This window comes from Sorex araneus, chromosome 6 (assembly GCF_027595985.1).
Source record: "Sorex araneus isolate mSorAra2 chromosome 6, mSorAra2.pri, whole genome shotgun sequence".
NCBI lineage: Eukaryota > Metazoa > Chordata > Mammalia > Eulipotyphla > Soricidae > Sorex > Sorex araneus.
In genome coordinates this window covers 45,580,656-45,724,834 of record NC_073307.1, presented here as the reverse complement: position 1 = coordinate 45,724,834, position 144,179 = coordinate 45,580,656, and the positions used below count along the sequence as shown (strand labels likewise).

The 144,179-nt window shown below is 37.4% G+C and overlaps 4 protein-coding genes and 1 non-coding gene across 5 annotated transcripts; 3 read left to right on the top strand and 2 right to left on the bottom strand.

Annotated features, from left to right (window-relative positions):
* Positions 1–3,354: 3,354 nt before the first annotated feature.
* LOC129405807 (double-headed protease inhibitor, submandibular gland-like) lies at positions 3,355–8,425 on the top strand. Its single transcript, XM_055143359.1, has 6 exons — positions 3,355–3,443; positions 3,950–3,963; positions 4,677–4,798; positions 6,065–6,107; positions 7,506–7,645; positions 8,306–8,425. Exons 1-6 carry the CDS (start codon positions 3,377–3,379, stop codon positions 8,361–8,363), a joined length of 444 nt encoding a protein of 147 aa, XP_054999334.1. The 5' UTR covers positions 3,355–3,376; the 3' UTR covers positions 8,364–8,425.
* Positions 8,426–25,404: 16,979 nt separating this feature from the next.
* LOC129405851 (double-headed protease inhibitor, submandibular gland-like) lies at positions 25,405–30,902 on the top strand. Its single transcript, XM_055143529.1, has 6 exons — positions 25,405–25,471; positions 26,763–26,833; positions 27,322–27,443; positions 29,050–29,092; positions 30,045–30,184; positions 30,845–30,902. Exons 1-6 carry the CDS (start codon positions 25,405–25,407, stop codon positions 30,900–30,902), a joined length of 501 nt encoding a protein of 166 aa, XP_054999504.1.
* Positions 30,903–47,014: 16,112 nt separating this feature from the next.
* On the bottom strand, positions 47,015–53,632 carry LOC129405801 (double-headed protease inhibitor, submandibular gland-like). Its single transcript, XM_055143346.1, has 6 exons — positions 53,515–53,632; positions 53,001–53,014; positions 52,176–52,297; positions 50,759–50,804; positions 48,169–48,323; positions 47,015–47,182 (listed from the first exon to the last, which is right to left on the bottom strand). The coding sequence occupies exons 1-6, from the start codon at positions 53,579–53,581 to the stop codon at positions 47,125–47,127; spliced, it is 462 nt and encodes a 153-aa protein (XP_054999321.1). The 5' UTR covers positions 53,582–53,632; the 3' UTR covers positions 47,015–47,124.
* Positions 53,633–67,558: 13,926 nt separating this feature from the next.
* SPINK5 (serine peptidase inhibitor Kazal type 5) lies at positions 67,559–143,206 on the bottom strand. The gene is made up of 31 exons (XM_055143528.1): positions 143,152–143,206; positions 141,621–141,646; positions 137,516–137,643; positions 134,957–135,020; positions 122,366–122,487; positions 119,770–119,833; positions 118,375–118,502; positions 116,916–116,982; positions 112,452–112,579; positions 112,112–112,199; positions 109,424–109,551; positions 107,725–107,800; positions 106,043–106,194; positions 102,135–102,183; positions 99,871–99,998; positions 97,862–97,946; positions 95,479–95,606; positions 94,736–94,802; positions 92,842–92,969; positions 90,866–90,959; positions 88,325–88,452; positions 86,678–86,750; positions 84,737–84,864; positions 84,517–84,577; positions 81,874–82,001; positions 81,053–81,122; positions 79,656–79,783; positions 78,124–78,202; positions 75,288–75,418; positions 71,331–71,421; positions 67,559–67,739 (listed from the first exon to the last, which is right to left on the bottom strand). Exons 1-31 carry the CDS (start codon positions 143,204–143,206, stop codon positions 67,731–67,733), a joined length of 2,931 nt encoding a protein of 976 aa, XP_054999503.1. The 3' UTR covers positions 67,559–67,730.
* LOC129406354 (small Cajal body-specific RNA 24) lies at positions 68,869–68,998 on the top strand. The gene has a single exon (XR_008630959.1). It is a non-coding gene; the product is annotated as a small Cajal body-specific RNA 24 (non-coding RNA).
* Positions 143,207–144,179: the final 973 nt, after the last annotated feature.

The window sequence follows — 144,179 nt, the reverse complement described above, 5'->3', positions numbered from 1 at the left end:
TCTCATCATTCTTTGCTAACTATTCCTTTGTTTTGTTGCTGTATAAGCTACAGATAGTGAAATCATCTGGTATTTATAGAAATTCAATTATTTTGACTTTTACCTCGAATTTCTTGTGGATCTGACTTCATGAACTTCAGACAACAAGAATAGATTTTATAACCATAGTTCTAAAAAAATTAGTCATTTGAAAATTGATCACTTTGGTTTATTTGTGAAACACTTTCAATCTTAAATTTATAGAACATGTTGGAGGAAAAAGTACACATGCATTTGTTTAGCATATGGTAGTCAGAATATCAATAAAATGTTAATTACATTGACTAGACTTACATGAAAGAAATCCTGCGTGAAATAAATGAAAAGTTACCAACTATTATATTCTAATTTGCTGAGCCATTGTCCACTAAGCTGTTTTAGAAAGGAAGTTGTTCAGTGCCTTTTACCAATGTTTCTGAAAATCAACCATTTATCAGTTGTGTCCACAAAGGATATTTACTTGGGTACTGGGCTTTGTTCCCAGTACCCAAGTACTGAACAATCTAGTAGGAAATGCCATGACCTTCATAGCCTAGAGGCTATTCCGTTATGTACTCAGAAGCCAAGCCGGCAGTTGGATGAGGTGCAGTTCTGTTACCATAGAATGCTGGCTGGTAGAGTTACTTGTGCCCATTTTAACACCCTGAAAACTCAGTAAAATTCTGGAGGAATGAAATTTTGGTGCAGACCTTTTAAGAAACAATAGAAGAAAGTATAAGTCTCCCTGATAAACTTTCATTTCCCCATTTAACTGGAAACATTGCCAGTTTAATGCAGATCATTAGCATTTGTATGTCAAGCTATTATAGATCTGCCCTTTTAACTCAAAATATTCCCATTTAAACTCAAAACATTAGTAATTGTATGCTTAAGAATTAAAACTGTAGCCTAAAGAAGATACTAATATTTAGGCAGTTAACCAGAGTTCTGAGAATAGTGCATAGCACCAGCATCTTTGCCAAAGTCACTAGCAGGCTAGAAATATATTAGCATTAACAAAATTACAAGTATACAAAAGCACAGTGAAACTTCCCCTAAATAATTACCTCTTCAGCTCTTGACCTTAACAGAGTTCCTGAAGAATCTCCAAGATTCTTCAGTGACCAAATATTCTGAAGAGCTGTTTTAATATAAATTAAATATAGTTTAACACGAATATAAAAGGGATGAAATCTAGATTTCAGTGATGAGGTTAATATGGCATATACAGGTGTTGATTTATAAAGCTATATACATGAAACCTATATAATATTATAAGCCAATGTTACTTTAAAAATGTTTTTCTTCAATTTCTCTTATGTGTATGGCATAGTATGTAAAATAACCCCAGTAAAGAGACATTAATGGCTGGCTTCACTGTAGTGTCTGTGATGTGCAGAGACTAAGGGTCTGCTCCCTTTTCTGTACATAAGGATCAGATATCCTCATAAACGCTAATAATGAACCAGATCAAGTTGCCCTCAATGTAGACAGAACAGAGGATTTAGAGTCAATTTTTATTTAATTTGGAGTAAAAGAAGATATTCTAACTTTATGTGTTTATAATAATTGATCAAGTATCACCTCCACTACGTGTGGTGTTTTGAGAGTTCTTGTGCAATGCATATCCACATGTAGAGCTGGTTATCTGGAATCAAAGTAACTCATTTCAGTGAAACACAGACTATGAAAGAACTGATGGGAGAAAAGAATGTAGATTATCTGAGAGTATCAAACTGAATGTAATTCTACGCATGGTTTTTCAGTCTTCAGACAGGTACAGGATCAGGGCAAAAGAGATAAAAACTTATTCTTACTAGAGTTCCTTCATAGGGAGCTGGTGTGATAGTACAGCAAGTAGGGCATTTACCTTGCATGCAGCCCACCCAGGTTCAATTCCTGGCATCCCATATGGTCCTCCATATGGTCCTCCATATGGTACTCCATCCAGGAGTAATTCCTGAATGCAGAATCAGGAGCAACCCCTGAGCATAGCTGAGTGTGACCCAGAAAAAAAAAAAGGAGTTCCTTCAATTCCTTCATAGGATTATTTTCTTTTATGAGAATTCCTGAAAGGAAGGGTTATGGAAGGTGAATAATGACTATCATTATAGCTCTCTTTTTGATTTTTATAAATTTGCATGATGAGGATATCAATTTATGTTATTATGTACATTTAGGATACAGAACATTTAATTTAACATCTGTATACACTGTTAAGAACGACCAGGATCCAGAGACAGCTATATTACTTCTGGCCCCAGCAAGTGGTGCAGCCATGTCTCCAGACTGTGAACTAAGCTTTTGCTCCAAGCTGCCCTTGGAAGAGAAATGATGCAATTTCCAACTTAAATCTCCCTGGACTTGATTGCTAGAATACAGAAATCCTAAACCGCACGGCCCCAGTACATCTCTTAATTCTCATCAGTGGAAAACTAATTATCAAATATTTCCTTGTCAATAGGGCCATATTTTTGAGGGATAAACTCCAACAAGAATAGTGAGTTCTGTGTTGAAACTCCAACAACAATAGTGAATTTTGTGTTGAAATATGGAATGTAATCAAGGTAAAGAGAAAATGAAGTGAAATTTATCAGTTATGCATGTGGGGGTGGAGGGTTGAGTGGGGGGGGAGGGAGGTATACTGTTTCTTTTTTCTTTTTTTTGGTGGTCAAATATGGGCACTGGTGAAAGGACGGGTGTTTGAGCATTGTATAACAGACATAAGCCTGAGAACTTTGTAACTTTCCACATGGTGATTCAATGAAATGAATTAAAATAAAAAAAAGTTAAAAATGTCTACTAAACACCAATAATACTTATCAGTATATATAATTTGAACCAGTTAATAAGCTTTCCATTGATCTTTATAAAGTAACTCCATAGACTATTTTGGATAAGTCAATAAATTTGCCTACTCCGATACATTTTACAGTTATATCTGCATTATTCTAATTTTTGCTTCAGCATTTTCACATTTGGCATAACTGCAATATCCTTGATACATGGCGTGCTCTTTAGAATACCTATCATGCTATTTTTTTCCTGAAACACAGACATGGCACTGTATTTGCTGAGAGATCAGGGAATCATTACGCAAAAGTGTATTTGGCAGAGATTTCAGAGTTGCAACTGTTCCAAATGTCTACAAATCAAAACAATAAGGAAAATTTCCTTGACAGTATTTCCTTGAACTAAATCTGATTACTGGGTTAACAGCCAATCAACACTAAAGATGTCAATTCCTAATGGGGGGGGGCCCTTCCTTGGGTGTTGGTGTGCTGGGTATATAAGAAGGGGTGTATGTGCATTCCTCACTCCACTTTCTCTGTTCCTTCCTACCTCACTCACTGTCACCATGAAGAGCATCACTGTTTGTGCCATCCTTGCTCTGGCAGCTTCTGCCTGGGCTGTTTCTCCTCCTGGTGAGTTCCAATTACCCTCTGAATTCCATGCTTTTATATTGATTGCAATATATTCAAACTTTAAAAATAGGAGCTGTGCATTTGGAATGGCCTCACTAAAGAAGTCATGTAAGTGAGATATTCAGGGTAAAAAGGAAGAGATAATGGAAAGAATAATTAAAGGATTATGATGCTCTACTCAGGTTTCTGATTTGTCCTTCCAGAATCAACATCTGAGACTCCAAAATCATTGCCTAAATGAACTCTGAAAATGTCCAGGGGACTTTCTCCAGCTACCAGGGATTTCCCTCCTTTGGGATTTCTCTCATCAGGCTCATGCATTTCCCAGTCTTCATTATGAGTTTCTTCTGAATAAATAAGTGATCCTTCTTAGGTCTAGGCTGAGCCAGGGATAGGAAAATGGTTTTCAGTGATTGTAAATAATGAATCCTGTTTTCATTTCTAACTGTGGAACTTGTGTTTTTTTTTCCATTTACATCGTATATTGCTTTCTTCTGATAATGAAGCACGGGGGTCATGGGTGAGTACAACCTACTCTCTCTCTCTTTCTCTCTCTCTCTGTATATATACATGGAGATGAAAAATGAAAGATGCAAAAATTAAATCAGAGCTTTGGGTGAATGTTACTGGGGAAGTAGTTGATCTGGCTCTTGGCAGGAGAGATTTGAGCATTGAAATCATTTCCTTTGGAAGTGAAGCTATTCCTGAAGTGAACTTTTACTGTCGAGTAGCATTTTAAGTTTTCGTAAAATGTGTGTGAGGTGTGTGTGTGTGTGTGTGTGTGTGTGTGTATGTTTGGGAAATACCTGGAGATACTCAGGAATTTAAATTTAGGGATTATTCCAGATGGGCTCAAGAGAGAATTTGGAGTGCCAGAAATTGAACCCCGTCCAGCCGTGTTCAAAGCAAGAACCGTACCAATTCTTCAGAAACTTTTGTAGGGATTTTTCACAATCATTATTCAGTTGGACATTGTTCATGTCCCTTGAAAGGAGACATTAATATTTCTTTCCTAGACTACACATTTTGTTTTATTTAAAGTATTTTCTAGGTCTGAATTATTTGTGCAACTTGCACAGTCTCTGATTCATAAACGGTCTTTTATATTTATTTGCAGAAAAGTTTATGTGTCTTCCCACTTTTCCGTTGACCATTTCAAGATTAGAGTAACTGAAAATTTGGAGGAAGATAATCCAGGACACTGTTTGTTGCTTGCTTTTTTCCCAATTATAGGTGGATTGCTCTACGTACAGTGGGAAAGGTTCCGGGATGGCATGCACAAGAATATACAAACCAGTATGTGCTTCAGATGGGAATACTTACAGTAATGAATGCATGCTTTGTATGAAAAGCCAGTAAGTATAACTCTCAATTTAGAATGCCCCACCCTCACTTTAAAAGACATTACCAAGCCCATACTGGTCAAAAATGGCTTGGTTTTTTTTAAAACATGGTTTTATAAATCCCACCTTTTGTTAAATTAATTTTGGGTATGTTTTACCAACACAAAAATTATAATAAATGCAGCTATGTCTAAGGATATATTCTATAATATGGTCAAATATTAATATTTATACTCGGATTTTAGATTCTAAATATAGGCATTTTTGTGCCATATTGTACTTAGAAAGTTAGTTCTTCTTAATTATGTATTTTGGACAAAATTTTATAAATTTCTGCTCTTGCATTTTTCTTGTTCCATGATGAAAACTCATAGCACCATTAGGCTGTTAGTCATGTTAGTCACTATAAAACTTTAACAATAAACTTCGTACTCCTGAGGAAATCCATGTTGTTTCTATCAGAGAATATGGAGTCCCAGCTATCACAAAACTCAAGAATTAGTAAAATACTGAGTCCTCACAATTCCACAGACTCAGTTTCTAGGAGAATGGAAGAAAAGTAATTACCTTCACATTCTGGAAATCTGAATCCACTGCTTCATAATTTGTGGTTAGAATTCTGTACTTAGGGGCTTATGGATTAGATTCTAGTTAGCACTTAGGATATCTAAGATATTAGCTAAATATCTTATCCACTACAATTTTCAGTATTCTGATCTGTACGATAGAAGTTACGGTAGTATGTTGGATTGACTGTGATAAAAATGTGTCAAATTTATATAAGCCTCAGACACAATGTGAATACTCAGAATTAGGTCTTTCTACCAATCTTTTTGTCTTTTATGCTACTATTTTTAAAAGTGTTTCAAAAACTTTACAGTCAACAAAAATCATGAATGTAATTAGAATAAATTTTCTAAGAACATGTAAATTTTTGTGACAAAACCTCAAATGCCACAATTGGATTTAAGCATATATTTCTTTTCCTATGCTACCAAAATGTTTCCACACTATATTACATCTTTCATTTTCATGTGAATATGCATAATCTCTTTTTAAAAATTATAAACTTTATTTTAGTGCTAGTTTTATTATTTTTTGTTTCTTTGCAAGAAGCTCACATATCAAAGATTTTGATGGTCAGTATCAGTCAAACTGTATTCTATTAACTAGAACTTATTCTTATTTCACATCAGACAACAGAAAATGACATGAATTTCTGAGTTATTATGAATACCAAGAAACTGTATTCCTATTTAACAAACTTTTCTCTTTCAGAGAATTAAAAATGATTCTCAGAAAAATGTATGATGGTGAATGTGTAAGTATTTGCAGAAATATAGAAATAATAATTTTTTCTTAATATAAAAGATGCAATCATTTCGCGATTTTCAAATAAAGATGCTATTTTTAAATGAATATTCTAGAAATTATCTTTAAGCATATATGGTCATTAAGAGGCCATCTTATCAGTCTAAACAGAAGAGTTCAAGTATGATTACTGGATTTACCATAGGAAGACTGCAAAAACTTTACTTATAGCCTTTAAATAGTTAAGTGGTTTATGTGTGTGTGTGTGTGTTTTCCCCAAGACTGTCACTAATTATCAGATTAAGAAAGGATTTCAAGGAACATTAGGTACTCAAATGCATTCTAATAGTAACTTAAAGTAATAAAGGAAAAGCAGAAAGTAATACAAAGATGGGCCAGAAGAAAGAATTATGTGAATGGAATGCCAATAAATTTGATAGTGTTTAAAATATTATAAAAAGGGGCTGAAGAGCTAGTAGAGAGGATAGGGCACTTAACATGGGGTTGCTGACCTGGGTTTTATTCCCAGCATTGACTATGGTTCCCTGAGCACCACCAGGAGCGAGGAGTACAATAGTAGGCTTTACTCCTGGGCATTTCTCAGTGTGGCCTTGGCCCTCCAAAAAATGTTATACAAGATATTTGTGAAAATAAGATTATAAAAGACAGAATTTTAAGGTGATGTGTCTAGACCAATTTAATGGACGAAAGAAAATGGCATGATGAAAATAGTGACATGATAATAGCTTAAATTAACATTAAAAAGATCAGGGATAAATCTGATGCAGCCATAATGAAGTACAGGAGAACATCATAAGCAAAGGTATCAGGATGTGCAAAACAGTAAGTTCTCCAGGAAGTCAGTCATTCACTTTAGCTAAAATACAAGACAGATACATTTTGACTTGCTAGAATGCAAGACAGACAAGTCTGGAGGTACTATATGAGGAGCATTTTTGATGAGTAGAGTATATTAAGAGCAAGATCTAATTTGTTTTATATTTTTAAAGATAGATGTCAGATGCCTAAAATCTCAGATACAGATAAAGTAGTAAGGAAATCTGATACAGTCAGTAAATTGACTGACATATGCAAATGTGTATCTAAGACATATTAAGAGCTTGAATAAAGTGGATGACAGTATGGTGATGAGAGGAGTAATTTGGAAATTAAGAACAAGATTGGATCTCGAGGATATAGTTGTCACCCAGATGCAGGGAATGAGTTAGACTGAGGCCTGGATGGGGACTTGTTATCCTGGCCCGGCTTATAGAAATGGCAGAGGATGTGTCTTTGCACATATGAGGTTTTGGGATAAATGATCTATTCCTTATGGTAATTTGAAAATTCATTTTTAAATGATCCAATGTTTTAATTGGATCATTAATTCTTTTTTTTCTATTTTCAGTCTACTGCTCAATCTACTGTTCAACAGGATGAAATTAGTTGCTCTGGGTATTCTGAAGCTTGTACCATGGAGTATAGGCCTCTCTGTGGATCCGATGGAAATGTATATTCCAACAGATGTATGTTTTGCAACGCTGTCTGGTAGGTGCTAGAGCTAATATATGAGTTTTGAAAGTAGCATCTCTCAGAGATCAAGAAGACCTCTTAGTTCTAGCTAACAAACTAAATACTTCTTAGAAAATGAAGATAGAAATGGTTCACTGATTATCACAGTTTCTCCCCCTAAATGGGAAGAGCAGGAGGAAGACGAAAGAGAGCAAAGAGAGAGAGAGGAAGAGAAAATAAGTAGTGAGAAAAATCTGGAGTGAAGTGAGAAAAAGAAGCTTGTTAGTATATATTATTAATTGGTGTATAAAAGAAAAATACAGATCTTTTTTCTAAACTGAAGCTCAGTAGTTATATGTTCAACTTAAATACCATATACTCATTTTTTAAAAAATTGACAAAAGAATAAGGACAGAATTCTTTCATTTACACTTTTAAGAAAGCTTTCATTCAAGACTTTAAAGCCTTTCTTTAAAAACAAACCAGGTTTACCCAAGTTCTCCTTTGATTATGTATCTCATTTGCTTGTCTTTTTCTTTGCTTGCTTCTTTCCCCTCTGGAGATGTCGGGGTTCTGCCTTGAACACATTGCTCTCTTTCTCTCCTTTCACATGTTTCCAAGCAAGTTTTATTCAATAAAAGCTACCTTGATTCACACAAAAAATAAATATCTGCAATAACCTTTTTTCTTTTGTAGGAGGAGCCGTGGTGCGCTGACTCTCAGAAACCAGGGAGAGTGTGTGTCTTCCCAATGAACATGGCACCAGCATCTTCCTTTCAGCAGTCGCCACTCAGAGAACTAATTTCTCTCGAAAGGCTGGGGGTCAGGGGGGACATATGGGTTTGATTCTTCAATAAACGTTTATCAGCAGACACCTGGCTGGCTGGCCTCTGTGCATGTGATCCCCATCTTAAGGAGACTATTGTAGTCATTTCTCTAAACAGGAAGGCAAAGGGAAAGGTTTCTTCTATTTCTACCCTGGGTGGGAGCTGGAGAGATTATAAATGAGCTGCTGGGGGATGCGTCTACTCATAACATCCCACTTTTAATGTAAAACATTCAACTTTTAAAAATAGGGCCTGTCCCAAGTGGTCTTGGGGGTTTCTGGGGTCACTTCCTATTTGGTTTCTGATGAGTGATGCAGTGCCGCTCTGCATGGGGACCACCAGCAGGTGAAGAACCAGGAACCTCACTCAGGACCCCAAATCCCTGTGAATTTTCACCCTGACCCTCATAACAGCCCACTTAGAAAAGATTCAGTATTTGGTATTTTGGTTGTTATTTTTCTTTACATAAACATAGATCAAAAAGTGGATATGATCATTAGTCACATTATCTTTAACTACACTAATGAAAAGTGGAAAATTCTAGACTTGGCATAAAGATAGAGCAAGAATCAACAATCCACAAAATCTATAAATTAGTCAAAATAGACATCTATATATTTTTTCTCTTACCACTTAAAGAGAATTCTGACTTAGAAGACAACTATAAAAGAAGGCTTTGTGATCACTTTGGGGGGAGATTATAAACAATATGGTAAAATTAAATGTTGCAGTCAGTAAGAATGCCTGAGGAAGCATAAGGTAACTGGGAAGTATGAGGGCATAGTACAGGCTGTCATGAACAGGGAAAGTAGAATTTTCTCAAGATTCCAGAGAGAGGGAAAGAGAGAGAGAAAAAGAGAGAGAGAGATGCAAACAGACAGACAGCCAACAGAAAGAGAGACAGAGACAAAGAGAGAAAGACAGAGAGGAAGAGTACTCAAATTGTTCATGCACCATGCAGATATAGGAATTTCACTTTAGTAAAATAATTCTCTAATAATAAGTTTAAAAAAGATAGAAATATATGACCTACAGATCCATCTGCGAAAAGAACAGGGCTTTTTACTGCCTGAATAGGTCTTTAAGAAGCAGCCTCTAACCAGGAAAAAAAAAGTCACTTCACTTTTTGAGAGATCTAGGCATACTCTCTGGGGTTAATTGAACTAAATGATCCATCAGTAATCTGTAGTTTGGAAACTATAACAAGATTCTCTCTGGTAGGACCTATCTTCTTCTAATTTAACTCAATCTAAAGTTTTGGTTAAAGTCTTTATGGTTTCCAATAACAAAAATCAACTAACTATGGCAGGGCCCCTTCCTTGTGCTTCTCTCTACTCCAAAAGCTCAAGTCATTGTTCCCTGGTGGATTCTTGACAAAAAGGCCCCTTGAGCCTGAACTGGAATGTCCAGCAGTTCTGTGAGACTGCCAGGATCCCTATTCCTGATCTCTCTAGGAGGATCTCAAATGTGTGGCCTCTAGGATGTTTTCCCTCTGAGTGTGCCCCCTAACTGCCCTGCCCTCTTCACCCCTGGTCAGCTTGATGCTCTGGATAAGTCAGAGCTCACATCTCCCTCAAGGCTGTTATGATCCCCATTTGTGAGGTGAAATTGCGACAGGACATTAAAACACACTGGACAGAAACAAATACAATGTGGAGGGGGGAGGAGAGGGCATAGGGGGTGGGGAGGTCTGGTCAAAACCAGACATCCACAGCGTTTTTTTCTTTTGTTGTTTTTATTTTTTTAAATTTTTTATTGAGTCACCATGTGGAAAGTTACAAAGTTTTCAGGTTTAAGTCTCAGTTATACAATGCTCGAACACCCGTCCCTTCATCAGTGCACTTATTCCACCACCAAGAATCACAGTATAACTCCACCCGCCCCCACCACTAGCTCCCCCCTCCCCTGCCCCCCCACCTGTGTAACTGATAAATTTTACTTTACTTTCACTTTGATTACATTCAATATTTCAACAAAACTCACTATTATTGTTTGGAGTGTCTCCCCGCTAAAGTTGGACCTGCTGGAAAGGAAACATTTGATAATTTGTTTTCCATTGCTGAGAATGAAGAGATATGAGGTCGAGTGACCGCACTTAGCCACCTCACGGTTTTGGGTTTCTGTATTTTAGTATTTTAGTAACTAAGTCCAGAGAAATATCTGCCAGAAATTACATCACTGCCAACTTGTACTTCTCTAATCATCAGGGAGAAGCAGAACAAAATCACAATGAGATACCATCTCACACCACAGACACTGGCCCACATCCCAAAAAACAAAAACAACTGAGGTTGGCGTGGATGTGGGGAGAAAGGGACTCTTCTTCACTGCTGGTGGGAATGCTGACTGGTTCAGACCTTTTGGAAAACAATATGGATGATTCTCAAAAAATTAGAAATTGAGCTTCCATTTGACCCAGAAATACCACTCCTGGGAATCTTTTGCTGTTTTTAATTTTGCTTTTTATTGAATCACTGTGGGACAGTTACAAAGCTTTCATGTTTTAGTTTTAGTCATACAGTGATTTAACGTCCGTCCCTCCAGCAGTGCACATTTTCTACCACCAAAGTCCACAGTATCCTCTCCTTATTTCACCCCTATCCCTGCCCCTATGGCAGAACATTTCCCCCATAATCTCTCTCTACTTATGGGCATTATGGTTTACAATACAGATTCTGAGAGGCTATCACCTTTGGTGCTTTATCTACTTTCAGCACACATTTCCCATCTTGAACGATCCCTCCAACCATCATTGACTTAGTGATCCCTTCTCTATTCCAGCTGCCTTCTCCCCCAGCTCATGAGAGAGGCTTCCAACTATGGAGAAATATTCCTGGCTCTTGTTTCTATTGTCCTTGGTTTTCAGTCTCATATTATGTTATTTTATATTCCACAAATGAGTGCAGTCATTCCATGTCTGTCCCTCTCTATCTGACTCATTTCACTAGTATGATACTCTCCATGACCATCCATTTATCAGCAAATTTCATGACTTCATCTTTCCTAACAGCTGCATAGTTGTCATTGTGTAGATGTACCAAAGATTCTTTTACTAGTCGTCTGTTCTTGGCACTTCAGTTGTTTCCAGATTCAGCCAACTGACTATACACCTCTAGTCATTTATCACCTAACATGTCCTCCAGACAGAAGTTCTTAGCCACCCTCCCTGACATCTGTGTATCTCAAGAAATACAGAATCAAAGAAACCCCAGACAGCCCTAAGAGTTCATTTCACAGCTGCGATACAGACCCTAATGTGACCCGGAAGTCAAAAGGCAGGAGTGAGAAACTCCTTTTTGTGAATATGCTGTATAAGAGATGCCCAGTTCCATCCCAACTGCAAGCCTCTGGGCCCCTGGTCTTTAGAAGCTTCTTTTACACTCTTACATTTCTTGTTTTTGATTTAGGATTAAATTTCTCCCTACTCTTCCACTCTCATGTCTTGTGTTCTAGCCTTTGTATCCAGACACAAGAAAACACAATAACACTTAACTTGGAGAGTTTTGCTTCACTTTTACTTATTTAACATACTGGGTTGGTGAAATTTATTGTATTTCTCAGTGGCAATATGGATGAGCAAATGAGGGCCTCCACTGATTCCTGAATTTGATAGAAAAAGTTCATATGTTGACTATGGCTTCCTCTGGTTGTTTTTCATGCCTAAGTACTTGGTATGTAACTTTTCCCTGGCATGATATAAGCTCCATTAAGATAGGAATGTGCCCTTTCAGTCTTGGAGGTAGACAGAGGATTTTTCTAGTGCTGAACAATGGAGTTTCTATACAAGTGGTGCCACCTACTGGAGAGCAAGCTACATAGCTAAGATGTGGGGTGGCTCATGACTGCCACCCCAGGAAGGTCCTATGGAGGACTAGTGGTTTTTTTTTCCAGCTGAAGAAATTTATACTTATCTAACTCTCTATCATATTATGGCACAGTGATGTTCAAAATTGTTCTTGATAGAGCTTCAGGCATACAATCTTCTAACACCAGTTCTGTCACCAGTGCCAGTATGGTGCTTTGACATTTGTTGTTCATTTCCATTTTAAAAAAATATATATATAACTAAAACTCTTTCCTTTGAACAAAATTTTAGCTTAAATTTAGTTTAAATATAATACTTTAGTTTGCATATAATAATTGTATACATCATGGTATAAACATTAGCACCATTGTAACTATGTTAGCTAAACTATAGGGGAAAAACATATAAGAACAGATTAAGACCAGGATTAATCATAACATGTGATCAAAAGCTAGATTTGTATTATCTGAATTACTATCTGAATTACATTCATTGACTGAATATCAGAATTAATTAATTACTTTGTATAGACTATTATTATCATCACCATTTTATTTTTTTCAGATTGATTCATTTTATTTAGTTATATATTTTCACAGTTTTCATAGATATATTTTTAAAAGTGAAAGATATCTTATTGTCTACAGTTTATGTATCAATTCACCTAATGAAAATACTTTGGCTGTTTCCCAGTTGTGTTCATTATGAAAAAAATTGTCCTAAGAATCCCTTTTTACATTTTTGTGTGAACACAAATTTCTAACTCATTTGAATGAAAGTCAAGAAGTGCTATGGCCAGATTGTATGGGAAGAGACTGATTTTGAAAAATCCCACAAACTCTCATTCAAGTCTTCCATTAACATTCCTACCAGAATTATTGATTATTATTTTCTGCATTAGAAAATTAAGGCAGTTGTCTTGCATGTGGCCAATCCAAATTTAATCCCTGATATAGTGTGTTTCTCTAGGACTGTTTAGGGGAAATTCTCAATAATTGTTGCTTAAAGTAGGTCTTCTTTGTTTTTTTTTTTTTAAAATTTATTTATTTTTAATTAGAGAATCACCGTGAGGGTACAGTTACAGATTTATACACTTTTGTGCTTATACTTCCCTCATACAAAGTTTGGAACCCATCCCTTCACCAGTGCCCATTCTCCACCACCCGTAAACCCAGTGTCCCTCCCACCCTCCCCAATCCCATCTCCCCCCCCACCCCACCCTGCCACTGTGGCAAGGCATTCCCTTCTGTTTTCTCTCTCTAATTAGCTGTTGTGGTTTGCAATAAAGGTGTTGAGTGGCCGCTGTGCTCAGTCTCTAGCCCTCATTCAGCCCGCAACTCCCTTCCCCCACATGGCCTTCGACTACAATGTAGTTGGTGATCGCTTCTCTGAGTTGACCTTTCCCCGGAACGTGAGGCCAGCCTCGAAGCCATGGAGTCAACCTCCTGGTATTAAAGTAGGTCTTCTTATTTTTATCTTACTTTTTAAAAAAATTTATTTATTTTATTGAATCACCATGTGGACAGTTACACAGTTCTCAGGCTAATGTCTCAGTTATACAATGCTCAAACACCCGTTCCTTCACCAGTGCCCATATTCCATCACCAAAAACCCCAGTATACCTCCCACTTCACCACCCCCCCACTTCCGCCTGAGTAGCTGATAAATTTCACTTCATTTTCTCTTTACCTTGATTACATTCCATATTTCAACACAAAACTCACTATTGTTGTTGGAGTTCCCCCCCACCCCAAAAAAAACAGCCCTACTGACAAGGAAACATTTGATAATTAGTTTTCCATTGCTGAGAATGAAGAGACATGAAGATTTAGGATTTCTGCATTTTAGTATTTTTTTAATTAAGTCCAGGGAGATTTATGTTAGAAATTGCATTATTTCCCTTCCTGGGGCAGCATGGGCTATGGCTTAGTTCACAGTCTAGAGACATGGCTGCAAGCAGTTGCTGGGATCAAAAGTAGTCTAGCTGGCCTCCAGATCGTGGTCAACCAGCAGCAGAGTGGCCGCATCAAAGTGTAGCCACCAGGGTCGAATCTCGGCGGAGCGTGCTCTGGTATTGCCCCTGGCCCGAGACTACCCATGTGTCCCTCATCCTCGTTTTAAAGTGATGCTTAATGTGCAGCGAATGGAGTAACTTGCCAGCAGAAAGCTATATTGTTGCTATGTGACAAGCTCACTAGCTGGCGATGCTATTGGTTTGGTGAGCTGTGTTTCGCTGCCTCCTTGTGGATAAACAGAGTTCAAGACAATTGCCACAAGAGCTCATTATGAAGTTAAACTTTAAAAAGGGGTTATAGTAGATGAAATTAAATATTTGGCTGTACTATGATTCACAACAGCTAGTTGTTTCAGTTTAGTGAGCAGATTTTAGTATAGTAAACAAGACTGATATTATCAGCATGTGACTGTGGCTGGAAGAATAAAATGGATGTTGAGGTATCATACAAGAAAGATATCAAAATAACTAATTAAATCATGATGATTCAGAGTAAATAAATTTTCATGTATTTAATTTCACCTTAAAATTAAACCAGGGCTACAGAGAATTATATAACAAAATTAAATTTGATTGATAAGGACTCAGAGAACAGCGGTATTGACTTTCAAAAAATCAAAGCGTATGCAGGACAAAGAAAAATTACGGCTTAGATTTATTTTAAAGAGTCTTGTGTCAATGAATCAAAGTCCATATTCTAAAATCTGGGTATGGGCTGATGGTATGGTTTTGTGAATTTTGCATATAAGCAATGGAGAAATTATAGATATGGGTGGAATATTCAAAGAAGAAAGAAGTTAGAAAAAAAGATAGTGATAAAATCATCAGGTAGATGCAGATCAAAACAACAATGAGATAACATCTCACACCACAGAGACTAGCCCACATCTCAAAAAACAAAAACAAGCGGTGTTGGCATGGATGTGGGGAGAAAGGGACCCTCCTTCACTGTTGGTGGGAATGCAGACTGGTTCAGCCCTTTTGGAAAACAATATAGATGATTCTCAAAAAAATAGAAATTGAGCTCCCATTTGACCCAGCAGTACCACTCGTGGGAATATATCCAGGAGAGGCAAAAAGGTATAGTAGAAATGACATCTCCATTTCTATGTTCATGCAGCACTGTTACAATAGCCAAAATCTGGAAAACACCAGAGTGCCCAAAAACAGATGACTGGTTAAAGAAACTTTGGTACATCTACACAGTGAAATACTATGCAGCTGTTAGAAAAGATGAAGTCAAGAAATTTGCATATATGTGGGTCGATATGGATTGTATCATGTTAAGTGAAATGTGTCAGAAAGAGAGACAGACAGAAAGATCACACTCATCTGTGGAATATAAAGTAGCAGAATGGGAGACTAACACCCAGGAGTAGTAGAGATCAGAACCAGGAGGTCTGCCCCACTTCTTGGAAACTGGCCTCACATGCTGGGCAAAAGCAGCTGAGATAGAGAAGGGAACACCTAGTAGAGGATGTTGGGGAACCCACTCGGGTTGAAAGCTGTATGCCGAAAGTAGACTATAGACTGAGCGTGATGGCCACTCAGTGCCTCTATTGCAAACTACAACATACAACAGGAGAGAGAGCAAAAGGGAATGCCCTGACACAGAGGCAGGGTGGGGTGGTCGGGGTTGGGGTGGGGTTGGTGGAGGGGTACTGGGAACATTGGTGGAGGAGAATGGACACTGGTAGAGGCATGTAAACAATGATCACTGATCACTGTGTGACTGAAATGCAAACATGAAAGTTCATAAGTTTGTAACTGTACCTCACGGTGATTCACTAATAAAAATTTTTAAAAAATAGTGATAAGAAAAATCTCAGAATGACCTGTAACTAGAAGACAAAATAGATGTATAACAAGATAGCACTGTAGCACTGTCATCCCATTTTTCTTCGATTTGCTCAAGCAGGCACCACTAACGTCTCCATTGTGAGACTTGTTGTTGCTGTTTTTGGCATATCGAATATGCCACGGGTAGCTTGCTGGGCTCTGCCCTGAGGGCGGAATACTCTCAGTAGATTTCCAGGCTCTCCAAGAGGGATGGAGGAATCAAACCCGGGTCAGCCACATGCAAGGCAAACGCCCTACCCGCTGTGCTATCACTCCAGTCTGTATAAGATAAAGAAAGAAATTTAAAAATTAAAAATCATCTTCCAGAATAGGGAAGAAGGTGAAAATGGGTAAAGAACCGAGAGTGTTTGTTAGAGCCGGGGCATAGAAATGGTACTATAGTGTTCTTTTCTTGATTAAGCTTTTCAGAAATTGTTTCCTTTCTCTCAGTAATTGGACTCACAGTTGTAAAAGCACAAGATGCAGGGGTTTCCATAGGCTCTATAATTGATGCCAATGACAAGTTGATTTAAACGAGGGCAAAGGTTTAAATGGCTGTGACTTTAGGGTGATACATAGTTAGCAATCACCTTTCAAACGTAGCATCACAGTCATGGTGATTTTCTATTCTTTTCTTTCCTGGTCTCACGTCTGCTTCCCTTATGGCAGTCTATTCTTGCCTTGTTTTACTCACAGCATTATTCTAACCTTGGGGTTATTATTTTTTTTAGATTTATTTCTATTTTTTGAATCACCATGAGAACAGTTACAAAGCTTTCCAGTTTATATCTTGGTCTTCCAATGATCAAACACCCACACCCATCCCTTCACCAGTGCACATTTCACACAACCAAAAACCCCAGTATACCCCCCTATCCCACCCCTCCCCCTGCCTATGTGGCCGGTGATTTCCACTTTACTCTCTCTCCACTTTGATCACATTCAATATTTAGACCAAAAGACCCACCATTATTATTTGGAATTTTCCCCATCAATCAGACCTGCCGAAAAAACATCATTAGATACTTTGTTTACTATTGCTGATAATGAAGAGCATATGATGTCGCACTTGATTTTGGATTTCTGATATTTTAGTACTAAGTCTGGAGGGATTTCTGCCCAAAGCCTCTGGGTTCCGAGATTGATTTGTGTGCCTCTGGGATCATTGCCGTTCAGGAGCCAGGAGCCTTACATGGCAACTTGGGCCATGTTGGGGCAGGGACAGGGGCTGGTTCCACCCTCCCAATCCGTGAGGCCCCTCATGGGTGACCTTGAGGATACAATTTCCCACATACCTCTACTCACCACTACTGCCGGAGAAATCAGTAACACAAATTTTGGGTCTCAACTCCAGTTGCAATATCAGCAACAAGGGCATAAATCTGAGGCTCAAGTCCATGAAACCTTGGAAATGAGTGGCAAGAAATCACAGAACATAATGAAGAGCTACAGAATTAACAGATAAGCCAGGAAAAAGTTGGAATCAGAGCATAACAACATATACATGATATTAATAGTTATAAATATATTATATCATATAATCACAACCACTGTATCACTGTCATCTCGTTGTTCATCAATTTACTCAAGTGAGCGCCAGTAACATCTCCATTCTTCCCAGCCCTGAGATTTTAGCAGCCTTTCCTTACTCGTTTTTCCCAACGAATGGAGGCTCTTCTCAGAGTCAGTAGAATGAGACCTATTACTGTTATTGTATTTGGCATATAGAATATTCCACGCGGAACATGCCAGGCTCTTCTGTGTGAGTGGGATACTCCTGGTAGCTTACTGGGCTCTCTGAGAGGCATATATCCATCCCTTTATGATGATATGTCATTAAATGAAAAAATGTATACTTCTAAATTGAAATATAAAAATATTTTAAATGAAAAGCTTTAAAAATGATACTTAAAATTAGAAAAAGGTTATATTGAAATAGCCTAGTATGGGGAAGACAATCCTACTGTCAACATGAATAAAAATACATGAATTACATGTACTAAAAGTTAGTTTAAAAGTTATGATAACTTATAAAGCTACAGAAAAATGCTTTAAGCTGACATTCTGATATTGCCACTTACCATATGGAGGATACTGGCAATTTTTTCATTTTTGTTGAGCCTCAGTTATCAAATCTACGAAACAAGGCTATTACAACCTGCTTTGTAGGATTGTTAGTAAGATAAAGTATTTTCTATAAAGTACCCGGTACACTTCCTGGAACAGAGTAAGTGCTCCATAATTTTTGCTCAGTTAAAGATCTATTTCCAAAGAGGACAGAATTAATTCCTCCAGTCATGAATGTGGGAAGAAAAGTATTTGTCAAACATCTGCAAATGTCTCTAATGTTTGGAAAGAAGGGTGAAAGGGAACGAATTATTGGACGAGGGTTGAAGTAACAAGGTTTGTAGATATTAAATCAGGTTGTTGAATATGTTTTTATTTTGAGGAAAATTCTTACCTGGAGAATAAAGTTCCTTTCAAAAAATTGTGTCTGAATGAGATGCATCTTTGAAGTCCCCTGAAATTTAGTGGAATTCTGGAAAGGATTTTGACTAAAGAATCTAAGACCAAAGGACAGAATGTGTATTACTATAGGGGGATGGGGGGAGAATAGGATTGGGAAGTTTGGGGGCAATGGTGGAGGTCAGCTGACACTGGGATAGAGTATAGTGTTGGAATATTTTATGAACAAAATCTGCCTTTATCAATATTAGAAATCATGGTGCCTAATTTTTTTAAATGGGGGGGCCATAATTTGTCCATGAAACAGCACCAGGTTCTTTACCTGGTTTACTGACTATTCTGATGCAGAAGCTATGCCTTAGGAGCTGTTTACAAAGATGATATTCAGTCAAGTCCCTTACTGTCCTTGATTCTTGACATGGTTGGTAAAGATAAGAAAGGAGAAAGAAAAGAGAGGATAATACATGAGAATATAAGCTATTGGAACACTTTGATTCTATTTTTTAATTTTTTTTTCATCCCTGGAAGCCAGTTGCAGTGTTCCTTCTACATCCCAATATTTCACCCTCTCTTTGCCTCTCTTTGAGCTCAGTTTTGCTGTTCATAAGGGGTTTTTTGGTTGCGGTTTTATTTTGGACCATACCCATCAATGAACAGGGCTTACTCCTGTCTCTATACTCAGGGATCATTCCTGGCAGCATTTGGGGACTTAGTGTAATAACATGGATAGAATTGGGTTTGGATATGTGCAAGATGTACGTCCTAACCTTACATTATGTCTCCAGCCCTGTTTTTGAGCATTTGGTGTTCTTTTCTTGAAACAGAAAGTTGTGTAAGAACAAGGTCTTCCCCTTAGGACAATCTTCTAGCAGCAAACTCCTGTCTACACAGAAAGGCCCAAGAGGAAGAAGTTTGGGGGATGCTCTCTGCAAAGGCAAGTGACACATTCTTAATTCTGAGATTCACCATAATCTCTCTCTGTCTCTTTTTGTCTGTCTGTTTCTTTCCTTCTTCATATTCCCAAGAAAGAAAACAAAACTATTTTGATATTTATCATAGCACTATTGTCATAGCACTGTTGTCCCGTTTTCATCAATTTGCTCTAGTGGGAACCAGTGACAGCTCTATTGTGGCACTTGTTGTTACTGTTTTTGGCATATCAAATGCGCTACAGGTAGCTCGCCAGGCTCTGCTTTGTGGGTGGGATACTCTCTATAGCTTGCCGGGCTCTCCGAGAGGGACGGATGAATCGAACCTGGGTTGGCCCCATACAAGGCAAATATCCTACCCGCTGTGCTATCACTCCAGTCCATTTGACCTCCTAAAATTCTTTTCTATTAGGGTAGTCAATGGGCCTAGAAATCTCAGCAGGGGGTTACAACTAGCTTTCTTTTAGCTGTTAAAAATAATTCCTTGCACCAGTCTGAGACCACAACTCAAAGAGAACTTGGATTCTGGGAACCAGTTCCTGCACTGTGAAGATCAGACGGGCCTCAGAGGCAGCTGGAACAGTTGCCCATTGGGGCTGGTGAAATATTTGCATCCATAGACTTTAGAAGACCTAATACTTCCACAAGGCACTTCTCTGGGAGAACTAACTGAGTCAAGTATGAGGTCTCCCATCCAAATCAGCTACAACAGCCAGGGGGACAGCTAGGAATCGGGCAACCTACAATGTGGGACTTAATGGCTCAGAGTCAGAGGTTTGTTTCATTACATGCATACATGCACTATAGCACTGTTGTCCCGTTGTTCATCAATTTGCTCGAGTGGGCACCAGTAACGTCTCTGTTGTGACACTTGTTGTTACGTTTTTGGCAGACGGAATACACTACAGGTAACATACCAGGCTCTGCCATGCAGGCGGGATACTCTCGGTATCTTACTGGGCTCTCTGAGAGGGACGGAGGAATCAAATCCAGGTTGGCAGCATGTAAGGCAAACACCCTACCTGCTATGCTATCGCTCATGCATACAGATCTAGAATAGATGATATACCCTTATAACAAAATAAGCTAGAAACAAGAAACTGTCATTAAGAAAATCACAAGGCAGAACTGGAGGAATAGTGCAGTGTGTAGGGTATTTGTCTTGCACGTGGCGATCTGCTTTTGACCCCTAGTTTCCCATATGATCCCCCAGCACTCCAGGAGTGATCCCTGAGCACAGAGCCCTGTAGCAAGCCCTGAGCACCAATGGGTATGGCCCAGAACAAAGATAACAACAAAAAGGAAATCATAAAAAGGAGAAAACTGTTTATAGATACCATGAGTTGACTCCATAGTAATAAGAAAAACCAAGAGTAAGTGAATCTGATCATTTGAAAGGTGATTTTCAGGGGTGAACTCTAGTATGTAAAATAGAAATCTGGATCAAAATAAAAGTAACAAGGAACAATAGATTTAACATGTTTGGATGAGGCGACATCTCAGCGGCCATACTGGGGATTCTTTAAAATTAAAGCGCCACGATTTACAATGTTATTCATAGTTGGGTTTTAGGCATACAGAGTACTGGCACTGAAGGTGCCCCTGATGTAGGCAGGCAGGCAGGGAGGGAAGGCCCCCTCCCAAGGCAATGTCAGTCAATTTCCTAGAAGTGATAGCCCTGAAGTTGCAAAAGCCAACCTTGCAGAACACAGGAACTGAGGCCTGAAAAGACCCTCACTTGGTGACAGCAACAGGCCCAGACAGGGCTGGACACCCACCTCCCAGAGAAGCTCCTGCAGAGACAAAAGGCTAGGAGAGGAACTTCAAAGAAGACCATCACCACTCCCAAACCCACCACCCTTGACAACCCCCTCGCAATGGACTTTTACCTAGGTCGAAGTCCCAAGTGGGGACAGATTGCAGAATCACCCTATAAAGGCCATCTTGAACAAAGGAAGGGCATGCATATGCTGCCTGAGCCCATTTGCTGCTTGTGCCCAAGTGGCCGAGCACATGTGTTCCCTGAGCACATGTGTTGCCTGCATTTCCCCTCTTGAGATGTGTGCTTTCCTGCTTCCATATCTAATACTAGGATTCGTGTAGGGGCTCTCTCCGCCCTTGGAGAAGCCCACATTCTCTCTTGAGAGCGTTACTCTCTCTCCCACTTTTCTCTCCCTCTGTCCTTCAAAACTCTCCAAATAAAATCTGTTTTACTTCACTGGTTGTATACTCCTGAAGTTCCTTTCTGCAAAGTGAGACAAGAACCCAATAGCCCTGGGTCCCGGGTGGCAGAGGTGGATAGGGAAAAAGTGACCATATTTCTTTTCCCTGCTTTACATAAGTCATCCAGTTAGAGGAACACCAAATATTTGTCTTCCTTGATGGAATTTTTATTTAGCCATGCAACATATATTATTATGAAAAATGACTTGTTTTCTGGCAGGACATTCTATGTTCCATCTCTATCTGTTATGGCACATGTTAATATTACTGATGCCAGTGTGTTTTAACTTTTGTTCTTTTATTCTTGGTCCTCCTTTATTTAATTTGTTTTCCCTTTCTGTAGATTTATTCAATAGATTTGTAATGAACTTGACTGCCTCCCTCTTTTACAATAGTTCTCTCTTTCTCATTTTCAAGTACTCTCTTTTAAACATTGGTATATTTAATTTTATATTTTAAAACTTCTACTAATCAGCCATATTACATTTGAACAAAGTAAAACTAGATAAGCCTGAAATCTAGCTATCATCTTCCCCTTCCTCTTTAAACCTCCAGAGTTAAAAATTCTTTGGTTCAAGCTATCTACATTCTTTCATAACTGGCCACAACAGTCATCTTCTGATTTCAGTCTTGTCTCTCCCATGGCATTTACTGTAGGCAGAGTAATGAGCTGAAGTCCACATTTGATGGTACTATGTTAAAACCTTTTAAGTGGTTTCCTCTATTTCCTAAGATAAGCTTCTACTCTGACATTCAAGTTAGCCCTTTAACACAAATTTTGCTTTGCCCTCTTTCCTTCTACCATGAATAATTTCATAACTTTCTCTCTTTATTTTCTTTTCTCTTTCTATTCTTTCTTTCCTCTTCTTTTCTTTCTTTTGGTCTTTTTCTTTCTTTCCATCCTTTCCTTCTTTCTCCTCTTCATTTTCTGTCCCCCTGCCTTTTTCACCCTTCATCCCTCCCTCTCTTCCTCCCTCCCTTCCACTGTCCTTCCTTCCTTCCTTCCTTCCTTCCTTCCTTCCTTCCTTCCTTCCTTCCTTCCTTCCTTCCTTCCTTCCTTCCTTCCTTCCTTCCTTCCTTCCTTCCTTCCTTCCTTCTCTCTCTTTCTCTTTCTTTCTTTCTTTCTTTCTTTCTTTCTTTCTTCTTTCTTTCTTTCTTTCTTTCTTTCTTTCTTTCTTTCTTTCTTTCTTTCTTTCTTTCTTTCTTTCTTTGTCTCTTTCTTTCTTTCCTTCTTTCCCTCTTTCCTCTTTATCCAGCAGTGCTTAGCTCTCTCTTAAGGCTCTGCCTTCAGGCATCGCTCCTGTGGGCTCATGGGGATAATATACAGTGCCAAGAAAAAAAATTAGATAGGCTACATGCAAGGCAGGTGCTGTATCCACTGTACTGTTTTCAAATGGATTTCTGTTAATCTTGCATAAGTGATAGAAAAAATATTTACTTGACTTTGACTTTAAAAATATGTTGCATTTTTCATTTTCTCTATAATAATTACTTGTGGGAGGAAAGAAAATTATTTCTTAATTAAACTAGAGCAAAAAGGGGATATGGTGCTGCCAGCAGGTCAACCTGTACCTGTGGGGCAAGTGCATCAGCAGCCTGATGGTGCCTTCAGACTTCCAGATACCCCCAAATTGCTGCTGTGCCTTTGACCAGACCCTAACAATTTGGGGCCAAGTTTACCAATAAATTAAATGGCAAAAAGTTAAGTATGTGGGAGACACACTCACAAACCACCTCTGCTCAGCTATATGAGCTCATTTATCGGCCATATTTCAGAGATCATAAATATCAAAAGAGATCAAAAGATGCAGTTAGGGCCTGTAGCGCAGAGGTAGGTAAGAACTCGTGACTGAGAGCTCTAGGCCTGCTTCGATCAGGACTGGGCCTCCTCCCCCCAGGTCCCCAGTTTTCCAGTAGCTTGGCAGTCACAACCACAAACTGTCCCCTGCACCATGTAATCTCATCAATGGCCAAGACCCAGGGACTATAAACTAAAACCCCCAAAAGAGAGCGCCGCAGAACATTCTGACCCCATGCCAGGCTGTCTTCACTGGGGCACTCCAGCGAGGGGGCGCGTGAAAGTCCTTTCTACCCCCAAGAAACTCAGCTTCAGCACCAAAAATCTCCATATCCCAACCGCCCCACGCTCAAGGCCACTATCATGTACTCAGTCTGAGCCTCACTGAGTACATGAGTGAAGTCCTACAGAACCCAGGTAATGCAGAACTTTGTGAGCTTGGACTCTGGGCTCAATGGAACCAGGAGCGGAGATCCCCTGGCCACTTTTCCCAGTCTCTGGTGACCCATGGGGTCACGCCCATAAGCCACTTCCTGCTATAATCTCACCATGGACCACCGTCCGGATTACATAGCTGCTTCTCCAGAAAGGGATCATAACATGAGTCCCTCATAACCATGCCACCAGACTGTGTACCAGGCTGCTTCACATGGGGCACCCCAGAATGGGACAAGTGAGAGCCCTCCCCTCCCCAAGGGACCCACTTCCAGGCAGCCAGAAACTTCCACAATATTTATTTGACTTTGACTTAAAAAATATGTTGCCTTTACTTGCTTTCCTTATAATAATTATTTGTGGGATGAAATAAATTGATTTCTAAATTATCAAGGACAAAAAGTTGAAAACTACAGTATGTATTTTGGACTCTACCAGTCCCAATCTCCTACAAGTCATTGTTCTAATTTCAGCAAGCTACTTCAAACATGTCCGGAATAATCAAATTCTTCACCATAAAACTTGGGAAGGAGACCACTGATCCTCTTCAGAAAAGCATCTGGAGGACATTTAATTTTATTATCTGCATTTCAGATGATGATGAAATACTGAAATATGGGCAAGGCATAAATATTTAAAATGAATTTTCAAAATAGTGTAAGCTAAACATAGAATTCCAAGAAAAACAAGAAGGAAATGGACAATTGAAAGTACTGGGGCTAAGAGATAATATAGCCAGTAAGGTGCTTGCCTGCTACACCTGATCCCTGCCAGGAGGGGCTTCGGAGCACAGATCCAGGAGTAATATCCGAGTACTGCCTAGTGTGGCCCCAAAACAAACAAGAAAGAAGTTTAAAGGTGCTAATGGGACTCTCTTTAAAGTTAAAAATGTCAACTAAACACCAGTAATACTTATCAGTATATATAAATTGAACCAGTTAATAAGCTTTCCATTGGACTTCATAAAGTAACTCCATAGTCTATTTTGGATTCGTCAATAAATTTGCCTACTCTGATGCATTTTACAGTTATATCTTCATTATTCTAATTTTTGCTTCAGCATTTTCACATTTGACATAAACTGCAATATCCTTGATACATGGCGTGCTCTTTAGAATACCTATGATGCTATTTTTTTCCTGAAACACAGTCATGGCACTGTATTTGCTGAGAGATCAGGGAATCATTACGCAAAAGTGTATTTGGCAGAGATTTCAGAGTTGCAACTGTTCCAAATGTCTACAAATCAAGACAATAAGGAAACTTTCCTTGACAGTATTTCCTTGAAATAAATCTAATAACTGGGGTTAACAGCCAATCAACACTAAAAATGTCAATTCCTAATGAGGGGGGGGCCCCTTCCTTGGGTGTTGGTGTGCTGGGTATATAAGAAGGGGTGTATGTGCATTCCTCACTCCACTTTTTCTCTCTGTTCCTTCCAACCTCACTCACTGTCACCATGAAGAGCATCACTGTTTGTGCCATCCTTGCTCTGGCAACTTCTGCCTGGGCTGTTTCTCCTACTGGTGAGTTTCAATTACCCTCTGAAATCCATGCTTTTATATTGATTGCAATATATTCAACCTTTAAAAATAGGAGCTGTGCATTTGGAATGGCCTGACTAAAGAAGTCATGTAAGTGAGATATTCAGGGAAAAAGGGAAGAGATAATGGAAAGAATAATTAAAGGATTATGGTGCTCTACTCAGGTTTCTGACTTGTCCTTCCAGAACATCTGAAACTCCAAAATCATTGCCTAACTGAACTCTGAAAATGTCCAGGGGACTTTATCCAGCTATCAGGGATTTCCCTCCTTTGGGATTTCTCTCATCAGGCTCATGCATTTCTCAGTCTTCATTATGAGTTTCTTCTGAATAAATAAGTGATCCTTTTTAGGTCTAGGCTGAGCCAGGGATAGGAAAATGGTTTTCAGTGATTGTAAATGATGAATCCTGTTTTGATTTCTAACTGTGGAACTTGTGTTTTTTTTTTCCCAATTGCATCTTGTATTGCTTTCTTCTGATAATGAAGCACGGGGGTCATGGGTGAGTACAACCTACTCTCTCTCTCTTCCTCTCTCTCTCTCTCTCTCTCTCTCTCTATATATATATATATATATATATATATATATATATATGGAGATGAAAATTGAAAGATGCAAAAATTAAATCAGAGCTATTGGGTGAATATTACTGGAGAAGTAATTGAGATCAACTACCTCTTTTTTAATGTTAAAATATTCTTTTTTATATAGTTTATTCATTTTTTAATTGGTGAGTCACAGTGAGGGTACAGTTACAGATTCACACATTTTTGTGCTTGTTTTCTGTCATGCAATGTTTGAGAGCCCATCCCTCCACCAGTGTCCATTCTTCACCACTTATGAACCCAGTATCCCTCCCACCCCCCTATCCCATCCCCCCACCTCGCTCCACCTCTGTGGCAGAGCATTCCAATTTTTTCTCTCTCTCTCCTTTTGGGAGTTGTGGTTTGCAATAGGGGTATTGAGTGGCCATCATGTACAGTCTCTAGTCTACTTTCAGCCTGCATCTCCCTCCCCGCTTGGGATTTCCAATCACATTTTACTTGGTGTCCCCTTCTCTATCTGAAATGACTTTCCCCCAGCGTGTGAGGCCAGCTTCCAAGCCATGGGGCCAACCTCCTGGTATTATATACTAATATTCTTGAGTATTAGTCTCCTACTCTGCCATTTTATATTCCACAGATGAGTGCAATCTTTCTATGTCAGTCCCTCTCTTTCTGGTTCATTTCACTTAGCATGATACTTTCCATGTTGAGTTGATCTGCCTCTTGGCAGGAAGAGATTTGAGCAATGAAATCATTTCCTTAGGAAGTGAAGCTACTCCTGAAGTGAACTTTTACTTTCGAGTAGCATTTTAAGTTTTCATAAAATGTGTGTGTATGTATATTGGGGAAATACCTGGAGATATTCAGGAATTTAAATTTTTGGGATTATTCCAGATGGTCTTATGAAATAATTTGGAGTGCCAGGAATTGAATCCAGTCCAGCTGTGTTTAAAGCAAGAACCATACCAATTCTTCAGAACCTTTTGTAGGGATTTTTCACAATCATTATTCAGTTGGTTATTATTCATGTTTCTTGAAAGGAGACATTAATATTTCTTTCCTAGACTACAAATTTTGTTTTATTTAAAGTATTTTCTAGGTCTGAAATATTTGTGTAACTTGCACAGTCTCTGATTGGTAAATGGTCTTTCATACTTATTTGCAGAAAAGTTTAAGTGTCTAGGGCTCTTCCCACTTTTCTGTTGACCATTTCAAGATTAGAACAACTGAAAATTTGCAGCAAGATAATCCAGGACACTGTTTGTTGCTTGCTTTTTTCCCAATTATAGGTGGATTGCTCTAGGTACAGTGGGAAAGGTTCCGGGATGGCATGCACAAGAATATACAAACCAGTATGTGCTTCAGATGGGAATACTTACAGTAATGAATGCATGCTTTGTATGAAAAGCCAGTAAGTATAACTCTCAATTTAGAATGCCCCACCCTCACTTTAAAAGACATTACCAAGCCCATGCTGGTCAAAAATGGCTAGGTTTTTTTAAAACATGGTTTTATAAAACCCACCTTTTGTTAAATAAATTTTGGGTATGTTTTACCAACACAAAAATTATAATAAATGCAGCTATGTCTAAGGATATATACTATTATATGGTCAAATATTAATATTTATACTCTTGGGTTTTAGGTGCTAAATATAGACATTTTTGTTTCCATATTGTACTTAGGAAGTTGGTTCTTCTTAATTATGCATTTTGGACAAAATTTTATAAATTTTTGCCCTTGCATTTTTCTTGTTCCATGATGAAAACTCAGAGCACTATTAGGCTGTTAGTCATGTTAGTCACTATAAAACTTTAACAATAAACTTCATACTCCTGAGGAAATCCATGTTGTTTCTATCAGAGAATGTGGAGTCCCAGCTATCACAAAACCCACAAATTAGTAAAATACTAAGTGCTCACAATTCCACAGACTAAGCTTCTAGGAGAATGGAAGAAAAGTAATTACCTTCATATTCTGGAAGTCTGAATTCACTGCTTCATGATTTGTGGTTAGAATTCTGTGCTTAGGGCAAATGGATTAAATTCTAGTTAGCACTTAGGATCACACAACAATCACAATATCCCGTTAATCACCAATTTCTCGAGCAGGCTCAGTAACATCTCGTTTCGTCCTTCCCCTGTGATCTTAGAAGTCTATCTCAAGTTGGCCCTCTAATGATGTTGCACTGGGGGCTCTTCAGGGTCAGGGGAATAAGATCCAGTTCCTTACTGGATTTTGCATATGAATACATCATGGGAAGCTTGCAAGGCTGTCCCATGTGGGCTGGAAACTCTCAGAAGATTACCAGTTTCTCCTAGAGGAAGAAGTAGGCTAAAGATATCGTGTGGCCGCGTGCTTCTGGGAGCTTGCTTTTAGATATCCTAAAAGCACTTAGGATATCTAAGATATTAGCTAAACACCTTATCCACTACAATTTTCAGCATTCTGATCTGTATGATAAAAGTTACAGTAGTATGTTGGATTCACTGTGATAAAAATCTGTCCAATTTATATAAGCCTCTGACACAATGTGAATACTCAGAATTAAGTCTTTCTACCAATCTTTTCCTCTTTTATGCTATTATTTTTAAAATAGTGTTTCTAAAAATTTGTAGTCAACAAAAATCGTGAATGTAATTAGAATAACTTTTCTAAGAACATGTAAATTTTTTGTGACAAAACCTCAAATGCCACAATTGGATTTAAGCATAGTTTTCTTTTTGTATGGTACAAAAATATTTCCACGCTATCATTACAACTTTCATTTTCATGTGAACATTTACAAACTATTTTTAAAAATTATCAACCTTATTTTAGTGCTTGTTTTATTATTTTTTGTTCCTTGCAAGAAGCTCACATATCAAAGATTTCGGTGGTCAGTATCAGTCAAACTGTATTCTATTAACTAGAACTTATTCTTTTTTCACATCAGACAACAGAAAATGACATGAATTTTTGTGATATCATAAATATCAAAAAACTACATTCCTATTTAACAAAATTTTCTCTTTCAGACAATTAAAAATGATTCTCAGAAAAATGTACGATGGTGAATGTGTAAGTATTTGCAGAAACATAGAAATCAGGAAGTTACTTAACTTGCATGTGGCTGTCTTGGGTTTCATCTCCAGCATTGACTATGGTTCCCTGAGCACCACCAGGAGTGAGGAGCACAATGCCAAGTTTACTCCTGGGCATTTCTAGGTGCGGCCTCGCCCCTCAAAAAAATGCTATACAAGATATTTGTGAAAAAAAGATTATAATAGACATAATTTTAAGGTGAGGTGCCTAGCCCAATTTAATGGATGAAAGAAAATGGCATGATGAAAATAGTGACATGATAATAGCTTAAATTGGCATTAAAAGAATCAGGCATGAATCTGATGCAGCCATAATGAAATACAGGAGAACATCATAAGCAAAGGTATCAGAATGTGCAAAAAATAAAGTACTCCAGGAAGTCAGTCATTCACTTTAGCTAAAATACAAGACAGATACATTTTGACTTGCTAGAATGCAAGACAGACAAGTCTGGAGGTACTATATGAGGAGCATTTTTGATGAGTAGAGTATATTAAGAGCAAGATCTAATTTGTTTTATATTTTTAAAGATAGATGTCAGATGCCTAAAATCTCAGATACAGATAAAGTAGTAAGGAAATCTGATACAGTCAGTAAATTGACTGACATATACAATTGTGTATCTAAGACATATTAAAAGCTTGAATAAAGTGGATGACAGTATGGTGATGAGAGGAGTAATTTGGAAATTAAGAACAAGATAGGATCTCTAGGATATAGTTGTCACCCAGATGCAGGGAATGAGTTAGACTGAGGCCTCGATGGGGACTTGTTATCCTGGCCCGGCTTATACAAACAGCAGGGGATGTGTCTTCCCATATATGAGATTTTGGGATGAATGATCTATTCCTTATGGTAATTTGAAAATTCATTTTTAAATGATCCAATGTTTTAATTGGATCATTAATTCTTTTTTTTCTATTTTCAGTCTACTGCTCAATCTATTGTTCAACAGGATGAAATTAGTTGCTCTGGGTATTCTGAAGCTTGTACCATGGAGTATAGGCCTCTCTGTGGATCTGATGAAAAAGTATATTCCAACAAATGTATGTTTTGCAACGCTGTCTGGTAAGTGCTAGAGCTAATATATGAGTTTTGAAAGTAGCATCTCTCAGAGATCAAGAAGACCTCTTAGTTCTAGCTAACAAACTAATACATCTAAGAAACTGAAGATAGAAATGGTTCACTGATTATCACAGTTTCTCCCCCTAAATGGGAAGAGCAGGAAGAGGACAAAAGAGAGGAAGGGGAGAGAGAGGAAGAGAAAATAAGTAGTGAGAAGACTCTGGAGTGAAGTGAGAAAAAAGAAACTTGTCCGTTTATATTATTAAGTGATGTATAAAAAAATTTACAGATTTTTTTTCTAAACTGAAGCTCAGTAGTTATATGTTCATATTAAATGCCATATGCTCATTTATAAAAAATAGACATAAGAATAAGGACAGCTTTTTTTTTATTTACAGTTTTAAGAAAGCTTTCATTCAAGACTTTCAAAGCCTTTCTTTAAAAACAAACCAGGTTTACCCAAGTTCTCCTTTGATTATGTATCTCACTTGCTTGTCTTTTTCTTTGCTTGCTTCTTTCCCCTCTGGAGATGTCGGGGTTCTGCCTTGAACACATTGCTCTCTTTCTCTCCTTTCACATGTTTCCAAGCAAGTTTTATTCAATAAAAGCTACCTTGATTCACACAAAAAATAAATATCTGCAATAACCTTTTTTCTTTTGTAGGAGGAGCCGTGGTGCGCTGACTCTCAGAAACCAGGGAGAGTGTGTGTCTTCCCAATGAACATGGCACCAGCTTCCTCCTTTCAGCAGTCGCCACTCAGAGAACTAATTTCTCTCGAAAGGCTGGGGGTCAGGGGGGACATATGGGTTTGATTCTTCAATAAACGTCTATCAGCAGACACCTGGCTGGCTGGCCTCTGTGCATGTGATTCCCGTCTTAAGGAGACTGTTGTAGTCATTCTCTAAACAGGAAGACAAAGGGAAAGGTTTCTTCTGTTTCCACCCAGGTTGGGAGCTGGAGAGGTTATAAATGAGCTGCTGGGGGATGCGTCTACTCATAACATCCCACTATTTTATGTAAAAGATTCCACTTTTAAAAATATGGCCTGCCCCAAGTGGTCTTGGGGGTTTCTGGGGCCACTTCCTGCTTGGTTTCTGATGAGTGATGCAGTGCTGCTCTGCATGGGGACCACCAGCAGGTGAAGAACCAGGAACCTCACTCGGGACCTCAAATCCCTGTGAATTTTCACCCTGATCCTCTAACAGTCCACTTAGAAAAGTTTCAGTATTTGGTTTTTTGGTTGTTGTTTTTCTTTACATACACATAATTCAAAATGTGGACATGATCATTAGTCACATTATCTTTAACTACACTAATGAAAAGTGGAGAATTCTAGACTTGTCATGAAGATAGAGCAAGAATGCACAATTGTATAAATTAACCAAAATAGACATCTATGTTTTTTACTCTTACCACCTGACTTAGAAGACAACTATATAAGAAGGCCTGTGTGGCCACCCTCACTGCTCGCTCCCCAGCTGTGTCACCCCTGTCCTGCAGGTAATAAGCCCACCGTGAACTCCTCCCACCAGGGTTTGGTTGGCTCTCTGGTGGGCCTGCCCCTCCCGGCTCCCCCACGACCCTGCAGACCCTGTCCCCATCGCTACGCCTCTCTACTCACTCCCCAACTGCATCACCCCTGTCCTGCACTGAGCACTGCCAGTGTCTCAAGTGGTTACTGTGGGTGTGGCCTGTATCTCAGGGGGCGTGGTTTCAAAAGGGGCATGGCCTCCTGCCACAGTTATTTTTACTTTTTTAGTATAATCTGTATAACCTGTTCCTTTGAAAAATACCCTGACCATCTCAAGCACTCTATGTCAGCAGTATATTAGCCTATTGTAACTTCACAAAAACTATCCGTGAAAAATAGAAACTTTACAAGGAGAGCATAGCCTTAAATCTTCACTAGAGGCCCCACATAAATCAGGATCAATGCCTGAGCATAAGGAAGAATTCTAGAATAGGAGCAAGGCTACATTATCAATTTAGAGCAAACACAGCCCCTCCTCACTTAGCAAGAGGGAATAAAGATAGACAACTAGAACATTTCAACTCTATACTTCCATACCAATATGAAGAAACAGTGAAAATCCCCTCCACAAAGAGAGGATGAAGAAAAGATTCCAGAGGCCTCAAAAGGGGCTACCCACCTATACGACCTTTCAGAAAAAGAATTCAGAGAGGAAATCTTGAGGAAAGTAGATGTACTCCAAGCAACCATGGAACAGACATCCAATAAACTAAGGGAGGATATAAATGAGGCATTGGAGTGGTCCACCAAGAAAATGCAGGAAGACATGAGAGCAGAAATTTCAAACCTATGAACAGAAGTCACACAATTCAAGGAATCAGTAGATGAATTAAAAATCTCAGTAGGAGCCCTCAACAGTAGAATGACTACAGCTGAAGACAGAATCAGTGAGCTCGAAGATGAGCTGCACAAGTCTTGCAGGCAACAACAAATAATGTCAAAAGACCTCTAAATGGCCCTAGAGCGAATCAGAGTCCTTGGGGATGACCTCAAGAGGAACAACATAAGAATCATTGGAGTACAAGAAACACAGGGTAGTAACCCCAATGAAAAAAAACACAGTGAAAGACATAATTGCTAAGAAATTCCCAGAGCTGGAGGAGGCAGGCATCCAGATTCAAGGAGCCCGAGGAGTACCAGCAAAAAGAGACCCGAATAAAAAGATTCCAAGGCACATCATAGTCAGAATGATGGATGCTGTGGATAGAGACACAATACTGCAAGCAGCAAGGTCAAAGAAGGAAATCACATACAAAGGAGCACCCCTCAGATTTACAGCAGACCTATCAGCAGACCCTCCAAGCCCGAAGTTAATGGCAGGACATAGTGAAAAAACTCAACAAAATGAATTCATCACCAAGAATACTTTATCCAGTTAAACTCTCACTCAAACTTGAAGGAACTATACACTATTTCTCAAATAAATAACAGCTCAGGAACTTCATAGACTCAAAACTAAACTTAAAAGAAGGAATAAAGGGGCTATTGTAAGACAAGGAAGAACCCCACAAGAACAACACAAAGACAGACAGACAGAAAGACAGAGAAAGACAGAGTACTCAGTTTGTTCATGTCATCATGCAGATATAGGGATTTCACTTTAATAAAAGAATTCTCTAATAATAAGTTTTAAAAAGATAAGAAATATATGACCTACAGATCCATCTGCGAAAAGAACAGGGCTTTTTATTTCATGAATTGGTCTTTAAGAAGCAGCCTCTAACCAGGAATAAAAAAGTCATTTCACTTTTTGAGAGATCTAGGCATACTCGTTTAACTGAACTTAATGATCCATCCGTGATCTGTAGTTTAGAAACTATAAACTACAGATTTTTAGTTTATAGTTTCTAAAACTATAGAAACTATAGTTTTAGAATGACCTATCTTATTCTAATTTGACTCAGTCTAAAGTTTTGGTTAAAGTCTTTATGGATTCCAATAACAAAAATGAACTAACTATGGCAAGGCCCCTTTCCCGTGCTTCTCTCTACTCCAACAGCTGGAGTCATTGTTCCCTGGTGGATTCTTGACAAAAAGGCCCTGTGAGCCTGAACTGGAATGTCCAGCACTTCTGTGAGATTGCCAGGATCCCTATTCCTGATCTCTCTAGGAGGATCTCAAACGTGTGGCCTCTAGGATGTTTCCCCTCTGAGTGTGCCCCCTAACTGCCCTACCCTCTTCACCCCTGGTCAGCTTGATGCTCTGGATAAGTCAGAGCTCACATCTCCTTCAAGGCTGTTATGATCCCCATTTGTGAGGTGAAATTGAGACAGGACATTAAAACACACTGGACAGAAACAAATTAAATATGGAAGGGGGGCAGAAAGGGCAGAGGGGATGGGGACGGTGTCTTCAAAACCAGGCCTCCACACCTTTTATTTTCTTTTGTTGTTTTTAATTTTGTATTTTATTGAATCACCATGAGATACAGTTACAAAGCTTTCATGTTTGAGTTTAGTCATGCAATGATTTAACACCCATCCCTCTAGCAGTGCACATTTTCTACCACCAATGTCCCCAGAATCCTCTCCTTATCACACCCCTGTCCCTGCCTCTATGGCAGAACATTTCCCCCATAAACTCTCTCTACTTATGGGCATTATGGTTTATAATACAGATTCTGAGCGGCTATCACCTTTGGTGCTTTATCTACTTTCAGCACACATTTCCCATCTTGAACGATCCCTCCAACCATCATTGACTTAGTGATCCCTTCTCTATTCCAGCTGCCTTCTCCTCCAGCTCATGAGACAGGCTTCCAACTATGGAGAAATATTCTTGGCTCTTTATTCTGTTTTCCTTGGGTGTCAGTCTCATATTATGTTATTTTATATTTCACAAATGAATGCAGTCATTCCATATCTGTTCCTCTCTTTCTGACTCATTTTACTTAGCCTAATACTGTTCATGACCATCCATTTATCAGCAAATTTCATGACTTCATTTTTCCTAACAGCTGCATAGTATTCCATTGTGTAGATGTACCAAAGATTCTTTAACCAGTCGTCTGTTCTCAGCACTTTGGTTGTTTCCAGTTTCAGACTATTGACTGCACACCTCTAATCATTTATCACCTAACATGTACTCCTGACAGAAGTTCTTAGCCACCCTCCCTGATATCTGTGTATCTCAAAAACTACAGAACCAAAGAAACCCAGACAGCCCCAAAGTTTCATTTTACAGCAGCTATACAGACCCTAATGTGACCTGGAGGTCAAAAGGCAGGAGTGAGAAACTCCTTTTTGTGAATATGCTGTATAAGAGAAGCCCAGTTCCATCCCAACTGCAAGCCCTCTGGGCCCCTGCCCTTTGGGAGCTTCTTTTACACTCTTAGATTTCTTGTCTCTGATTTAGAATTAAATTTCTCCCTATTCTTCCACTCTCATGTCTTGTGTTCTAGTCTTTGTATCCAGACACAAGAAAACACACTAACACTTAGCTTGGAGTGGTTTGCTTCACTTTTATTTATTTAACATACTGGATTGGTGAAATTGAATTTCTCAGTGGCAATATGGTTGAGAAAATAGGGGCCTCCACTGATTGTTGAATTTAGATTGAGAAAGTTCGTATGTTGTCTTGTTGGCTATCGCTTCATCTCGATTGTTTTTCTTTTTTTTTTTTTATAGTTTATTTTTAATTAGTGAGTCAACGTGAGGGTACAGTTACAGATGTATACATTTTTGTGCTCATGTTTCTCCCTTACAAAGTTTGATAACCCATCCCTTCACCAGTGCCCATTCTCCACCACCAGTAAACCCAACATCCCACCCCCCCTTCCCAGTCCCGTCTCCCCCCACCCCACCCTGCCACTATGGCAGGGTATTCCCTTTTGTTCTCTCTCTCTGGTTAGGTGTTGTGGTTTGCAATAACGGTGTTGAGTGGCCATTGCGTTCAGTCTCTAGTCTATATTTGGCCCGCATCATCTTTCCCCCACATGACCAACAACCACATTTTACTTGCTGTTCCCTTCTCTGAGTTGCCCAGAATGAGAGAACAGCCTCCAAGCCATGGTGACAACCTCCTGGTACTTATTTCTACTATTCTTGGGTGTTCGTCTTATAGTCTATTATTCTATATTCCACAGATGAGTGCAATCTTTCTATGTCTGTCTCTCTCTCTTTCTGACTCATTTCACTTAGCATGATACTTTCCATGTAGATCCACTTATATGCAAACGTCATGACCTCATTTTTTCTAACAGCTGCATAGTATTCCATTGTATATATGTACCAAAGTTTCTTCAACCAGTCATCTGTTCTAGGGCACTCGGGTTTTTTCCAGATTCTGCCTATTGTAAACAGTGCTGCGGTGAACATATAAGTGCATATGTCACTTCGACTATACTTTTTGGCTTTTCTGGGATATATTCCCAGCAGTGGTATTGCTGGGTCAAATGGGAGCTCAACCTCAAGTTTTTTGAGAGTCGTCCATACTGTTTTCCAAAAGGGCTGAACTAGCCGGCATTCCCACCAGCAGTGTAGAAGGGTCCCTTTCTCCCCACATCCTCTCCAACAGCGGTTGCTTTTGTTCTTTTGGATGTGTGCTAGCCTCTGTGGTGTGAGGTGGTATCTCATGGTTGTTTTGATCTGCATCTCTCTGACGATTAGTGATGTAGAGCACTTTTTCATGTGTCTTTTGGCCATTCGTATCTCTTCCTTGGTAAAGTTTCTGTTCATTTCTTCGCCCCATTTTTTGATGGGGTTGGATGTTTTCTTCTTGTAGAGTTCAACCAGTGCTTTATATACCATTGATATCAACCCCTTATCTGATGGGTATTGTGTAAATATCCTTTCCCATTCTGTAGATAGTCTTTGTATTCTGGTCGCTGTTTCTTTTGCGGTGCAGAAGCTTTTTAGTTTAATGTAGTCCCATTTGTTGATCTCTGTTTTTACTAGATTGCTTAGTTCCGTGTCATCTTTGAAGATACCTTTATCTTCAATATCCTGGAGGGTTTTGCCTACCTTGTCTTCAATGTACCTTATGGTTTGTGGTCTGATGTTGAGGTCTTTAATCCATTTTGATCTGACTTTTGTGCATGGTGACAGATCGAGTTCTAAGCCCATTTTTTTGCATGTGGTTGTCCAGTTGTGCCAGCACCATTTGTTAAAGAGACTTTCCTTGCTCCACTTCACATCTCTTGCACCTTTATCAAAGATTAGATGATCATACATTTGAGGTTGTGTGTGGGGATATTCCACCCTGTTCCATTGGTCTGCAGTTCTGCTTTTGTTCCAGTACCATGCTGTTTTAATTGTTACCGCTTTGTAGTAGAGTTTAAGGTTGGGAAGGGTGATGCCTCCCATCATCTTTTTCCCAAGAATTGTTTTAGCTATCCGTGGGCGTTTATTGTTCCATATAAATTTCAGGATTGCTTGCTCCGCTTCTTTGAAGAATGCCATGGGTATCCCCATAGGGATCGCGTTAAATCTGTATAATGCTTTGGGGAGTATTGCCATTTTGACAATGTTTATTCTCCCTATCCATGAGCAGGGGATATTTTTCCATTTCCTCATGTCCTCTTTTATTTCATGAAGTAGCGTTTTATAGTTTTCTTTGTAGAGGTCCTTTACTTCTTTAGTTAAGCTGATTCCAAGGTATTTGATTTTCTGGGGCACAATTGTGAATGGGATTGCTTTTTTCATGTCCCTTTCCTCTGTCTCATTGTTTGCATATAGGAAGGCCATGGATTTTTGGGTATTGATTTTATAGCCTGCGACTTTACTGTATAGGTCAATTGTTTCTAAGAGTTTCTTACTAGAGATTTTAGGTTTCTCTAGGTATAGTATCATATCGTCTGCGAATAGTGAGAGCTTGATTTCTTCCTTTCCAATCTGAATCCCCTTAATATCTTTTTCTTGCCTGATGGCTATTGCTAATACTTCCAGTACTATATTAAAGAGAAGTGGTGAGAGTGGACATCCTTGTCTTGTCCCCGATCTCAGAGGAAAAGCCCTTAGTTTTTCTCCATTGATGATAATGCTCGCCATAGGTTCATGGTAGATGGCTTTGATTATCTTGAGAAAAGTTCCTCCAAAACCCATTTTGGTGAGAGTTTTTATCATGAATGGGTGTTGGATCTTGTCAAATGCTTTTTCTGCATCTATGGATATGATCATATGGTTTTTATCTTTACTTTTGTTGATGTGATGGATTATGTTGATTGATTTCCGAATGTTAAACCAACCTTGCATCCCTGGGATGAATCCCACTTGGTCATGGTGTATGATCTTTTTGATGAGTTGTTGGATTCTATTTGCTAGTATTTTGTTGAGAATCTTTGCATCGGTATTCATCAAGGATATTGGTCTATAGTTTTCTTTGTTAGTGGTGTCTTTGTTTGCTTTTGGTATTAGGGAGATATGTGCCTCATAGAAACTGTTCGGAAGGGTTCCTGTCTTTTCGATTTCCTGGAAAAGCTTAAGGAGAACTGGCAACAAGTCTTCTTTGAATGTTTGGAAGAATTCGCCAGTGAATCCGTCTGGACCTGGGCTTTTGTTTTTGGGGAGACTTTTGATTACCGTTTCGATTTCCTTGATATTTATGGGCCTATTCAGGTATTTCACGTCTTCTTGGCTCAGTCTTGGGAGGTTGTAGGAGTCAAGGAATTCATCCATTTCTTTTAGGTTCTCTTGTTTTGTGGCATACAGACTTTCAAAGTAGTCTCTGATGATCCTTTGAATCTCCTTGGTTTCTGTTGTGATGTCCCCCTTTTCATTTCTGATTCGGTTTATTAGGGTTTTCTCTCTTTCTTTCTTTGTGAGTCTTGCTAGCGGTTTATCAATCTTATTTATTTTCTCGAAGAACCAGCTCTTTGTTTCATTGATCTTATGGATTGTTTTTCGGGTTTCCATATCGTTAATTTCTGCTCTAAGTTTTATTATTTCTTTCCTTCGATCTGGTTTGGGTTCCTTTTGCTGGTCCTCTTCTAAGATCTTGAGCTGCGAAGTCAAACTATCTATATAGGCCCTTTCTTCCTTTCTGAGGAAGGCTTGCAGAGCTATAAATTTTCCCCTTAACACAGCTTTAGCTGCGTCCCATAGGTTCTGGTAGCTTGTGTCTTCATTCTCATTTGTTTCGAGGTATCTCTTAATTTCTTTCTTGATTTCCTCCGTGACCCACTCATTGTTCAATAGTGAGTTGTTTAATTTCCAAGTGTTTGATTTGGTTCTCCGAGTCTGTGCATGATTAACTTCCATCTTCAGTGCATCATGGTCTGAAAAGATAGTTGATACAATTTCTATCTTTCCAATTCTATTAAGGTATAACTTGTGGCCCAGAACATGGTCTATTTTGGAAAATGTTCCGTGTGCACTGGAAAAGAATGTGTATTCTTTCTTTTGGGGGTATATAGCCCTGTATAGGTCTATTAGCCCTGTCTCCTCCATTTCTTCCTTCAGGGCCTTCGTTTCCTTGCTGAGTGTTGTTCTTGTCGATCTATCCAGAGGTGATAAGGCAGTGTTGAAATCTCCAACTACTATCGTGGTGCTAGTTATGTCCTCCTTAAATTCTGTTAGGAGTTCTTTTAAGTATTTCGCTGGTCGTTCATTAGGTGCGTATACATTTAGGAGTGTGATTTCTTCCTGTTGCACATATCCCTTGATGAATATAAAATGACCTTTGCTGTCTCTTCTGATCTTTTTCAGCCTGAAATCAATGCTATCGGATACTAGTATGGCCACCCCTGCTTTTTTTTTTTTGAGGGGGCTGTTTGCTTGCAGGATTGTTTTCCATCCTTTGATTTTTAGTCTGTGTTTGTTCCGGCTATTCAGATGTGTTTCTTGTAGACAGCAGAAGGTTGGGTTTAGTTTCCGAATCCATTTTGCCACTCTATGCCTCTTGATTGGTGCATTTAGCCCGTTAACATTAAGAGAGATTATTGTCATTGGATTTTGTGCCATTTTTCTGTAGGGTTTGTTGTTCTTATAGGTCTTTTTCCTTGTCTTATAGTAGCCCTTTGAGTCCTTCTTTTAAATTTGGTCTTGAGTCTATGAAGTTCCTGAGCTGTTGCTTGTCGATGAAATAATGTATGGTTCCTTCAAGTTTAACTGAGAGTTTAGCCGGGTAGAGTATTCTTGGTGAGGCATTCATTTCATGAAGTTTTTTCACTATATCCCACCATTGTCTTCGGGCTTGGAGGGTTTCTTCTGATAGGTCTGCTGTGAATCTAAGGGGTGCGCCTTTGTATATGATCTCCTTCTTTGATCTTGCTGCTTGCAGTATTGTGTCTCTATCCACGGCATCCATCATTCTGACTATGATATGCCTTGGGGATTTTCTATTTGGGTCCCTTTTAGCTGGCACCCTTCGGACTCCTTGTATCTGGATGTCCACATTCTCTAACTCTGGGAATTTTTTAGCAATGATGTCTTTAATGGTGTTTTTTTCATTGGGATTGGTTCCGTGTGGTTCCGGCACTCCCATGATTCTTATGTTGTTTCTCCTGAGGTCGTCCCCTAGGACTCTAACTCGCTCTAGAGCCATTTTGAGGTCTTTTGCCATTATTTGCTGTTGTCTATATGCTTTGTGCAGCTCATCTTCAAGTTCACTGATTCTGTCTTCGGCTGTAGTCATTCTACTATTGAGGGCTCCTACGGAGATTTTCATTTCGTCTACTGATTCTTTTAGTTGTGTGACTTCTGTTCGTAGCTTTGAAATTTCTGCTCTCATTTCTTCCTGGATTATCTTGGTGGAGCGTTCCAACGCAGCATCCATATCCTCCCTTAATTTATTGGATGTTCGTTCCATAGTTGTGTTGAGTTCATGAATCATCCTCACAATTTCCTCTCTGAATTCTCTATCTGAGAGGAGGGTGTATTTCTGGGAGGTCGCTGCTGAGGTTAGTGAGATATTTTCTTGGCTCTCTCCTAGTGGTGGGGATTTTCTCAGTTTCTTCATGTTGTTATGGGCTTTACTATCTGGAGCTCTCGTTAACTTGGGAGGAACCTCGACTAAAGATTTTTGGTTATGCTCTTTTGACAAAGTACTTTTCCATGCAAGTTGATGTGTTCATTGACAGTTTTTGTGAAGTTAGGATAGGCTAGGTTAGTTGAGTATCAACATATAGTAACTAAGATGATGAGGGAGTTCTTCGGAGAAATGGGTTCAATCAATTGTAGCCAAAGGACAATGCGTGGAATGGTAAGAAAAATATCTGCGGCCGCATTAGCGGCCGCCGCTCTGGAAACAGGCCACGCCCACTTTAAGGCCACGCCCCCAAATGACAGGACACGCCCCTAACCTTTTCGGACACGGGAGGGCGGGATCAGGCGCGGTGGGCGAATGACTGGGACCTGCCCGGCGGGGAGAGGGTGCTCCGAGCTGTCCCGCTGCCGCGGGCGGGCACGGGACGCGGGGGCCATCTCGATTGTTTTTCATGCATAAGTATTGGTATGTAACTTTTCCCTGGCATGATATAAGCTCCATTAAGATAGGAATGTGCCCTTTCACTCTTGGAGGTAGACAGAGGGGTTTTCTGGTGCTGAACACTGGAGTTTTTATACAAGTGGTGCCACCTACCAGACAGCAAGCTACATGGCTAAAAGATGTGGGGTGGCTCATGACTGCCACCCCAGGAAGGTCCTATGGAGGACTAGTGGCTTTTTTTTCCAGCTGAAGAAAATTTTTTTTTTTTGCTTTTTTTTTGGGTCACACCCAGCGATGCTCAGGGGTTACTCCTGGCTTTGCACTCAGGAATTGCTCCTGGCAGTGCTTGGGGGACCATATGGGATGCCGGGAATTGAACCGGGTCGGCCGCGTGCAAGGCAAACGCCCTACCCGCTGTGCTATCGCTCCGGCCCTCCAGCTGAAGAAATTTTATACTTATCTAACTCTCTATCATATTATGGCACAGTGATGTTCAAAATTGTTCTTGATAGAGTTTCAGGCATACAATCTTCTAACACCAGTTCTGTCACCAGTGCCCATATGGTGCTCTTACATTTGTTGTTAATTTTCATTTAAAAATATATTTATATATAACTTAAAATCTTTCCTTTGAACAAAATTTTAGCTTAAATTTAGTTTAATTTAAATTTAGATTAATTTTGGGCTGGAGTGAGAGCACAGCGGGTAGGGCGTTTGCCTTGCATGTGGTTGACCCGGGTTTGATTCTCAGTATCCCATATGGTCCCCTGTGCATGGTCAGGGGTAATTCCTGAGTGCAGAACCAGGAGTGACCCCTGAGCATCACTGAGTGTGACCTAAAAAGCAAAAAAATAAAAATAAAAATAAAAAATAAAATAAAATTAGCTTAATTTTACTTAAAAGACAGCATTTCAAAGTTTGTTTATAGAGATCTTATTTATGAATGGCTTCTTTAAAATCTTTGTTCTCCTCTTGTCATTTATAATAACACATAACTTCCTTATATGTCTTAAATACTTAGATAGCCGTAAAATGGTTTTCAAATATTTTTCTTTGTCAAATACATGATTGGAGATGCACATTTCCAGTTTAGGGCAGAAATGGAAATGAACAACACATGTAAGAGCACTGCAATAACCAGAAGGACAAACGGAAGAGGTCTGCACCCACAGGGGTGAGAAGGGCAGCTCACCATGGCCATCACTCCTAGCAGGCCTTGGGGACCATGCGTGGTGCCAAGCATTGAACCTGGGTCGGCCTCATTCGAGACAAGTGTCTTGAGTCTGATGGGATTACTCGGAGGGCTCAGTCCTTATAGCCCTTTGGTGTCACCCCATGGACCATTTCTGAGACTCCGTGACTCTGAGATATAGATAGTGGTTCTTGCTGAGGGTTCTTGAACCTGGAGCAATATCTAAGTTACTTAATTAGAACAAAGGGTACAACTAAGAACCAGACAGAAATGACACATCAGACAGGTATGAGGGCAGGTGTGGATCTTCCCTGTCCCTTGCTGGTACCTCATTCTCCCCAGATCTCAAGTTCCTGTCCTGGAGTTTGAGCCTCTCCTGTTTGGGGTTTTTAACGGGATATCTTGACTTAGACCCAGTTGATTAAATCACTGGTTACCTGCAACTGAACTTCATCTCCATGCCCTTCCCAACCCCTAGTCTGAGGAACATTTAGTCTATTCACCTTGGTTTCCCTGATGACCAGCACAGGTATTTTCCAAGCTGTCTTCATTAGCATGGCAATAACCACCATCACCCTGAACCCTTTGAAAATCGCCCAGCTTTAGGGACCTGGAACCAAGAACTGTGGTCAATGACCAAATATACATAAGAAATATGTCTTTGTTGTTCTCCTGCACAACCAAATATATATTGCTTAAAATTGAGCATCACAAAGATGCTCCAGAAAAAGCACCAACTCACAGGTTTCCACAGACACTTGAGCCACAGGCATAAAGCAAGAGGTCAGGACAGGTTAACAGAGATCTAGGAGACAAAGGAAGGGGCTGAAAGTGGGAAGAATTTCCAAGGCTGCATCCAGCTTGGTCCATGCTCCAAGAAAGCCCAGCAGCCTGTCTCAGAAGCAGGGAGTTTATGGACCCCAGAGGCTTTTAAGCAATCAGAAAACTCACTTCAATAAATGGAGACAGTGTCTGAAGGGTTTGAAGGAGGCGTTAGAACCCAGGGCTCATGGGGTCCAAGCTACAGGGTGGTGAAAAAATGTATTAAATGCAAGATGGTTGAGTCAGAGCAAAAAGGGTTTATTGAAAGAAAGAGCACTGGAAGGATGCCTAAATTACAATGGATCCTGGATTATAGAAATGAGGGCCAGGAAGGAAAAAAATCAAAGGGGGTGATAAGAAGAGGTGAACAAAAGATACCAGGGGCAGCAGGCAGGGTGCCTAAGCTTAGTGGTGGTATAGGGGTGTGGCTTATCTATGTGTCTGAACCACAGAACTGACAGCAGCACACGCCTGAATCCAAAACCACAAGAACCAAAAAAATTTAAAAAGTGCCCATGAAGGAGGCAGGCTGTGGGGTGGGATGTAATGTAGAGATGTTGGCTGAGGGAAGCAACAGGTAGCAGAATCGGTGTTGGAAAGTTCTAGACCTGAAACTCTACCATGGACAATTTTGAACATCACTGTGCCTTAATATGATAGAGAGATAGATATAGATAAATTTCTTCATTTTGGAAAAAATGCCACTAGTCCTCTGTAGGACCTTCCTGGGGTGGCAGTCATGAGCCACCCCACATCTTAGGCATTGCGCCTTGCTCTCCAGTAGGTGGCACCACGTGCACGTTGAGCCTCAGAGGACCCCACTCAGCCTGGTGCAAACCCAAGAGCCTGCTCAAGGAGGTTGAAATGGAACTGGAGAGGGGGATAGCACTCAGGGCCGCCGAGATGTGATAGCAGATGCAGGCTAATGAGTGTAAGCGTTATCCGTGGGGTCTTCAGTGTCCCTTTATTTGTACAGCAACTCAGTATTCAGCATCAGAAAACCCCTCTGTCTACCTCCAAGAGTAGAAGGGCACATCCTATCTTAATGTAGCTTATATCATGCCAGGGAAAAGTCACATACCAAGTACTTAGGCATGGAAAACAACCAGAGGAAGCGATAGCCAACATATGAACTTTCTCAATCTAAATTCAGGAATCAGTGAAGGACTCCATTTTCTTAACCATCGTGCCACTGAGAAATCCAATAAATTTCACCAATCCAGTATGTTAAATAAGTAAAAGTGAAGCAAAACACTTCAAGTTAAGTGTTAGTGTGTTTTCTTGCGTCTGGATACAAAGGCTAGAACACAAGACATGAGAGTGGAAGAGTAGGGAAAATTTAATTCTAAATCAGAAACAAGAAATTTTAGAGTCCAAAAGAAGCTCCCAAAGGGCAGGAGCCCAGAAGGCTTGCAGTTGGGATGGAACTGGGATTCTCTTATACAGCATATTCACAAAAAGGAGTTTCTCACTCCTGCCTTTTGACTTCCAGGTCACATTAGGGTCTGTATCACTGCTGTGAAATGAAACTTTGGGGCTGTCTGGGGTTTCTTTGGTTCTGTAGTTTTTGAGATACACAGATATCAGGAAGGTTGGCTAAGAACTTCTGTCAAGAGTACATGTTAGGTGATAAGTGATTAGAGATGTGCAGTCAATAGCCAGAATCTGGAAACAACCCAAGTGCCAGAGAACAAACGACTGGTTAAGGAATCTTTGCTATATAGCATAGAATGACTGCACTCATTTGTGGGTTATAAAATAACAATATACGACTGACACCCAAGGACAGTAGAGACAAGAGCCAAGAATATTTAATATTTCTCCATAGTTGGAAGCCTGCTTCATGAGCTGGGGGAGATGGCAGCTGGAATAGAGAAGGGATCACTAAGTCAATGATGGTTGGAAGGATCATTCCAGATGGGAAATGTGTGCTGAAAGTAGATAAAGCACCAAATGTGATAGTCTCTCAGTATCTGTATTGCAAACCATAATGCCCCAAAGTAGAGAGAGAGAGAGAGAGAGTATGGGGGAAAGGGTCTGTCATAGAGGCAGGGGGACAGATGAAATAGCGGGAGCATACTGGGGACAATAGTGGTAGAAAAATGTGCACTGGTGGAGGGATGGGTGTTTGATTATTGTATGATTAAAACTCAAACATGAAAGCTTTGTAACTGTATCTCATGGTGATTCAATAACAGAAAAAAATATTAAAAACACCAAAAAAAAAAGGTGTGGAGGCCTGGTTTTGAAGGCCCCCTCCCCACCCCCTATGCCCTCTCCTCCCCCTCCACATTTTATTTGTTTCTGTCCAGCGTGTTTTAATGTCATGTCTCAATTTCACCTCACAAATGGGGATCATAACAGCCTTGAGGGAGATGTGAGCTCTGACTTATCCAGAGCACCATGCTGACCAGGGGTGAAGAGGGCAGGGCAGTTAGGGGACACACTCAGAAGGGAAATATCCTGGAGGCCACACATTTGAGATCCTCCTAGAGAGATCAGGAATAGGGATCCTGGCAGTCTCACAGAACTGCTGGACATTCCAGTTCAGGCTCATGGGGCCCTTTTTTGTCAAGAATCCACCAGGGAACAATGACTCCAGCTGTTGGAGTAGAGAGAAGCACAAGGAAGGGGCCCTGCCATAGTGAGTTGATTTTTGTTATTGGAATCCGTAAAGACTTTAACCAAAACTTTAGACTGAGTCAAATTAGAATAAGATGGGTCCTCCCAGAGAGAATCTCATTAGTTTCCAAACTACAGATCACTGATGAATAGTTTAGTTCCCTTAACTCCAGAGAATATATCTAGATTTCTCAAAAAGTGAAATGACATTTCTTTCCTGGGTAGAGGCTGCTTCTTAAAGACTACTCCATGGAATAAATTGCCCTGTTCTTTTGGCAGATGGACCTATTGGTCATATATATCTTATCTTTTTCAAACTCATTATTAGAGAATTCTTTTACTAAAGTTAAATTCCTATATCTACATGGTACATGAACAATCTGAGTATTCTGTCTTTCTCTCTGTCTTTCTCTGTCTCTGTCTGTCTGTCTTTCTGTGTGTATATGTCTGTCTGTCTGTTTGCTTCTCTCTCTCTCTCTTTCTCTCTCTCTCCCCTTTTTCTCTCTCTTTCCCTCTCTCTGGAATCTTGAGAAGATTCTGCTTTCCCTGTTCATGACAGGCCATACTATGTCCTCATCCTTCCCAGTTACCTTATGCTTCCTCAGACATTTTTGCTGGCTGCACATTTAATCTTGCCGTATTGTTTATAATCTCTCCCCAAAATGATCACAAAGGCCTTCTCATAGAGTTGTTTTCTAAGTCAGAATTCTCTTTAAGTGGTAAGATTAAAAAACATATATGTCTATTTTGACTAATTTATAAGATTGTGGATTCTTGCTCTATCTTCATGCCAAGTCTAGAATTTTCCACTTTTCATTAGTGTAGTTAAAGATAATGTAAGTATTGATCATATCTACTTTTTGATCTATGTTAATGTAAAGAAAAACAACAACCAAAAAACCAAATACTGAATCTTTTCTAAGTGGGCTGTTATGAGGGTCAGGGTGAAAATTCACAGGGATTTGAGGTCCTGAGTGAGGTTCCTGGTTCTTCACCTGCTGGTGGGCCCCATGCAGAGCGGCACTGCATCACTCATCAGAAACCAAGCAGGAAGTGGCCCCAGAAACCCCCAAGACCACTTGGGGCAGGCCATATTTTTAAAAGTTTATTCTTTTATATGAAAATGTGGAATGTTTTGAGTAGACGCATCCCCCAGCAGCTCATTTATAATCTCTCCAGCTCCCAACCTGGGTAGAAACAGAAGAAACCTTTCCCTTTGCCTTCCTGTTTAGAGAATGACTACAAGAGTCTCCTTAAGACGGGAATCACATGCACAGAGACCAGCCAGCCAGGTGTCTGCTGATAAACGTTTATTGAAGAATCAAATCCGTATGTCCCCCCTGACCCCCAGCCTTTCGAGAGAAATTAGTCTCTGTGTGGCGACTGCTGGAGGCAGGAAGCTGTTGCCGTATTCACTGGGAAGACACACACTCTCCCTGGTTTCTGAGAGTCAGTGCACCACGGCTCCTCCTACAAAAGAAAACAAGTTATTGCAGATATTTTTTTTTGCGTGTGAAGCAAGGTATTTTTTGTTGAACAAAACTTGCTTAGAAACATGTGAGAGGAGAGAGAGCAATGTGTTCAAGACAGAACCCAGACTTCTCCAGGGTGGAAATAAGCAAGCAAAGGAGAGACAAGCAAGTGAGATACATATTCATAGGATAACTTGGGTATGCCTGGTTGTTTTTTTTTTCCTTTTGGGTCACACCCGGCAATGTTCAGGGGTTATTCCTGGCTTTGCACTCAAGAATTACCTCCGGCGGCCCTCAGGGGATCATATGGGATGCTGGGAATCGAACCCAGGTTGGCCGCTGGAAGGCAAATGCCCTACTCGCTATGCTATCGCTCCAGCCCCAAACCTAGTTTCTTTTTAAAGAAAGGCTTTGAGGGGCTGGAGCAATAGCACAGAGGGTAGGGCGTTTGCCTTGCACGCGGCCCACCTGGTTTCGATTCCCAGCATCCCATATGGTTCCCTGAGCACCGCCAGGAGTAATTCCTGAGTGCAGAGTCAGAAGTAACCCTTGTGCATTGCTGGGTGTGACCCAAAAAGAAAAAAAAAAAAGAAAGGCTTTGAAAGTCTTGGATGCAAACTTTCTTAAAAATGTGACTGAAAGCATCCTGTTCTTATTCGTAAGTCAGTTTTTTTTAATGAGCATATAGTATCTAAGATGAACATTTAAATACTGAGCTTCAGTTTGCTAAAAGAAAAAATCTGTAAATTTCTTTTATACATCACTTAATAATATATACTAACAAGTTTCTTTTTTCTCGTCCATTCCAAATTATTCTTTCTACGTATTTTCTTTCCCATTTAGGGGGAGAAACTGTGATAATCAGTGAACCATTTCTATCTTCAGTTTCTTAGAAGTATCTAGTTTGTTGGATAGAACTAAGATGACTTCTGGATCTCTGAGAGATGCTACTTTTACAACTAAAATATTAACTTTAGCACTTACCAAACAGCATTGCAAAACATACATCTGTTGGAATATACATTTCCATCAGATCCACAGAGAGGCTTATACTCCATGGTACAAGCTGCAGAATACCCAGAGCAACCAAGTTCATTCTGTTGTGCAGTAGGTTGTTTTACAGCAGATTGAGCAGTAGCCTAAAAATAGAAAAAAAGATTTGATGATTTAAAACATTAGATCATTTGAAAAATGAGTTTTCAGATAACCATAAGGAATAAATCATTTATCCCAAAATCTCATATATGGGAAGACACATCCCCTGCCGTTTCTATAAGCCGGGCCAGGATAACAAGTCCCCATCAAGGCCTCAGTCTAACGCATTCCCTGCATCTGGGTGACAACTATATCCTAGAGATCCTATCTTGTTCTTAATTTCCAAATTTCCATACTGTCATCCACCTTATTCAAGCTCCTAATATGTCTAACATACACAATTGCTTATGTCAGTCAATTTATTGACTGTATCAGAGATTTACTTACTTCATATGTGTCAGAGAGTTTAGTCACCTGCCACCTATCTTTGTAAAAACATATTAGATCTTGCTCTTAAAATACTCTACGCATCAAATAATTTCCTGTGTGACTCATATAGCATCTCCAGACTTGTCTGCCTTGCATTCTAGCAGTCAAAATGTATCTGCCTTGTATTCTAGCTAAAGTGAATGACCGACTTCCTGGAGTAGTTACTGTTTTGCACATCCTGATACCTTTGCTTATGATGTTCTCCTGTATTTCATATGGCTGCATCAGATTTATCCCTGATACTTTTAATGAGTATTTAAGCTATTTTCATGACCATTTCATCGTGACATTTTCGTTCATCTATTAAACTGGGCTAGACACCTCATCTTAAAATTATGTCTTTTATAATCTTTTTTTCACAAATATCTTGTATAACATTTTTTTGGAGGGGTGAGGCCACACCCAGATTTGCCCAGGAGTAAAACCTGGCTTTGTATCATCACTCCTGGTGGTGCTCAGGGAACCATATTCAATGCAGGGAATAAAAACCAAGTCTGTCATATGCATGTTAAGTGCTCTACCTTCCGTACCAGCTCTCCAGCCCCTTTTATAAAATTTTAAACACTATCAAAATTATTGGCATTCCATTCACATAGTTCTTTCTTTTGTTTCATCTTTGTGTTACTTTCTCCTTTTCCTTTATAACTTTTAGTTACAATGAGCATGCATTTGAGTACCTGATGTTCCTTGCAACCTCTTTCTTAATCTGACAATTTCGACAGTCTCGGGAAAAAAAAAAAACACCTGTAAACCAACTTCACCAAGTAAAGTTTGTGGAGTCTTCCTATGGTAAATCCAATAATCATATACTTCAGGTCTTCTCTTTAGACTGATAAGATGTCCTCTTTATGACTATATATGCTTACAGATAATTTCTAGAATCACTTGTCATCACTTGTCATCTCATTGCTCATAGATTTTCTCGAGCGGGCGCCAGTAACCTCTCCATTGTGAGACTTGTTACTGTTTTTGGCATATCAAATACACCATGCCACGGGTAGCTTGCCAGGCTCTGCTGTGTGGGTGGGATACTCTCAGTAGCTTGCCAGGCTCTCAGAGAGGGGCGGAGGAATCAAACCTAGGTCAGCCAAGTGCAAAGCAAATGCCCTACCTGCTATGCTATCACTCCAGCCCAAAGGAGTAAGTACAGTATAAAAATTTTTTTCCAGTAATCCCCTAGTGGAAATTGAAGGGCAGGAGCAATAGTATGGTGAATAAAATGGTTTCTAAACAGAGCCAGGAGTAACTCCTGAAAACTGCTAGATGAGGCTCTGAAACCAAACAAAAAGAGTTGAAAAAAAAACCTGACAGATAATGGTGTTAATAATACTAAGCTCTATAAATAAGCACCGTACAGAAAGTATATACATGATTTCCTACATGAAAAGCACTAACTGCATAGAATATGGTTTCCTATTTCATTTTCTCTTTCTAAAATTAATTATCACTCTTCCTTTTTTTTTTTTTTTTTGCTTTTTGGGCCGCACCTGGCAATGCACAGGGGTTACTCCTTGCTCTGCACTCAGGAATTACTCCTGGAGGTGCTCAGGGGACCATATGGGATGCTGGGAATTGAATCCGGGTCAGCTGCAGGCAAGGCAAATGCCCTACCTGCTGTGCTATCACTCCAGCCCCAATTTTCACACTTTTTAACATACATACACCACTCTTGACATGTATTTGTCATATCTAATAAGTAGTAATAAAAGCTCTCTACTACAGAAAGCCAATTATCAACAGAAGGGCCAATTTATTGTTTATATTCTTTGATAGCCCTCATACAAATATAATACACCAAAGTATAATCACTATCACTGTCATCCCATTGCTCATCGATTTGCTTGCACGGGCACCAGTAACATCTCCATTGTGAGAATTGTTGTTACTGTTTTGGGCATATGAAATATACCACAGGTAGCTTGCCAGGCTCTGCTGTGGGAGTGGGATACTCTCAGTAGCTTGCGGGGCTTCTCTCTTTGAAAGTGAGAAATGATTGCATATTTTACATTAAGAAAATTTTTCTTATGTCTATTTTTCTGCAAATACTTACACATTCACCATCATTCATCTTTCTGAGAACAATGTTTTTCAATTGTCTGAAAGAAAAAAAATTGTTAAATAAGAATGTAGTTTCTTTGTATATCATAATAAAACACCGAAACTCGTGTAATTTTGTACTGTCTGATGTGAAATGAGAATGAGTTCTAATTAACAGAATACAATTTGACTGATACTTACAATCAAAATTTTGATACATGAGCTACTTGCAAAAAACAAAAAACAATAAGATTAGCACTAAAAGGAGGTTGATAATCTTGGAAAATAGTTTATGAGTGTTCAGATGAAAATGAAAGATGTAGTATAGTGTGGAAACATTTTTGTACCATAGGAAAAGAAATATATGCTTAAATCCAATTGTGGCATTTGAGATTATTTGTCACAAAATTTGCATTTTCTTAGAAATTTTATTCTAATAATGTTTAATGTTATAATTAAATTTTTTAGAAATCCTATATAAAAATAATAGCATAAATGAGGAAAGTGATAGGAAGAAAGACTTTATTCTGAGTATTCACATTGTGTCAGAGGTTTATATAAATTTGACACATTTTTATCACAGTAAATCCAAGATACTACTGTAACTTCTCTCATACAGATCAGAACACTGAAAATTTTAGTGAATAAGGTACTTAACTAATATCTTAGACATACTAAGTGCTAACTAGAATCTAATCCATATGCCCTGAGCACAGAATTCTAACCACAAATCATGAAGTAGTGAATTCAGATTTCCAAAATATAAAGGTAATTACTTTTCTTCCATTCTCCTAGAAGCTGAGGCTGTGTGCATTGTGAGGACTTAGTATTTTACTAATTTGTAAGTTTTGTGATAGCTGGGACTCCACGTTCTCTGATAGAAACAACATGGATTTTCTCTAGAGTATGAAGTTTATTGTTAAAAGTTTTGTGTCCATGACTAACAGCCTAAATGATCCTTTGAGTTTTCACCATCGAGCAAGAAAAATGCAAGGGCAGAAATTTATAAAATTTTGTCCAAAATACATATTATGAGAACCAGCTTCTTAAGTACAATATGGAAACAAAAATGTTTATATTTAGTACCTAAAATCCAAGAGTATAAATATTAATATTTGACTATATTGTAGTATATATCCTTAGACATAATTACATTTATTACAATTTTTGTGTTGGTAATCACTGTATCACTGTATCACTGTTATCCTATTGCTCATCGATTTGCTCGAGCGGGCACCAGTAATGTCTCCATTGTGAGACTTGCTACTGTTGTTTTGGTAAAACATACCTAAAATTTATTGGCAGACTATAACAAAAGGTGGGATTAATAAAGCCATTTTTTAAAAAACATAGCAGTTTTTGGCCAGTATGGGCTTGGTGACCATTTTTGAAGTGAGGGTGAGGTATTCCAAATTGAGAATTATACTTACTGGTTTTTCATACAAAGCATGCATTCATTACTGTAAGTATTCCCATCTGAAGCACATACTGGTTTGTATATTCTGGTGCATGCTACCCCGGAACCTTTCCCACTGTACATAGAGCAATCCACCTATAATTGGGAAAAAAGCAAGCAACAAACAGTGTCCTGGATTATCTTCCTCCAAATTTTCAGTTATTCTAATCTTGAAATGGTCAACAGAAAAATGGGAAGAGCCCTAGACACTTAAACTTTTCTGCAAATAAATATAAAAGACCATTTACGAATCAGAGACTGCAAGTTACACAATAATTCAGACCTAGAAAATACTTTAAATAAAACAAAATGTGTAGTCTAGGAAAGAAATATTAATGTCTCCTTTCAAGGGACATGAATAATGTCCAACTGAATAATGATTGTGAAAAATCCCTACATAAATTTCTGAAGAATTGGTATGGTTCTTGCTTTGAACATGGCTGGACTGGGTTCAATTGCTGGCACTCCAAATTGTCTCTTGAGCCCATCTGGAATAATCCCTAAATTTAAATTCCTGAGTATCTCCAGGTATTTCCCCAACATACATACATACATACACACACATTTTACGAAAACTTAAAATGCTACTCGACAGTAAAAGTTCATTTCAGGAATAGCTTCACTTCCGAAGGAAATGATTTCAATGCTCAAATCTCTTCCTGCCAAGAGCCAGATCAACTAGTTCCACAGTAACATTCACCCAATAGCTCTGATTTAATTTTTTCATTTTTCATTTTTCATCTCCATATGTATACAGAGAGAGAGAGGAAGAGAGAGAGAGAGAGTAGGTTGTACTCACCCATGACCCCGGTGCTTCATTATCAGAAGAAAGCAACATAAGATGCAATTGAAAAAAAAAATTCCACAGTTAGAAATGCAAGCAGGATTCATTATTTACAATCACTGAAAACCATTTTCCTATCCCTGGCTCAGACTAGACCTAAGAAGGATCACTTATTTATTCAGAAGAAACTCATAATGAAGACTGGGAAATGCATGAGCCTGATGAGAGAAATCCCAAAGGAGGGAAATCCCTGATAGCTGTACAAAATACCCTGGATATTTTCAGAGTTCAGTTAGGCAATGATTTTGGAATTTAATATGTTGATTCTGGAAGGAAAGTCAGTAAAATGAGTAGAGCTCCATAACCCTTTAATTATTCATCCCACTATCTCTTCCTGTCTTTTTCTGAATATCTCACTCACCTGACTTTGCTAGTCAGGCCATTCCAAATGCACAGCTCCTATTTTTAAAGGTTGAATATATTGCAGTCAATATAAAAGCATGGATTTCAGAGGGTAATTGGAACTCACCAGGAGGAGAAGCAGCCCAGGCAGAAGCTGCCAGAGCAAGGATGGCACAAACAGTGATGCTCTTCATGGTGACAGTGAGTGAGGTTGGAAGGAACAGAGAGAGAAAGTGGATTGAAGAATGCACATACACCCCTTCTTATATACCCAGCACACCAACACCCAAGGAAGGGCCCCACCCTCATTAGGAATTGACGTTTTTAGTGTTGATTGGCTGTTAACCCCAGATATTAGTTTTATTTCATGGAAATACTGTCAAGGAAAGTTTCCTTATTGTCTTGATTTGTAGACATTTGGAACAGTTGCAACTCTGAAATCTCTGCCAAATACACTTTTGCGTAATGACTCCCTGATCTCTCAGCAAATACAGTGCCATGATTGTGTTTTAGGAAAAAGATAGCATCATAGGTATTCTAAAGAGCACGCCATGTATCAAGGATATTGCAGTTATGTCAAATGTGAAAAGGTTGAAGTAAATACTAGAACAATAAAAACTATAAAATGTAAAGAAGAAGGCAAATTTATTGACTAATCCAAAATTGACTATGGAGTTACTTTATAAAGTTTAATGGAAAGCTTATTAACTGGTTCAAATTATATATACTGATAAATATTACTGGTGTTTAGTAGACACTTTTAACTTTTAATAGTGTCCCATTATCACCTTTTAACTTCTTTCTTGTTTGTTTTGGGGCCACACTAGGCAGTACTCAGATATTACTCCTGATTCTGTGCTCAGAATCCATTCCTGGCATGGAAACTATAGCAGGCAAGCACCTTACTGCTATACTATCTTTTAGCCCCAGTACTTTCAACTTTCCAATTCCTTCTGTTTTTTTTTCCTTGGAATTCTATGTTTAGTTAATACTATTTTGAAATTTCATTTTAAATATTTATGCCTTGCCCATATATCAGTATTTCATCATCATCTGAAATGCAGATAATAAAATTAAATACCCTCCAGAAGCTTTTCTGAAGAGGATCACTGATCTCCTTCCCAAGTTCTATAGTGAAGAATTTGATTATACCGGACATGTTTGAAGTAGCTAACTGAAATTAGAACAATGACTTATAGGAAGCTGGGACTGGTATAGTCCAAAATACATACTGTGGTTTTCAACTTTTTTCTCTTGCTTAGTTAAGAAATAAATTTATTTCCTCCCACAAGTAATTATTATAAAGAAAATGAGTAAATGCAACATATTTATAAAGCCAAAGTCAAGTAAATATTTTTTTCGATCACATATGCAAGATCATCGGAAATCCATTTGAAAACTTCTCAACACACACACACAACCACACACAAGTTGTGATGGGATGGGGGATATGAAGTACTTTATTGAAGGCCTCCCAGTAAATCAGGTAATCTGATTCTAGTATAAATTCTTCTATGCAACCCTTCTTATATACTGTATGGTCAACACAAACTCTACTTCCTTTCTCAAAGCTGTGTAGGACCTACCATCTGGGTCTTGGACTCAGTTTTTTTCTTACTGTGCATTACTTCCTGCACATCTTAAACAATCTTCAATTGATTCATCAAAACAACGTGGATGCCAAAATCTAATTTTTAGTGAAATGTATATAATAAAATTTGCAACTTCACCCTGCTAATATATTTTGGTTCTAATCCAATCTAGGAGAATTTCACAAATCACAAATCATGAAATCCCATTAATCACGATTTCTCAGGCGGGCTCAGTAACATCTCATTTTGTCCTTTCCCTGAGATCTTAGAAGTCCATCTCGACTGGCCCTCCTAACAATGTTGCACTGGGGGCTCTTCAGGGTCAGGGGAATGAGATCCAGCTTGTTACTGGATTTTGCATATGAATACACCATGGGAAGCTTGCAAGGCTGTCCCATGTGGGCTGGAAACTCTCAGAAGATTGCCAGTTTCTCCCAGAGGGAGAAGAAGGCTAAAGATATCGCGCAGCCGCTTTGCCGCTTCTGAGAGCTTGCTTTTAAGTCTCTCTCTAGATGTTGGCCATTGATGGGATTACACACACCTGGGTTCCTCTGCCGGTACTTTCATGCATGAGGGCTGTCCAGACATGTGGAGAGGGGCCTCGAGCATGGCTGTATCTAGGTTCCGGTGGTCTTCAGCCTCTGGGAGCTCTGCTCGGAGTGGGGAGGGAAGCTGGAGCCCATCCCCTCCGAAGGGCCCCGGGGAAGACAGCCAGGCATTCGGGCAAGAGACTCTCTGCATCACTCTCTTCTGAGAGCTTGCTTTTAAGTCTCTCTCTGGATGTTGGCCGTTGATGGGATTACACACACCTGGGTTTCTTTGCCAGTACCTTCATGCATGCCAGGAGAATTTAGGCATCTTTATTTTCCTGATATTCATACTTTTCAAGTAGGTACCAATTAGTGTATGCATTTTTATTTTCCAGAAGAATATGTTTTATTTTCTTTTGTTTTAATTTCATGTTTTAAAAAATCCACATTTAAGAATCTTGCCAGACTAACTACTTTCGGTAGCAGCTTCTTGCAGAAATGCCTCTAGACTGTGAACTGAGCTACGGCCCCGTGCCGCCCCGGGAGGGGAAAGTTTTTCCTCTCTTGGCCTTTACTTGCAGCATGGAAACCACCATCTTATAGATCCCGTGAACTGGAGGTACAAGCTTGCAGTGATGCGACTTCTGGCAGAAATTTCTCTGGACTTAATTACTAAAATGCCAGGAATCCAAAACTCATATACTCTTCATTCTCAGCAATGAAATACAAATTATCAAATGATGCTTTTTCAGCAGGTTTGATTGTTGGGGGAAAATTCCATATAATAGTGAGTTTTCTGTTGAAATATTAAATGTAATCAAAGTAAAGGGATACTAAAATGAAGATCATTAGCCGCACAGGCGGAGGGGTGGGTGGAATGGGAGATATACTGGGGTTCTTGGTGGTGGAACATGTGTACTGGTGAAGGGATGGGTGTTTGATCATTGTATGACTGAGACTTATACCTAAAAGCTTTGTAACTTTTTTCATGGTGATTCAATTAAAAAAAAAGAATCTTGCCATTTTTTTTACAAAATTTGTGAACATTGAGGAAATATTGAGGGAGTTGTGTTAAATAAATAAGAGAAAAAACACTTCACTACTTACCTTACACACAAAATATTCAAAAACAAAAATAAATTTTAAAAAACCTTATTCTTTAGACTCAGAAAATATAGTTACCAAAAGGGAAGAAAAGAGGCATGGGATTGGTGAAATGGGTTGAAACGGGTCAACTGGGTGGTGATAGAAGTAAACCTGGTATTTCTTGGTGATCTTAATAGTGCATACCTATGTTAAATTAAATGTTTTTACCTTAAATGTACACAATAACATAAACTGATATCATCATCATACAAATTTATAAAAATCAAAAGGAAAGATAATTTATTCGCTTTCCATAATGCTTCCTTTCAGGATTTCTCACAAAAGAAAATAATCTTATGTAGAAACTCTTTTTCTTTTTTCTTTTTGGGTTACACAGCGATGCTCAGGGGTTACTCCTGACTCTGCACTCAGAAATTACTCCTGGCGGTGATTGGGGGACCATATAGGATGCCTGGGATTGAACCCGGGTGGGCCGAATACAAGGTAAATAAATGCCCTACCCGCTGTACTGCCACTGTCTTCCTATGAAGGAACTCTAATAAGAATATGTTCTTATTTATTTGCCCTGATTCAGTACCTGTCTGAAGACTAAAAAACCATACTTAGAATTACATTCAGCTTGATATTCTCAGATAATCTACATTTCTTTTTCCCCTCAGATCTTTCATAGTCTGTTTCACTGAATGAGTTGCTTTGATTCCAGATAACCAGCTCTAGATGTGACATTGAACAAGAAGTCTCAAAACACCACACATAGTGGAGGTAATAATTGATCAATTATTATAAACACATAAAGTTACAAAATATTCTTTTTCTTAATTAAATGAAATTTGACTCTAAGTCATCTGTTCTGTCTACACTGCAGATAACTTGATCTGGTTCATTATTAGCGTTTATGAGTATATCTGATCCTCATGTACAGAAAAGGGAGCAGAAGACCCTCAGTCTGTGGACATCATAAACACTGCAGTGAAGCCAGACACTAATGTCTCTTCACTGGGGTTATATTACATACTGTGCCACACACATAAGATAAATTTAAGAAAAAAATTTTGAAGTAATATTGGCTTATAATATTATATAGGCTTCATGTATATAGCTTTATAAAACACCACCTGTATATGCCATATTAACCTCATCACTGAAATCTAGTTTTCATCCATTTTATATTTATATTAAACTATATTTCATTTATATTAAAACAGCTCTTCAGAACATTTGGTCATTGAAGAATCTTGGAGGTTCTTCAGGAACTCTTAAGGTCAAGAGCTGAAGAGGTAATATATCGGGGAAGGAAGTTTCACTGTTCTTTTGTATACTTGCAATTTTTGTTAATGTTGGTAGCCTGCTAGTGACTTTGGCAAAGATGCTGGTGCTATGTACTATTCTCAGAACTCTGGTTAATTGCCTAAATATTAGTATCTTCTTTAGGCTACAGTTTTAATTCTTAAGCATACAATTACTAATGTTTTGAGTTTAAATGGGAACATCTTGAGTTAAAAGGGCAGATGTATAATAGCTTAACATACAAATGCTAATGATCTGCATTACTGGCAATGTTTCCAGTTAAATGGGGAAATGAAAGTTTAACAGGGAGACTTATAATTGCTTCTACTGTTAATACTATGTTTCTTAAAAGGTCTGCACCAAAATTTCATTCCTCCAGAATTTTACTAAGTTTTCAATGGTGTTAATATGGGCACAAGTAACTCTACCAGCCAGCATTCTATGGTTACAGAACTGCACCTCATCCAAATGCCGGCTTGGCTTCTGAGTACATAACGAAATGGCCTTTAGGCTAAGAGGGACATGGCATTTCCTACTAGATTGTTCAGTATCTGTTCTGGGAACAAAGCCCAGTACCCAAGTAAATATCCTTTGTGGACCACAACTGGTAAACGGCTGATTTTTAGAAACATTGGTAACAGACATTTAACTTCCTTTCTAAAACAGCTAAGTGTACAACAGCTCAGCAAATTAGAATGTAATAGTTGGTAACTTTTCATTTACTTCACGCAGGACTTCTTTCATGTAAGTCTAGTCAATGTAATTAACTTTTTATTGATAATCTGACTGCTATGTGCTAAACAAATGCATGTGTACTTTTTCCTCCAACATGTTCTATAAATTTAAGATTGAAAGTGTTTCACAAATAAACCAAAGTGATCAGTTTTCAAATGACTAATTTTTTTAGAACTATGGTTATAAAATCTATTCTTGTTGTCTGAAGTTCATGAAGTCAGATCCACAAGAAATTCAAGGTCAAAGTCAAAATAATTGAATTTCTATAAATACCAGATGATTTCACTATCTGTAGCTTATACAGCAACAAAACAAATAGTTAGCAAAGAATGATGAGACATCCTTAACTTTTGAATACAGAAAATGAGATTAGCAAGCAGTGGCAAAAGAAAGTGGTGGTAAGGAAGAGATAGACAGAGGTAACACAAAGACAATGGAGGAAGGTCTTAGAAACTTTAATGGTGTTGAAGATAGAGTAATTTTGTAAATCAAAACAATAAATATTAGTACTATTGTAACTGTGTTATAACTTTAACTATATCTCAAATAAAATAATATTTCAAAAGGAACATTATGACTATCTAGAAAAACTTGAAAAAATAATTTTTCCTAATTGAGCTCTTTATCACTATATATTATATAGTTACTTGGTAAAAACTGGTGAAATTTAATAGATTTTTGTTACAAAAGATAGTTCATAACATATTTTTCTATTGTATACTACTCTTGCATTCCCCTTAGCTGTAGCTTTTGCCAGTATTCTATGGGACAAGCCTTCATAACATAAGAGTAAGGATAAGGCAGTTTATAAGTCTATATTTTCATGGAAGTAACTTTTTCCATATGAGCGGGAGTGATAGCACAGAGGTAGGGCGTTTGCCTTGCACACAGCAGACCCAGGTTCGATTCCTTCGCCCCTCTCAGAGAGCCTGGCAAATTATGAGAGTATCTCGCCCCTACGGCAGAGCCTGGCAAGCTACCCGTGGTGTATTGGGTATGCCCCAAACAGTAACAAGTCTACAATGGAGACGTTACTGGTGCCTGCTCAATCAAATCGATGAGCAACAAGATGACAGTGACAGTGAACTTTTTCCAAACCACCACTACAGAAATTTTTCATTTGCATCAGAAAATAAATGAAGAATCTTTAAGGCAAAGATAATGATTTCTATCTGTGAGAATTATGTCACTGACCAAAAATTTGAATTTTTAATTTCATTAAAAATTTATCTTGTGATTTAATGATAGAAAATGGAATTAAAATTTTATTGGTAAAATAAAATGCAATATATACAGTTTCTAATTTGTCTCCATTTTGTTAAAACATTTCTTTTTATTGGTTTGTTTAGGGGCCAACCTGACAATGCTCAAGGGTTACTCCTAATTCTCTACTCAAAACTAATTCCTGGCAGGCCACAATCCACAGAGAAGCGGCAGGCAGGCACTCTGGTGAGCAACGTGGCCCGGACAATGCTCCGGACCCGAATCGGGGCCAACAACACCGGGGGGCCGGAGGGAGGAGGTGCCGCCTGCACACCTTCTCCTAATGGAACCCCGGCGCCACTGAGCAGCAACTAACACGGCTCCAGGATTCGGGACTGGGACAGATCTGAGCCGCGCGGCCGCTAGCGCGGCCGTGCGGCCTTTTCTCTCAGAGAGCCAGCCCTGTGTAACCTCAGAGATCCAGCACCTGAGTAACCTCAGAGAGCCAGCACCTGTGCAACCTCCGAGAGCCAGCACCAGAGTAACCTCAGAGAGCCAGCCCTGTGTAACCTAAGAGAGCCAGCCCTGTGTAACCTCAGAGAGCCAGCACCTGAGTAACCTCAGAGAGCCAGCCCTGTGTAACCTCAGAGAGCCAGCCCTGTGTAACCTCAGAGAGCCAGCACCTGTGCAACCTCCGAGAGCCAGCACCAGAGTAACCTCAGAGAGCCAGCACCTGTGCAACCTCAGAGAGCCAGCACCTGTGCAACCTCCGAGAGCCAGCACCAGAGTAACCTCAGAGAGCCAGCACCTGTGCAACCTCCGAGAGCCAACCCTGTGCAACCTCCGAGAGCCAGCACCTGTGCAACCTCAGAGAGCCAGCCCTGAGTAACCTCAGAGAGCCAGCCCTGTGTAACCTCAGAGAGCCAGCCCTGAGTAACCTCAGAGAGCCAGCCCTGCGCAACCTCAGAGAGCCAGCCCTGTGTAACCTCAGAGAGCCAGCACCGGCACAACCTTAAAAAGTTATTTTGATGTGGTTGGAGGTCATGTGGGGGAAGGGTGATGCAGGCCAAATACACACTAGAGACTGAACACAATGGCCACTCAACACCTTTATTGCAAGCCACAACACCTAATCAGAGAGAGAGAACAAAGGGGAATTCCCTGCCATAGTGGCAGGGTGGGGTGGGGGGAGACGGGACTGGGGAGGGGGGGAGGGATGTTGGGTTTACTGGTGGTGGAGAATGGGCACTGGTGAAGGGATGGGTTATCGAACTTTGTATGGGGGAAACATGAGCACAAAGATGTATGGATCAGTAACTGTACCCTCACGATGACTCTCTAATTAAAAATAAACTAATAAAAAAAATTAAAAAAGAAATAAAAAAAAAGTAATTCCTGGCAATGTTTGGGGACCATTTGGTATTCCAGGGATCAAACCCAAGTTGGCAAACGCCTTTTTCTTTCTACTATCCCTCAAGCTTCAAAACATTTCCTTTGAAAAATAGTGAAACGTGATTTATCATAGTGTTAATGTTTATTTCCTTAGTGTTGTAACTTACTGTGACCTTCCTCGGGACCTACACTTTGGTAAGCTCAATTTTACTGTCCTTGTACAAGGTTTATTTTCCCTTTGGGTATTATCAATTTCTTTGATTGGTGCACATACCACTTAACAATGAGATCACATAGCATTCATGAATATACTATTTAAGAGTGAGATCACATTTCCTTTCTCCCTCTGATTTAATTTTTCTTAACATGATACCCTTTAGCCCCATACAACTTTTGGGAAAAGATAAAATTTCAACCATTCATATAGCAATGTTGTATCCCATTGTCTATATGTGCAATTTATTTATCCACTTCTCTGATTTTAGCCAGATCTTGGGTATTGTACAGTGATGCAATGAACTATCTATCTTTTGAATTAATTTCAAACTTAATTATACGTTTAGACAAAATCTTTTTTTGTTTTGTTTTGTTTTGATTTGTTTTTGGGGGTCACATGCCACAATGTTTAGGACTTATTCCTGACTCTCCACTCAGGAATTACTCCTGGCAGTGCTTGGGGATCCATATGGAATGCTGGGGATTGAACCTGGTTCAGCAGCTTACAATGCAAATGCCCTATTTTCTGTACTATAGCTCTGATCCCCTAGACAATATATTGTAATAGCAAATGTTTCAGACAAAACATTGTATTAGATACTGGAAATATAAATAAAAACATAACTTTTCATATCTGGAAGTTATAGACGAGTGAAAAAGTCTATTTGCGAAAAACCAATTAAAATATAGTAAACAAGATGTTATGGCAGCACAAAATATATAAAATTTCTATTCCGAGAGAAAGAGGTCGTGGATGATTTCTGAAAATAAGCATTGCCTTTATTGACATAACAATTTAGTATGGTGATGAAAGAATAAACAAGGGTAGACTTTGTAAAATGAAAAATAGAAGAAAGATAACTGTAGAGTAGATAGAGACAGTATATTAGGATTAAAAAAAAAGAAACAAGTTTAAAAAATGATTCAGGTGGGAAGATAGTACAGTGGGTACAGCACCTGCTTTACATGTAGCCAATCAGTTTTTTTCTTGGCACCTTATATAAACCCCATGAGCCCCAAGTAGTGATCCTTGAAGGCAGAGCCTTAAGTGTGAGCTCTGCACCGCTGGATGGAAAAGATGGAAGACAAGAAAGAAAGAAAGAAAGAAAGAAAGAAAGAAAGAAAGAAAGAAAGAAAGAAAGAAAGAAAGAAAGAAAGAAAGAAAGAAAGAAAGAAAGAAAGAAAGAAAGAAAGAAAGAAAGGAAGGAAGGAAGGAAGGAAGGAAGGAAGGAAGGAAGGAAGGAAGGAAGGAAGGAAGGAAGGAAGGAAGGAAGGAAGGAAGAAGGGAGGGAGGAAGGAAGGACGGAAGGAAGGAAGGAAGGAAGGAAGGAAGGAAGGAAGGAAGGAAGGAAGGAAGGAAGGAAGGAAGGAAGGAAGGAAGGAAGGAAGGAGAAAGAGAGAAGGAGAGAAGGGAAAGAGGAAAGAATGAGAGAGATAGAGAGGAAAAGAGGAAGGAAGAAAGGAACAGAGAAGGAAAAAAGAAAGAAGAGAAGGAAATAATCGAAAAATAAAAAAATAAGAGAGAAAGAAAAGAAATCATTCATGGTAGGAGGAAAGAGGGCAAAGCAGAAGTTGTGGTTAAAGGACTAAATTGAATGTCAGAGTTAGGAGTTTATCTTGCAAAATAGAGGAAACCACTTAAGAGGTTTTAACATAGTACCATCCAATGTGGACTTCAGCTCATTAATGTCTACAGTGAATGCCTATGGGAGAGACAAGGCTGAAGTGGGAAGATGACTGTTGTGGCTGGTTATGAAATAATGTAAATGGCTTGAACAAAGAATTCTTTTTGCTTATTTTTTTGGGGGGGTCATACCCGGCAATGCACAAGGTTGTTCCTGGCTCAAACACTCAGGAATTACTCCTGTCAGTGCTTGGGGGACCATATGGGATGCTGGGAATTGAACCCGGGTGCACGCATGCAAGGAAAATGCCCTACCCGCTGTGCTATCGCCCCAGCCCCTTTAACCAAAGAATTTTTAACTCTGGAGGATTAAAGAAGAAGGAGAAGATGATAGCTAGATTTCAGGCTCATCTAGTTTTAATTTGGTCAAGTGCAATATGGCTGATTAGTAGCAGTTTTTAATAGAAAATTAAATATATCAATATTTAAAAGAGGATACTCAGAAATGAGAAAGAGAGAACTGTTATAAAGGAGGGAGGCAGTCAAGTTCATTAGAAATCTGTTGAACAAATCTACAGAAAAGGAACACAAATTAAACAAAAGAGGATCAAGAATAAAAGAACAAAAGTTAAAACACATTGGCATGAGTAATATTAACATGTGCCATAACAGATAGGGATGGAACATAGAGTGTCCTGCCAGAAAACAAATCATTTTTCAAAATAATACATGTTGCATGGCTAAAAAAAAAATTCCATCAAGGAAGACAAATATTTGGTGTTCCTCTAACTGGTCTTTAATTGACAGTCTTTCTCTCTGTTCTTTCTTCATGCCTGAAGAATGATTTACAGTCTCATATTACTTAAGTAGAACTTCATTTTTAATGCTAGAAATGAATAGGTATCAGCATACCTGGATACTTTTTCAGGAAAACCTGTATATCTTTCAGGGAAAGTACAAGACGTCCCATTGTGCCTTCCTGAAAAGGGAAACATATCACTCATCATTTGCAAAGGCTCTAGGAAGTGTTGAGAACACAGTCATTTTATTTATCATAATCTAACTGTAATATATAAGATTGGTCTTGGCAAAATTCAAATGAGAAGGCAACAAAAGCATATTAGATTGAGAAACAAGTGTGTTTTTTAGGTGTTCTTCTCAATTCAAATCATGTATTAAAATGTTTAGCAATGTCAAAATTTATAATTTTCTAGGTCATTATCACCTAATGAGAAGTTTGGTTTTTAAGAGTATAGAAAGGGCTGGAGCGATAGCGGGGCTAGAGTGATAGCATAGAGGGTAGGGCATTTGCCTTGCTCGCGGCTGACCCAGGTTGATTCCTCTGCCCCTCTTGAAGAGCCTGGCAAACTACTGAGAGTATCCTGCCCGCATGGCAGAGCCTGGCAAGCTACCCATGGCGTATTCAATATGCCAAAAACAGTAACAAGTCTCACAATGGAGATGTAACTGGTACCCACTTGAGCAAATTGATGAGCAATGGACAACATTGACAGTGACAGTGTCAGAAGAGAACAAAAAGAAAGGGCAAGAAGAAGATATTTACTCATTCCTGAGACATAGCCCATGGATCAAAACCAGTCCAGCACCCTCTTTTGTGAATATATTTCTACTTGAGCACAGCCAGTAAAATCTACACAATGTAAATTCATTTATTTATGCAAAAGCAGCATTGAGTGGTTGTATCAGAGACAAAGTGTCTCACTAATGAAAACTATTTTCTTTCTAACTCTTTAAAGAAAAAGTCTGCTAGCCCATAATCTAGCAAAATGATCAATCTGTTTCTGTAAACTTGAAGAGATAGGAAGACTTCAGGTGGGCTCCTTGTATGAAAAAAATGAGAAACAGATCCATAATAGATTTTCAGAAACCCATATTCTTTTAAAAATGGAATCTATAATATCAATTATATAATTAGAAATTTGTATTTATTGGTGATCAAGATGACCAATAGTTAAAATAGTTTTGTTTCTTTTTTCTCTATATCAGAACAAATACCAGCACAAGTTATCATTCCTGGTTCAGAATTTCAGGGAAGGTTTGTGAAGCCTCAGTTGTATGCTTCTGTGTTTTTGATTTGTCACTGACTCATTAGGATATAACTCAAGAAGCAAGTTAAAAGTTGTTAATTTGATATTTATGTAGCTGTCCTGTGGTGACCATTTTGACCTAAACAACATTTAAAATTTTATTTATTTATTCATTCATTATTTGGGGGCCACACCCAACAATACTCAGGAGACTGACTCTTGACTCTGTGCTCAGGAATCATTATTGATGGGATTCAGGGGACTATATGGGGTGCCAGGGATCAAACCAGGGTCAGAAGGGTCAGCCATATGCAAGTCAAGCTCCCTATCTGCTGTGCCCCTTGTTCATGTATGCAAATAAATTAATTTTGTTTTGAAAAAAATTCTCAAAAGAAATTTTTATTTGTTTGAATTTAGTAAATTTATTTTTTTTGAGATTCTTGTGTTCAGCTTAAATTGATCCCTAAGCCTCTATTTTCTTTTTTACCTCTGTGTATCCCTCTGCCAATTTACTCTTGACCTTCAAGTCGGTAGCTTTTTTTTAATCCTCATCTAATGACATTCCACATCACCCCATCTTCCACCCCATCTTATTCCTAAGCTTCACTTTTTCTCCTGTTCAGAAATATTTTGGGAGTATATTATATAACAATAATTACCACTTATCATCATCATCATACTGAAAAAGGTATAGTTTCTTTTAAATATTTTTAAATGATTTTTTTGCATGGGTGCCACACCTAGCAGTGCTCAGGAGCCATCCCTGACTCTGTTGCTCAGGAGTTATCCTGCCAGTGTTTGGGACACTGTACTGGGGAGTCAACCCAGAGTTAGTGGGATGCAAGGCAAGTACCTTAACTCCATATTATCTGGTCCTGTTTTTCATATTTGAAATAAATCCAATAACAAGTTTATTCTCAAAAGATTAGACTGTGCTCTTAAAAATAATTTGGGGGCAGGAGAGATGTTACAGAGGTTAAGATTCTTGCCTTGCACATGGTCTACCCCAGTTAGATTTCTGGCTTATGAAACTCTGGAAATTGTCAGGATTCTCACCTGAGCATAGAACCAGAAGTAGCCACTGAGCACCACTGAATATGACTCTAAAAATATAATTTCTTGATTTGAAATAGACAAAAGATACATTCTTATAGATTATACAATGTCTAAACCTATCCAACATATACTAAAAAATGCAGAAAATAAAAGCCACAGTTTTCTGACTTCTTTTCTTATATGCCTCTATTTTCTTTTCTGAAAAATAATTGGCAATCCTTTATTTTTTCATCATAACATGGAAAGGAACACCATTCAAATTTATTTTACTTAGTTATCAAGAACAAAGATTAGAGAATTCTATTAGCAACTTAGTTAAAAGATAAAGGACAGAGAAAAAATACAAAATTGATCTCCTATATCTAATTTTAGGAAATTATCTTGTATCTTAAAACATCTTTAGCCCTGATAAATTTTCCATGCTTTCTTTGTCTAGAATTAAGGCAGGATCTGCAAGAGAACTGCCATACGATACCAATTCTGAGAGCAGTTTCAGCACATTGTTCTTTGTCACTTCTATCACCATTATTATTATATTCTTTGTAATATTTCCCATGTCAACTAACTCACTGACCCATTTAGTAGTTTCTAGCCACACGTAGCTATTGAGCACTTGAAATGACTCTACTGGATGCGTGACACACACAAATATCAAAGAGTTAGCAAAAAAAAATTATGTTGAATGTTTTGAAATGATAATATAAGGTTAAATAAAATATGTTACTCAAATAGATTTTACCTCTCCCTTTTGTAGAGGTTAGAAATTGATTTTGTGACTTGTATTATTTTTCTCTTGCACAGAGATTCTCTTATTTGCCTCTATTGGTAAATTACATTTCCTTACTTGGGTTCACCCCAGATTTTGGGTGTAAGGTATTGATAAAGGAACCTGTCATGACAGTATGAGAAACTACATTAATACCACTTGATGGAGCATATAAAACTGAGAGTAAATCATTTTATTTTATTTATGTAAATATGGAAGATAAGGAGGGAAGGAGGTTCTCTAGTAAGGTTAATTCATATCTCAGTTTTACACAATTGATGGGACCTGAGAACCCATGTGAATTTCTGTATCTTCCAAAAAATTTATTCACTATTGTGGATAGCAACTTGAATCAGGAAAAAAACAAAAGTGAACATTCATTGGCCATGAGTGTGTTTAGCCAGATAAAAGGATAGAGTTTATTCAGTTTCTGTAAAAAACAAACAAACAAACAAACAAACAAATCAAGTGCTTATTCTTCAGAGTGTCAAAGAAATCCCAGAAATGATATTCTGCTGGGTGTACTTTTATTGAATAAGCAGTTGAACAGACAGCATTGCGATCAGGAGGTTTCCAGAGCATAGACTGACTTTAGATGTCTCTGTATCCTTAAATCACAGAATTTAGGAGGAAGAGATGGATAGGACTGAAAGTCTGTCCCCCCAACAGCTCAGTAATTGTTTTATAAAGTAAATAAGATGAGCGTCCAAGCATTCTATGTTCAGATGGTGAGGGCAGATGATTAGGGGAACACATTTTTCCTCATGACTTTTTACAAATTTTCACATCATTTTTCCTGCAAGAGAAGATGAGTAGTTTAGATATTAGAAATGCCAAAAACATCTATATGATAGTAAACAAAAAAAACATATATTTCAACATTCTGAGTACTCACAATTTAAAATCACTTTTACCTCTGAGTCAATGGATCCAATTGAAATAGAAACATGTTTTTAGAATGTTTTTACACATCTTTTACATAGGTTCATTAGCTCACTGACTCATTCTAGCCTTGTGTAGCTATTAAGCACTTGAATTGTCTACGTGCTATATGGATGAAAAATATATCCATATCACTGAGTTGGCTAAAATTTCCAAATCCTGCTTATTGAGATAATTATAAAAATGAGCTTTGCTCATTTGAGTTACATGTGACCCTCCTGTTAATTAAAAACAAAATAGAAGTGTCATCAATACTTCACAGAGAAGGAAAACAAGCTACAGAAATGTTTAGCAACTAAAAAAGGTCTCACTTTCACTTAGGATTTAAAGCCAATTTCACTAACATAAATTCAACAGTATTACACTTTTAGACCATGAGAATGATTGCAGTTTTAGACTGTCTTCCTGGCCTTAGTCATCTGTGCATTAATTTACTGTTGAAATAAACATTCAAAACAGTAGATCAATGTTTCGTAAAACATTTCAAAGGGGCAAAATCCTCAGAAAGTTTTCTTCTATGAGACTAGTCAACTCATACCACCTCTACAAGAGTAGTTCTTCTGAGTTTCAAAATCAGTCCCTCACATTAGTTCTTACACATGATTAGAAAGTTGCAAACAATGGTTTTCTTGAATTCTTGAAAATCTTTGTCAGGTAATTGAGAATAAATATTTCTTATATTTCTCTCATTACCCATATTTATTTGCTATAGTGCCTATCTATAGACTCAGATTTTCAGAATCCCCAGACAATTGTGGTAGAGCATAAGAAATAAAGCCAGAAGATGTACTTAGTAATAACTGATAATTCACAGGGTTTTTTTTTGTGAAGCTGATTTCCTGTGTGCTGGCAACTTAATGATTACTGCTCTCATGTAGGGGCATTGAGATGCCAAAGGAAAAGCATGTCAGCCCTACAAATGTTCCACATATGTTAGTAGTTGTTATTGTAGAAATATCTGAAAATAGAAACAAAATTAAGCATGGACATTTAGTTTAAAGAAGTTTCTTCTTACACAAAGATAACTCTTTGTATATGTCCTTGAGAAATAATAGTAGTTTTCTGTGTACCCTTTGCAAGGAAAAAGGACACATCATTCCACTACTGACATTTGAAAAGTTATATAAGTACTTCTTTGAGCGTAAGTGAAAGAATGATTCAAGAATTCTTAACCTATTATTTTTTTTCATTTTATTTTAAATAATTTGGTGAGTTCTTTGGTTCAGTTTAATGATTGACAAAAGTTTGTTACATGAACAATAGCCAATGTCAGACTTTGAATCATTATTTGTCTGTTAACAAAAAGTGTTTTGCTCATTAAAAAATTCCTAGGTTTTCTTTCAAGTTATATGTCATCTTGCCTGAAGAAGAAAATATTACATACAATCAGCGGGAAGGATGTCAAACTCAGTAGTGCATGTAAAAACTTCCTGGTAAGGAATTAAATGAAAAGGTCAACTTTCCATGTTGGGAGACAGTTTTGAGCAAATGTAAAGTGCAAGGGTGCAAAGGTTATACAGAAAGTATTTGAAGCTAGTTTTGAGAATTGGTTCACACAACTGAGTTTACCAGCATGATAAGTGGAAGGTGGAAGGGATAAGAACTTGGGACCTTGGTAGAGAGAAACTGATACCGTGGTGGAGAGTGTGGTTGTAAAATATTACACACAAAAAAAACTATCATTAACAGTATTATTGTTGGATAACATTGGGTTGCCCTTGCTCCTCCCAAAGGGAGCTTAAGGTTTATTGAGCCACTTCCACAACAGTGCAACTGAAGCACACCCAATTCCATCAAGCACTAATAATCCTATATTGCTTTTCTCTTTGCTTTATGCCATTTACATGGTTAATTTAGCAATTTTCTTTTTGAATAGACATGGGAAGACAGTTCATGCTATGCTTTGTAACATGGGAGTTAATTGACTCCAAAATAATAATTACTTCTGGACATCCATAGTTACTTGACTTAAGCCTCAGTTGCCTTTAGTTACTAGCACTCTAAGAGCAGGGTCTTGATGAGCGACTGGATGGACCCAGGGCAAGCTGTGAGCTACCTTGGCATTGAAATGGATCAGGTCAAGTGCCATAATATTTAACTCTAAGTTAAGAGCATGGTAATGAACACACTTTGTCATGACTCAAAAAGAAGTAAATGAATAAGGATCCTGCTGGGCTTAGGAAAGACTAACCTGGCCTGAGGAATGTGGTCTGGAAAACATAGGGCGATGAACTCAGGAAGAGCCAACCTTTAAGCTTAATATATATTTCTTACTGTGTTCATACAAAATGACTAAAATATTATAAGAAGCAAATTTTCTATGATTATTTAAATGATTGTTTAAAAGAAAGCAAGTTATCCTGGATGGAATCTTGCCCTTGAGTGCATATCCTAGTAATCTGGAGTGCTGAACCCAGATGAGATTTTGTCTTTGAGTTAATCTCCTGAAGGAGTGGCTTTACATCTGTCTGTTGCTATGATAGTGTTCAGCCCCATCTTTGTGTATCCTCACCTTTCAGAATTTCTATATAACTATGCTATAAGGGGTAAGAAGGGAATAGCAAACCGGGACTAGACATGGAAAACTAGAGGAGGAGAATGAGGACTTGGGGACTTTGAAGACATTGAGGACTAGAGGGTCTGTGAGGACTAGAAAACTGATGACTAGCAGGAGGATGAGAACTGAGACTTTGGGACTTTGGAGACTTTGGGATTGTGAAGACAAGAAGAAGGGCTAGATGACAATGATGACTGGAAGTAGAGGACTATGAGACTACAAAGAGATGAGGAAAAAGATATATTGAGAGAGAGGATTTTGAGGTCTACGAGAAGACTAGGATGATGAAACTATGATGACTGGGATCACAACCAAAACTATGACTAAAGTGCCGTAAGGAGAGAGATCAGACTACACAGGGGGAAGGAGTGAGAAATTAACTGACTATCGACCAGCCTCGGGCCCAGTTTCTCCATTCCCCTGGTCCTTTGTCTGTCCATCACCATGGACCAGCCTGGGGAGGTGGCTCTCTGCCACCAAACACTCGAGTCCCACGAGTCCCACTGCACCTTTTCTCTGGAAACTTACATATTATAAACCAAAGGTGTCTCAATAAACAAAGTAGTTAAGACATAAAATCGAATGAGTAAACAAATTTCAATCTGTCACCAGGATCTCTGTCTTACTTCTTAAATTACAGATCAAAGAAAGTAAAAGTCATTGCTTATTAAGGACCCCCATGTAAGGCAAGTATTAAAAGTATTGCTATTCTAGTATTCCTCTGTATTGGTGTAAGCAATACATCTTCACATTTACTCTGTGGCAAAATACGGGGTCACTTTACCCTAGCATCACTTTTCTGACCAAAGACAGTCCTCCAGCCTCTACAAGACAGCAAAAGCAGAAGCTATGGCTTCTAACATTTTAACTGAAGGTCAGTGTACTTACTGATGTTGACCTGCTGAGTGGTGTCGTTCCCGGGATTCTGGTGTCCGTGCATGGCCCCTCACTGATTATATGTGTATTTGTTTGGCGTATCCTAAAATAGAACAGGGAAAGATGGGAGAACTCACAGGTATGATAAAAAAAATGTATAAACTAAAACAGTATCAGTCTGGAGAGATAGTACAATGGGTAGGGTATGACCAACCAGATTCGATCTCTCAGCACCCCTTATGGTCTCCAAACCCTGAGCCAGAGCCAGAAGTAAGCCCTGAGCACCGCTAGTGTGTGGCCTAAACAACCAAAAAGGAAGACAATGCCAGGATAATGTGGGGGTATATTTGGCATCAAATTGGAACTGAAATTAGGGGTAGGACTTGGGATTCGCTTTCTGCTCCTTTCCACTGGGCATCATCCAAGTTCAGTCCCTCTGATTTAGTTCCTGGCTTGCTTTCCAACTCCGGACTTTGTCTGTCACACTTCATGCACATATACACTTCATATAATTGTTTAATGTTAATTGGAAACCCAAATGATCAATGGCAGGTGATAGATAAAGAAAATGTGGTATATATTTAATATACATTTATATAATTATTGTGTAGCACTGTTGTCTCATTGTTCATTGATTTGCTCAAGCGGGCACCAGTAACATCTCCATTGTGAGACTTGTCACTGTTTTTGGCATATTGAATATGCTACGGGTAGCCTGCCAGGCTCTGCCGTGTAGGTGGGATACTCTCGGTAGCTTGTCAGGCTCTCCGAGAGGGACAAGGAATTGAACCCGGGTCACCCGCGTGCAAGGCAAACGCCCTACCTGCTGTGCTATTGCTCCAGTCCTGGAATACTAGGCAGCTATAAGAAAAGTAAAATCTTGCCTTTTGTGACAACGTAGGTGGAATGGGGGGGCTCATACTAAATGAAGTAAGTCAGAAGGCAAAAGGCTGCATGTTAGAAATAAATTTGGAAAATATTTAGTTAAAAGTCATTATTTTGTAGATGGGAAAATTAGGATGTAGAAATTTGATATGATTAAGTAATAATGTAATTTGGGTTTATGAAATATAAAATATAAGTTTATATAGCAATATATTATATTTATAGAAAATTTATCTATATTTTACTTTGGGGGGCATATCCAGCTCAGCTCAGGGCTAACTCCCGGCCCTGTATTCTGTTGCTCTATGGACTATATGTGCTTCCATGATTCACACCAAAGTCATCTGTGTGCAACACAAGTGTTTTAACCCTCTCGTATGTCTCTGGACCATTTTCTGTATATATTAGAATAAATATCTAAATAAATCTATAGCACATATATAAATTTACATAAGTAACTTTTATATAAGACAAAGACTTACAGTCTGAATTTTATAGAAAGATTCCTAAAAGTAATCTTTAGGAATGAGTTTTAATGCTTCTCTATTAATAAATATTTCACATATAATGTCTACTTTTTGCAGCTGCTACTGGAAAGTGTACTATTAAGACAATTAGTTATTTTCTTAACATTGTTCAAGTTGAAACTCTTTCCCTATTGCTTCCATTAAGAACAAAGAAACTAATATTGCTCCTTCTTGTCTGGGGTAGCCTGCATCTTTCTTTTGTAATATTGATTTCTAGTGTCTTGAGTTTGAACAATTCATCTGAATAAGTATTAATATTTTAATAATCTGAATTTCTGCCTGGAAAGTTTTCCTCGAATAGAGGATTATTTTTTATAGGGTTATAGAGTTAAGGGAATACTTGAAGGACATATGGTGAATAATTTCAATTTTCACACTTACAATAAAGAGGATTTGCCTTGCATGTGGCTGGCCCGGGTTCAATTCCTCCATCCCTCTCAGAAAGCCCGGCAAGCTACTGATAGTATCCCACCTGCACGGCAGAGCCTGGCAAGCTACCCATGGTATATTCGGCATGCCAAAAACAGTAACAAGTCTCACAATGGAGATGTTACTGGTGCCCACCCGAGCAAATCAATGAACAACGGGATGACAGTGCTACAGTGCTACAATAAAGAGGAATTGAGAGACTTCTGGCACTAAATGATAAGGTACATATGTTAGTAAATCATTGAATGATTGCACTCATATTTTAAAAGGGAATTTCTTAACTCAAGGATGTGTAAAAACCATGGATAAGATATCAAGAGTTGTATGTGTCCATAAATATTATGCCGAGAAATTGTTAATGCCCCAATATTTTCTTTCTTTTTATGGATGTAGATTTATTTCTCTGTATTCTGAAATAAACCTTTTTGTTTGTTTGGGGGGGGGGCATGCCCAGTGGCCCAGTGGTATTTAGGGCTTACTCCTGACTTTGCACTCAAGGATCATTCCTGGCATGGCTCAGGAGATCATATGAATACAAATAATTGAACCCAGGTCAGCCATGTTCAAGGTAAGCACCCTTTTTCCCCTACTAGCTCACCAGATCCCTGAAAGAAACCTTTGATTTTTCACAGTGTAAGGAAGTACTGCTTTGGATTGAATAATAAATTGTCCTGGTGAGAAAAGGAAAAACAAGGTTTTGGAACTAAATCATAAGTTTAAATCCTGTTTAACTTCTTAATTTTCTAACTTTAAATATTTTCCCCAGACTTTCTGAGTCTCAGATTTACCTTGTGTGTAACTTTGGTAATACTATTACATACGAGGTATTATAGATTTAGTGAGAGACTCTGAAAGTGACTTACACATAACAAAATACTCAGGTTTGAAATAGTTTTATTCTACACTAATAAAATGTGGAGGGATTTTTCTTTTGCAAGCTACTTGATTAAAAATGAAATAAACATAAATTTAATAATGTCTCTAGTACTTAAAAGCAGAACATAAGACACATGGACTGGAGCAATAACACAGCGGGTAGGACGTTTGTCTTGCATGCGGCTGACCTGGGTTCGATTCTTCTGTTCCTCTCAGAGAGCCCGGCAAGTTACGGACAGTATCCCGCCCACACAGCAGAGGCTGGCAAGCTACCTGTGGTGTATTCTATATGCCAAAACCAGTAACCAAGTCTCAAAATGGAGATGTTACTGGTGCCCACTCGAGCAAATCGATGAACAACAGGATGACAGTGCTACAGTGGTCATATTCTAGATTGTGGAGAGTATTTTCCAAGAATTGTAGAATTATTTGGGAACTGCAGTGTAAGTTAGGGAAAGATTAGGATTTGTCATCATACTGTCATTGAATGCTGGACAAACAGTGGGAAGAGGTGAAGGATATATATATATATATATATATATATATACATGTATATATAAAATAATCGGACATTATTAGAGCAGAAAAAACAATAAAGATATAACCAATTAGCAAAAGTATTAAACGAAAGTTCCACATGCTTTTTAAAACTAAAAAGTATTCCTCTCAATAACCCTGTGAAGTCTGTTGCAAGAGAACTGACTCCAGTTCTTCAATGCACACTTGAGTATCAAGATGACAATATGCCTGTGATGATGCAGACAGTCATGACTTAGTAAAGATGCCAGATATGCCAATTTTCCAGTGTATGTTCTTAACATTCCATCATTTATAGCTCCAAGGAGACAGATTAAAGGAAATTCATGGCTACCATGTAGGGATAAGGTCCACTAGAGATCATGGGAGAGCTGACTCTGAGTAGAAAGATTCTCATTCTTGATAAAGGATGAATGGTGTTCATTCATATTATCTAAGTACCCCTGGGCTTATACAGATTTTCTCTAATAGTTGTAGTCCCCCACATTGTCCTTTTTCTACCACTAAGTAAAGTGTATATCCAAATTACCAACATAAGTAACTTAAATCTGCTCTATTTTATATGAACTCAAGATCATTTACAAAATCTGGATTTTATTTGCAATGGTTAGTAAATCAGTTGCAACATTCCTCAGACTTACATAAGCACAATACTGTGTACTGACACTGTAGCAAAATCTACACAGAGATACAATGGCTTGACTTATATACTTACAGGTTTTCATGACAGAGCATGCAGGGATTGTTGTATGTCTGACCATCATCACCACAGACAGGTTGTAAATTCTTTGGGCAAAGGTAACCCATTCTGGGCACTACTCGGTACTGTTTGCACATCTCAGAATCCTGAATAAGTATATGATAAAAATTAAAAATTCTTAATGGCAGTCGAAAGGAATGGATTTGGGAAAACCTTTGGATTTCCTCATTTGTATTTCAATGAACGAATAATAAAGAAGTGTAACATTGGTCAAACTCATATATTTATTTCACATTTTTATTAGAGATACTTATTCTCCTGGAGTAGAGTTTTTGGTTTTTATTTTATTTAATTTTTGTTTAAGGAAAGATAAGTAAGTCAAGAAACAATGAAGAACAAAGTAATAAGAAAACAGAAAAAAAATATGATGTGGAATATGGACAAACTAAGCCATGTCCATAAGAAGAAAGATAGCATGATTATCATATAAGAAATGATATTTTCCCACCCCCCATTTTTCTTAAATGAATACATGCATCATATACACTCAGGGATTGGGTAGTCCAGGTGATTCTCAGCCATCATTAGCAGGTGGCTCTATGCAGGGGCAGGGGATATGATGCTACTTAGGCCCTTCAGTGCCCAGATACTCAGGTTAAACTGGCAGTACTGGGGACCTCTGTGGCTGTACCTGAAAGTGCTTGGGGGGACCATGTGGTGCAAGGAATCTAACTGGCATTGTACTTTGGCCTGTAAGTAAGATGATATTATAAAGACATTTTCTTAGAAAAAATAGAAAAAAAACACCTAATTGTCCACCAATGAATGAATGGAGAAAGGAGATGTGATATAAATTCACTGAATAGATTTATGAATACTATATTAATAAATACAATATTTCATAAATTTACATTCAATTGATTATTATTCTTCTACAAAAAATACAGAAAGCATTATTTGTACTGCATAAAATGTGAGAGTAGAAAGCTATATGAAATAAGTTAGACAAGAAAAAAATGCTAGGTGTTATCGTATGTGTGATTTAAAAGTCAAACTCATAGAAACAGAGAACAGAATGATGTTTACTATGACCTGGGGCTGGGGTATATGAGGTGACGGTGGCCAAAGGGCACTTTCTCTGCTTGTAAGTTAAATAAAGGGATCTAATGTACAGCAAGGTGATGTCACTAATAATACTCTATTATACTTGAAAGTAGGTCTTTTATCATTATAATTTAAGACTTATTATATTTGATAAGTAGTTCTTAAATGTTCAGACTCATAAAAATTATAATTATGTGAAGTGAGAGAGGTATTAGCAAACTTTGCAGTATAGAAGTATATCAAATAAATACAGTGTACACCTTACACATACAGGATATTATTTGTCAATTATAAGTAAATAATGCTGTGAAAGGGGTAGAAAATAGATTTCATAAGAGCTCATCTGCGTGCTCAGAGATTCCTAGATTAGTGCCTAATTTACTACAGATATGTAATTATATATTTCATTAGTGCAATTCATCTGTTATCCACATGAACTGGAAAAATAATTAGATAAAATTCATGTTTGATACTTTTCTTTTTTCTAATTAGGAGCTAGTTTTTCTTTTAGTTTCTCTTGGACAAAATCCAAAAGTCTACTTTATACGTATTTTATGCTCCCGGAGTCTCTTTCTTCTTTTCACTCTTGATATTCTCAAGATTTTTAAAGTGCACAATGCTTTCTTTTCAGAAGGTCGACTTTAGGGGGGAGAAATTCCAAATCAATAATAGTGAATTTTTTATTGAAATATTGAATGTAATCAAAGTAAAGTGAAAGTAAAGTGAAATTTACCAGTTACATGTGCGGGGTGGGGGACTGGGGAGGTGGGGGGAAGGGGGGAGGTATACCGTGATTCTTGGTGGTGGAATATGTACACTGGTGAAGGGATGGGTGTTTGAGCATTGTATAACTCAGACTTAGACCTAAAAGCTTTGTAACTTTCCACATGTGATTCAATAAAAGAATAAAATAAAAAAATAAAAGAATAAAAAAATGAAAGAAAGATTTTTAAAGTGCAATCTGATTAGGCTGTTACAATAAAACAAAAATCCCTGATGGATATGAGCTATATTTTATTTATGTATTGTTCTGTAGGCTACCTCTGGCAGTGCTCTGGGATCACTCCTAACAGTGATGATAGATCCATACGCAGTACAAGGATCAAACCAGAGTCAGCTGCATGCAAGGTGAGTGCCTTAATATCTGTACTTTCTCTAATCCTCCAGCCTAATTTTTCAATAAAAAGTTTTAGAGGCCAGAGCAACAGTACAGCAGGTAAAGCTCTTCTCTTGAACACAACCAAGTTGAGCTGAATCCCTGGAACCACATGAAATCCCCGGAGCAGTACCAGGAATGATACCTAAGCACAGAGCCTGGAGTAAATCGTGAGCACCACTGGGTCTGGCTTTAAAACAAAATAAAACAAAACTTAAAGTTTAACTGCTGAGGATTGCTGGTTGTTGGAATTCCACAAGTGTGAACAGATCCGCATAGTTTTACAGGCTATTGGGGAATGGATTTGGCTTATTGAGGAGGAAATGGGAGGAAGATGGATATGAATTTTTCCAAAATTTTGCAGCTAAAGTTAATTCCTAGTTTTTAAAGAAATAGTCATTCATTATCCAGATAGTTCAGGAGGTACAGTCTTGCCTTGCAGGCAGCAGTGCATGGTCCCCCAACCACCACCAGGGTCAATCCTGAGTGCTGAGCCAGAAACTTGAGCATCACCCTGAGTGTGGCTCAAACACCTTCCCTCTTTCCCTCACCCCATCTCTTGCAAAAGATGAAAAATAATTGCATTCTTACCAGAGAAGATCTGGGGCGCTCCGTGCTGCCTTCCTCTTCAGAAGACCTAACGTAGGCTGTCTTGTCTTTGGCCTTTTGACTAGTGAAGGGGACAAAAAGTAATTTCAAGTTATCTTCACAAAGACTAGCTCCTATAATTTCCAGCAGGGAGTTTAATACAAAATAGGAAGGAATTCACCCTGTGTCCTCGTTCATCCAAATAACTGGAAGCCATATTTCAAAAGCATACTCCTAAACCCTGGAGATACCTGATTAAAATTTTTGAGGGCCACAAAAACTATTGTCCCCCATCAAAAGTCCTTTGTATATAGTGTAATGTATGGGGAGGGGGAATCTAAAAAAATATCTAGAACTACTGTGAGTCACAACCCTATAACTGAAAGTGAGGTTGGGAAAAATTTGGCAACTGTTTAAGTTTTCTAAATGTGCAACTCTCAAAAATTAAATCAAAACCAAATAAGTAATGAATCCAAGATTTTTCTGTCAGCACTTGCCCATGTTGTATTTCCTGGGTGAAAAGTGGTTGCAAGTAAAAGGTTTAAGAAGTCCTATTCTAGAACACTTTCTTATAAATATGATGCTGAGAGTTGGCAAGACAAAACTGAGAGACTCAGGTGGCCAGTACAATGATTAGAACTTATATTTGAATTTGTTGTCTCCATATCTAAGCATATCGTCCACTGCATCAGGCATCCTCAATTTAAGGGCTCTGAGGCCTAACTTGAGCACACCATGGATTCATGAGCACACATGTTTATTTAGCCAGCAGTTTAAATTGCTGATTAAATCAAATCAATGTTCAAAAATGCTGTCTCCTCTAGACATACTGCCCACCTGAGTTGAACAAGATACTGTTATTTTCTAAGCTGTAAAATCGGTGCAAAGGATTCCTCTCTATCTCTTACCCCACTTCTCCTGTTAATGTTATATAGACATTAGTACAATTATTATGAAGAGACAAGTTAACATCGTTATTTTGTTTTTATTTTTGGGTCATACCCGCCAATGCACAGGGGTTGCTCCTGGCTCATGCACTCAGGAATTACTCATGGCGGTGCTCAGGGAACCATATGGGATGCTGGGAATCAAACCTGGGTTGGCCTCGTGCAAGGCAAACACCCTACCCACTGTGGTATCACTCCAACCCCAATATTGTTAAAATATTATTAGCAGAATAGAAGATACTGTTAAAATGTCACCAATTTTCTAATGTTCTTTCTTGAGGAAAGTGTCTAGAACCTTTATTTTTGTCATAGCACTTATCAGAATTTATAAGGAGTTATAAATCAATACTGCCTGAAAATCAGGCAAAAGGAGTCATTTTTATATATAGTGAAAGACATAATTAGACTTTTTTATTGGGGGGAATAAGATAGCAGATAAGTCACACATTGAATGATAGTGATGCACACCTAAAACTTTCATAGTGAAATTTTACTTCAATACATTTTCCTTTAAAAATGGTGATTTTTCTCAAATGCAGGCCATATTTAATGCTCTTGCTTAAACATGAATGAGATACTTTTACTCACAAGATACTTCTGCACATGTAGCACCTGTTCTTGTATATCTTTCCATCAGCACCACGTACAGGGTCATTTTCTCTAGTGCACAAGAGCTGATCATTCCTCAAGTATGCCTGAAAGTTACTGCATTCATCCTGGAAAATGAGAAAGGAGAAATGAGCATGGTTTTCTCTTCTTGGCTTGGTGGCATTCCCAAATTTTGTTTTAAGGAGTCTTCTCTTGGGTTCTGGCCTTACATTCTCACATTCACTGGCCTTACCTGTGAGAGTATAGTCACTATCTTCCTTACCATCTTCCCTCACCGCGGCCCCACCCCCGATTTTTTCACAGGAAGTATACTTTGGAAAATCTTGTAGGAACCTAACTACAAATGACATGATCGTTCTCATAAAATTGAACAAAAACAACTTGGTAGCTTTAAAAAGCAAAGAGAACAGGTAGCATCATGCATATACACTATTGATTTATTGGTATTGAGAATACTATTTGAAGACAGAAAACTGATATCAAGAAATCAGGGTATAACACAGTGATTAGGATGCATAGGCATGGACCAGATAGTGGTTAGATTTCTAGCACCCCAGGATTCCTCAAGTATTACCAGGTGCAACCCCTGGAGACCTCCAGCATCATAGGGTGCAAACAGCATTGTTTTATCATCCTTGGATCCTTTAACTGAAATACTAGCCAGGCTGACTGAGAATCTCCAGTGGTATCCCTGTACTTCCTGAACACTGCTGGGGAGTTGCCTCCCCCTGCCACACACACACCCTACACACATCAAAAAAAAAGAAAAAAGAAAAAATCAAGGAGACAAGTGAAGACTTTGAGACTGGTTTACATCAACTGAATAAATTCAGTATCAACAAGCTACTAGAAGTTTCATCTCACAATTAAAAGTTACAGAGATAAATAGGCAGATGAGTTGATAAGGAACTTTATCCGTTGATCTTCAACCTACATTTTTCCCAAAGAGGAGAAACTAAATCAATAATTGACACACCGTAGGAGAGTTCTCTATAAAATGAAGAAAAAAAGTTAGGGGCCAGAGAGATAGTACAGTGGGCAGGTTGCTTGCCTTGCTTGTGATCGACCCAGGTTTCATCTCTGGCACCACATATGGTCCCCCAAACCATGCCAGAAGTGAATTCTGAGTGCAGAGTCAGGTGTAAACCTTGAGTACCACCAGGTAGGGTTCCAAAATCAATATAAAATGAAATAAAGTATGAAAGCCAGAAAAATTATAACTGAGGGAGAATTTTGCTCAAATCAATTTTTTAAATAAAAACTTATCATATTAACTACCCAAAATCTGTAGGAGAAGGCAAGATGCCTAAATGAGAAGTAACACAGTTATTCTGACATCTTTAAGACATAACCTTTGCAAAAAAAAAAGATATAACCTTTGCATCATTTGTTGGTTTGGCTCTTTGTTTTTCATCATTCTGTTTTCTTTCATTGGCCTCTCGCTCACTGCAAAATAAATGCAGATAGTATAATTTCTCAGAAATTATTATTGAGCATTGCTTTGAATCAAATATTTTTAAAAAATTTTAGCATTATCAAATCTAACTTTTTTATTATATAAAAATACATCATTTTTTTCTGTTTTGATTATGAGAATTTTCATAAAATATTTATGGCAATTTATCAACTTTCAAGCATCCAATTTGCATATCATCATTCAGAATTTAGGATTCTTAATAGAAGTTTATAATTCTCATTTAGAGTTGTTTTACCTTCCTTACCCCCCTTTTTTAATTAATGGACCACTAAGTTCTTCATCACTGATTAAGTTATAGGTCTCTAAAGTTTACAAACATTTAAAAACTATATCTCCTTGAATACCAAACAAAATATTATTGCATAGTCATCTTTCCCCTTAAACAGTTGACAGGGGATACTGTGGTTCTGCAAAATGAAGTGGGCTGGCCCAGAATACTAGCTGATAAATCTCTCTGAGGCCTATGATTGATTGGTCCCTACAAAATAGCTCTTCTACTCCAGATGCTCCAGGTATGATTACAATTATATCACCAAAACAAACATTTCTTAGGAGAATGCCTTAAAATTTTACAGTGATCTTCTAAAGTACAGAGCTATAAACTATATATACTATATCTTTAGCATATGATACCAAAATGCCTAATTATTAGATTAAGAGGGAATATTTTCTGGCAAATGTGTATAAATATCAAACTTATTATTAAATGTCTTCACGTACAAAATGCTCTGACACATGGCACATTTGTTAACATGCATCTTTCCATATGGACCTCGAACAGGGTCATTTTCTCTGGTGCAGATAAGTCTTCCATCCCTCACTTGGCTCCGGAATTCATGACATTGATCCTGTATTCAAAGAAAAAGTAAAAATTTGACAATGGCAATATGGTTTTAGAAACTTACACAGAACTGGTTGCTGAGGCTTAAACTTAACACTTGAAGGGGGAGTAGTAAAAATAGGTAAATTTTTAGCAATAGAATTGTTTCCAATCTTTTTAAAAATATTTTGGTGGTGGGGGGGAAGAGGCCAGCCATAACTTGGGTGTTGCTGCTGGTACTGTTCAGGGGACCATGCAGTGTGAGGAATTAAACCCAGGGCCTCATACACGCAAGACAAATAAATACTCTACCACTGAGCTATGTCTCTTAGATTCTGAATGAGTTCTTTGAGCCTTTTATTCAATCTTTGCTCTAGAAGCTGAATTCCTCTCGATAGTACCCATCTCAAGTAATTTCTTGCCTCATTAGAGTTTCTTCTCCCATTAGAACTAATTTTTAATACAAAAGATTCTAATACAACTTTCTATTTGACTGGCCCTTTTCTCCCAGTGACTTCTCATTACTGCATGCATAAAAATCTTCAAAATCAACAATACTGACTCTTTTAGCAAGAATTGCAAGCATACAAGCATTTACCTTTGCTTCTTAATAAATGATTTTTTTCATATCTGTCTTACATGCGCACTTTGTTGCATGCTCTAGATAAATTTCCTTAAATCACAATAAAGAGCCTATAAAATAAACACTATTGATAAAAAAATAAGACTCAGAGTAAGTAACTGTGATTAATGTACGACTTGACCTCAAAATTCTGATAACAGAATCTCAGGTCTTTGTTTCTCTACTTTTATTGATAGGGAAAAAACTTATAGATTTGCAGGAGTATAAAACTACCATTCACTGAAAAATAAGCATGAAAATAAGGCAACCGAATCTGCCAAATCTTGAGTCAGTGAAAATATGAGACATATGCAGACATTTATCTTAAACTTTCTCTAGGCCCAAAAAGATAAAGTAGAAATAATGGGAACATTGTCTTAAAAATAACTTCTAGGGGCTGGACCAATAGCACAATGGGTAGGGCATTTGACTTGCATGCGGCAGACCAGGGTTCTATTCCCAGCATCCCATATGGTCCCCTGAGCGTGGCCAGGAGTAATTCCTGAGTGCAGAACCAGGAGTAACCCCTGTGCAATGCTGGGTGTGACCCAAAAATCAAAAAATAAATAAATAAAATAAAATAACTTCTAGATACTTGGAGTGTTGTTTTCTTATACTGTGAAATATAAGCAGCACCTAGAGCTATGTTAAATTTTTAGAATTTTTAAAGTTAAAATTCTTTGGAGCTAAATATCTGGGCAGCATATTAAGTATCTTACAACCTTATTTTCAGAATTTACTGCAATTATTTTCTTTCTCTGATGCCTCAAATACCAAGCCCATATATGTTCATGGTAGTATTCATTTGACTGCAAACCTTTGCTTTCTGAATGCAATCTCTAGCTCTTCATTTACATCTGTGTATAGCTAAATTGAGTTTTCTTAACTGTAAAACTGGAACAATATCAAACACTGCACAAATTTGGGGGTGTAATGATGATGATGCATGTGTATTAAAAACATTTTTACTAGGCATAAATACTATTGCAACATTATTCTTGTCACACACAACACAGGGTGATATATTGTATGCTACACGCAAAAAACAAAAATAATTTATTCCTATTTATTCCTAAAATAAAAATTTATTCCAATTTATTCCTAAAATAATAATTTCTGAAAGAAAATTAATAAATATTGAAAATAAAGTAGATAAGCAATATAAACCATTCGAAGTTGTAAACATTTTCTTAAAGCTATTTATCCACAAAAATGTAGAAAAGAAGTTCAAACAAGTTTTTTTTAATTACAATTACCATCAATATTTAGTTTTTATGTATGTCAGTATAGATCTAAGGAAAGGCTGCCTCATTAATGGGACAACCTTGACAAAATCCCACTGTATTATTTATCGGAGTCTATAGAAAGCTTAGGAAAGATTATGCTTTGTCAGTCCATGTACTGGTAAATAACATTATTTCAAAAATTCCAAAGCTAAATACAAGATGATAGTGAAATTCCAGGAGCCTGAAGCTCCAAGATTTTCATACTTGCTTTCATATTTGGATTTTGAATATATGTGTTTATTTTTTAAAAACTTTAAAAATGAGACAGAGACATAACTCCATTCTTTGCATGTGGGAAGCCAGTTTTGATCCCCAAACTGCATGATTCCCTGAGCACTATGAAGAGTGACCCCAACAGATCAGGTAGGGAGTAAATTCTGAGCACCCCTGGGAGTAGCCAATAATAATTAAAATAAGCTTCAATAAAGAAACTCAGTCTATACCAACAATAAGTGTACATCACACTTGCTCTCAACACTTTGAATAAAATGTGGATTCTTTGCAAGGTCTGGCCATGTCTTTCTTGTTAACTATGATATTCAAAATGGCTGAGCAATGCAGGAATTCTATAAACGTTTGGTGAATGAATTAGTAAACAAATCTTCTAAAATATTAGCATGTTCAACATATATTACATTCTTTCCTCTGTTTCTCATGTCATCTTCTTTCTTTTTTTTTTCAGCTGCTTCCCTTTCCCTGGAAGAAAAAATGAAGAGAAATTTCAGTTAAACTAAACAAATTACTCACTAATTACAGAATGCTTTTAAAAAATGTTACTTTCTCAAGTTGATGAGCATTTAAAATTCAACTTTAATATCAGAATTAAAAGCCAATTTTTTTAAAAAAAGTACTCACAGTTTTTCCTTACACATGGCACACTTATTGCCATGTGTCTTGCCATTTGGACCCCGGACAGGGTCACTTTCCCGGGTACAAATAAGTTGTCCGTTTTTCATTTGACTCCTAAATTGATCACATTCATCCTAAAGAAGGAGAAAAAATACATTGTACATTATTTTTTCCACCGATCTTTAATTGGGCTTTAAAATATAAATATTTTGACTCAAAGAATCTCACTGTGGGAGTTAGTAAAACTTTTCAGATTCTAATTCCTAGGTATTTTTAATATCCTGCCTGATAAGAAGGAGGAATTAAAGTTGAAGATGGATTTAAGATCACTGATCCTGGTGCTTTTTAGTGGAGAGATTAATCTGGGTTATCTGGGTGGTACATGTAAAGGTTCTTATGAAGGAAATAGAGAGGCAAGTGAGTCAGTATCAAAATAGGACATCATGGAAAAGATTCAATAAACTATTTCTAATTTTATTTAATTATTTTTATTTATAGAGACCATAACCAGCAATGCTATGGAGGCTATTGGTGCCAAGAATTGAACTCACAGTCTTACACATGCTAATCATGTACTCGACCCCTTAACCTGAGTCTCCCATCCCATTGCCAATTTTAATTTTTTTCTTTGCTTTTTGGGTCACACCTGGCAATGTACAGGGGTTACTCCTGGCTCTGCACTCAGGAATCACCCCTGGTGGTGATATGGGATGCTGGGAATCGAACCCAGGTCGGCCGCATGCAAGGCAAATGCCCTACCCTCTGTGCTATTGCTCCAGCCCCCCCAATGCCAATTTTAAAGATGACCATGAAGCAAGCAAAGAAGGTAACCTGTATTGGTTAGACAAGACAAAAAAAATGCATCCTGTTCTATATCCTATATAAATAATATTCTTCCTTCTAACATTGTTCTTAGCAAAAAGTCAGGACTTCTCAACTATAATATACAATAAGTGTGTGTTGTTTTTTAACCATTATTGACAGAAATCTCTTAAAGATGCTAAACCTCATTTTACATATCTATAAAGTAAAAAATTAAAAAAATCTATTTACCCAAATTCACTGGACTGGAGTGATAGCACAGGAGGTAGGGCATTTGCCTTGCATGCGGCCAACCTGGGTTCAATTCTTCTGTCCCTCTCAGAGAGCCTGGCAAGCTACCAAGAGTATCCCGCCTGATGGGGCTGGAGCGATAGCACAGCGGGGAGGGCATTTGCCTTGCATGCGGCCAACCTGAGTTCGATTCCCAGCATCCCATATGGTCCCCCAAGCACCGCCAGGAGTAATTCCTGAGTGCATGAGCCAGGAGTAACCCCTGTGCATCGCTGGATGTGACCCAAAAAGAAAAAAAAAAGAGTATACCACCTGCATGGCAAAGCCTGGCAAGCTACCCGTGGCGTATTCGATATGCCAAAACCACTAACAACAAGTCTCACAATGGAGACATTGCAGGTGCCTGCTCAAACAAATTGATGAACAATGGGATGACAGTGCTACAGTGCTACCCAAATTCACCAGAGAGATTTCAATAAGAAACTATTCATAAGTGCTTTGTAAAGTGGGCAATTTCTGCCTAGCATTAAATTTCTACATGAATCAAAATACCAGCAGTGATAATCATTCTAATGATGGTTTCTGAGGTTTCTGATCTTGTGAGAAATAGATCATGTTTAATCAAATTGAGACATTTCTTTCCCTATTTTCTTTTTGCTTTTTGGGTCACACCCAGCGATGCTCAGGGGTTACTCCTGGCTCTGCACTCAGGAATTGCTCCTGGCAGTGCTTGGGGCACCATATGGGATGCCAGGGATCGAACCCGGGTCGGCCGTGTGCAAGGCAAATGCCCTACCCGCTGTGCTATCGCTCCGGCCCTCTTTCCCTATTTTTATTGATCAAGTATTCAGTTACAAAAAGACTATACCAGTTGAAACCTAGTTAATGACTCACCTTTCCTGATGCTGATTCAGTCCCATTTGATCTGTTACTAGAATGTTTATTCTTCTCATTTGCTTCTCTTTGTCTGGAAAAGAAGAGTTGGGAGTCATCTCCATAAAACATCTTGAGGATGGGAAGACGCTTTAGGGTTTATGTATTTTAAGCTACCTCCTCCATATAGAACTCTCAGCCCTTCTCCAAAGTGGACAGTTAACTATTAGGAAGAAGTAACTTATAATTTATAAAGTAGCTATTCTAGTTAGATCAAGTCAAGGAATTATAGTTTCCTTTATTTGTGACCAAATTTAGCTCCCTATAACTTTCATTCTTTCATTTTAGTTCACATTCTCAAGAGAACACGGAACAAGTATGCTGAATTCATTTTCTTTCCTATATTAATCCCTCAGATACATGCCTTAACACTTTATTTTAATGCCCTGATTTATAGTACTTGATCCCGGGAAGGTTTTATGGATACAATGTTTCAGCATCACTCAATCAAGAATGCCCACTTTCCTCTGCCACCTTGAGCCCAGTCCCTTTTCCCTTCTCCCTGTCCTCCTTCAGACCAAGCTCAGCTCTGCAAACCAGTTTTCAGATTCTGTTGACTTTGGTTATTTGTTATTTCATTATTTTGTCTCTATATCCCACATATGAGAGAGCTCATCTGTCCTCCTCTTCTAACTTCACACAGCACAATATGCTCTGAAGGCAGCAAACTGTATGATTCTGTCTTTTCTTATAGCTGAGTAGTATCCTGACACACACACATATATATGCATACAGACACACATATATGCACATGTACATACACATACAAATACACCAACCCCATTCTGTCATCTTACTTCTATTATACAATTTTAATAATGTAGGATAAATACATTATTCTACATTATTCAGATAAGCAGGTTCTAGTTTTCACTCTGAAACCTATTCTTCCGTGAGACAGCACGCCTGCTTTATCCCAGCTATAAATTAAAGTTTTGAACTACCTAGACTTTTCACGTGGTCTATATTTCCATAAGATTTGTAATGTGTTTTTTGTTTTGTTTTTCAAGAAGCAAAGTGAAGAACATATATGTGTGAAGCAACATTAAACTTATTTATTGTATATCAATTAAATGGCATCAATAAGATCATTGTGATATATGCATCAAGCGTTATAGCTATATTAATCAGAGTCACCTAAAAATGATCTGAATATACAAATAGGAATAACAATGGCTACTTCAAACAATATGCAACTGAATTGGGTCATAAATCATTCTAATTTAGCACCAGTAACAAAAAAACCACTCTAGATTATGCAATGAAATGTACCATCCACATAAGAAAGAGTTCTTTTGAACTATGTTGTAACCAACCACACCAAGTTACCATCACAAAGTACCCTCAGAAACTAAGTATGAAGGAGTATAAAGAGCAATTATCTATCTGGAAGACATTTAAGGATCACAGAACTTTGAGGGAAAATAAAGTAGGAATTAGTTATTTCATTAACACTCCTTGTTAAGATACCTTGTTCCTTGCAGGAAACAAGATAAAGATAATTTTTGGAATTAAAAGAATTTCCACGAATGGAAAAATTAAATAGCAATTAATTCAGGATGAAAATAAGTCTATCTCCTATAAATGCCCGATGAGAGAAGTACTTACAGGATTTCTTTGCACATGGCACACTTATTGTTATATGATTTGCCATCTGCATCACGTACAGGGTCATTCTCCCGAGTACAGCTAAGTTTTCCATCTTTCATGCTTTCACGATATTCAGCACACGGGTCCTGAAAATGAAGAGAGCAAGGCTCTATTATTGTGTTTGTTGGTGGCTATATTATTTGTTACCATTTGTTAAATGGTAAGAAAGTTCTTGTCTCCCTCCTCTGTTATCTACACAAAATAAATGTGTATTTATTAAATATAAATGAGTTAAATCATTTATATGCTGAGATAACTTGCTATAGCCAGTGCCCTTTTCAAGACTCTAAGTAAAAAAGCCCATTAACTTACTGGAATTTAATTGTATTAAATTACAAGGGTAAAAGATCTATAATATATCTATCTTGTGTTTGTTCTTACAAACAATATACATCTATAGACTCTATGTCTGTATGTATCACAGTCTTTTAAGTTGAGATTTTTAATGACTATTTTATATAATAATGGCACAATTTAGTAGTTGCAACAGAGATCATAAGACTCACATGCATAAAATATTCTTATCTGACTTTTTTTTGTTCTTAACCACTTTGTTAAATTGGAACACAGGAACACATAACAAATGCAAGAGCATTTTGTCTACACAAATTCAAGCAAACTTTAGAGTTATTCAAGCAGGTTTGGATATACACTTTTGTTACTGTGTCATAAACAATAACTCCTTGAGAAAAAAATCTCTTTTTTTTCTTTACTATGTTGCTGAAAAATAATTCCCCTTCCCCTCAGTTTTTAAGCTTCAAGACCTGTGACCTGCTATGCTATGACATTTCTTAAAAGTCATAACAGACATCCTAAGGTTTCAGTGTATGGTTTTTCAGGATTTTCAATAATAAGATTTCCTGCCTTTACTGGTACCAGTTTCTTCAGTCTCATGCTTCATGGGAATCATGATCTTTCCTCTTCCTTTTCCTATGTATTCCAGACATGTGGATTTTCATAAGTGACTTCCTTCATAATAAACAAGTTAAGTTATTTTCCTAAGTGACTTTGTATAGAAAAAAATGCTAACCTCTATTTTAGACAGAATAAGGGGGAAAAAATTACTGCAGAACAGCACAACATTGTACCAAATGCCAAGAATCTTCCTTTTGAGCAACTTACAGAGAAAAATTTTTAAAAGATTCTTAATATGCTGTCTATTATTTGGAAGTAAGAACTCAATAGCCCAAAGAAGAAGAGACAGAAAAATGGAAAGACCATAACTTCTCAAAGGCAATTATTGGACCTGTGTCAGATTGAAAGTCAAAATATGGTCTTCACATCCCATGAGCAAAGAAGAAATATCAAGGAAGTGGGGATATGGCTCAAAGTGGCCAACAAATATTTAGTGTTTTCACTAGAGAGCTGCCCTGAATTGAAGCACTAGAATGGCACAGACCTCAGCATCTACAAGCCAAGCTCAACCATTGAGTCATCAAGCCCTCATCTTGGAGCTAAGCATTGCTGAGAATGGCATCCACATGCTCTAGCACCAATATCAGGCCCCTTTTAAAATAAAAAAAAAATAAAGATGAGAAATAAAGCAGCTACAATTGTTTGAAGTTTGGTTCACATGCCCAAGGACACTCTTCACCAACACTTAACTGTATCTCAAAATGGGCAGGGAGATACCGGAAAGACCTGGAAAGCATGCCTGGCATGGTCCAGGGCTTCAGTTCAGTCCCCAGAACATAAGCAGGTGGACCCCTGGCAGCCCTCAGCAACACTGCATCTGTCTGAGTGTTACTGGGAATGGCCCCATAGACCCCTCACTCCAGGAAAAAAAAGATTTCAGAAAATGTGATAAATTCATGTTTAAATTAATTGATTTTTATCCCTCTGTCTACTTGATAAGAGAAGTTAGAGTTCAGTGAGTTTAATCAATTTATTCCACACTTCCAAGTTCTAAACGTTGAAGCAAGATGGTACCCAAACTCTGACGCCAAAACCTATGTTCTTTCACCATATTATGCCGTTTTGGGGCAATAGGAAATAGATCTCAAGGGGCTGAAGAGATAGTAGTGTGGGCTAGGACACTTGTCTTGTTAGCATCTGACCCAGGTTCACTTCCCAGCACCCCATATGGTCCTTGAAGCCCTGGCAGGCGTGAGGCCTGAGTGCAGAAGCAGGAGTGAGCCCTGCTCGCCACCAGGTGGGACCCAAATAAGAATAAAGAAAAGAAACCTCCCCAAAAAATCTCTGCTGGGGGTTGGGGAGAGAAAAACCAAAGGAAATGAGGAGTCCGTGATACTACTAGTGCGCATCTCTATTCATACCGGGTCATCTTGCTAATAACTTTCAGGTTTAAGTAAGTTGAAATCCTTAGTCTCCAAAGAGATTAAACACTGTTCACTGAGTTCAAAGCCCCCCTGAAGGGGCTCCCAGGTCCCACCGAGGGCATTCTGAGCTCAGTGCACTGGCCTTTGCCACAGACTAAGCCCTACGTCCACCCGCCATTGAGGAGACTCGGCGCACCCTTTGGAACCAGGTTGCTTTTACCTGCGCCTTCCCTCCACCGCCATTGGTACCGCGGCCGGCAGCAGTCCGCTGATCTTCCTCTTCCTTTCTCCTTCTGTCTTCATCTTCTTTCTGGCTGGAAATCAGAAAGGGGAAGATAGGCAATAAAGGATTACAAATGAGTTCTTTTCTGAGTGTCATCTCATAATCCAGTTAGATTTGTGTAGAATGCACTAGCATGTATTGAACCTGTGCAATCCTGAAGCCCTCTCTCTAAACATTAAAATTAAAAAAGAATGACATCGAGTCCTTTACCTGAAAGATCTCTTTCCTGTAGGATAAAAATCAACATTTCTGTAATCACGGGAAGCTCAGTGAGCAATCAATTACTGTTCACAAATACATTGCTGTGAAGTATTTGTTGGGAGGAACACTGGGATAATGGTGGAGGGTGTGGTGCTAAAATATTTCATGTATGAAACCCTACGACTAACAGTTTGTATACTGTAGCACTGTAGCACTGTCCTCCCGTTGTTCATCGATTTGTCAAGCAGGCACCAGTAACACCTCCATGGTGAGACTTGTTACTGTTTTTTGGCATATTGAATATGCCAGGGGTAGCTTGCCAGGCTCTGCTGTTCGGGCGGGATACTTTCAGTAGCTTGCTGGGCTCTCCGAGAGGGTTGGAAGAATCAAACCTGGGTTGGCTGCATGCAAGGCAAATGCCCTACCCGCTGTGCTATCGCTCCAGCCCCAAATTGCAAATTTGTATACTATAGAACTTAAAATAAAATTATACTTTAAAAGAAATATTCTTATTTCTCTTTAGTATCTCATATTCAAGTGGTCTCTCTCCTCTAAGTCCTCTTCATAATTAAATGTGTCCTTTTTTCTAGATTCTTGATTTTTCATGAAGATAAAACATTGGAATCATCCTTTTGCCTGCTTTAGCTCACAGATGCCACAGAACATCACTTCCTCCTTCCCAGGGTCTTCCCATCTATTCATTCACCTTATGGTCTGTTTCTGTTGCTCATACTCAAACTTAGTGGAGCAAAAACACTCCACAAAAGCATTGTAAATTTGTTTCTTTCTCTTCTTTTCCTTTTCCCAATGACATGTGACTCTTCCTAAAAATGCATAATTATGCTACTTCATTCTCTTTTCTGAAAATTTTAGCACCATCCCACTGTATAGAGAATTTATTTCAAAACCCTTATTTTTAATTTCAGAATTGGAAATGTGGATAAGTCAAACTAAATGGTTTGTTCATGTTTTAGATCTTAATCTATAGAGTTTTATGTTTTCCTCTCATTTTTTTCCTGTCCATGGCTTACTCAAATTTAAGGTACAATTCTATCTCCACTCATAAACTATAAATTCTATCCTCACTGCAGTCCCATAACATTTTGTACAAATCAGTGTTTTTTGCCTTTAGTAATTCATCTTTTGTTCTATTGATTTGTACCTGTATTTTACCCTTTGTGGAATGCAATGATTTCTGAGAAAACTGTTTCCTACATGCTTGTATTATCATTACTGACATTGTACATTATAGATGTTCAGGAAATGGCTAGTGAATTACTCACATATTTGAGGCAAACTTCTGAAATTTTTATAAAGAACTACTTTACACTTCCTCAAAAAGTAAAATACCACCCCCCCCAAATTGTTTGAGTGATAGTAAAATGTGTATGTATTCTTCCCAGTGAGAATTCCAAGACAACTCAAGAGAAGGGACCCATCCACTAGCAAAGAGTTTGGAATTTTATTAAGAGAGACACTGTGGCCTGTTGCTAGACTCAAGCTGGTGGCAAGAGCTATAACTAGGTCATGCATTGTTTACTTTTATATTTGTGAATATCTCTCAAGATATTTAGTTCACCTAAAATGATTTACAGATAAGCCTTTGTTGCTTTTATAGGTAAGGATAAGACAAACATATTGCACATTATCTTCCCAGCTCTTTACCTTCACCACCCGCCAAGCCACTGCAGGGATTTCTTTCGTGTACTCACAAGACTGCTTTGCACATGGCACATTTGTTCCCGTGAGTCTTGCCATCAGGACCACGCACAGGGTCATTTTCTCGTGTGCAGTAAAGATTGCCATTTTGCAAAAGGCCCCGAAACTCACTGCATGCATCCTAAAGGAAGACAAAGTGGAAGTTTGGATATTTTATTGAAAATGACTTTATTGGATTCTGATGGTATACTTCTTGGAAAGAAGAGAAAATGACCTTAGATGAGACTAATTTGTTCATTTCTTACTATGTAAGCAAGTTTAAAGGCAGATTCTAGATTTTTCCCCCCTTCAGATTTAGTCCTTCTGTTTCAAAGAATTTCATATTCTGGATCCTTCCTGTTTCCCAAATAAATTAACAAATTATTTCACATATGGCTTGCTAGATAAGCACTAACATGTTAGAAACTTAATCAAATTGTTAATTAGAGCTCTGATTTTCTATCAAGAGACACTGACTGAGCAATCTTGATTCTTTGTGTCTCATTTGCCTTATCTACAAGAGGAATATGATAATATATTTTATCACTTTAAGTCATAATTGCCAACATGCAATAGATATTAAATATATATCCAATGTTATTGTGAGAATAACATGAGATAATATGTGTATATATGTTTATAATAACTCACATGTTGAAAATAGTAAATAGTAGCAAATGACGTAAGATAATGGAGTTAATTATTAATGGCAATTATGAATGAATTAATGTTTTTTTCTGAATATTTTGGTTGAAATTTCATGTCAATGATTCCCATACTTAGAATTAATTTTCCTCCAAGCTCAGCTTCAAGATTCATTGTGGATTTCATAACTGGTTACATTTAACAAAACAATTGTGATACATTATGACAGTACCAGAATTAATGTGAAATTGGAAATTATTTTATATGGAAGAATATTTTTAGTTATTGAGTAGTGAATTATATTAACTATTCACATGTGTTATAATATTCATATCTGTGGTCATAGAAAACACAAATGTAAGCAAATTTATCATAGATTCCAAGTTCATACCTTTTAGAGATCATTTTTGATGCCAATAGACTTTTAGGGGAGCAAGTAACATACTAAAAACTGAAGTTGAAAGATGTGAGCTGAAAGTAGACTATGCACTGAACATGAAGGCCACTCAATACCTCTACTGCAAACTACAACACCCAAAAAGAGCGAGAACAGAAGGGGATGCCCTATCACAGAGGCAGGGTGGGGTGGTGGGATGGGGGTGTGAGAGGGATACTGGGATCATTGGTTGGAGGAGAATGGGCACTGGTGGAGGGATGGGTAAACGATCACTGTATGAGTGAAATGCAAACACAAAAGTTCATAAATTTGTAACTGTACATCACAGAGATTCTCTCATAAAATTAAAAAAACTGGGGAAATGTGAATATCTTTAACTAAGAAATATTATATGGGTAAGTTGCTTTTCAATTTCCCCTCCAAATTTTGTAACAGAAATAATTAAAGGAAAAACAAGGAACAAACACAGTTTACCAATAGAATCATCTAATACTATACTATGTATTAGAGAGAGTGCTAGGTTTAGTGCTTTAATTCTATTGTCTTAATTGTAAGAAGTTTGAAACAAAAAGATATGGACTCTTTATGATAAAATATAAAGACTAAATCACTAACTTAGTAGGAAAATTCTTTCTTGTCTCTGCAGTTTAAATCTGAGTTTGAAGTACGAGAATGAGCAAATCAGGTGTTTTCAAACTATGGTCTGTGAGCAAAATACCACTTCATAAACGAAGTTTTAGTGGAACACAGAAATGTCCATTCATTTTTATAAATTTTATAATTGCTTTAAAGCTACAGTAGCAGAGTCCAGTGCTGCTACCACTACTTAAAATATCTGCTATGGGGCCGGAGCGATAGCACATTACCTTGTTAGTTTCTCTCTTAATTTTTGTTCTGGATGCAGCTTCTGCTTTTTCCTTTGCTTCTTGCCGGCTGAAAAAGGGAAGGGCACAGGAAAGAATCATTTTTAGCATCCATTATTTTAAAATCATAATAGCCAACATACTCATTATTCTAAAGGGTATATATCTCTAGAAATCCCATATTCTATAGCAAATACAATTTAATGTGGAAGTAGAAAGACAAATGCACTCTTTTCCACAAAATTCTTTGTGTTAATATTGCTTAAAGAATAAGACACACTTGCAAAAGAAATCCAGTAAATAAAATACTATTACTATATATTTTTTGGAAATAGACATTGTCCTTTTGTCCAGAAAACAGCTATGATAACTAAATGAATAGACTTGAAATTAACCCATTTTATCACCCAATGATGATATGTTTGGATTATTCATGACGACATATATGTAAAGAACAGAAGTAAGTCCCAGTCTGTGTGTCACTAACTCTAGAGGAACCAAAGCTGACTATGACACAGGATTTTCCCTTGACGGTAATTCAAGAAACTTTCAGAACATTGAAAATGCTACCCAAAAATGGGCTAACTATATGGCTTTATGATAGATAATATATTCCAAACTCAATGCAAAGACAACTGTTTTTTTAACATCAACTTCCTAAATAAAGCCTTCAATATTACCTTTCTTACCCACCCCGTCCTTCCTTTCCTACACTCAGCATCACCAGGGGTTGTGGCTCTACTCACAAGAAGGCCTCACACATGGAGCAGGTATTGCCATGGATTTTTCCATCTAGACCTTCAATGGGGTCATTCTCTCTGGTGCAGGGAAGTTGACCATTCCTGACATAATTGCGGTATTCACTGCACAGCTCCTGCCAAATGAGGGAGAATTAAGATTCAAATTGCTGAGCGTGGAAAACAATTCTCCCACATTATCACTTTGAAAGTTGTTTGATGTCTTCAAATATCAGGTTGCATAAAAGGTAATGCAGAAAGTTGATGTTTTACAGGATGTGTTTCAGAGTGAGTGCAGGTCATACATTATTTGGAATATAACAGCACTGTTGCTTACCATGAGGGAAATTTCTGTTCAATTCAAATATTATTCTGTGCTAGATACTGTGAGAAATATAAAGAAAATTGATCTGCTGTACTTTTTCTAAAGGAATTTGTGATAGATTAAAAACTTCACACCCAATTGTATTTAAGCACTGATAACAACTTCTGAATATATTACTTTATATGACACAAGGGACACTGCAGGTGTGATTCTGTTTAGAATCTTGAGATGGAAGATTATCTAGTTTTATTTTAATGTACCAAATGTCATTTGAAGGCTGTTATTTAAAACTGGTTGAGTGAGGCAGAAGAGAGCATAAGAGGGAATTATGACCATAGAAAAAAATCAGATATGAAATGCTATTGCTGTGATGATAAAGAAGGAAGAAATCCAAGAGTCAAGAAATGTGATTGACTTCTGAAAACTAGAAAAATTCCAGAGACAGCTTTTCCTTCTAGAGATTTCAGGACTCCACCCTCACAAATCCTTTGAGCTTAGCTAACTAAGATTTGTGTCATACTTCTCTAGCTGGAAGAATGATAAGATTATTTGTGCAATTTTAAGCCACCAAACTGTGGTAATTTATTAGTGCAATGAAGAAAATCCCATAGTGTTTTGTTTATTTAAATAAAATACAGTGAAGTAATTATAAAATAACCAATGACATAATTGAGAAATATATCAGGAGAAACTTGCTGTTTTTTAGATAGTAGACTTATTATGTATAATATATAAATGGGGAAATCTTTAGACGTTAGATGAGTCATTAAATCGTGGCTGGAGGGGTGGAGACATAGTACAGTGGGTAAGTGCTTGCTTTGCACATACCTGACCTGGGTACCACCCCAGATACCCCCTATAGTTCCTTGTTCCCTGCTAAGAGTAATTCCTGAGCCAAGAGTCAGGAGCATGCCCAGATCATCACTGAGTATGATCCAAAACACAAAATAAGTCCCTTGAGGTGTTATAAAATAATACATATAAATTTATACATAAATTACATATAGTAATATTTGTAATATTATAAAAATGAATACTATATTATAGAAATACTATAGAAATATTTATACATATTTTATAAATGAGGAAACTAATAGTAACATCCTTTGTTTTTTCTTTTCTGCTTTTCGGGCCACACCCAGCGATGCTCAGTGCTTATTCCTGGGTCTGCAATCAGGAATTACTCCTGGCAGTGCCGGGGGTACTATATGGGATGCTGGGGATAGAAGCTAGGTCAACTGCATTGGAGGCAAACGCCCTACCTGCTGTGCTATCGATCCAGTCCACATCCTTGTTTTATAAATTAGAAAACTAAGTTACAAAGATGTCATAATTATCATCATCAGTCATCAGTATCATCATGTTATAAGAATGCAAACACAAAATTTAAATATTCTGTCCATCATTTTTGCAAGATATCCAGATAAAATTCAGATAAAAGTTTAGCATTTATGGCAAGGTTGAAAGTAAGAATTTGAGCTCATGTCTTACATGTCAAGACCCTGTGTTCAATCCCAAGCACCACAGGGTCTCCGAGCACTGCTGAGTGGTCCTGGTTGCCCCCAACACTGCAATAGAGCATCTCTGGCCTGAACACTAAAACTTTAGGCCTTGATCATGAAGGCAAATTATTTCCAGGAGTGGTCACTGGATCCCCTAAGCGCTGCTTGGGAGACCCCCTAATCCCCAAATCTAGTAGCTGTTAGTGCTGAAATTTTAAAATATGCTTTAAATGATTTTCATTTAGACAATATAACAATCTGTATACAGTCTTTCTTGGAAAAAAATCTAATTCACAGATCATAAAGGGAGAAAGGGAGAAGTGGGGAAACGGGAGATTGACTACTTCCAAAAGGCACAAACAACTGGATCAGATTTGACATAAATAAATTGAACAATAAAGAAGGAACCTTAATTTACAAGAGGATCCAAATATATTTGCTCAATTCATTCAAGTAATACTTGCTCAGGGTGCTGGAATTGGGGTTGGGGGTTGAGAAATGATGGTGTGGAGGACTCATTGAGAGAAAACAGATTTTTAGGGTGCCAACAGTCTCACACACCTACCTCTACTGCTGCTCTCCTGACTTTATCAGTCTCAACTTTCTCCTTTTCTTCCTTGTCATAATTTTTCAATTCTTTTTCAAGTTTTCTGTAATAAAAAAAGACACACACAAAATATGATTTCCTATTTCTGTATTTGAAGTGGTGTCACTCAAGCAGTGCTCAGAGGGTGGAGGAACCTCACCTAGCAATACTGGCCAAGGAGGCATGATGGTTCAACGCTCAGGTCTGCCAGATGACACTTCTCAGGCCTAGCAGTGCTAGAGGTACCAGTCAGGTGACACCTGACAATGCTATGCTGGGGACATGTGTAGGGCTATAATAGTACTTGCTACCTTGAGCATGCACGGCAAGCATTCCGGTCTTTTAAGCTATAGTCTGGGCCACCCACGATCTTTAAAATTTTATTATTAGGAATGCTTTTCCAGCAGTCGTCAGGGGCCTTTTGGAATTCTTGACAACTGGGCTGGAGTTCTAATGCGAGAATGTAGGAATGCTCAGTCCCTGCAGTGGCAGTGGTCAACCTTGGCCAACTGAGTAGTGCTTACTGGTGCATCCTGGGCTATCACTGGTGATGCTCATGGGACCACGCTGTACCTTGTACTAGGATACAAACTGACATTGCCCACAGTAAACGTACTTTGACCTCTGTGTTTTCTCTCCAGCCAACTCCCAGCTTGTCTTTGGGGGAGGCATACCTGAAAATATTCAGGAATTACGCCTGACTCTCAGGGGACCATATGGAATGCTAGAGATCAAATACAGGTCAGCCACATATAAGAGAAGCACCTGAACAGCCCCCTCTTTTGTTTCGTTTGTTTGGTGGGGGTGTCATACCTAGCAATGCTCTGGCCTTACTTCTGTCTTTGCTTCACTCCTGTTTCCCCTGACAGAGCTTGACAAGGGACCATATAGGATGCTGAAGATCAAACCCTGGTCTGCCTAGCCCTATGCTAGGCAAGTGTCTGCTATTCTGTGATTCAGGACTCCTTTTGAAAAGAGGGATTTGAATCTTCTAGGCCAAAGGCCATTTAAATCTTGAGTACAAAGTTATTATGTCCAAAAGGTGTTTTTGTTTTCCCCATGATGCAGACAAGTTTAACATTTTACAATCCCCCTTTACATGATAGAAAATAGGGTCATGGGTGTGACTTAAATAAATAATAAAAGTAGCATGTCCCTCCCCAAAATCAGTATGTGACCATAAATATAGGACAGTGACTTTAATTAATTACTTGAATAAACAGTATAGTAACCTTGAACAATTACTTTGCACCTTTTTTAAAGAACATTAAGAATTTTCTCAATCTTTAGTTTATCTTCAAAGTCCATTGTAAGAGATAAGAAATCTAAGAAGGAAGAGAAGCAAAGGTGAAGAAAATCCTCTTTCACCTCCCCATCACTCTGGAGGTCTGACCCAACTCATCAAAATCAATGGTCTAGAAGGCCTGTATTTGTTTTATTTAATAAGGAGGCATTTTAGAAAACATTTATCATACAGCCTACCTCCCCAGGGCTTAACTGGCTACATTAAGCCACGAGAATATTTATTTAACCTGCATATAGAATATTCCTAGAAGAATAAATATCCTATTTTTTCCCCAGAAAATGTTTGTGTGTTGCCCCCAGAGATATAGTCGAATTGGTTTTCCCTCAGTCAATATCTGGACATAGTGACAGAATTCAAAAATGTTAGAGGCAGAAAAGAGAACAAAGAAATAATCCCATCTAGAGCCCATTTTTGATGTCTCTCATGAATGATGATTATCAAGTATTAAAAACACATGGCTTTTGAGAACAAATAAATATTTTGCTCATGAGTTACAAGAAGAGAGTATTCGAGTAGAGAATAAAAAGTCATTGGGTGATTTAATGTCACTTAATGTCTCGTTTCTATGCTTATAAAATTATCTAGCATGCGACCCATGGTATATATTCTATTTATTTCTGAACAAGTGAGACAGAGTGGTCAATAAAAAAGAGATTTGGTAAGAGATGAAGAAGATACTCACAACACATTTGCACACATGGCACACATATTTCCATACATTTTGCCATCTGGGCCACGGACAGGGTCACGCTCCCTGGTGCACATGAGCATTCCATTTCTCATTTGGCCGCGAAATTCACTGCAAAGGTCCTAGTAAATGAAGAAAAATATTTACTCAGAGCGTTTTTCTATGTGCTCTTCACCTTTGTCTTATTATGAATAACAAATGACTGTTAAGTAATAGGGAAAAAGAAGAAGGAGAAGAAAAGTGATCACGTATAGCAATAAATCAGTAAGCATGGACAAAGAATTGCTCTGGTACAGTGTTGGTTCTATATATATTCATCTTCATCATTGTTCTCCTAAGAGCTTTTATAATCTAAGTATAGACAAAATTTGTAGCTATATATGTTTGTGTTGTGTTCAATAGAACAGTCTACAATAGATACGAAAGTTAAAAAGTGAGGAGGTTTAATATTTTAGAAAATAGAAGCTTCCCGGAGAAAATAAGAATATTGCTAAATTATCAGGAGAAAGACAGAGGTCCTCCCATTTCTACTTGAATGAATCATGGAAACTTATTCTCATTGGAAAAAAAAAGATGTGAAAGGGAGATGTTGAATGATCTCACTTACATGTAGCACTGTGGCACTGTCGTCCCGTTGTTCGTCGATTTGCTCGAGCGGGCACCAGTAACGTCTCCATTGTGAGACTTGTTGTTACTGTTTTTTGGCATATTGAATACCCCACTGGGAGCTTGCCAGGCTCTACCGTATGGATGGGATACTCTTAGTAGCTTGCCGGACTCTCTGAGAGGAGCGGAGGAATCAAACCCGGGTCGGCCACATGCAAGGCAAATGCCTTACCCGCTGTGCTATTGCTCCAGCCCAAAAAGTGAGCCATTTTAAAGCAAACGCATCACCTTTAATATTTATATTACACCTTAATATTTTAACCTCTATCAAATTTATCCCAAATTAGCAAGCTTTTATTTTTCAATTATTGTTAGGAAAATAGAAGAAATGAAAGTGACCTTACATGTAGCTACTATTTGAGAGTAATCCAGCATCTATATAGAGATATTTTGTTATGTACTTATAAAATTATAATATACAAACAGCTATAGAAATATAATAATTATCTATAAAATTACAAATGTTTTAATAATCTATTAAAAGATCATAGTATAAGGGCTGGAGCAATAGTACAGTGGGTAGGGTGTTTGCCTTGCACACGGCTGACCCGGGTTTGATTCCCAGCATCCCATATGGTCCCCTGAGCACCACCAGGAGTAATTCCTGAGTTCAGAGCCAGGAGTAACCCCTGTGCATCGCCGGGTGTGACCCAAAAAGCAAAAAAAAAATCATAGTATAATTAAAAAGCCAAAGAATTTTCATAATAATTATTAATCAGGAGAGATACTGTTAGTAGTACATCCTTCCTACATAGGTGGTTGGTGATGGAGATAAAATATGACAACATATGCAGAATTTATTTTCTGAATTGAACTAACATAAAACAGATTTTGTTCCCTATCTGAAATAATAGCTGTAAGTTGTATCAATGAAAATTAGTCAATTGCAAAAATGGATTTTGACAATTGATGTCTACCAGAAATCCAATGAAAGTAAAATAGGGAGGGTAGCGTATACATAGTAAGTTTTTGTAGAATAGAAATAAAAATTTGAATTGTCAAAATCTAATCACTCAGACCACTTTTCAGATTAAAAGTTTCCTTTGTTTATTTCTGGCCTAAAAGTCTAACAGGAAAACTGTAGCACTGTAGCACTGTCCTCCCACTGCTCATCAATTTGCTTGAGTGGGCACCAGTAATGTCTTCATTGTGAGACTTGTTGTTACTGGTTTTGGCATATCGAATATGCCACGGGTAGATTGCCAGGCTCTGCCGTGTGGGCAGGATACTCTCGGTAGCTTACCATGCTCTCCGAGAGGGACGGAGGAATCGAACTCGGATTGGTCACGTGCAAGGCAAAGGCCCTACCCGCTGTGCTATTATGATACAAAAATTAAATTCTTCAAAATTTGAACTAGTAGTTAAGAAGAATTGTACAGTGGTTGTGAAGGAGAAAGGCTCTTTTTTCAGATATGTTGACCTAATGTTCAGCTATGATTTGATGTTTTTTATAGTAAAATATGAAATTTAGTTAGTTTAGAAATCTACATTTTAGTTAGCGGAGTTATTTGATAACTGCTAATGGCATCTCTAGAATGCTCTTTTAGAGAGAAAATATCAGGACATGGCATGAGCATTACGGAGAAAATTACCTCTGCTGCTTCTCTCTTAGCCTTTGATCTTGCTCTTTTATCTTGTTGACTAGAAGGAAAAGGGGTAGAAACATGAGAAAAAATAGACCTTAATTCAGTAGACATCCTTAACATTCACAGACTGATCATTTATTATTCTGACTATTCTTGAGTAACCAAAAACATTTGCTCATTGTAATTTGTAGTTTTCTTGGATAATAAAAATCACTATGGTTCATCTCACTTTATGAGTAGTGTATTCAAAAGAAAGTTCTTAATTAAAGACCCCACTTATTTAAGTTGTTAGTAATTTGAGTGCAATAAGGATTTATTTGTTATTTTTTTCACATCTTCAGTCACTCTATGGAATGGTAATATTTGGCTCTGGGAGACAGTATAATATGGTAGTTGAGAGAAAATATTCTTAGTTCAGTTTGCCTGGCAAGCTTCCCGGGGCGTATTTATATCCCAAATACAATAACAGATATATGCATACCTCTTGGAGAGACTGGCAAGCTACTGAGAGTATCCCGCCCACACGGCAGAGTCTGGCAAGCTACTCTTGGTGTGTTCGATATGCCAAAAACAGTAAGGATAGGTCTCATTCCCCTGAGCCTGAAAAAATTCCTCCAATCATTGGGAAAAACGAGTAAGGAGAAGCTGCTAAAATCTCTGGGCTGAGTGTAATAGACTTTACTGGCTGAGTGTAATAGACCTTACTGGTGCCCGCGCAAGTAAATTGACGAACAACGAGGTGACAGTGATACAGTTTGCCTGAAGAATGTAAGAAATATCTATTTATTTTTGTATTTTTTGCATGGGGGAGAGGTGTGTATCAGCAGTGCTCTGGACTTAAACCTGGCTCTGTGCTCAGGGATCACTCCTGGTAATCCTGGAGGACTATATGGGGGTGACAGGACTTGAGTTAGGGCCAGCCTATTGCAAGGGGAGTGCCTTACCCACTGTATTATTTCTCCAGTCCTACAAATAAAATATATCTTAACTGTTCCATGCATTTCTCATCTTTAAATGGGGAAAGGTTGGGATTATAAGAATATTTTTCTCACAGGATTGTTGCAAATGTTAAAAAAGATTATATACGTAAACCAATTCGATGAACATAATAAAAACATTGATGAAAGTGATTTCAATGTTTGCTCTCATCAGCATTGAAAATAGGTCTCCAAAGTAGGTCAGGGGTGTGGCTAAGAAGTAGAACACATCACATGCACATGTGAGGTCCTGGATTGCATCCTTGGCACCATAAATAATAGTCATGTGATGGTATTGATATGGAAGCATTGACCTTAGTTTAACTTTAGATAACCTAATATTTGAAATCAAGTTTAGTGGGCTGGGTAATTATAGAATAATTGCATCTACAAGACAATCACATCAAACAGAAAAAGTGAATTTGTGAATTTATTCCTCAATAACTTTTCAGACCTTTTAAAATTGTGAAAATATTATTTAACTATGTTATATAACTGTGCAAAATTGACTATAGATGCAAAACTAATTCTCCAGAGTCAGTTGTTTCTGCTGACAAACCCATAAATTAAGAGGTAAAATAAGAGATAAATAAATTTTATTTCTGAAAAAGAATATTTTTGTCAGTGAAAAAAACTGAAATTGCTCCATCATTGTGGAGTTTCTCATAATTCAGGGCTTGAGTCTAAATTAGCAAAAATATTTAAAATATTTAAAAATCATTGCCTTTCCGTAGTGAAAAATTATTAATGGAAGTATCAGAACTGACCACTAGATGGCAGAATTGTTGCTTTGTCCCTGAAAGTAATAAAGGTAAAAAAAAAAAAAAAAAGAAGACAGAAGACTAAATGCAGGTATGTGCTCCAACATCAGCTGATAATGTTTTATAATGTACTTTCTACACTAAACAGTAAGAAATTATACTATTTTCTCTATTTCCAATGCTGATATCTGCATCCTCCTTTATAACAGCCACGAATTCTTTTTTATTTATAACTTGTGGTAATGAAGAAGTCATTTTTATTGTTGGTGGGTGTAAAGAATGAGTTAGAAAATCTCTTTGCCTATTATGCTCATTTAACAAATGTGCCTTCTGTACTACCATTATCATAATTATAATTATTATTTTGACTTCCATCAAATGTGTTCCACATTCACTGCTTCCACAGATCTTGTTCAGGGAGACATATCCTTTAGTCTCCTCTAAACAGGCATTCAACTCCTACACAAGCAAGCCAGCATTCCTGAAGCAGTTTTGTCCTATTCTCATTACTAGGTCCAAACATAATCTCCCAATACTCACAACTGTGTCTCTGATTATTAACCAGCTTTACTAATTAGATATTGTAATTGTTTATTTATTTCCTTTGGTTTGGGGGCTACACCCATCTGTACTCGGGGTTTATGCCTGGATTTACACTCAGGTATCACTCCAGGTGTCAGTGGCAGACGACATGGATATTTGGGATTGAAAACCCAGATCAATCTGTGAGGAAAAACAAGCACCTTACCTCTATACTATTTCTCAGACCCCAAACTTAGATATTTTAATGCTGTGACTCTTCCACCACTGTATATTTTAAATCTTAGTAAATCAGAGAGGGCATATTTTTTATAAATCTTTATTTAGGAATTACCTTGAAATACATTTTCCACACTAAGTGAATACAAGTAAGGGGCTGGAGCGATAGCACAGAGGGTAGGGCGTTTGTCTTGCACGCAGCCGACCCAGGTTCAATTCCTCTGCCCTTCCCAGAGAGCCTGGCAAGCTACTGAGAGTATCTTGCCCACACGGCAGAGTCTGGCAAGCTACCTGTGGCGTATTCAATATGCCAAAAACAATAACAAGTCTCACAATGGAGACATTACTGGTGACCGCTCGAGCAAATCGATGAGCAACGAGATGACAGTGCAGTGTATACAAAAAATAAACACAAAAGTGAGCCTATACTTGAACGCAAAAAGTGTAAAAATTAACTTGAACTGTGGGTTGTCCAGGTAATTCCTTTCAGGTAATAATAATCTGCACTGTAGTACTGTTGTCCCATTGCTCATCAATTTGCTCAAGCAGGCACCACTAATAACTGCATTGTGAGACTTGTTGTTTATGTGTTTGGCATATAGAATATGCCACGGAGAGCTTGCCAGGCTCTGCCGTGCTGGCGGGATACTCTCAGTAGCTTGCCGGGCTCTCAGAGAGGAATGGAGGAACCGAACTCAGGTGGGCCGCATGCAAGGCAAATGCCCTATCCGTTGTGCTATCGCTCCAGCCCATGTAGTAGAAAATAGGAATATTAAATAACTACATGCATACTTTTATACTTATGGATGGTGGTTAGTACTTGGAAGGAAAATCTTGGCTCAGGAAGAAATTGAGAGGTGAAGAGTATAAAGCAGACCTCACCAGAGCTGTATGAGTTGGCAAAAACACCTGAGGAAAGTAAACCTCACCAGACCTTAGTCATTGATAATTTGTATTTTGGGGGGGCCAGGCCTGGCAGTGCTCTATGATCACTCCTGTTGGGGTTCAGGGAATGATATGTGGTGTCTGGGATTGAGCCCAGGTCAACCACTTGCAAAATAAGTGCCCTACCCACTGTACTGTTGCTTTGGCCCAGCTATTGATACTTAAAATCCTCTCTTATATCATAGATAAGAACTGACTGATACCCATACTATTCAGATTGAAGTGATTTCAGACAATTTCATACATCACTTTGACCCTACCATACAAATTCACCTAGTGATTAATATGCTAGAATTATTCTTTGATAAGAATGATAATAGAATTATTCTTAATCATTATGGCATTACATAAAGAATGTACCGTAAAAATACTGATAGAAAAATCCTCAGGAAATAAAATGTAATAAAACTTAAAAAACAACAATGAAACAGGGGTCAAAATCTTCCCTAGTTTCCCTAGCAGTTCTACTCACAAGAAGGCTGCACACTTGAAGCAGGTGTCACTACTCATTATTCCTTCTGAGTTCTGGTTGGGAGCACTCTTTCTGTGGCAGTGGAGCTTTCCATTCTTCAGATATTTACGGTAAATACTGCAGCGCTCCTGCCAAGATAAATAAACTGGGCACTTGATTTTCATCCCTCAAAAGAAAGCCTGAAACATCTATTTCATCAGAAATCATGTTGTATTGAATTTTAGCTGTGTTTCTCTGAGATGCAAAATTCAATTCAATAAACTCATTTTCTGAGAGAAGGAAACAAATAAGACATAACAGGATTTAAAATATAATAAAAGAGACAAATAAGTTTCTACCAGTATAATAAAAGCATGGTAAAATAAACATAAATATATATAAATAGGGTAAAATAAATATAAATAAATATAAGAAAATCTAACAAGTCCGAGGTTGGGATCCTGAAACCTAGATTTTGGAAGTTTAGAGAAGATGTTAGGAAACAAGAATAATTTGAGTGAGATTTTGAAAAGTATATAGCATTTTCCTGGGTAAGAAAAGGATTGTGAGATGAGTGTACAGGTTGTTAAAATAAAACAAGCTGGAAAACACAGAAAGGAAAGTGGACATAAAGCAGAGCATGAACTTCTTAGATAAGGTAAAGAGCCAAATAATGAGATAGAGGGACCAAAATGGGTTCAGTAGTTGATGAGCAGTTTATGGGATTTAAGCAGAACAGAATAGTGATTTGGTTGGTATTTGAAACTTAATCCCAACTTTTTAAATGAGGCTGATTGGCTAAAGGATAAAACTTAGAGGTAAATTCATAGAGACTTTTATCAACTAAACATCAAATTATAATTATTTACATGGGGCTATATGAATGAAGGTTGTAACATTTTAGTGGTGAATATTATTACGTCACTGTCATCCCATTGCTTATTGATTTGTTCGAGCGGGCGCCAGTAACGTCTCTCATTGAGAGACTTATTTTTACTGTTTTTGGCATATCCAATACGCACAGGTAGCTTGCCAGGCTCTGCCTCGAAGGCTCGATACTCTCGGTAGCTTGCCAGGCTCTCTGAGAGAGGCGGAGGAATCGAATTCGGTCAGCGGCTGCATGAAAGGCGAATGCCCAACCACTGTGCTGTCGCTCCAGCCCATTATTATGACTTTTTGGTTAAATAAAAGATTTTTTTAACTTTTTTTTTCTTTTTGGGTCACACCCGGCAATGCACAGGGGTTACCTCCTGGCTTTGCACTCAGGAGTTACTCCTGGCAGTGCTCAGGGGACCATATGGGATGCTGGGAATCCAACCTGGGTCGGCCGCATGCAAGACAAATGCCCTACCCGCTGTGCTATCGCTCCAGCCCTAGAAATAAAAGATTTTTAATCCTAATTTAGATGCGAAGTTCCAAACACTCCTATGTGAAAAACATACGTTTGATTTCTCTGGAAAACAGTGAGCAGAAGCTCACACCATCTACAAGGATGGAGCTGGAACTAGATTTCAGGTTTTTAAGCTGCAATTCAGAATTGGTCACTGCACTGACCAAGTTCCTGAGTCATTGTCCTCAATGTCATGGAGGGAAGAGATCTGATTTTTCTGCAAATTTTTACAGAAAGTTGTCTAGTCTTTACGTCCCTTACTGTGTTTTCACATGGCAGTACTAAGTAGATGTATTGAATAGATTCCACTCACAGACTGTGAAGGTTCTTTTCCAGATTCTCTTCTCCATCTTGCTTCACTCAGTTTTTTTGCTGCAGCTTCTGCTAGACTGAAAGAAAGAGAAAATGAACAGGTTAACCACCAGCACTGAGATCTTCACATTGCTGAATTTCTAATATGCTAATCTATGAAGGACTGTTTGACCTTTCTTCAAGTAGGCCTTGAAAGAAAGGGGGAAATCATGGATCTATAAACTTGATTTCTAAACATAATCTCTCTTTCTTGCCTCACATAAAGACACTCACTTCCTTTATGAGTGCCACTAAAGATAAAACAAAAAATACCCCAAAATACATTAAACAATAAAGCCTTAATGTTTACATAATGCCTCGAGGAACTTGGTGGTCCTAATAAAGCATACTAATTGCACCCATTGTTCCCCAGAGAGGAGAAAAGGTCAAGAACTTTATTTGAAGGCTCAAGATCTGGTTACAATTGCAGTTCTCTTCTCATATGCTATGTGGATTTAAACTGTATACCATGATTTTCTTCATCCAATGTAAATATATTGCTTACATTTACTGTGTTATCTAAAGACAAAATAATTTATATATACTGATACCAAAATCAGTTTATATTTGCTTTATATAGTGGCAGTTCTGGTGTATTCAGATAATTGATGATATTTTGACCATATAGGAATGTCAACCAAATAGCCACGGATTCTAAATTTAATTACTAAATTTGAGTTCAGCCAGAAAAAAATGAATGTAGTTTCAGATTTAAAGTTTTCGGTTCAAAATCATTCAGAAGGACCACATTATATAAAATAATATTTACTTATAATTTTAAAGAGATTTATGGTTGTTTCATGGGGAACTTTAATTAATTTTTGCATTCAGTTTTATTTTTCTTTTTGAATTTTATTGAATCACCATGAGATAGTTACAAGCTTTCATGTTTGGGTTATAATCACACAATAATCAAACACCCATTCTTCCACCAGTGCACATTTCCCACCACCAATATCCCTGGTATACCCCCGTTTTCCCACCCTCCCCCTGCCTCCATGGCAGACAATACTCCCCATACTCTCTCTCTACTTTTGGGCATTATGGCTTGCAACACAGACACTGAGAGGTCATCATGTTTGGTCCGTTATCTACTTTTGGCACATATCTCCCATCCCGACTGGTTCCTCTAGCCATCATTTTCTCAGTGATCCTTTCTCTATCCCACCTGCCTTCTCCCCTCCTCTCATGAAGCAGTCACTGCATTCAGGTTTAAATGCAATCACTAATCTCTGTGGAAGGTGAGGTGGCTATGACTAATAGAAAAAATTTATATACGGTCTCTTTCCCAGCCACATGCACACATATATACATATGTGTGTTTGTATGTATGTATATATATACACAAAGCCTCAGCAGTGAGGGAGATATTGATATTTGCACAAGCTTATATTTGTCAGAATGTACACTGCTAAAAGAATGAATAACAGGGGAAACCAAACACTTTTGGACTAAAATACACTTAGTCTTTTACTATTTCTGTCATTCATATATATTACCAGTACAACTTACACACCCACTTTTTTGTTTCTATGTCACTTTTCTATTTTCTTCTCTATGTCTTTAATTTCTGAGTCGCAGTTATTCTATCTATAAAACAGCAGGCTCTAATAGACTATATGATTCCTTCTTTCCTTGCTGTTCTACAACTCAATACTCACTAGAAGGCTTGACACATGGAACACAAGTTGCCATGCATTTTCCCATCTGGGCCAAGGACAGGGTCACTTTCTCTGGTACAATAAAACATTCCATTCCTTGCATTATTCTCATATTCACTGCAGAGTTTCTGGATAATAAAAATACAATAGTTTGTATGTAGTTACCTGTTTTGTAAATTTATAAATTTTATGCTCTCTTTTTTGAAGATATTGAAAGAGACATTGCAGATAAAAATAAAACTCTTAGAATTTGGGCCATTTAAAAATTTTGCAATAATTTTACTCCTATTCATATTCATTGATTTAAGTGCTCAATAAATGTACTAACTTGGGGCTGGAGCCATAGCACAGCGGGTAGGGCATATGCCTTGCACGCGGCCAACCCATGTTCGAATCCCAGCATCCCATATAATCTCCTGAGCACTGCCAGGAGAAATTCCTGACTGCAGAGCCAGGAGTATCCCCTGTGCATCGCCAGATTTGACCCCAAAACTCAAATAAATAAAATAAAATAACTCAAATAAATAAAATTTAAAAAACCAAAAAAATAAATAAGTAAAAATAAAATAAATGTACTAACTTAATAGGCTATAATTATTATGTGATTTATATATTTCATCAGTCACATAGAAAAGATAACTAATTGCAGTGTTAAAAAGCAAGGGATATAACCGGCCTGAGTAAAGTCTGTATTCACACAAAGGAAAGGTCAGACTTGGAGAGATAGTACAGTGGGTAGAGCATTTGCCTTGCACATGTTGGTCCAGGTCTCATCCCCAGAATTCCATGTGCTCTGCCAAGCATCACCAGGAGTAATTCCCAAGCATAGAGCCAGGATTTACCCCTGAACATCAAAGAGCATGGTCTAAAAATTAAAAAAAAAAAAAAAAGCAACAAAGAGTTTCCATCTGAGTCGTATGTTGAATATCTGCTCTTGAAAAGAATCTGGTAAGAGGTCTTATGAAAGAAATTATAGCATGCAAAGGTATATAAACACAAATGAGCATGCCATTTTGTGATTCTCTATACTTGCTAAAAAATTAGCTGGGTAAAGAGAAGACTTGGGGTGGTGTCAAAAAGGATGCTTCAAAGGTAAATCAAAAGCAAACTATTATGTTTTGAAAGGAATTTGTACTGTGCTGTTAGAAAGTGAAAAATGGACATTTATAGCAGGGAAAGGCACAATAAAACTTTTGAATGAAAAACATTGCCTATTCAGATATGTGGAGGATACTTATTTCAATTAAAATAAGTAAAAGGAGGAAAAAATGAAGAAAGGCATGGGAAGAGAAGAATAAAGGAATTGGAAATGAAAGCATGGTTGAGGCTCACATTAAAACTAAACTTAAAACTACTTTAAAACTAGAATAAAAAAGAATAGGGCAGCTGAAATAAATCCAATAAGATGGAGTTGCATGAAAACAGAAGGTGACTTAATTATACTGTATAATACTTTCAAATACAGGATTTTCATAGTGTCAATGGCTCATAAACATATTTCCTACATTACTGAAAACAATGTGGGTGATAAATGGAATCTTAAAGCTTAAAAATGACATTGACTAGAAGTATACAAACCAGGAAGTATGATGCTAATGCATCAATGCAAGGAAATAAGAAAAAAATTACTATATGTCTAAACTAAAAGAGTAGCAATAGAAACAAAAGAAGATGACTAATGCAAAGATGGTTAAAAAATGAAAGTCATATGATTTTTTTTTTTTGACTGGAGCAATAGCACAGAGGGTAGAGCGTTTGCTTTGCACTCGGTTGACTGATTTCTCCATCCTTCTCCGAGAGCCCCAAAAGCTACCGAGAGTGTCCCGCCCACACGGCAGAACTTGCGGCACATTTGATATGCCAAAAACAGTAACAACAAGTCTCACAGTGGAGACATTACCGGTGCCCGCTCGAGCAAATTAAACAATGGTATGACAGTGCTACAGTGACAGTGCTACACATGATTTTTAAAGATAATATTAAACTTTTACATTTATTGATTTATTTGAGCCAGGCAAGCTACCAAGAGTATTGAGACCATGCAGCAGAGCCTGGCAAGCTACCCGTGCATATTGGATATGCAAAAAAAAAGTAACAGTAAGTCTCTCAATGAGAGACATTACTGGTGCCCGCTCAAACAAATCGATGAGCAATGGGATGACAGTGAACAGTGATTTATTTACTTATTTTTGCTTTTTGGGTCACAAGCGGCGATGCACAGGGGTTACTCCTGGCTTTGCACTCAGGAATTACTTCTGGCAGTGCTCAGGGGACCATATGGGATGCTGGGAATCGAATCCAGATTGGCCGCATGCAAGGCAAATGCTCTACCTGCTGTACTATTGCTCCAGCCCCACATTTCTATTATTTTTAAAATAAAAACTGACCTAAAGGGAACAGTTATATCTTTGAAGGAAATATATTAACTTTTTAATTCAGGTAGTATTTTTGATTAAATCAAGGTGAACTTGATTTAAAAGAGTAGAACTATTTTGCTAAAATGACTTGATAAATTTACTCTATACAGAAATTAATGTTGTAGTCCCATCTAAGTGTTATAAAATTATTGCAAACTATTTGTTTCCCACCATTGGTAAAAGTGAATGAAGCGATATTGATAACACATTCTAGAATAAAATGCACAAACACTATACCACAAATCACCAGAATTATTAAACTAATCCTCACCTTAATTTCTCTTCTATCGTTAGCTCTTTCTTCAGACTCTCTAGGGTTTTTATTTGCCTCATTGTTTTCTCTTAAAAAACGCCTTTTGCTATAAGAAATAAGGGAAAGAAAAGGATGAGTATGGGTACTTCACATCTTCATGTTAGAAAAATCATGTATGGGCTGGTAGAAAAATAGCAAAGGGTTCTAGAGGCCTAGTACAAATCAACTTATGAACCCTTAATAAATTAGAATCAAACAGAATTGTCAATAAATCTACCACTCCAACACTTCTCACTTAATTGCATCGTTTCATCCCTCTTCCCTTGGAGTCTCCGTGAGCAAACCACACCATACTCACAAGACTTCAGCACACAGGGCACATCTGTTGCCGTGCATCTTGCCATCCGGGCCACGGATTGGGTCACTCTCCCGTGTACAATAAAGTCTTCCATTCCTCACCTGGCTTTCATAGTCCTTGCACAGAGCCTTTAAAAAGAGAAGCAATTACTTTACTTTAACCTAATGTATGCGTCAAGGATTTGTAGTCAAAGAACATCATAGCTAAATGGTTTGGGTAAGATGCTCAATAATGTGAATTAATAATAGTTATAACAGAATTAATAATATTTATAACAATGTCAAACTATTAAATATCTTATATGCTACTTAGGGCATTTATATAAAAGATAAAGAATCTAGGAAGGAACTTTGAGGCTAGGAAAATATTTCCTAAAAATTAGATTTTTATTGCTTTCAAATCTATGAAGATTATTAAATATAGGAAAACTACCATGGAGTTCCATCAACAACTCAACAAAATATAGTAGCCAAGATCCTATTCCTATGTTACCAATGTGCATCATAGAAAAATCTGTGAGACTTAATATTTGAAAGTCTCTTGATCTTGACTTGGATCAAGTCAAGAATGATATGAACTATTACAAATAGAATTATGCTTACTTTATTTTTTTTAATGTTTAATCTATTTTTTTTGAGGGGGGAGCTTTTACGCCACATCTGCTCTGCTCTAAGGAACACTAAACTCATCAGTATTATGACTTGAGGCTCAGGGCAGGGGTGGGGGAAACACCAGGGGGATGCTGGGGAGCAAACTGGGGTTGACCCTGTGCAAGGCAAGCACCTTACCAGTTATACTATCTCTCAGGCTCAGCTTGTTTTCATTGCGGATAATTTTTATGTATTTTGTTTTCTTAATATTTCTGGACTGGCGCGATAGCACAGTGGGTAGGGCATTTTCCTTGCAGGCAGCCGACCCAGGTTCGATTCCTCCATCCCTCTTGGAGATCCCAGCAAGCTACTGAGAGTATCCCGTCTGCACGGCAGAGCCTGGCAAGTTACCCGTGGTATATTCGATATGCCAAAAACAGTAACAAGTCTCACAATGGAGATGTTACTGGTGCCCGCTCGAGCAAATCGATGAACAATGGGACTACAGTGCTACAGTATTACAGTGTTTCCTTAACTGATAATCCTTATTAAATTTATTGGTGGAAATCATAGACTCTAAGTTTCTTTCACTTTCCACCTTAGAGAAATAGGCCATCAAGATTAATAAATCTGGGTAGGGAGATAGTACGGAGTTAAAGTGCTTGTCTCACATTAGGTGCACTAGAAAACACACAACAGAAGTTGTTCTGATCCCCGGGGTTATCTATCAGTTCCCCTGAACCCTGCATATCAGTGCCCACTTCGTACCACCAAGAGTGATGTCTGAGCACAGAGCCAGGAGTAAACTCTAAGTGGTACTGGATGTGGTCCAGACAAAATAAAACAAGCAAAAAATCAAGGTTGGTATTTCTTTTGGGAGTCTAAAAATTTGAATCCCCATCCTCATCAAAATCCAAGAGAGATTTGTACCCAGGTTTCCTAATGTTTGGGATTATATTCTAAACCTTTAAATTTGGCTCTGGGTTTTGAAAATTCTACTATTTGGTATGGTAGAAATTTAAATAAGTGAATTTTATATTTCATATTTATGTACTATATTATGTATCATGCTTTATTATATTATTGACATTACATAAATACTGATATTTATAAATATATTAATATAGATTGTAAACGTGGGAATTTCTAATCAATCAATCTAATGGTTTATATAACTACAATATAGTATTTATTTATTTTCTTTTGCGTTTTGGGCCACACCTGGCAGTGCACAGGGGTTACTCCTGGCTCTGCACTCAGGAATTACTCCTGGCGGTGCTCAGGGGACCATATGGGATGCTGAGAATCGAACCCGGATCAGCCGTGTGCAAGGCAAACGCCCTACCCACTGTGCTATCGTTCCAGCCCCACAATATAGTATTTCTTATGATTCTAGTATGCCATTCTCAATAAGATGCTTTTATAGCCTTTCTTTTTCCTTTATATAACTCAGTGATCCTTATCTTCCCCTTCAGTCAGGCAAACCTGAGCATAAAGAGTGCAGTTTGAATCAGAAAACCTGGGTGCTAGATTATCTCTCTTACTCTCTGGGAAACCGAAGCCAATTCCAATCACTTCTGAAACCTCACTCTCAGCAAGTACATAATTGTTTTAGGAATAGATGATATTTAGGACTTTCTTTAGGTTTAATATTCTCTGATATTTCAAGATCTCATATTTCATAGGGTATTTTAAAGGAGAATGCTAAATAAACAGGTATTTGTTCAGGAAGAGCAATGGGTGTGCTCCAAACTTCCTGGTTGTAACAATCTAGGAATACAAATGCAGAAGTCAGTCACCTGATAATCATAGCATTGCAATTAAATTAGGACTCAATGATTCCCATAAAGGAAACAATGATAATTTCAGTTTATAAGTTGTGACTCATCCAAGGATATTCTGAAGAAATAGTCTTGTGGGCAACCCACTGACAGGCTAATTATGGGGCAGATATTGAGCAATCACTATAAGGCCAGTCCTATGCAGCATGATCATGCCAATAATCCCACCAAACCAATCAAGCCACCTACAGGAGGAAAGGGGGAATATATGCTGATAAAATACAGCGGAATAGAACTCTGAGTTTAGGGAACAGAGAAATGCTGAAGGTCATATGAAGATTACCCAAAGTTTTGTTCTGCTTTATTTTGTTTTTCAAACTTTATATTATATTCAAAATAATTTTTCATTGAAATAACATAGGATTCTAGTATCATAGAAGTTTCAAGTGTGTCTCATTATAAATAAATATCTATAATTTGAGTAAAAGGGGTCAATTGCACAGTCAAGGATAGAATCAAACTTTTATAGGATTAGATTGATACAATATTCACAGATAACCCAATATTTTACACTGAAATTTACCAACCACTACAAAAACTATTTATTTTTTAAAATCTCCCATGTTGAGCAAATGATAAAAATGATTTATGTTTCTAATTTAAACTCTGGACATCTTATTTAGGGTGAAAATTTTCTTCAAGGAATTCTGACTATGAAGAGGAATTTCAGCTCTGGTGTCTCTTATTAGAAAAATATATGTCCTACCTAATTTATAGACTGGAAATATTCTTTATGCACAGTGCATATGTAGGAAGGAAAGCAATTTTGCCAGTAGGATAAATATCAATAAGTCCCCTAATTTTGCTGTTAAGAAAATAGAGGCTCAGAGAGAATGACTGACCCTGTTTTCCACACCCAAAACATGACAGAACTAAGGCTAAACCTCAAGTGTTCTGACTTCTCAGCAAAAGGTTAGTCATTTAGCACAATAACTAATATTACTTTCATTGCAACTAAGATTTAATTCCTTTGGCAATTTAGGATATCCTTGCTGCAATGATTCTATAATTAACAAAAGGATTATTTTTTACTGGATTAGAAAGGAAATTATTAAAAAAGCTTTGAAAATTAATTTAAAGGATAGTTTTCAAACCACAATCCAATATGTTTATTTTACATTCTTTTCTCTCTTTTTTTTTTGATGGGGTGGCGCACACCCAGTAATGCTCAGGTTATACTCCTAGCTCTGTTCTCAAAGATCACTCCTGACAGGTCTCTGGGTGACAGGGATTGAACCTGGGTTGACCACATGCAAGGCAAGCACTGAACCCACTGTAGTTTTTACACCAGACCCTGTTTGACATTTTCACATAAAGAGAAGCAAAGTATATTTAAATGTGGAACTCGTTGCAAATAGTTAACATAATAAAATTATTAACTTCAATTTGTATTAATAGGATTAAATATAGCATAAACTAGTCAGCACACTGTTTTAAAAACTTGGGTAGTTTTAAAGTTATTACTGTTTAATTTACATTGTGGGCATTTCAAAAATAATTTATTCAAAGCAAAACTGAGTTTATGTCAAGGACAAGTCTAATGGAAATTATGTAGAATGTAATTTGTATAAATTTTCCATTTTATTTCTTCCCTCATCTTTTTTTAAGCAGTAAGGTAACACAATTTTTAGTTTCAAGTGGAAAATGTAGTTTTAAATTTGAATTCAGTGATTAATATATTAGGATATGTGAACTTGGGAGATTTTGAAATTAAGGGAAGAAACTCAATGTAATAACAGAAAACAATTCTATTACCTCAGAAGTTCAATTTTGGTTTGTAGTTATGATTATGGACTAGATCGATAGCACAGCAGGTAGGGCGTTTGCCTTGCATGCGGCAGACCGGGGTTGATTCCTCTGTCCCTCTCGAAGAGCCTGGCAAGCTACCCGTGGCATATTTGATATGTCAAAAACAGTAACAAGTCTCACAATGGAGATGTTACTGGTGCCCACTCAAGCAAATCGATGAACAACAGGGCTACAGTGCTACAGTTATGATCATAAGAATTAAATAGTGCGAGTGATTAATTTACCTTCTCAGCACTTCTCCGATTTCTAGTTTCATTTTCTCTCTTGGCATTTTCCTCGGCTTCTTTTAAGCTGTTAGGGAAGAAAATAGCTGGTCAGTTTATGGCCAAATTATATTTTCAGATTCATTTCTATGTTAAGCACTTTCATCTCCTAAGCAGGGACTTGTTAAACCTATTCACTTATGGGAGACAAAACATTTCCCTGTGCTGAAGGCAAGAGCCGAGGATATGGAAGGGTGTGAAACTGACTCACTGGCAGTCAATTAGAAGCTTTGTTCTGTAAGACCGAAAGGGTGTGACTTCTTGATTGACAAACAGAAGACTGTCAGGAAAATTCCCTTTAACTGGCAGAACCAAGAGCTTTAAAACAATGCAGATACCAGGATGAAACCAAACAGCATTAGAAGTATTGCCACCAACACCCATATTATGAGTAACTTTTCATACTTTGTAAAGTATTTGTTTGTCTTCATGTGAAAGCATCTTCATTAATAAGAGTCACACTGAATTCTACTTTTAAGTGCTTTCATACCAGTTTAAATATCATCCGGAAAAGGGAAATACCTTAGTTCTAAGTGCAAAAAAAAAAAAAAGAAAAGAAAAAAATCAGGAATTAGGGAGGTCAAAAATATTCTAAGTAGTGCATAAAAAGAAAAAAAGTCACAGAATTAAGACTGGTATGGCAAGTCTTTGAATTCTATAGAAGTGCACGAGAATTTCCAGGTGTGAAGTTTATTAATTGTTTAAATCTTTCTCTATCTGGATTTTTCAAATTCTATAACATAGAAAACTTGAAAATATACTAGCATAAATATTAGTGTCTATAAAATGTCTTTGTTTGTTTTGATGTTACATCCAAGAGTGCTCAGGGAACCATGTATGGTGCCAGGGTTAGAATCAGTATCAGCAGGATGCAAGGCAAAACCTTACTCTTAAACATCGTTTAAGAGTCAGAATAGTAAAGATTATTTTGTATCTCATTCACATCTGGGTATCAGTGATTAGAGCAGTGATACACAGTCACAGGAAAATTAACCCCAACATTATTCCTTCTCATAAAGTTCTGCCTTTCATAATAACAGGAATTAAAGGCACATAGCATTATAATTAATTTAAATGAGACTTAAATCTTCGAATTCTATCGCCAAAAAAATTTTCATGTCAAATGACTGCCTTAGATTCTTACATATGAAAGTACAATGGCAAGTTTTATATTGTGTTTTCAAATGATTAGCATTAGTGTCTTGAACTTAAAGATTTATCTACTCCTTTTATGAAACTTTGATTCTGTGAGTTAAGGAGAAAAGTAGCTCCTCTGGGAACAAGGAATATTTCACATTATCGAGACAAACAACTGCCTGATTTCTGAGAAGGAAGTTATCTTGCTGTAAGGTTCTCAGGATAAAACCCAAGTCCATCCTCTGATGCCCATTTGTTCAGGTGCACGAATAATGATACTTACAACAACTCAGCACACATCGCACACTTGTTGCCATGGGTCCTTCCATCAGGACCAAGAACTGGATCATTTTCCCTGGTGCACCCCAGTCTTCCATCCTTTACATATGGTCGAAAAGCACTACACACATCCTGAAAGTCAGGAAAAGGAATTTGGCATTACTGTTCTGATTGTAATGCTTACAACACTGATTTCACATCTTGTACCAACTCTATTCTTCTGCCCTAGGCCACCAAGAGCAGTAATGGCCAGGCATCCAACACTTAGCTTGCTATTGTATAATTCATGTGGTTCAGTCTAGAACTCATTAACCTATTTATTCATCAAACACTGATAACCTATTACGTGTTAGAATGAAGGTAGAACACAGTCCCACCCTTAGCTTGCCCGGAATCTACTGGGGCAATACAAATGAGGAGACATTTAAAACATGATGTGATATTTATATTACAGCACATCATATTTTAGAACTGAAAACTGAAACACTATGTAGGAGTGAGGAATAAGTGCCTTGGAACGATGTGGAGGAATATTTGTCCCAAGGAGAATGTAGTATAGTACCATTGTAAGCATAAAACAGAAATATTTCATGCCGTTGTAAACCGTGATGTTTCAATAAAATTAAGTTAATAAAAACAAGTCAATAGATAGACAAATTAGTAAGTAAAATATTATGAGCTGGCGGAAGTAATCCCAGGTGTTTTAAGAACATACATAGCAAAGGCACTAAATCTTCACTCAGAAGATCATTCAGCTAGAAAATGTGAGGTGCTTTATGTACTTTCAGCACACATCTCCCGTCCCGAGCAATCCCTCCAACCATCAAAAGTGAAAGCTTTCTCACTGTAGCTCAGGGTGATTCAAATTAAAAATAAAAGAAAAGGAATAAAAAAGAAAAGGAAATGTCAGGTGTGCTAGGTATAAGACTCTCATTTCTTTTCTCTACCATTATAGGCTCACAAAATTGTATTATATAAGCCAGTTTGTGTTAGTTCCTCAAGTCTCACTTTTAGCTGTGGAAACAATGATGCCCAGTGGTTAAAGGCTTTGCCCAAGGTCACTTGACAGTAGTGACAGTTCTGGAGTTTCCGCTCCATTTCAGTACATTCCCTACACATAATTTTCTTTTGATATTTTTCTTTATTATTTTTAAAGGAAAAAAATCAGAGCTAGAAGGTATACCAAAGTAAATTGTTTTTATCTCACTAACCACTTTTTTTTTTCATTTTAAAGAAGCAGTGTCTCAGCTCAAGAACTGCAAAAATTATTTCCTCCCAGATTCCCTTCCGAAGACGTAAGGTGAAAAAAAAAAGAAAGAAATACGAAGACGTAAGGTGACAGAGGAAAAGTTTTCTTCCTCTTTCACCCCAGTGCTTCCACTATGACTGTCGTCCTCACCTGTTCGGGGCCACTGCTCCCACATTCCCCTTCGCTTTTTATGTCAACTTGAGACCCAGTTTTACTAGAATTGAAAGGGAAAAGACAAAGTATTTTAATAACACAGATTTCTCATTTAAAGCTTACTTACCTTTTCAGTGGTTCTCCTTTTCTCCTGAAAACAGAACTACATTAACTTCATTTTTAATAGCAGTTTCTATTGTTTGTTTATTTGGAGGCCTATCTGGTGGTGTTCAAGGCTAACTCCTGGCTTTGTGCTCAGGGCTAAGTCCTGGTTGGACTTGAGGAGCCATATGTGGTACCAGGGGTTGGGCCCTGTCCCTGTACTAGCTATCTCTCTGACCTCTATTTCTGTTTGTATTTTCTAATTAGAGTCTTGTTTGTAACTTGGAACAAAAAACTAAAATCATGTTAAAGAACTAAAAGATTCAGACTCTAAGTATTATTTTTAGAAAGTTTTCAAAGTGTTTCTAGAGGGAATTCATATCAAAAGACTGAAATGTGGTAAGATATTAAGTGACTTTCAATGAATTTAATTGCTGTTAAGGTTGTTGTTTCAAATAAGCAAATTCAAGTTTAGAGCATCTAGCACTTTATATATTTTCCTTCATTTGAATTATTCTGACTAATGTTTTTTTACTCGTAACTACACAAATGTTTGCGAGATGTTAATTCAAGAACAGATTTAAGTATATTTGAAGATAGAATCATAAATTCTAAAAGTGTAAGATACACTTTATACTTTCTAAATTATAAGTTTTCTATTATAGCGTCTGTATAATGATGACAATAATATAAAGAAAACATGAATAACTAAAATAATAAGAGTGTTTTATCTCAAAGACATCAATGGAGGTAAAGTAGAAATATTAAATTTAAGAATTATTGTAGTTTTCTCAGTACTAAAAGAGAAAACAAACTGAGGCTTCTACTATGTAAAATATGTAAACCCCACAGGGGTGTACACAGGCTACACAGTGAGTAAGACTTGTGTTGCTTGAAGCTGACTCAGGTTCCATCCCTTGCACTTGATATGGTCCCCTGAGCCCCTCCAGAAGTGATCCTTGAGTGCAGAGTCAGGAGTAAGCCCTAAGTGGAACTATTGAGGCCCCCCAAACAAAAAAGATAATAATTATTAAAGCTAAAAATTGTGGATGAGAAAGTAGGGGAAAGAAAGTTCCTCTGAACTAGACTTAAAGAACTGATTGCATGACTCCCCACTTTAAGACACAATAGAAAGTCAGTATGCAGGGGCTGGAGCAATAGCACAGTGGGTAGGGCATTTGCCTTGCACGCAGCCAACCCAGGTTTGAGTCTCAGCATCCCATATGGTTCCTTCAGCACTACCAGGAGTAATTCCTGAGTGCATGAGCCAGGAGTAACCCCTGTGCATCACCGGGTGTGACCCAAAAAGCAAAAAGAAAACAAAAAAAAAAAAACGAAAAGAAAAGAAAGTCAGCATGAAGCATTCTTTTCTAATGTGTGTTTTTTCTGTGTCTATTTTTGTTTTCTGCTTGTGAGGATCGAAGGAATAATTTCAGAGTGTATTTTGTCAAATCCTACACAAGGCTTCTCAAAATTGTTTGCTATAGTCTGAAAAATCTGAAGAGTAGACAGTTCAGTATTGAGGTCATAAACCAGAACCTGAAAAGCAGGTCTGTCATCTTGTTAGCTGAGGACAATCGATAACCAAACCTTGCATAGAGGGTGGAGAAGGAACCAAATGGGGACAAAATATAGGACAGAGAGACACTGTAGCTATGTGACAAAGACTGAACAGATGGGAAGATGTTCAATATTAAAAGTTCCAATGATTTATTCTATTTATAAATGTTTGCACAAAATATTATTACCATTAAATAGTTCTCCATAAAAAGATCTACTTCTAAATATATAGGTATGAAATAGGTCAATGATAAAATGCATATATACACATATGTCTATATAGGTCTTGTGTATATGTGTGTGGAGGGAGTTATGTATTTATAGCTATAAATATCCAGATGTCTATTTGATAAAACAATAGTATCTGAATTTTTTTGTAGAATTGTAAAGCTTTACTAGGTGTATATTTTTCCCTTAAAAAAGAAGGGGGGGGCTGGAGTGATAGCACAGCGGGTAGGGCGTTTGCCTTGCACCTGTCGACCCGGGTTTGAATCCCAGCATCCCATATGGTCCCCTGAGCACCGCCAGGGGTGGTTCCTGAGTGCGCAGCCAGGAGTAACCTCTGTGCAGTGCCAGGTGTGACCCAAAAAGAAAAAAAAAAAAAAGAAGGGGGCCTGGAGCAATAGCACAGTGGGCAGGGCATTTGACTTGCACGCGGCCGGCCCAGGTTTGATTCCCAGCATCCCATATGGTCCCCTGAGCACCGCCAGGAGTAATTACTGAGTGCATCAGCCAGAAGTAACTCCTATGCATTTCTGGATGGGACCCAAAAAGCAAAAAAAAAAAGAAAAGAAGGGGTAAGAAAAAATTATGCATAACTCTCTATAACTCTCTTCCACATAATTGAGTATCTTAAAAACTAGAATAAATTTTATTATATAATTAGACAGAGAACATGATTTGCAAAGGAAGCATGCTTGAAAATACTCACACATTCTCGGCACAGAGTGCACATCTGTTGCTGTATGTTTTTCCATTTGTGCCACAAACAGCTGTATTATCAAAGCTACAAACAAAATCTCTTTCTCCTTTCTTGAAGTCATCACAATTCAACTGTAAGAAGCAATGTTCAAGGAACATTAAAATTAAGCAATGAGATAGATCTTAGGACAGGTTGCTACTTAATTCCATTTTAAAATCACTTAAGAAACAAAATATTAAGAGTATAATGTGTTAATAAAATCATGCATAGCAATACATAATCCAATAAATATACTTATTTTAAAGATATAAATAGAAATAGAGATTTTTTTTTAGGATTTAGAAACAGGGATTAGAATATGACTTCTGTATTGATTAGGATAGATTCAGCAGATGTGGGTATAAAAGTTCTCTGTAAACTATAAGCCAACTAAGTTCTTACTATTATAAATTAGAACTGAGTTCAAGAGCCAAATGGCTAGGAATACAATTCTAATTCCACCACTTAGTTGAGGTGTGATTGGAGAAATTATTTAAACCCTATGCACTTTAGTGTATCCATTTTCAAAATTATATGCATATTACTAATCTTTAAGAATCATAGAGATTTAAATGTATTAACAGGTATAAAATATTTTTAAAGAGCCCTAAAATAACATGACCTTTATTGTTTTTTATTTTAGATGCTTTATCTATTGATAATCAAGTTGAAACAAAACACTTTTTAGGGCTGATTGGTGAAATCCCAAATCACTGCACTAATAATTTACTAATAATATGCTAAGTAATACATGTATATAAAGAAAAACTATAATAAGCAAGTTGTGTTTGAAAACTAGTGCTGAATTTCAGGTCTATCACCCACTTACTTCACAACTTTGAACCTTCCTTTTCTTATCTGGGATATGTAAATCTACAGTATATCCACATTACAAAATTGTGGTACTATCAAATGATTAAAATATTATTTGACAACTCACTATTGTGATTTGCATTATCTAAAAATACACAGAATTGGGGCTGGAGTGATAGCACAGCGGGTAGGGCGTTTGCCTTGCACGCAGCCAACCCGGGTTCAAATCCCAGCATCCCATATGGTCTCCTGAGCACCGCCAGGAGTAATTCCTGAGTGCAGAGCCAGGTGTGACCCAAAAAAGCAAAAAAAAAAAAATAAATAAATAAATAAATAAATAAATAAAAATAAAAATACACAGAATTAAATTGAATTTTTACCTAAAATATAAAATGAAACTAGAAGAATTTTATCTTTACACCACATTAAAAATAAAAATTTAGTTATTTTGTGATAGAAAAATATTTTATTCCATATAATCCATTACACATTACTAGGCTCTAGTTATTAAATTAGTCTGTAGTATTTTCATAGCAAAAAGAGAAGTAGAATATAGACTCTGAAGAACTTCCATCCTTATGTGAAAATAGGTAGTATAATAAATTGAAATTATATAAAAGTACTATGAAAAACAGCTGAATAATGTAATAGTGACTACCTGAAATATGGGGTAAAGAAAGATTTCTTTGTAAAAGAAACACTAGAGGTGAAATCAGATGAATTGAGCCAGCCATGATAGACCTGTGGGGAAAACCATTCCAACATAGAGAACTCGGCAAAGAATAGAATGTGAGCTTGAAGGGGCAGAAAGGAGAATTTCCTTAAAGGAATGTGAGGAAAATACAGGAGAGTTAGCAGTTGTCACTCAAAAATATTCCCGGAGAAATGACAGGTACATGACAATGCAGATGAGTCATCAGGGCTGTCATTGCTGTACCTCTGCCACAGCAAAAATTAACAGTAGCATACCAGGGCACAGATGCTGCCCAGGTGGTGACAAGACAGACAGAGCCCAACTGAGAGATGATGAGAACAGGTGCAGCAATTTCTATTCCTCCTCCTCGTCCTCCTCCTCCTCCTTCTCCTCTCAAGGCCTGGGCATTCACCTAAAAAGAGCATCTCCTTCCTAGGTCTGACCAGTTCTGAGAGTGTCATGTAGACTCCTGCCCTGTGGAATGGCCGCTAACTGCGGAGGGGAATTCTAATTCCGGAACTTTCAGCTCTGGACTTGATCCCTTTCTGTCCTTATTCTCACTAGGAAAGAGAAAAGACCATACTTAATTTTGGCCTTGAACTTTTAGGGAAAAAAATGCCATTGTTGTTGTAAGTGCTATTATAACTATGTTGAATTAAAATTTGTTATTATTGATTAAAAATGAGTATATTGTTTACATTCATGTATTTTACCAATTGGCAGGTTTCATAGGTGAAACCAAGTTATCACTTTTCTCTAGAATAAAGTTAATTTACAGCTTTTAGTCATCTTGACTAATAGTTTTATTATGTAAAGCAAATTTCTTATAAAATGTCTACAAAAGAAATAAGTATTCCTTTGTGTATATCATTGTGTATTTCTGGGAAGGTGAATTGGATGGAGAAAAGCTTTAAATGACTGAAAATTTATTTAATAGAAATGCTCTCAATTCAAACCTGGGTCAACCCGGCAAGCTACCGAGAGTATCCTGCCCGTATGGCAGAGCCTGGCAAGATACCTGTGGCATATTCAATATGCCAAAAACAGTAACAAGTCTCACAATAGAGACGTTACTGGTGCCTGCTCAAGCAAATCGATGAGCAATGGGATGACAGTGATACAGTGATACTTAATTTACACAAAGGCAGCTAACTTTAGTGGAAAAAAAGTTTAAAAAGTTTAACTCTAAATTCTAAAGAGAACAAATTTTAAATTGTGAAGAAATACAAATAGAAGTATCAAAAGTGAGCTAAACATAAATAGAAAAATTAAAATAAATAGAAAACATTAATAGAATTAGGGAAAAGTTAAAAAATGGGAGAATAGGCTTTCTACACATACTACAAAATTTATTCCTTTGAGGGTGTAAGTTAATGATTTTTAGGTTTAAGAAGTAGTACAGGGCTGGAGCAATAGTACAGAGGGTTGGGCATTTGCCTTGCACGTGGCCAACCCAGGTTCAATTCCCAGCATCCCATATGGTCCACCGAGCACTGCCAGGAGTAATTCTTGAGTACAGAGCCACGAATAACCCCTGAGCATTACCAGGTGTGACCCAAAAAGAAATAAAAAGAGGAAGAAGCACAACTTTAACAATGTCCCTATCACCCTGATAAATATTTTTGTTTGTTTTGATATTTTTGATTTTGGCCCACACCCATCAGTGTACAGGCTTGAGTTCGGGGACCACTCTTGGTGGGGCTCAGGGGACCTTATGGAATGGCAGGGATCAAACCTGGGTCAGCTGTGTGCAGTGCAATTGCCCTGCTTGCTGTGCTACAGTGCTCCAGCCCACCTGATACGTTCTTGGTGTTATTTTCAATTGCTCCCAAATCCCAGCCTTAGAAAACTACTGTACTTTTAACTTCAATTACTTATTCTCCAGAGATGCCTCCAGACCCCACACCAGACTGAATATCATATCCAGGGCATCCCAGAGGGGTTTGGTGAATCCTCCACCCGCCCAAACAACCTGGCAGCCAAAAACCTCCAAAACCCAATTGCTGCCATGCTAATGGCCAATCTCCACAGGCTCAGGCGAGCCTCAGCCATGAATGAGTATGTTGAAAAATTCAGGTATGTGGGTTTTGTGACCAAAATCTCCAGGCTTTCATGAAGTTGGGGATGGGCGACCTCCCCCATGCCCCTGTTCCTCTAAAGCCTGGCAATCACTAACTACCTCTGGGTAGTGATTGGGAAAATTCAAAATAATGGTGGTAGGAATTCTGAATCTTTTATACAAATGGGGACATAGTATGTTGTCTGATTCTGGATTCCTTCAGTTTGCATGATGATTTTGTGGTTCATCAGTAATATTTATTATAATGTTTTATTAAATAAACATAGTTCATCTTTGTTCATACTCCAAAGGGTATTTAGACATTTAGATTGATCCAGTTTGGGACTATTAAGAATAATGTTGTTATAGAGATTCACGAGTCTGACTTTGAATATGCTAGATCATAGAATAAATTTATGCTTATCTTTTAAAGAACCCTCCAAACTGTTCTTCCAATGTGGCTATATCCTTATATACAATAAAACATGTAAATACTTTAGTTTCCCTGCAACTGTAATAATTTATATTTTCTGTTTTTACAATTCAACCATTCTAATGTTTGAATGTAATAAAAACATTCTAATGTTTTAATACAGTAGAACCTGTATGTAATGGTGATTGTGATTTTATATTTTTTAATGTCTATCTATATTTTTCCTGGGGTTCTTAGGGTTTACTCCTGATTATGAGTCCAGGGATCATTCCTGGCACTTCTGGGGAACATATGCTGTGCCATGAATCAAACTGGACTCATCCACTGGCAAGAAAAAGCACATCCAGTACAACATATTTTTTATGCTATTGTGAATGTATTATTTAAATTATTAATTTAGTTTTATAAATGATTAATTTCATTTTCTCATTGTTCAGTGCTACCATGTAGAAATATAATTAAGTATCTTTGTTGGTAATGCCTGTTGAGACCTTGGTAAATGTGAATTCTAATCATTTTTAATTGGGGAAGCATAATACTTTACATGTGCAATATCATAGTCTTAAAATTAGTGAAAGCTTTCTTTGGATTCAGAATACCACTAATCAATTAAATAACTTGGCCTATTGTAGTGCTTAGTTTATCATTTCTCAACTGGGGGCCTTTATCCAAAGGAGACACAGATAAAATTGGGCCAGGACAAGAGACTAGTGGCTAATAGATAGTCCCAGATTTGGACAGCGGGAAAAACACGAAGAAAACAAGATTGGAAGGTGGCAATTGTGTAGGAAAAGTTTGAGAAACACTTGTCCAGACCTTTAGTTCAATGCCGAATGAAAGTAGAAAAATCAGGGCCAGAGAGAGTACAGCAGGTAGGGTATTTGCTTGCATACGGCTGACCCAGGCTGATCCCCGGCATCTCATATGGTCTCCCGAGAACCTCCAAGATTTATTATTGTTGTTGTTGTTATTATTATTATTTTGTTTGGGGGGGGTCACACCTGGTGATGCTCAGGGGTTACTCCTGGCTCTGCACTCAGGAATTAGTTCTGGCAAGAGAACCTCTAGGATTAACACCTGAGCACTGCCAGATGTGGGCCAAAATACAAAGAATAAAGAGCAGAATCTTTGATTAATAACCTTCTTAATATTATGATATATGATGGAGCTAACCCACATAGTTGTCATCTAAACCTGCACTATTACTCTTATTGCTCCTTTTTTTTGGAAAAGCAAGATTTTGTTTTTATTCAAATGAAATTTACTTAGATATCTGTGAGGGGGGAGAAGGAGAGGAATAGTGCTTAAGAGAGTAAACAGGCTAACCCAGAGTGGAAAAAAAAAGCAAGCAAATGTATGTGTTCCATGAAAAATGGGGCTTGAAGGAGCAAGCCTCAACCAATATTCGTAAAAACTTATTTTTTCCCTTGCTATTGGTCAGATTTTATTTCTAGGATTATATATATACATTTATATGTATATATGTATATGTAATTTCTAGGATTTTATATACACATATACACAAAAGACCATATATATAATATCTATATCTATATTTATATCTATATATATGGTCTTTTGTTTTGTCTTTTGTTTGGAAGATCTAGCCAGTGCCCATTTCTGTCTTTTGTTTTTGATTTTATCTTTTGTTTTTGTTTTGTTTGGAGGATCTAAACTAACCCACTGTGCCCACAAGCTACTCTCAGCTTGGTGCTGGGGGTCACAATATTAGTAGTGCTTAAGGATCATATGGTGTTGGGAATTAAACCCTGGGCCTCAAATATGCAAGGCCCCTTCTATTTTTTTATGTCAATTTCTGGTCACTTTTATTTCTTTTTATATCAAATTTTTAAAATAGATTCTATGGATTTTTTTGTTCTTTTTTATTTTTTTAACCTGGTGCAGAAGATCAAATTCAGAGCCTCATTCATGTGAGGCAGATGCTCTACTGGCTGAGCTTCCAGCCCCTGAATTTTCTCTCTTATGCCAGTGACTGCTAGATAGTCTGGATATTTGCTTACAATCTTTCATTATGATCCTTGTAAATTTCCTGAGGCATATAGCATTATTTATTCCTACTTTTGTTATTATTTTCTTGTTTAATTTATCTAAAGTCAGTCTGCATTAAAATTTTTTCTGTTGCTTTTGTATTTTTTAATTTCTGATGTATTTTATTATGTTTCTTTTGCTTGCTTGCTTTTTTCTCAATTTTTCAAATTTATTTTAGAATATATATTTAAGAACCTTTTGTTTATTTAGATATTTAAAATTTTCTATAATGTTTTATCTAAATTTCATAAGTCATGTTTGAGCTGAATCTTACATGCTTTTTCTACTGAATTCAAATTATGCTCTGATTTTGGATTATTATTTCTGTAATCTATTGGATAATGTCAAATTACTTGGAGATTTCTCTATTTTACTTTTTGTTCTAGCTTCATAACCCATTTAATACTTGATATTGTTAGAAGATATGCTTTGTATGATTGGAATCTTTTCATATATTGAGAGATACTTATATTCTAAAGAATATTTATTGAAAAGAATGTACCTTGTATTATCATTGGGAATCACTCTCTTTTAATTTGAGTAAGATACTTGAAAGTGTTGCTTTAGTAACCTGTCTTTGATGATATTTTACTTTTTGACTTATCAATTTCTGAACTATTACTTCTTTTGTATATTTTAAATAGTTTTCTTTTAAATGTTGGGTTTTGAGCTACACAGGCTATGCCCAGGGCTTACTCCTAACTCTATGCTCAGGGGTCATTCTGGCAGGAATTGGGGTACCAGTTGTGGTGGAGGGGTTCAAACCAGAGTCAACCACATGTGAGGTAAATGCCTTACCTATTATTCTATCTCTCTGACTCCTCAACTATGACTGTTATATTGTCCATTTTTTTCCTCTTTAAAAATATTTGCTACTAAACTTTGGGCATATTTATATTTTATATTATAAACCTGTTTATAATAATGCTGACTCACACTACTTCTGCATAATTTTTAAGTATTGATTAGTTGATACATGTTATAATTCTTATCTATTGCTGAACTGATAATTCTTAAAATTTCCCTGTATCAGTAGTACCATTATATGTCTTCATATCTATTTTTATATAGAAATAGAGAAAATTCTTAGCTTTTATGATTGCATTTGGCATGGTGTCCCAGTGACATCATTTGAGACTCTTTGTGTCTTCGAAGCTATAGATTTTTATTATATGGTAATTTGCCTTTTGATTGGATGTTTAAAATTCACACCTAATAAGGCAAGTAATACAGTTACATTCACCATACTTCTGTTTTTTCAATACTCTCATGCTTTCTACTTCTGATACTATCCACAGGGGATCAAAGCTATTATAAATATTTTTGTCTACTAGCTTCCCATGACTTGCTCATTGTCTCAAGATCTCTCTATTCAACTTTACTCAGTATTTTCTCTATAATTTATACACAATTCCACTGTTAATTTTTACATATCTATCATCATATTTGGGCTGGAGTGATAGCACAGTGGGTAGGGCCTTTGCCTTGCACGCAGTTGCCCCAGGTTCAATTCCTTCATCTCTCTCAGAGAGGCAGTCAAGCTACCGAGAGTATCCCACCCACACAGCAGAGCCTGACAAGCCACCCATGGCGTATTTGATATGCCAAAAACAGTAACAACAAATCTCATAATGCAGAAGTTACTGGTGCCTGCTCAAGCAAATCGATGAAAAACAGAACAGTGCTACAGTGCTACAATCATCATATTTATTGTGACTATATTTTACATTATCTCAGAATTTATTTTAGGTGCCCTACTGAATTTTTCTATTTGTGAGAAAAGGGGAACTTCTTATTTATTAATTTATAAATCGTTTTTAAAATTTATTGTTACTGCATTTTATGCTCTCTGAGTTTATTTTTATTTTATTTTATTTTTTAAAAATTTATTATTTTATTGAATCACCATGTGGAAAGTTACAAAGCTTTCAGGTTTAAGTCCCAGTTATACAATGCTCAAACACCCATCCCTTCACCAGTGCACATATTCCACCACCAAGGATCACAGTACCTCCCCAACCCCTCCACCTCTCCAGCCCCCACCCCGCCTGTGTAACTAATAAATTTCACTTTACTTTGATTACATTCAATATTTCAACAAAAAATCCTCACTATTATTATTTGGAGTTTCTCCCCCCTAAAATCAGACCTGCTGAAAAGGAAGCATTTGATAATTGTTTTCTATTGTTGAGAATGAAGAGATATGAGGTCAAGCGGCCACACTAGCAGCCACATGGTTTTGGATTTCTGTATCTTTGAGTTTATTTTTAGACACTCTATTAAATTTTTCTTTTTTGAGAGAAGGGGAACTTCACAGGAAGCCCTGGGGACCACAAGTGATTCTTGTCCAACCAGGCCAATCGTTCAATGCAAGGGTGTTGCATTGCTTAGGCCCTGGAGAGCTGAGGATTCATGGGTACCCTGGCAGTGCTAGAGGCCTTCAGGGGCTACACCCAACAAGACTCAGAGGACCATGTGGTTCTGGTGATCAGACTGAAGTGCAGCACATTGTAGGCACCTTAAGCTTTGTACTACCTCCCAGTCCTTGATTGAAAATTTTATTGAGTTACTGCGTTCTTCAGCTTTAGAGTTTTCAGTTGTGATAAATCTTACTATTTCCTCATTAAAATATCTATGCATTAATTTATTGCTTTCATACTTTCTTACAATTCTTCAAGTATTAGTGTTTGAAACTTTTGAAATAAGTTCATTTTTAATCTTTGTCACCTCTAACATGTCAGATATAGTTTTCATAGGTAACCTCATTTTCCTCAACTATGAATAATACATTCAAATTATGTTGTCTTTTATAATTTTGGATGGAAACAGAATGTTTTAGTCTTCTGTGCTCTGAAAATGGAACAGTGTGTGTAGGGGAGGGAACTCACTGTTCAGGCCATTCTATGTTCATACTTGCATTTACTTTACCTTGTGGTTTTTATATACATCAATGTGGTTGCCTGAAATTATTATGTGCTTGCCTGTAATCTAGTTTCTCTTAGTTTCTGTTGCCAGGTGTAAAGAAATAGTCAGAAATATGACTGCCCCAACCTTGCTACAACCTCAGGTTCTCCTCTTTAATCTTGGTGAAGACCACAACTACCACTGAACATATCTCCAGGTATGAATATTGTCTCTTACTCCAAATTAGACAATCTCCTTTCAATAGTTGTCTGCCTTGCTTTTTTTTTAATCTCTTATTCAGCCAAGTAATAGAAGTAAGATAGGAATATCCCTAAGTAAGAACACTAAAGACATCCCCCTCCATTTTTTATACAAAGTTGGTCCCTAATTTTATGAATGATTTATCACACATAGTCTCTGGTGAATTTCCAGAGGGTTAAAACAACTGTTTGATCAATTTTGCAGTCTTATATAGTTGCATAGGGGAAGAGAATTTGTTAATTTTCTCATTAAACCAAAGTCTAAAGTGACACTTCTCAATGTAACTGTAGATAAATATTCACGTATCACTGTCATCCCATTGCTCATCGACTTGCTCAAGTGGGCACCAGTAACGTCTCCATTGTGAGACTTGTTGTTACTGTTTTTGGCATATCAAATATGCCATGAGTAGCTTGCCAGGTTCTGCCGTGCGGGCTCCATACTCTCAGTAGCTTGCCGGGCTCGCTGAGAAGTGCGGAGGAATCAAACCCACTTCAGCCGTGTGCAAGGCAAATGCTCTACGTACACTGTGCTATTGCTCCAGCCCAGACAAATATTAAGAAGAAAAAAAGTAAAGAATCATTTACGTATGTTCAATCGTCTCTAAATACAAAATTAGCAATTCAAATTTAATAGAACATTAAATAAAGTACCACAGTTGAGAATGTTATACCCTAAAAAACATTGACTTTCTAACATTAGTATATTTATCTAAAATTTATTGCATTAATATATAAATAGAAAAATCAAAATATTGTTTAAAAGTTTCCACATAAGGTATTTTAGAAAACTAATAGCAGAAACATCCTATCTTGTCAAAGATAAAAAAGAACAACATATATTAAACATATTTAACAGAGAAGCTTAACATGTATATATATATATACAGAGAGAGAGGCTAGTTTACTGTTTATTATTATTATCAATTAACTATTAAAACTATTCTTGCTAATGACATGTAAGGAAAAATAAATAAAAATGATATGATTGAAAAGGTGAGTTATAAGATTTCTATATATGCAGATGATATCAACTACCAAGAAAAACAGAATTGATAAACTATCAGAATTTACAGAGATCATGAAATTGCTTAATATAAGATAAACTAAAAATATCAGTGGATTTTTTCTAAAAATTATAGAAATACAAAACCAAAAATAATTTCACTCTAACAACAATAAAACCATGAATTTTTCTAGATGTTAGGAATAATTATAAAAATTACCTAGAAATATATTAATTACAAGATATTTTATGCCTTTGAGTTGATCATGTTGCTATTATAGATAATAAATTCTACTCAAACTAATACATATTGAGATCCTGTAGTCCAATTGATCCTGTCATAAATTTAGCAAACTTTATTTATACTAAGATGGAAAAAATACATCTAAGCATAAATAAGTCAAGTTTGAAAAAAAAAAGAGCTAGACATAAGACTGCTTTTTTAGTTCTAAAAGTAATCTGAGCAGAAGATAATTTGAGCACAATAGGGAATTCAAAATCACTTGCACATACATAGGAATTTATTATATTATAAAGTTGACAACTTAAATCAATGAAAAACATTGAATATGTCAAGTCATCAATTAAAAACAAAATTTCAAATGGACTAAAGATGTAGAGATGAGAAATTACAGAGGTTTGTAGAGGACAATAGAAACAGAAATGTCAAAATGAGTCAAATTTGAGATATATTTTGGAGACAATATCAAATGATGATGGACACCTAGTCCCTTATCTATGAAAGAATGTGAGAAATACTTGTGAAGAAAAAATTTTTGATATGAGAAAGGATGACTATAGGAGGAATATTCTTTTTTGCTTTCTGGATCACACCCGGCAATGCTCAGGGGTTACTCCTAGCTCATGCACTCAGGAATTACTCCTGACTGTGCTCGGGGGACCATATGGAATGCTGGGAATCGAACCCTGGTCTGCCACGTGCAAAGCAAATGCCCTACCCGCTATGCTATCGCTCCAGACCCTGGAGGAATATTCTGAATGGATAAAGAACTATAATCTGAGAATTAGAATCAACGAATACTTTTGATGAGACAAGTGTAAGCAGAGAAAGGAGACAGTTGTTCTCTTTCATGCTGCAGAGTAAATTAATGACAAAAAACATAGTAGTTGAATAAATTAATGTAAGCACAAAGAAGGAAAAATATAGTTAAACAGTTGAAAGACACAACATCAAAAAATTAATTGCCTTAACTACTCGTAAATAAGTAGTTCTTTGTGGGCCCAATACATAACTGTGCAAATTTTATTTCAAGATGAAATTACAACTTAGGCATACAACATTTTATTTCTGTTTTAAAAGTGAGAATAGTAGAGGCCAGGAGAAGAACGTGACGGGCAAGATTGACTACGGAGGCTGAGGTTCTCAGACATTCCTGAGTAACACTGACAAGGAAGATACTAGGTTGATTAGAGCTGTGATGTTAAAGAAATGTGGGTGTGCCTGTCCTGGTTGATTATTTTAATTATGTGTCAGGGACAGGAGAGGAGGAAGAGAAAGAAGATACTGAATCAAAAGCTACAGAGGAGACCTTCTGTGATGAATAGCTAGAGTATCTGGTGATAGCTTCAGCTTTGTCAATGACTTACTGCGAAATATTATAGACCAGAAACTACTCCCAACCTAATCTAGTTTTATTTTGTGTATGAATTTTTAAAAGTCCTTATTACATAAAATGCTGTATTGCGGGTTGTATCTGTGCAATTTTTTTATTTTATATGATTGTCTGTTTTTTTAACCACAAAATTATTTTTCCAGGCAATTGTTTGCCTGAATACTGATAGGTAAAAAAAAAAGAGAAAATCTAGCTGAAATAGGGAAACTCTTTAAGGGCTGGAAGAGATTTGCATTAGGAAGCAAAGGAAGAAAAGAGAAAATTTTAAAAAATGAGTCAAGTGCCTACTAACACAGTAGCTGACTCTTTAAACTTAGTTTCACTTCATAGATGAAATTTGTTCAAGTGATACAGACTAAAAGTAAGAACTCAGAATTAAACTTTTACAGTCGTTGAAGTTTCTTGTTGGGTTAAGATAGGACAAGAGGGATGAGAAATGATCATGGAGGCAGATGTCATGCTGGCTTTTCCATTTCTGAGTCTGTCAGTGCCTAATGTGTTTAAGTGTTTTCAAGAGTTGGGTCATGGGGTTGGGCCTATGTACAAACTGTACCAGCCTACTCCTGGACTAAGCCATGTCCCCTCCCTTTTAAGTAGCTGGCTCCACAATAAGGATGACCTAGTAATTAGGAAATAAAGCACATAGTTTTAAATACAACCAAACAAATCTTGACAGCAAATATGACAAGTTGACTCTAAATAGTCTCACCTTTGCTGGGGCAGTATCTCTTGCTGAAAGTCTAGCCTTTTCCTCCGATTTTGCTTCTTTTTCTCTGAGAGAGAAAAAGAAATGATATATATTAAACTTTCTTGGCAAATTCTCAGGCAAATAGCATAAAAACATTAACTTAGTTTTTATGTTCTTCCTCAGCCCAGTCTGAGGTGTGTCCAGAAATGAGCACAGATACCACAAGTTTCTCCTCAATACCAAATAATATTTTAAATATTATTCTGTTGATGACAAGCAGCTCCTCATTTAATTATATAACAGGCCTTTCCTTAACATACTTTTAACACCTAGGCAGTCAACAACTCTAAAAGCCAACTGTATTATTGGAATGTTCTCTTTGAAACTCTATATTTACATTGAGCCAAAGTTTTCCTCCTTGTTTTCCTTCCAAAAACCCTCATGAGAAAATTAACAATTTAAGGTTACTTTGACTGCCCTTATACAATTTCCTTTTTTCCAAATGAAGAAACCAAGTTTATTACAACACAATTTATCTGGGACAAAAAAAAGTAATAATTGAGCAAATAACTTCAAAGTACAAATTATTGCGTGTCTTAAGGCATTCTGTGTTTAATATTATTTTTCAAGAGCTGGAGAGATAGCACAGTGGGTAGGTCGTTTGCCTTGCACAAGGCTGACCCAAGTTTGATTCCCAGCATCCCATATGGTCATTCAAGCACCACCAGGAGTAATTCCTGAGTGTATGAGCCAGGAGTAACTCCTGTGCATCGCTGGGTTTGACCCAAAAGGCAAAAAAAAAATTATTTTTCAGTAAATTCATTAAATACACAGTCGTAGTATCCTACAACATTCTGCTTAACAAGAATAAAACAACTTTATACGCACAGTGGGTTGGGAGTTTGCCTTGCACGCAGCCGACCCGGGTTCAATTTCTCCATCCCCCTCAGAGAGCCAGGCAAGCTACCAAGAGTATCCCGCCCACACGGCAGAGCCTGACAAGCTACCCAGGGTGTGGCGTATTCGATATGCCAAAAAGAAAAAAAAAAACAGCAAAAATAAGTCTCACAATGTAGACCTTACTGATGCCCACTCGAGCAAATTGATGAGCAATGGGATGATAGTGACCAAATAATATATACTACTATAATTTGCTTATTTATATTTTGTTTTCAAAAGGATAGGGAAAAACCATTCATTTTGCCCTGAGTCTCCCCCATCCTTAGTTCAACCTTGTTCACTTTATCTTCTCAGTCTCTTCACTAGACGCAGTGCTTATGATCAGCACTTTATTATCCTAATATTTTTCACCATGTGAAATTAAATTCTCTGACACACACTAACCTGATATTTAAAAGACTCATTATAACACAATTATCCTAAAATGGTAAGCTTATTGTTGGCATGGTTCCAGTGTTGAGTTGGGATGGTGGTCAGAAAGTGAGAATAAGCAAATTAGGAGTCTTAGATATAATGAATTTTCAAAGGATAACTCAAGATCTTTTCTACCTTTAGGGTTCGAGAGGAGAGAAATCGGGTTTGTAAGCACTGCAGCAGATATGTAGGTAACTTTTTTGACACTAATTCTGAAAGCAAAGAGTTTGAAGCAACATTCAACTCTTGCTTAAGATTTATTATTGTTCTAAGATTTAGTAATAAAAGCATGTCTATTCAACCTTGTCTATTCAACCTTGTCCCCTTCTTATCCCCTCTGAACAGTTGTGTTTCTATATTAAGAGGCACTTCCATATTTGGGGCCTTGTATTCATCAGAGTTACACTTCTATTCTGATATTTTAATAGAGAAAATCACTTTTCCCTTTTCTCTGGCCAAAGTATTAAAATGAAAGCATCTAATAAGGACATAAAAAAAAAAGACACTGGCAGTTCATAGAGTCTGAGTTAGAACCAGTTATATCCTTCTGTTGGATTGCCGCCACTGGGAGAGTTTGGCATCATGCCCAAGGAGTTTTTCTCAGGGCCCTGGGGACAAAGAGTTGGGTCTTAACAGGCCCAGGAAATCTGAATTTCCTAACTTGTTTCTATTTTTTTCTTCTCACGGACAAAAAACTCAAAGTGGAACTACACCTCAAAAGATGATGTCCTATTTTTTGTGGATCTGCCACTGGGGCAGACTTGAGGGGTGATTGGGAAAATGTAGACAATGGTGGAGGGAAGGTGACAGGGGTGGTGAGAATGGTGTTGGAATATTGAATGCCAGTAACAAATCATCATGAACAGCTCTGTAAACCACAGTGTTTAAATAAAGTGTGTGGGGGGGAGCGGGGAGAAGGGAGTTGATGTCTTATAAAAGACCAAAAGTGCCACCTTAGCTCTAATTACTACACTCTCTGGGATGTTTGGGAATATCATTTGAGTGATAAGAATCTTTTCAGGTAGGTGGCACTTATTCAGCTTTATCAGAGTGACCTGCTACGCATTATTATTTTAACTGCTTCTGATTGGAAAATAGATCTGACAAAAAATAAAAATATCTATAAATATATCTGACAAGAAAAAAAAAACCCTCCCGGAATGGCTGCTAATTTATACTCAGGAAAGAAAGAGAACTTCTACTTACAGTATCTCTTTGCATGAGACACATCTATCGATGAAGTTTAGTCCCTCAGGACCAGCATAAGAGGGTTGCTCTTGAGAACACAACAGTTTTCCGTTTTTCATCAATGCTCGAAATTCATTGCAAGTTTCCTACAAAAAGAAGGAAATGTCTTATTTACTGAAACCTTATCAAAGGCATTTTCGTGTTAATAAGATACAGGCACTTTGTTAACAGATGTGCTGCGGAAACATTTATTTTCAAAAAGTGTGAAAGTGTTCCTTTCAAACATTACAATCCTGTAATTCAATATTGTCTCAATAAAAGAAGTTTTAGCAAAATGTAAAATCAATATTGTCTCAATAAAAGAAGTTTTAACAAAATGAAAAATCACTTCTCTGATGGGACTGGAGAGATTAGCAAAGGTTAAGGCCCTTGCCTTACACAAGACAGGCCCTGGTTTTACAACTGACTCCTCATATGGCCTTTAAGCACCACCAGGAGTTATACTAAAGTAAAATAATTTCCTTTTTTCCAATATTATTTATAGCCACTAATCCTTTGTAAAGAAGACATTCACTCAATTATACACATAAATGACACTGAAATCTCATATGTCTCAACTTCATGTAATAAAGATTCATGAAACAATAAAAATAAAAATATCTTGAACAACTCAATCAAAAGAACTGATTTATTTATTATATCAAAGTTCACTTTTTTTTTTCTTTTTGGGTCACACCCAGCAATGCTCAGGGATTACTCCTGGCTTTGCACTGCACTCAGGAATCACTCCTGGTGGTACTTGGGGGACCATATGGGATGCTGGGGATCGAACCCAGGTCGGCCACATGCAAGGCAGACATCCTAACCGCTGTACTATCTATCACTCTGGACCCTGCAAGTTTACATTTACAAGCACCCAGGTCCTGTGAACATTACCTGGGAAGCACAATACAAAAAATAAAAAAAGACATGGTATGCTATACTCAATTTTGGTTTTGTGTGTTTGTTTTTGTAAGTTCTAATGATAGCGCTGTGTCAAGTCTAAGGAAGAGAGAAGAAACCATGTTGAGTAATAAAATAGAAATTTTAAAAAGACTTTCATTTGTTCATTTGATATATTTTATTGAATGCCTGCTATATGTCATTCACGTTTGTCTAGGAGCTTGAAAATAATCCACATGTTTTTAGTACCTGACTTCAAATATTCTAATCCCAAATAGCCAGTGGGTCTCTAAAGCAGATCTTTGGTTTCTTGTTTTGATTTTACAACAGAAAAAAAAATCTTGCATCAAAGATTCTTGCAACTGAAAAATTTTAAATTACTGTACTTTGCTAGGTGCTGTGGGCAAGCAAGCAGATCACTGCCTAAATGGTGCTTACCAAAGAATGGGTAATAATGAAACTAATCTAGGTTACTAAACCTGGGAGGTAGTTGGCAACACTTTCATAATGATTAATGATGAAGAATAACAAATAAACAATATTAGAGACCAGTCCTGGGAAATTGTGTTATGGATGACCTACTGAAATATCTCCAAGATTATTATCAGCTCAGTGATCTTATCTGAGTAGCATGGTAATAATTTCTGGCAACAGAATGGCAACCAAGCTTCTTGAGATATGTTTGATCTATAATTCTATAATGTTTTATGTAAATACTACAATAACTGCTTAGTTTGCTGGATATACTCATTGTGGAAAGTCTAACAAAGATTTTGTGACAGCATCCTAAAAGATATCATGGAATCACTGTAACAGAAATGTATCCCTTGTGGGCTGCAGCGATAGCACAGCGGGTTGGGTGTTTGCCTTGCACGCGGCCGACCCGGGTTCTAATCCCAGCATCCCATGTGGTCCCCTGAGCACCGCCAGGGGTAATTCCTGAGTGGAGAGCCAGGAGTAACCCCCTGTGCATCGCCAGGTGTGACCCAAAAAGCAAAAAAAAAAAAAAAGAAATGTATCCTTGTGAGGCAGATCATAAAGTATTTAAAACAAAAATTTATAATACTAGAATAAATTTTAAATTTTTAAATAATTTTAAGTGATCTATCAAAAAATTAAAAACTAAAAATCCACAAAAAAATGAAAGCAATCTTTGGGCTTTCTCTTAGGGGGAAAGGGAAAATAATTCTAATTAGATAGTTCTAATTCTAGAGAGCGTTAAGCAAGCACATATCCAGTCCAAAAGGCATTTGCCAGGATATGAAGATGACTTTTCAGCTGCTATTTATCTAGCAACTTCACCGCCAGTCTTTGGCTTGCATTTTATTTATGCTTATATTATCTCCAACTCGCTCAGAAAAAAAAAGGGTTAAGTCTTCGCTGTTTTTTTCATTGACTGTGATCGAGCTGTTTGTCTTCTATTGTTGCTCCTCAGACTTCATAACAAAATCTGTCACCCTTCTCTTAAGAGCACTAACAATGTTGCCTTGAGTTGGGGCTGGAGCGATAGCACAGGGGGTAGGGCGTTTGCCTTGCACGCGGCCGACCCCGGTTCTAATCCCAGCATCCCATATGGTCCCCTGAGCACCGCCAGGGGTAATTCCTGAGTGAAGAGCCAGGAGTAACCCTTGTGCATCGCCGGGTGTGACCCAAAAACCAAAAAAAAAAAAAAAAGACAATGTTGCCTTGAGCTTCATAATAATCCTTTCAAGAGGACAGATTTTAGGATAGGGTGAAGTTGTCTGCAGATTACTACAGGGCTTTTCCAGGTTGTTCTGGTTTATGTTTACTTTGTTACTAAAAAGAGCTCATTAATGTACTTGGGAAACAAAATTTCTAGCACCTGTAGAAAGACTGAAACAATCATTTTCATTTCTGAAAAATTAGCCAAAGTCTATGATGAGAAATATTTCCAAATAAATAATCACTCCTTGTGTTCTTACGTATGCCAACATAAAGGAAAGCTAAATTTATGATTTTCAAAAACCTTTTATTTGAAAAACTATTAAATACAGCTTAATGATATTAAAAGCAGGGCAAAAATTTTTAAATACACACTGAAAATCACACCCATTATCAAATAATCCAGAAAAGTGCAGCACAGTGAGAGTTATATTATATTTTCTTGTCTTTGCCAATATGAGCATTCCTGTCAGTATGCCCTTTGAGTCTTTAGAATCTAGCCTCTGTCTCTTCTCTTACCACTGTACTTTAAACCTCTCCTTTGTTATTCAGTTTAGAAGATTTAATAGACTATAACATAACACATTAGAACATTCTCACAATGTGGGAAAATAATGTTTTGGAAAACTGTGGTCCGTCTTTTTATGTACCTAGCACTATTTTGAATGCTAAATTAGTGGTATTGATATAGGTATGAGTCTTTGTGTGTTTAATTAGCCCATACAATTTATTTGTTAAATATGTAAGACTTAACTTCTGTAGAAAAAAGTTATTTGCCAATTATTTTATTATGCTCTTATCACAAGACTTCTGCCTAATCTCCTCTAAATTGAAATAATTTTACTACCCTTATTGGCTTCAGACCCTGTTCTAATATTACTTTTCTAGAGAGAACTAACTTAATTATCCTAAGAAAATCTAAAGCCCCAAATTTCTATATTCCATTCCATTTTATTTCCCTCAACATTATTTTTAAATGTCTTATACATTTTATTAGATTATTTTAATTGCCTACTCTCTTCCACTGAGATTTCATTTTTATGAGAATTGTGTTATTGTTTGTTTTCTTTACTTTAGATTATTACAGCATTTCAAAAAGGTTCTATAACATCATAAAAGGTCAATGCATATTTATTGGATGGAATAAATATACTGTATACAGAGCATAGATGACCCCTTTTTCACATAACAATATTGAGAAATTTACTTGAGCTTACTACATGTCATAACTTTTTCAGATGTTGCATTGAACAACAGTAATTCTTTGTGGAATTGTAAAAGCACTCCTTTAGCACACAGATTACTTCTTGAAGACATTCAAAATACTTTGTATGTGTATTTGTGATTCATTTCCTGATTTATGTTTCAATCCTTTTAACAAAAGCTATTAGTATGTTTTCAGCACAATATCTTTGTATTATTAACATGAAGGTGTTGGCCACAAACCATATTTCTTTAGGGATCTTGGAAGGGGATGAACAGAAGCAGCAGGACTAACCTGATTTCCATCCTTACTGGCAGCATCTGGGACTAAAATACAGAAACCAAAATTAAGGGAAAGCAAAATATTTAAGAAATAAAAAGTAATTCACTAAATACAGTGAATTCTTACTTTCTTTAATGACACTATGTTGTAAAACCACAAATTGCTTTTGAACACAATAAAAATTATTATGACAAATAAAATGAGGGTTATATCAGGAGATTAGAATAAACACTCAAAATTCCCTAATCATGTAGAGGTCCAATTGCTTTTGAAAATCATGTGCATGTGCTTTCTAACCCCATCAAAATAGCTAATTTCTAAAATATTCTTTCAGAACAAAGTATGGCAGGCAGACCTCTTAAAATTGTAATCTAGAATACATATAAAATATACATATAATTTCAAATTATAGTATAAAGCTGATATATGTGCATAAAGTTAAATATTCTGAAATCTGATCATTTACATCCTAATTAGTCATAAAAATTAAATCCCCAAAAATTAAGATTAATTAAAATCACAGACTTTTATTAACAAGTTCCTCTTATTTATTAATTAATTTATTTTATTTTTTGAAATTTTATTGAATCACCGTGAAAATTCCTCTTTTTTAAACTTACACACTTATTTTAGGAAAGTGAGCATTATTTGTGTCTAATGAACTCCTAACTCTCCATCTCTGATAATTCCTTTTTTTAAATGCATTGTTACAGAAGATAAATCTAGAAATTTGTCTCCTTCAAATTTTTATAACAAATCAGCAATCTACTTCCTATTCACATTAAAGTCCCTTACACTAGGAGAAATACTTTCTTCATTTGATGACTAGAAGCACTAACATAAAATGTACTATAAGGCATTACTACTAAAAGATAAAAGTATGTCATTACATTTTATTTTTAAATATTTTATTTATATATATATCTAAACATATATATAGCACCATATATACCATAAACACATGTACAGCATAAAACTGTTTATAATATATGTAATACCTAATTGTTATCAGCAAAAATTTATGTTTTATCACATATACAAAATATTCAACATCTCAGTATAATTTATATTTGAGTGAGGATGAGATGAAGAAGAATCTATAAGCCTTTCAGGACTCATACAGGACTAATTAAATAATTTCTGAGGTTAAATTTTAAAAAATTAATTTCTCAGATAAAATTCAGATTGTCACTATAAATTAAATTGTTTGTGGCAATCAAAATGTTGCAGGTGTCAAACTATAATGATATGTAACTGAAGCCTACATATTATACATATTTATATATAGCTATAAAATGTTAATTAAATTAAAATGTTTAAAAAAATTCAGATGTTCTCAAACTACATGTTACATCTGAAAATTACAACACAGTCACAGAGTCTCATGTGAAATTCTTCAAAACTTTGTGGCTGTCAAGATCTTTTGTGAATACACACATACTTGCATATATTTAGGGAAGGAGAAAGAGAAGGGGGAGACAAATACCTGCCCAGAGTTTTGTTATATGTGGCAAAGGTCTTAAATTTCATGTAAATTGCTCACCTTGTATGAGGCAAAGAGCCAGGGTCAGAAGAATTGGAACTGTGGTTATCTTCATGTTGAAGATGATGTAAGTCGGTTATAAGTCAGCTCCGTGCATTGCTCACCTGCTGGTACTCTGAGACTGAACTCCGAGATGCAGCTCACTTCTTATATCTCCTCAACTCACATTGTTCTATGACCAACACAGAACCAGTTGGTCAGGTCTGCTTCTATCATTCTTCCGGTTGAACTGAACGAAGTTGAACAAAGTCTGTTTCTCCTGAGATACTTCATGTGTGTGTGTGTGTGTGTGTGTGTGTGTGTGTGTGTGTGTGTGTATGTGTGTGTGTGTGTGAGTGTGCATGTGTGTGTTATCCCATCTATCACATAAAGTGATAGATTTAATTCAAGGATGATAAGCAGCCTTTAATATTTCACAGTTCTATGTTAGAAGTGAATTCCTCAGCAACATCAGATTTTTTTGCCTCATAGACAGAAACATGTGTAACTGGACTCCATTCATAAGTGGAAGGGAAGGAGGGAAAAAAGAAGACATTGATAATCCTACCAGTTGAGTAAAGATCAAAAGATATTCATATCTGGAGAAAGCTACTTATGGTCAGGGAATCAAGAATTATAATTCTTGTTATTTCTGTCTGCATCTTCTAAAGTGTCTATTCAGTGTCATTGTCCAAAGATCATTTAAGATACCCTAAGATGGTAAAATGCAAAATTTTACCATTACAGTAAATGAAAACTCAGATAAGAATAAATGGTGTTCCCAAGAGCATAGTTTAGAAAGAGAAAAACCAGAGGCAGTACTTAAAAGAACCCTGCATTTCAGCATTTTTCTCTCCATTCAATCCTTCCCCATCATAAGTAATGGCAGAAACTTTGTGAATCAAATTTTGTTACATAACTAACTTATAATTATCACTTTGAAGAATATTTGTACATTCTAGAGGCATTTCAGACTCTAGCGCTATCCCAGAGTGATAAACATGAGAACCAAGATTTAGCGTTCCATAGCCCATCAATTCCCAAATTAG

What these genes read in the sequence shown, in the direction of transcription:
- LOC129405807 (XM_055143359.1), top strand. Translation starts at nt 3,377, where the DNA reads ATGAAGAGCATCACTGTTTGTGCCATCCTTGCTCTGGCAGCTTCTGCC. An exon ending in AAATGTATGATGGTGAATGT is followed by an intron (nt 6,108 to 7,505) that starts GTAAGTATTTGC and finishes TTCTATTTTCAG; the next exon opens with TCTACTGCTCAATCTACTGT. An exon ending in ATGTTTTGCAACGCTGTCTG is followed by an intron (nt 7,646 to 8,305) that starts GTAGGTGCTAGA and finishes TTTCTTTTGTAG; the next exon opens with GAGGAGCCGTGGTGCGCTGA.
- LOC129405851 (XM_055143529.1), top strand. Translation starts at nt 25,405, where the DNA reads ATGAAGAGCATCACTGTTTGTGCCATCCTTGCTCTGGCAACTTCTGCC. An exon ending in ATGCTTTGTATGAAAAGCCA is followed by an intron (nt 27,444 to 29,049) that starts GTAAGTATAACT and finishes TTTCTCTTTCAG; the next exon opens with ACAATTAAAAATGATTCTCA. An exon ending in AAATGTACGATGGTGAATGT is followed by an intron (nt 29,093 to 30,044) that starts GTAAGTATTTGC and finishes TTCTATTTTCAG; the next exon opens with TCTACTGCTCAATCTATTGT.
- LOC129405801 (XM_055143346.1), bottom strand. Translation starts at nt 53,581, where the DNA reads ATGAAGAGCATCACTGTTTGTGCCATCCTTGCTCTGGCAGCTTCTGCC. An exon ending in AGATGAATGATGGTGAATGT is followed by an intron (nt 48,324 to 50,758) that starts GTAAGTATTTGC and finishes TTCTATTTTTAG; the next exon opens with GCTACTGCTCAATCTGCTGT. An exon ending in ATGTTTTGCAATGCTGTTTG is followed by an intron (nt 47,183 to 48,168) that starts GTAAGTGCTAAA and finishes TTTCTTTTGTAG; the next exon opens with GAGGAGCCGTGGTGCACTGA.
- SPINK5 (XM_055143528.1), bottom strand. Translation starts at nt 143,206, where the DNA reads ATGAAGATAACCACAGTTCCAATTCTTCTGACCCTGGCTCTTTGCCTC. An exon ending in TCCATGTGTGAGGCCTTCTT is followed by an intron (nt 94,803 to 95,478) that starts GTGAGTAGAGCC and finishes TCCCTTTTTCAG; the next exon opens with CCGGCAAGAAGCAAAGGAAA. An exon ending in TTAAGAGAGAAACTAACAAG is followed by an intron (nt 92,970 to 94,735) that starts GTAATGTGCTAT and finishes GTCTTCCTTTAG; the next exon opens with GATGCATGCAGTGAGTTTCG.